The following is a 115954-nucleotide window of genomic DNA, read 5'->3' on the forward strand; positions in this document are numbered from 1 at the left end:
TTTAAGTAACAATGTAGGACGAGCTATTTTGGATGAAGCCTGCTTCCTGTAGAGGCTAATACAGTGTTTCTAGAAAGCCTATAAGCAAGATATTACGTTCTCCTCCATTTTTATCCCTCAGCAACTGATATTCAGTGATATGTAGCACTTCAGCATGGATACTCCATGCCCAGATAATAAACTATTTTGAAGGCATAGAAGCAAGTGGTCATCGTGAAATCTTGTAGCAACAAGTTCCATAAATTAATTCGTTTGGAGAAATCTTTCATATTATCTGAGCTGAATTTACTGCCAACCAATTTAACTGGGTGAGCACAAGTTCCACTATTATATGGGACAGGAGAAAAATCTCTGCCCCATATTTCTTTATCACACATGAATTCATGTATCTCCATCCCTGCACCCCTCATTTCTTGTATAAATTAGTCTTGACATGCCAAGCAACCTGTTTAAGAAGAATGCTATGACCAACTATCTTTTGAAGGAGGTCTGACATTTCTGGCAAGCCTTGCCCATCAAAAAATCCGAGATATTTTTAAGGTGTGGGAGGCTTTTAGTAGTTTTACTTTGCTGCAGTTTCTTTGTGTGTCCTTGGCTGGCTTAACCTTCCTTTTGTAAGACGTGCCTGGTGCTTCTGAAGGAGGCTTTGTACTGTTCAGAAGGCGTGGAGCACGGCTGTGATTCAACACAAATGGGAATGTTTTGGTCCATTCCCCCGCAGGATTTATGGCAAGCTGGTCCAGCTGATAGAGTGAGTAGATGCAAAAAGTGAGCTGTAATTTTTTCTCTCTCTCCAAGCTTTGGAAAGGCAATTTGGGTTTCCAGTGTCCTTCAGTTCTCTTTTATTACATCCACGCTTCAATCAACCCTGACTCCTGGAGACTACAGGGACCAATCCCTGCGTTTTTGCAGGGAACATTTCAGAGGTGGCTTTCCCAGGACCTTCCAAGGGCTGAGAGGGAGCGACTGGCCCAGTCACCCATCTGGCTTTGTGCCTAAGACAGGACTAGAACTTGTGGTCTCCTGGCTTGTAATCCAGCACCTTAACCATTAGGCCAAATTGTTTTCATAACTCCATGCTGTGCATGCCCAATTCTGCAAAACCAGAATAAGCAGCAGGGCATAGGTGACTGCACCAAAGAAAAACATATCAAGAAGGAAGGAGCTTCTTAGCAACACACATCCATATTGCCACCATAAAAATAGGTTGAAGTAACTAATGCCAGGTAGAAAAATGATCTTGCATTTTTCCATAGCAGTTTTTACTCAAGTTGCAGAAATAGAATTGGTTTTAGAATGTTTGGAAAGAAGATACTTATAGGAAATTCTCGGGGTGCATTTAGTTCTGAAAAAATATGTCTGAATATCCTGTCATTCCTTGTATTGTCCTCTCTCCAGTGGTCTACAGCCTTGCAAGCTCCCCATTTTTCTATTAATTCCCCAGGAAAGATCTTATGAAATGACTCATCATCTGGTGGGGCTTTTTCAGTAGTGCTGCACTATTCAAGCTACTCAGCACTATGGAAGAAGGTTGCTCTTCCGAAACAATCCAGCCACTGAGAAATTGTTGGGAAAACTCCTTTCCCTGGAGAACTTTGGGAAAACCATCAGCTGCTTTCTCTGTCCATAGATTTAATGGAGAATATTGAAAGGTGCTGTGTGCCCCACTTAAAAGCCACAGCATCAGGTGGCTGGGTTGATGTTCTAGTCATCCTTGAGGGCCCCAGGCTCTGAATCTGCTTCATAGCCTGACCTGCTCTTTCTAAACTCTCCTGCAGCCCGGCTATATGGCAAAGAAGCCTCTTCTGTCAATGGGGCTGACCTGAGATTCAGTTGCCAGCCCAACTGGTTTCTGGAGGCAGACTGAGGCCTCAAAGGGAAGTGTCAACAGTGTATAGCCAGCCTATGAACAAACTGTGGTGTTGCAGTAGGCCAGCAGGTTCCTGAATTCCATGGTTTGTGATGAGGATGAGTACAAATAATGGTTCTGCTATGCAGTGTTTCTCAACCTTGGCAACTTGAAGATGTGTGGAGTTCAATTCCCAGAATTCCCCAGCCAGCTTGCTTTTGTATGCTTGCTGGCTGGGGAATTCTGGGAGTTGAACTCCACACATCTTCAAGTTGCCACGGTTGAGAAACACTACGCTATCATGTTGGCATATTTGTATTTTCACAGCGATTGGGGATTATTACGTCCCAACTAGCTTATTTTTGTGGCTGGATCTGCCCTCCAGTTTTTCTTCTACTTCGGGTTCACGCTCCAGAATTCAAGAAAGACAGTCCAGTGTTTCATTTTTAACCAGTAACATCATCTTCTGACCATGCTGGTGGTTTTTGTTGCCCAATGCCTTTTTGCCAACTAAGCTGGGTATAAACATGGAACGCAGTCCCACCTTGGCAAGCTGTCCAAAGTCTTATCATCTCTGCCAAGAATGTGAGTTGCAGAAAACCCAGCGCCTATCTTGGATCACCAGGCTGGCGCTGAGTGCGTTTGCAAGTACTGCCCTGCCAGATGTTCTGCCTGCCCTTAGTCAGCAAGTTAGCAAGTATCTGATACGGCTGAAAAGCTCTTGCCTGACTGTTGCTCTCACTGCATGCATGCTGTGTGCATCAGAGGATCCAGTTCGATCTTAGTACGCAGGGATTTCTTTCAGGTAGTGAACATTCAGAAGATTGGTGAATGCAGAAATGCGTGCATGTCTGAATGGGTCAGTAGCAGGGAGACCGTGGGCTCTCTACATCAAAGCAGTGAAGGCTTTTGATTCTCCGCATAAAAACATAACCAGTGCCCTGCTGGATCAGACCCTGGACCATCTAGTCCAGCAGTCTTTTCTCACAGTGGCCCACCAACTATACAAGGAAGCCCATTGGTCTCCCAGCAGATGGCCTTCAGAGGCAGTCCCACTGCCATCAAGGCTAAGAGCCATTGATCCCCAGGACTTTCCTGAATCGGTCCAATGCTTTTTTTGAAGCCAGCCAAACTGGTAGCCAGCACCGCATCTCAGGGGAAGCAATTACCTAAGTTTAATTATACATTGTGGAAAAAAAAAATCCTTTTGTCTGTTCTGATCCTTTCTGGTTCTACCTTTTGGGAAGGGATAAATAGCTTCTCCTTGTCCACTTTATCCACACCATGCATAATTTTGTACATCTCAGTCATGTCCCCTCTCATTCACACTGTTCAAATACAAAAAAAAGCAGCAAAGACAGTTCTTTCAGCACCTCTTTTCTAATGCTGATACTAATACTACCGTTGTGTTTTTACATCTACTACCTATCTACTACTGAAACTCTGGTGTCTGTTTAATACTTGTAACCTTTAACTGGGCAAAACGGTGCGTCACAGGCCAACAATTTTTGAACCAAGGTAGCTCAAATGGGCTAACTTACAGAATGTGTCCAAAATGCAAAAGACCCATGACTCCCGTAGAATAGAAATTTGGCAAATTTTATAAAACATTTTATGACATAATACAAAATGTCAAAACATTTCCTGTAGTCAATTCCTGATGTTTGACTGGGCTATACAGTTCAACATGGGCTATGTTCAAGGCAGATACATCTCTGAATGTCTCCCTGAATTTTTTAGAACTTTTCCAGTACATTAGAAGCTCTGCCATTGTTGAAGGCATTGAGGAATCTGGTAAGGAAATATCTCTGAAACGATGACCCAACGGGCCACAGGTTGTCTAGCCTGCATATAGCAGCAGGAATACCCACTACCACCTTCAGTGTTGATGTTGCTACATTCATTATGAACACATCAAGAATCTGAGCTGAGAAAATCTCAATTTATAAACAGACTGGGGTCATATACTGGGTTGAACTGACTCTAAAACTATGGGTCAGAACTCACATGGAGGTTGCAAGCAATGGTAGGAGGCAGGTTGCAAACATTTTAAAACCTGATCAGGCTTGTTCAGGCAAAGCAGGGACACTGTAAAAATTCTCTCTGAGGTTCATGTCCTACTTTGCCTGCACAGCCCAAGGTGGGCCACAGCCATACCGCATGGTCTGTCTGGCCTTGGGATACATATATTAAAATGTAGTAGAAATGATGTTTATTTCTTGCACAACCAATAGCCCCAGTGTAGTCATTCGTTTTGGGGTGGGGTGTGTGTGTGTATCACATGTGTATGGTTTTAGGGAAATGCAATACTGCACAGTCTGAAAAACCTTACCATGGTTCAATTGATCTATCAATCTACAGCTTGGATAGCTGAAATCTTTGGTAAATGGAAACAAGTTGGGGGTACTGAATAAGTCACCATGGTTGTGCTTCTGCAGCCCCAAAGCACCACTAGTGAACTGGGTTTCTCTTTCAGTGGGCACAGGAGGAGGACAAGATGTACTCTCTGAAGGTGAAAACTAGAGAAACTAAAATGCACGCATACTGCAGTTTCCCCATTCTAGAGACCTCTGAAGACAGATGCAGACAGCCAGATGGACTGATATTTCTGCAAACCTGACCTGTAGGGGTCAGCCGTAGTACTCTAGGGTGGCAAAAATCAGGCGGAGTCTGGTAGCACCCTTCCCAACTAGCCAGTTTTATTAAAAGGCATAAACTTGACCCTTGCATCTTCTTGTCTCCAACTCTTCAGTTAATAGATTTCCACCTTTCTGTACACAATACACATCTTGCCACTTCCAATTACTCAGTTCACAGGGCCATCCTGCTAGCATAAACTCTTAATATAATTTTGGCAGCTGACAAATGAGTTGGTGGCGGCTGCCTTTGCATCCCATTTGGCAGCTCAGCGTGATGGCTGAGCTCTGAATTATGATTAATTACATTTGGGTGCCGCTTTGTCCCAAAGGACAGCCCCTCCACACAAAAAAGCTAACTAGTTTAAAATGAGCAAGATGTCTCAATAAATTCAGTACAACAATGTATTGCTCATTATAAAAAGGCATACTTTTCAAGACACAACAGATGCTCTTTCATCAACTGGATTCCCACGTCATGCTATGCTGTAATTTAACTGCAATATCCTAGCTCTGCAAAGCCTGCTAAGTCATAAACCATGGCTTCCAAACTATAGTAGATGTGTTTGCATTATTGAATAAGGTGAAACCAACTATGATCCATTATGGTTTATTGTGTTGTCTGAATCAGGCCATTGATTCAAATATCACTTGCCCTATATGATTCATCCCTACCATGAAACAACTCCTCAACTTGTTTCCATTTACTAAAGATTTCAGCTATCCAAGCTGTAGATTGATAGATCAATTCATGGGAAAGTTTTTCAGACTGTGCAGTATTGCATTCCCCTAAAACCAGACTTTAGCAATGTTTGTCCTATACTGACTGACAAAATAGCCAACTGTATTTTAGCCCAGCCTCTGTTTTCTGTTTATGGTCCAGTATATCATGTGAACTCGCAACATGGTGTTAGGTAAAACACTGTTCAGTTAACTGCAGTTGTGTCATGAGACACAACATAAACCATGATTTACATGCCACAATGGCTGGGTTTAGACACTATGTTAAGCTGCAGCCAAGGAAACCTTGTGATAATGCTTGCCCTGGGTATACTGAATGACAAAAAGAATCAAACCCTACTCTGCCAGTGTGGTGAGGTCATGATTTTAATGTGTCTCCTGTGAACCCAGAAAACTGGACTTGTTAAATGTTGGTTAAATTAACCCTATTCATGGCTACGATCATAACATAACAGCTTTAAAATAGCCTTCTACCCGAGCTATTCTCCTCCAGATGTTCAACACCAAACAGCACCATCCACAACTTGAAATAGCCTGAAACAATGTAATCCCAGGCACATGAGATTGCAAATCAGCCAATCATGTTCCTATTTTGTGAACCCAGGTTATGGTTAAGCGTGACCTGAACACCAGAAAACCGGGCTTACTGCATACACTACTCAGCATTCAAGCTAACCATGGCTAGGTGGGCTGCCTTGAGCAAAAGAATTTAAAGAATAGTCTAAACTGGAGGCTGAATGCAGCTGACGTCCACACAAGGCACTTTCAGCGTGTCAACAGTACTTCCTCGTGCTCAGCAGAATGCATTGGATGCTCGTGCACCCGCCTCCTTTGAATTGGGTCTAAAGTCTGGAGCTGACTGTAGTTCAGATCACGAACTTTTTCTTGCACAATTTAGGATCAGACTAAAGAGATTAGGGAAGACCCACAGATCAGCTAGATATGAGCTCACTAATATTCCTAAGGAATATGCAGTGGAGGTGAAGAATCAATTTAAGGGACTGGACTTAGTAGATAGGGTCCTGGAAGAACTATGGACAGAAGTTCGCAACATTGTTCAGGAGGCGGCAACAAAATACATCCCAAAGAAAGAGAAAACCAAGAAGGCAAAATGGCTGTCTGCTGAGACACTAGAAGTAGCCCAAGAAAGAAGGAAAGCAAAAGGCAACAGTGATAGGGGGAGATATGCCCAATTAAATGCAAAATTCCAGAGGTTAGCCAGAAGAGATAAGGAATTATTTTTAAACAAGCAATGCGCCGAAGTGGAAGAAGACAATAGAATAAGAAGGACAAGAGATCTCTTCCAGAAAATTAGAAACACCGGAGGTAAATCCAGGCAAAAATGGATATGATCAAAAACAAAGATGGCAAGGACCTAACAGAACAAGAGGAGATCAAGAAAAGGTGGCAAGACTATACAGAAGACCTGTATAGGAAGGATAACAATATTGGGGATAGCTTTGACGGTGTGGTCAGTGAGCTAGAGCCAGACATCCTGAAGAGTGAGGTTGAATGGGCCTTGAGAAGCATTGCTAATAACAAGGCAGCAGGAGATGACGGCATCCCAGCTGAATTGTTCAAAACCTTGCGAGATGATGCTGTAAAGGTAATACATGCTATATGCCAGCAAATTTGGAAAACACAAGAATGGCCATCAGATTGGAAAAAATCAACTTATATCCCCATACCAAAAAAGGGAAACTCTAAAGAATGTTCAAACTATCAAACAGTGGCACTCAGTTCACATGCCAGTAAAGTAATGCTCAAGATCCTGCAAGGTAGACTTCAGCAATTCATGGAGCGAGAATTGCCAGATGTACAAGCTGGGTTTAGAAAAGGCAGAGGAACTAGGGACCAAATTGCCAATATCCGCTGGATAATGGAAAAAGCCAGGGAGTTTCAGAAAAACATCTATTTCTGTTTTATTGACTATTCTAAAGCCTTTGACTGTGTGGACCATAACAAATTGTGGCAAGTTCTTAGTGGTATGGGGATACCAAGTCATCTTGTCTGCCTCCTGAAGAATCTGTATAACGACCAAGTAGCAACAGTAAGAACAGACCACAGAACAATGGACTGGTTTAAGATTGGGAAAGGAGTATGGCAGGGCTCTGTACTCTCACCCTACCTATTCAACTTGTACGCAGAACACATCATGTGATGTGCTGGGCTTGAGGAATCCAAGGCTGGAGTTAAAATCTCTGGAAGAAACATTAACAATCTCAGATAGACAGATGATACCACTTTGATGGCTGAAAGTGAAGAGGAACTGAGGAGCCTTATGATGAAGGTGAAAGAAGAAAGTGCAAAAGCTGGCCTGCAGCTAAACCTCAAAAAAACCAAGACTATGGCAACCAGCTTGATTGATAACTAGCAAATAGAGGGAGAAAACATAGAGGCAGTTAAAGACTTTGTATTTCTAGGTGCAAAGATTACTGCAGATGCTGACTGCAGTCAGGAACTCAGTAGACGTTTAATCCTTGGGAGAAGAGCAATGACAAATCTCGATAAAATAGTTAAGAGCAGAGACATCACACTGACAACAAATGTCCGCATAGTTAAAGCAATGGTATTCCCAGTAGTAACATATGGCTGCGAGAGCTGGACCATAAGGAAGGCTGAGAGAAGGAAGATCGATGCTTTTGAACTGTGGTGTTGGAGGAAAATTCTGGGAGTGCCTTGGACTGCCAGAAGATCAAACCAGTCCCTCCTCCAGGAAATAAAGCCAGACTGCTCACTTGAGGGAATGATATTAAAGGCAAAACTGAAATACTTTGGCCACATAATGAGAAGACAGGACAGCCTGGAGAAGATGCTGATGCTAGGGAGAGTGGAAGGCAAAAGGAAGAGGGGCCGACCAAGGGCAAGATGGATGGATGACATTCTAGAGGTGACGGACTCCTCCCTGGGGAGCTGGGGGTGTTGATGACCGACAGGAAGCTCTGGCGTGGGCTGGTCCATGAAGTCACAAAGAGTCGGAAGCCACTGAATGAATAAACAACAAAATTGTGACAAAGGGGGAAAACACTTCCTTTTATAATTCTTTTCTTTATCTTTGCTATATTATTTTTTCTTTCCATTTTTCTTTTTATATAACTTTTTTTTCTGCACTATTTTTTCTTTTCTTTTTTCTTTTTGTAGTTTGTATTAGTTTTTATCTGTATAACTGTAAGGTAAAGGTAAAGGTTTCCCTTGACATTAAGTCCAATCGTGTCCAACTCTAGGGGGCGGTGCTCACCTCCGTTTCAAAGCCGAAGAGCCGCGTTTGTCTGTAGGTGCTTCCGTGGTCATGCGGCCAGCATGACTAAAGGAAACACCGTCACCTGCCCGCCAAAGCGGTACCTATTAGTCTACTCACATTTGCATGTTTTTGAACTGCTAGGTTGGCAGCAGCTGGGACTAGCAACGGGAGATCACCCCGTCACGCGGATTCGAACTGCCGACCTTCCCATCGGCAAGCTCAGCAGCTCAGCGGTTTAACCCGCAACGCCACCGTGTCCCTCTGTATAACTGTAATGCTTAATACAATTATTTTTAAAAAAACAAGAAATTGACATTGGTAAGCCCACAAAATGTGGGCTGCAAGATCAAGTCTGCCCGCACGTTAAGGCTGGAAAAGGCTGGCGTGTGCTCGCCTTGTCCAAACAACGGAAACCGGCGTCGGCGGCCCGGCCGTTGAACGAACGAGCTGCAGTAGCGCCTTTGTTTCCCCTTCGCGCTGGGCTGCAGGGACGCGGAGCGGCGCGGCGCGCAACAGCTCCGCCCGCGGCCGCCTTGCTTTCGCCTACCAAGAGCGGGTGGCTTTAACGGGAGGAGGAGCCCGGGCGGTGACGCGGAAATGAGGCCTCTCCGTCCTGCGAAGGGGACCGGGCGGCCGGAGGCTGCGTTGCCGCCGTCCGCATGGATCAGGGCCAGGCGCCGTATAGCTTGCGCAAAAGGAAGTCTCCGCGCCGCTCGCAGCCCGGCGGGTGAGCTCGTAGAACGGCGGCCGGGGCAGAAGCGGCGAAACCGAGTGGGTGGGAGGGACGTTCCCCGCGTAGATCACCGCTAGCCCCGCTGCGTGTATCCGTGGTCCCACCGAGGCGCTGGGGAGTGGGGCTTCCCTCGGCCCCGGTCCGCTTTCGCCTCTCTAGTCCCACCCCCTGATTCTCCGCTCTTGCGCGCGACAGTTTCGCTTTCGCGCGCGGAGTGGCTCTTGCAAGTCCGTCGGGATTTGGTTGGACCGAGGCGAGTTGCGCCTGGGGTTGCCGCGGAGGATGGTTTCGCTCCCAGTCGCGTTTGCGTGGCGTCTGAGAGGCGCTGGTGGACCCCCGGGGTAAAGGTTGGCGACTGGGGTGTTGGGTTCATTTCAGAGGATTTCCTACCAAGCGGGGATAAGATATTTCAGCATCCCTGGATCAATTTTTTGTTCTGGCTTTCTGGGAGAACCTTTGATGGTTCAAAGCTTAGTTCCCATTTTATTTGGAAGTATGCAACTTCTTGCTGAGTTCATTATTTAGTTTATTACGACCTCATCAGGGTGTCATAAACATAGGTTTTGCTCCTTATTGTACAGGATGCTTCTAAAGAGGGGAGGAATGATTGAGGAGGTAGGAAAAATAAGCAGCTGCTGTAAGCCCAGGTGTTGAAAGCAAGTTTCTAGGGCTGCCTTCATGCAGAAAGGACCCTAGATATCCTTGGGCATGGCTCTACAAGTCTTCTGCTGAGTTCTTGGTTGAATGCAAGCTCCTCCTTGTCTGGCTGACAGCACAAGCGAGGAATCAGGACACTACAGGTAGTCTATATTTGGAAAGAGGAACTACTAGGCATAGCCAATCTTTGAATGAGTAGAATGGTGGGATTTATATGCTACTCAACCTAATGAAGGAATCGTGGTTTGTTAAATGGCTGGATTCATATGGATTAAGTAGAGAACTGGTTTGGGGAAGTGGTTAAGGTACCAGCTTAGAAACTGGGAGGCTCTGAATTCTAGTCCTGCCTTAGGAATGGAAGCCAGCTGGGTGACTTTGGGTCAGTCACTTTCTCCCAGTCCTAGGAAGAAGGCAAGAAGGCACTTCCAAACAAACTTGCCAAGAAAAATGTAGGGACTAGTCCAGGCCATTGCCAGGAGTCAAAACTGACTTGAACCCCCCTAAATAACAACAACAATTTATTAATTAATACTACCTTTAACACCATCAAACCCCTACATCTTCTTTGGGAAGGATTCGATAGGTGGATAAAAATGCCAAATCCAGTCTAAACTTCTGGTTGGCTGTGTGACCAATCATCATAATAAACAACCATAGGTTCACATCTCATGTCTTGCTTTTCTAATTTTTTGCTTAGAATGATGCATTGTCATTGCCAGTACTGTGTGGTTTACCTTACTGTCCTCTCCAGAGGATGCTGAGTTGAATCGATGCTTCCTTCCCACCATTTTTTCAGAAGATTTTTGACTTTGCTAATATTTTTTGCCAGTTTAGACACTGAGGACAGCCTGACCAGCAGGAATAGACCTAACTATTTGGAGCCTTGGATTGTGACTCTTCTGCTGGAATACAAAGAATCTGTAACCAGAACAGATGGACAGCTTGGACATGTCCTGAAGGTGGACTTTCAAACTGTTTTATTTGATTTATGTTGTCCTTCCTCCATCTTACTAGGAATGCAGACCTGCACATCCTTGGTTAGTTGGTTGGTTTTTACTTTGCAGCCGATTAGAGACAGGCTAGAGCAGCTATTGGTGGTCTTTTTAAGATTGTGAGCACATTTGGAATGTTGAGAGTGAGTCTTGCACGCAATCACAAAAATTGTATGAGGAAGCTTTCTTAGTTATAAAATGACTGCAGTCATTGGCCTGGCTAATTGCAAAATATAGTACCTGTTTACCAAGGTTAAACTGGTATCATATTTCCTGCTGCTTCCCCTAGAACAGTGTTTTTCAACCTCAGCTGGCTGGGAAATTCTGGGAGTTGAAGTCCACACATCTTAAAAGTTGCTGAAGTTGAAAAATATTGCTCTGGACATCCAGGGTGCTCACTTGTAGCTCAGCGCTGTTCTTTTTTTTTTTTTCTGAAATAACAGCAACACTTCTAAACAAAACTCCGGGTTGCTTTGAGCTACCATCTGCATCTTCTAAGAATTCTTATGGAGCCCCCATGAGGCATCCTTGTTATTAAAGATTACGAGACTTCTTTTTCCTTTATACTGTGCCATCTTCCAATGCATTTTTTTTTCTATTTTAAACTAAAACAGACAGGTGGAAGAATCCAATAGACAGCCAAGGGAATTGTCTGCAGATATATTGGTGTCTGTGATACCACTCTGCCAATCTCTGCTTTACGCTGATGGAGAATGATGGGTCCAAGTCACTGAGAAAACGTGGTTTCCAAATAAGTTGGTATGGTGTAATTTTTGCCTTCTCCCCTAGGTTTTGAATGAGCCAAAGATTCAACAGGATGCTAAGCAGGGCCCAGAAACGATTCTGTATATTGGAGATGGACATCACTATATTGAAGTGGTGGTTGCAGCCAAAGCTGAAAGGTACAGTTTAAGAATTATTTTACATTCATTCCTGGATTACAGATATATGGATTTGTACCACATCCAAAATTTAGGTTTCTCTTTGCATAAACTCTATACTTCAATTTTATAGGACTTCTGTATTGCTATGGTCAGAATTTATTGCAATTCATAATTTCATTTTATGATTTAAGGTGTGCTGACCATGATTTCTGACATCTGTGCCTTGCTTTGAGCTTGATAACGATTTTCAAGCTTTTAAAACGGTGTAACATATTCTGTCCTTCACAATGTATTAATGATATACTGGAAAATTCTAATTCTATGACATTTGTAAATCCCTTGTTTAGTCATTTGTTCCTACTTCTTTATTTCTTTATTTTATTCTCTTTCCTTCTCCATTTATATGTTTCCTCTGAAATGTTTGATAGATATGTATTTGTGTGTGTGTGTACGTTTTTAAAGAATGCTTTGAGTTCCTGGATCAACTGGATGAAGTTCTGGAGATGGGAAGCCATGAAGTGGTTGAATGAAATTGGTATCTGAGTAAACAACCTTTGGTAATGTAGAAGAAACGCTAGTGACTTCAACCTGTACTGCATTGTTGTGCATTGGTGTGATTGTAGTATTACTATATTCAATATTTAGACCCCAGAATAGCACTTTAGACATAATATATCTTCCATAGATATTAATTTAGAAATGTTGCACTTCTACAGAGATTATCATAACTAGGTGAACCTTCCACTGGATTTTATCATTTGTCTGTAACAAAATATGGGGAGTTGTGCCAATCTAGTGGTGGGTTGATAATTCTATCTTCAAAATTAGTTATATCTTTATCAGTGAATTATATTTGAACTAGTATTTTAGATTCTGGAATTATGGTCGTGTGTTTTCTTTTAAAGGTGCCAACATTTTATATGTGGTTTTAAAATAATCTTTTCTTGGGAAAATATTTATACTCTACAAGATGCTCGAGGCAATTTATGAGAGGTGGGCTTTGTGTCCCTTTTTCTTTGTGCCGACATGGAAAGTTAGGCTGTTGAGAATATATGTTGACTTTGGTTTTTTTGTCAATAAAAATAGATTCCCAGTTTCTGAGGAAATTGATGGGTCTTCTTAAATTGTGTATACAGAATCCTGCCTTTTTCAGATCATTTTGGAAGAGTATCGGTCTTAGCTGTAGGAGACAGTTTGATATCTACCCATTTGCCAATACATTTCTCCCTATCTGTTTCTCAGCTCTATAGCTCAGTCTGGATTTTCTGGTATTATTGGCCAATTCATCATCTTGCAGAATTATAGAGTGTGTTTTAAAGCGGCAACTAAAATGGTAAGGTGTTCAATGTTCTTGTAGTGGTTTTTTGGGGGGAGGACATGCTGACATGTAGTTTGATGCTCCAGTGATGTGACATGGAAATACAGTCTTCATGACATTTTTTAATAACTATTGTGAAGATAGGAAACAGGGTTTCAGGATGGCTGGCCTGCAGTGGACTAGAACTAAGAGAAGGACAGATAATGGCTGCATTCGCACATTTTACTAACTCAGAGTTTAACTAGAGTTTTTTTTTAATAAGCCACAGTGATCTGATTGGATTTATTTATTTATTTATCTATCAAATTTCATCATAACTTTCCTGCACTGAGGACAACACTTAGCATTGGAGTGGCATGTCATTTAAATGTAAAAAGCATTAAATAATATGATCACTTTGCAGTCATGTGTTGAATAATTTCTCCCTTTCTATCACGTTACAAATTAAAATTTGGTATCAACTTTGGAGATCTCTGGAAGGATCTATTATAGTTATGGTGACCATATTTTCTTGGGAAAAATGGACAAACCTGAAAAAGAGACAAATCTGAAAGAGGTTCATAAGGATAAAATATTTTAATTGCTTATATTTAAAACTTCGCTTTACAAATGAAAATTCAAGAGCAAAACCAAGAAAAATGCACATTCTAATACAAATATCTACAACCAAACAGTATCTGTAAATTTATTTTAAAAAGACAATTCAATTTCCATATTTTTCACGTGAATGTGAAGGACTGTGCCTTAATTGGTACCATTTGCATGGTAAAAGTTAAATGATGAAAATAAACGACAAAAGTGAGTGTTCGAAAAATAAATCTAAACGACAGCTTTCTGAATTAAAGGACTGTCCTTTAAAATAAAGGATGTATGGTCACTGTAAGTAAAACACACAGCGGCCAACACACAGACAGTCCTTTAATTCAGAAAGCTGACCTTTTGATTTATTTATTTTTCAAAAATTCACCTTTGTCCTTTATATGTAATTTTTTTACCATACAAATGGCGCCACTTCAGGCACGGTCTTTCACATTCATGTGAAAAATATGGAAATTGAATTGTCTTTTTAAAATAAATTTTAAAATACATTTACAGATACCATTTGATTGTAGATATTTTTATTAGAGTGTGCATTTTTGTAGTTTTTCTTGGTTTTGCTCTTGAATTTTCCTTTGTAAAGCAAAGTTATAAACAAAAACTTTTTTTTTATCCTTATGAACCTCTTTCAGATTTGCCCCTTTTTCAGGTTTGTCCTTTATTTTTTCCAGGAAGATATGATCACCTTAGCTTTACTTCTTGTTTATTTTGTATTTGTATTGTGTATGTTTTTATTTTAATGTTGCAAGTTGATTTACTAAAGAAATAATGAAAAAAATAAAACTGTTCGTTGTTGCTATTGATGACTTCGTGCCCTGATCAATGTTTGGGGCAACACGCTGGCATTAATATATTGATACATAATTAACATATTCTAGTAGGCCAGGATCCTTCCTTATTAGTTTATTTAGGAGGCAGCTCAGAACAAACTGCAGTTCCTAGATCTTGTAATTACTGTTATTTTTGGCTTTTCAAGGCTTTTTCTGTAATTTCTGTTACTGATTTTATAGATGCTTGTAGTGCCACCAAAGCTGATTTTCGAAATCAGCATGGAAATGCATGAGGATGATTGTTGAATCATTTAAGACTCAGATTATTCATTATGGGGTGTTTATTTCCCTGGGCTACCCCCTTGTTATAGTGTCCCCCTTTGTTTGTTCAAATGGCCTCCATTTCCTAAATAAGGGAAAGTAGATTTGTCCCGTGATGGGGAAGAAGCAGTTTGGGTTGGAGAGAAAATGGCGAACCAAGAAGGGACCGCATTGAGGAGCTGATGGCCAGCCAGTTCCTCCCACAAATTGGCGGGAATGTTTATGAGGACTTTAGCCAAGGTGGTGGCATGTGTGGATGTGATATTGTGGTGTTTTCACTGCGTTGGGCAGCTCCGTGGATTGTTCCACATAAAAAGTATTTCCTAGCATGAAGTTTCATCTTGGTTGGAGAGTTAGCCAGGATTTGCAATGTCTGTTTGCTTTTTCCCTCAGTTTTTCCTCTTCTAATACAGGTAGTCCTCATTTAACAACCATAATTGGGACCGACAACTCGGTTGTTAAGAGAAGAGGCCACTAAGTGAAACTGCAACTGTGCTTACAATTTTTCTTCAGCTTTCCTTTGCTTTGCAGACCTGCGAAGGTTATAAATGCAAGGATTGGCCGCAAAGTTACTTTTTCATCACTGTTGTCACTGTAAACGGTCACTAAACGAGGCAGTCGCTAAATGAAGACTACCTGTATGAAGAAATAGGAAGAACCCCTCCCGCCACAAAGTTAACAATATGATGATGACAGCCTGTAAAATAACTCCAATAAAGAAACCATCCCAAATTCAACCAAATTGCTTGAGGTCCTCTTTATCATGCCAACTTTCCTCACATTTGAATGTGGACTGACCCACTGCAACAGCCCGCTCCCGCCAGTCAAGGGTTGCTTTATCTTTCAAGATTGAAAAAATAATTCATCCCCTGTGTGCAGGGGGAAAAAATCCACCATTTTTGAGGGCTTGATCGGCTCACCCAAGGTGGGGATGTTGCCAAGCAGAATATATGTATCCTTAGCCCGCAATGTTTGGCCTCAGATGTTAACACTCCGGTGGTTTCAGGCCTAAAACGTAGCATTTTGTGGCATTTTTGAAGCGTCCCTGAGGGAGCATCTCCGCTTCCATTAAATCCTCTTTAGCCATAACAGGCCTTTCAGGGCTCTGAATCTTCCTTCCTCCTTAATGGAGAAATGGAGGTCAAAGCAGAACCCGCCCCACACTGCTGCTTTTCTTCCTCTGTTCTAGTGGGGTTTTCGTGAGTTTGGGGAGACGATTTTCTCCAAGGAAAACTTTGGATATTCAGGAAACAGAGACACCATCTTTGCTATTTAAAAGCCACAAGGAGTCTCACGGGACCTTTTATTATTTTGTTTCTACTGCCACAGAGAGGAAGGTGCTTCATTGGGAAGGCGGATCCCATAGATGGGGGAACCGGTTGGATCATTTGATGCTCCCTTTCTCAAGCAGCAAAATGTCTTTGGTTGATTATTTTCTGCTCTTGTTCTTGCTTCTGCCAGTGGTTGAATGCAACGGAGGGAGAAGGCCCCTGGCCTTTTGCAGCTTAGGGTCATTTTGGGGCGGGGGCATAATACTGTAAGGCTAAAGCTTCTAATTTGGGCTCCTTTCGCTTCCTGAATTCCGTAGCCAGCATAGCCATTGCCGAGCATAGTTTCTTTAGGGTGTTTATATCTTCATTTCTGTTTGAAAGGTCCCCTAATTTTGTCCTCACCACCACCTTGTGTGAAGGTAGATTGGTCTGAGAGGCAAGGACTGGCCCAAAGTCACCCAGTGAGCTTTGTACCCAAGTGGGATTTGAACTTGGGTCTCCCTGGGTTCAAATTCCACCATTTAACCATCACTTTGTTCTGGATCTTGAATTCCACATGTTTGGAGGGCACCTGGGTTGGGAAAGCCTGCCTTGGTGGCTTTTTATCAAAGCCATGCTACTTTCTCTCCGTCATTGGAACATGGGAGGTCATGTACAGTCTGAGATTTCTCCTTGTCTAGGCAAAGTATAATTAATTGTGTTTGTCTTTCACTTTCAGGAAGATTGTCAATTTTATCTCACCCTTGAGTGTTTCCGTGTCATGCCCATGAAGAGGCAGGAGAAGAGGCTATGGGATTGGTGAGACCCATAAGAATACTAAGTTTAGTTGTGGGGTTGGTATGCCTATGTGGAAGACAAGAGCCTAGGCTCAAACCCTGAATCTTCTGCATCCCATTGAACATGCCTCCCATTTTAATCAGGGATAGGGAGCTTAGCAAAATGAATTATTTCTAAACACTTCTATTGTAGTACAATATCTGCTATTGACTATTGTCTTACTGTAGAGTTGAGCAGCCTTACAAATTTAATAGTCAGAAGGGATTTGGAAAGAGGAAGAATTAAACATTACAGCAGGTGGCAACATCTAGCTGACCTTTTGATTTTCAAAAAGCTATGTATGGTTGGTCTTGGTATTTGGATGAAAGATCACACCAGTTCCAAGACTGTCAGTTAGCAGTTGGAAAGATATACTCCAAGAAGACAATACTTCCATATTGTTGCCAAGAGAGCAACATGGATATGTCCATGTAGTCACCAGCAGTTGACCTGAACTTGAGGGAGAATTGACAGTTATCTTTACCTAAAGATTAAAATGGAAGATTTGGGACATCAAGACAACCATTTCTTTTTCTTTATCTAATTTAATTGGTCTTTATGACATTGCCCCCTTCTTTGGCTACTCATTTGGATTGGGTGAAGATCTATGGGATACATCCTCATCCCTGAAAATTCTCACAAACTATTGTTTATTAATGAAAGTCAGGGCTGACATGAATGCTTTGAGCTGCAGTTCAGTTTCAAATGGACTTTCCCAGATAATAAAAATCAGTAATTTGAACCTGACTATACTTATACAACCTCCCCGGGGAAATTCAGATACCAACCAAACTGACAAGATGGTTAAGGTTCTATATATGTCAAAACAATCAGCTTCTGTTTCAAAAGTTTCACTGAAATACTGATTGGAGGTGGTTTTGTTATCTGAGTTTTCACTGTGATAAAAAACTGAGGATGTTAAATGTCTTTTTTATATAGCAATCAGGAGCCATCAGTCCTGCAAAAGATAAAGGAACTATGGCAGTAAGTATGTGGGCCAGTTACTTGATTCTGTTCTGTAAGTGATCTTAAAACTAGCAGTATGTCCAAGTTCTGGTTTGCTCATAGCAATAAACGCTTCAGAATCTTCCTATGTATCGTAGAATATTCCAGGTTCTTATTACATAAATTTCAACACATAATCCAAGAAAGAGGCTTTAACTTTTTATTGTATCGTTACCACATTATGCATTCATTATGTGAATGGCAGCCTGTCTCATACTTGAGGAGCAATAGGACATTTGCTTTTTCTTCATTAATAATAATTAACAAATTAATGAATAATCCATTAATAATCCCTTAATAAGCAGGATAGTCCTTGATTCCAGACATAAGTACAGCTTTGTTAATCCATTTTCCATTTCCCTTTTCCCTGCGAAATACATTAGCTGAGCCACCAAAACAACTTTAGTTCTCCATTCTCATGACAAATTAGTAATGCAGCATGGTCCAGAACTCAAAATTGCTGCTTGTAGAGACAATTCTCATTTTGATTAAAGAGGAAGATAAAGGAAATAGTTTTTTCTCTTTTCTACCTAGCACAATATGTAGACAAGTCAAAATGTGGCTTACTTTTAACAAGAAACACCTAGCTATTATAATTAGTAAATTGTGGGTTTATGGCATAACTTAAGGTAAAGGCACACTAGAAATTTTCAATTATTTCATAAGCCATGGGTAAACCATAGCTTAAAGCAGTGTGCAAAATCAGTTACCTATTGATAGCTTGTATTGTTAATACTGGCAGCTGAAATGTGCATTGATGTTCAAAGTTGGTCCTCTCGTCCTAGGTTCCCTCAAATCCATCCTCCACTGTTACCATTTTTACTTATTTATGCTTATCCTAGGTGGATGATGGATACCCACCCCTAATGAGCTGGCATTGGTTAGGGCTGAAGAACAGAAATATCTCAAAAGTTACATTCTTGGGTGGTTCAGACTGGGGTGGAAGAAGCTTGGGAGAAAACAAAAGTAACTTGTATATAGGAGAGATTCAGGATGTAAATCAAAGAGAAGGGAGGGCTGAAGGCTTGGCAAGATTATCATGCTTAATTCTTGTCATGCTTAACTCTTGATACTGTCTGATTATATATTTCAGGAAAAGCTTTGTCCTGCAACCATGGTTCAGCTCAGGTATGCTAGATTAAATGTTGGGGGCTTTTAAAATAAAATTTAGTGAAAAGTGGGGTTGGTATGAAGTGGATTCCTCTATTTTCTACATTATATTTCATTATGGAACAAATCTTATCTGTGTTTTATGCCCTTAATAGAGAATTAATAAAGGACTTCTCTTTCTCCCTTTGGACCACTTAAAATAAAGGCTGGACATTTATAACACAATTCTTTCCTAAGTTGTATTTTGTTCGCAACATAACTTTTTCACCTTGTTAGATAGATTCAAAGATGCTTACCTTCAAGCCAGAATAGTTACACAAAATGATGCAAATGTATTTCTGATCATGACAATTGATTAAAAAAATAGTTTAGTATTGATAGTTCTATGTTGTTCAGACCTAAAGTGAAATGTTATGGGATCTTGCTTGTAAGCTGATCACCTATTTATAATGTGCTTTTTCTTGTTCTGTACAAGAATCACCATCTGTTTCCCAAGTATTGAAAGAGATAAACCAGGATCAACTGAGCACTTTGAAACAAAGCGCTAAAGATTGTCTCAACTTATTGGACCCTGGGAAAATGTTGGATTCTGAGCAACTGGCAGTATATCCTAACACTAAATGGCAACTGGAACGGAAGCAAGATAAGGTTTGTATTAACATGTCTTCTGTGCCCTGGTTATGACATCTCAATCTATATACTATTAAAACTCTGGCATCTGTTTGATATTTGTAACCTTTAACTAGGTGAAATGGTGCGTCTTGGCCAACAGTTTTTGAACCAAGGGACTTCAAACGGGCTAACTTACAGAATACGTCCAAAATCTGGGTCCCATGATTCCCATGGAATAGAAATTTGGCAAATTTTCATAAAACATTTTATGACATAACATTATCATAAAACATTTAATGACATAATACAAAATGTCATAAAACATTTCCTGTGGTCAACTCCTGATGTTTGGCTGGGCTATACATTTCAATATGGGCTACTTTCAAGGCAGATACATCTTTGAATGTCTCCCTGAATTTTTAAGAACTTTTCCAGTACATTTAGAAGCTCTGCCATTTTCAAAGGCATTGAAGGATCTGGTAAGGAAATACCTCTGAAACGATAACCCAAAGGGTCACTGGTTGTCTAGTTAAAATTATAGGTGGAGGGGATGATGATAGTTCGGCAAAGACCTCTGGTGAAGGGATAGATAATGGAAAATTAGGAAACATAGAGAAGGAGAAAAACTGTTAAAGCGTTTATTCCTGATTATGAGGCTTTGACTACTCAGAACAGTGGGCTATTTTCTTTAGAACTATTTTTATAGTTAGTTCATTCCTAGGATAAGAATGAAAGCAGGGAAAATTGGAAGGAACTTTGCACTTGTGAAAGAGCAACTGGGAATGGAATGTTCTCTTTTTGTAAAGCAGAAACAGATGAACAGTTCTGATTTCAGATACACCAAGACATCTTTACTGTTCCAGCTAAGTTCCTGGTGATCAGTGCAGAAAATGAGGCAGCACTTTCCCGGTCCTACGCATCAAGTGAGTGTCAGAACTGGGGGCCAGATTTATGGATGAATGTGGGTTGGCTTGGAAGTTCTTATTCTAAGGCAGTGCTCCTGGTTTCAAAGTATGCAAGTGCTATAGTTAAATATCGTAATTGTAATGGCAGTTGGTAAGGAATGGCATAATCTGCGTGAAATTGAGGGTGAAATTTTGTGGGAAGTGTTTCTGCTTATAGCCCATGGCCAGCTTATTATATAGGATGGCCAGACATAAAAAATGGGTTACGTTTTAAGTTCACAAGATTTTTTTTAGTTTTTATTGAGGCACATTCTGCAATCTGTAGCATCATGGTCTACAGGATTTATGTGGATCCTGTGGATTCAGTTACAAGTATTCTATTATTACAAGTGGAAAGTAGTGGCGGCTATCAACTGGGGTAGCCCCCCTAAATCAATGTTGGGTATAGTCACTATCCCAAATGTATAGGCTTAGAACAAAACAAGGCAATTCCCAAGCCATAGTTGGATAAATTAAAGCTATATTGCATAGTTTTAATTTGTTTCTGAAGTATATTTGTCGCCCTTTCTTTTTGCAAGATGTTATATACACATATATGTTTGCCTTATTGCATATTTTACATTCCAACATTTGCTGTTGGTGAGTAATAGATTAAGCCCTTAAGTATACTTGGGTGAATTAATCTAAAGTTATATCCTTTTGCAGAGAGTAGGTGCTGATAGCCAAGCTCTTTTTTTCTCAGAGACCCCTCAAGCTGTTCCTGAAACTGATGAAAATATTCAAGATGATGACCGCAGTACTATATCCTTTTTCAGTGGTGAGTAGCATTTGTTGCCTTTTGCGAACTAGCAGGTGAATGGTGCAGTTCTTTTAAACTTCCTTCTAACGAAAGGGGATATTACAAAGACTTAGGTCTCAACATTCAGAAAGCTCTAAATTAGAGCTTTCATAGAGGCTGATTAGCCAAAACCAACCAGTATTTTGTAATAATTATTGATGCCCAACTATATAAGTCCATGTAGCAGAGCCAAGATGGCCTTTTCAACCAATAATAAAAACCTATTAAAAAGACCGAACTAATCACTTCAGTTTTCAAACTCTGCACAATTGTATCCCTCTGAGAAACAAAGGTGATACGGAAGCTCCCAGAATGGGTGGATTCCACCTTCCCTTAAGTTCTCAGGGGGAGAGATGTACAAATGTTACATTTTGTCATGCCCCCATGTACAGGGTTGCACATGATTTCCCCCTCCCCTCTTAGAAAGAGGGGAAATGTCTGTTTTTACACAGTGTATATCCTGTGTGATGTTTTCAATTGCATTGACCACCAGGAGGCACCATTTAACCAATTTCATTTCTTCCCCTTCCAAAGGGGGTGGTGATGAAGTCACGTAAAACCTCAAATGTATGGGGCATGACATAATGTAACATCTGTCTCAGAGCCTAATGGACAGTATATACCATTCTGAGAGCTTTTAGATGTCCCTTCCGACAACCACAGAACACCAGGACCTGGATAGCTTCTAAAACTAATGCACTGTATATAGTCCTCTGAAATGTGAAGGTCTGCAAATTTAATCCTGGGTAGGAGACTTGAACCTGATAGAATAACTTTTGTGTCTGAAGTTCCAGTAAAGGATGAAACTCTCACATGGTGCCTGCCTTCTGGTGGGCAATGTAACTGAAAGCTGATATGGGGAAATGTGACATTCACCTTCCTATGTTTCTTAATGTATCTATGAAGATATATGGATAAGTATGTTTAAATAGTTATTCATAGTTCAAAACTTGCTGAATTTCATGCACTGTACTCATTTACTCTAAGTTGAATAACACTGGAATTCACCTATTATTGAGTCTCAGGATAAAATTTATAGCGATTATGTCTTTCATAGACCCTTTGAGAATTTCAGTTCAGCTGTTCTTTACAATAAAATGAGATTTATTAATAGGAATTATATGTTAGACAAAACATGATTTTTAATGGCTGGCTTACTGTAATTTCATGTGAAGCCAAAGTGTGTGAAGAATATGTGCAGCTGGACATCAAATACATAAAAGCAACAATACTGTGCTTGTGAATCAGAGTAGTTTAATACAGGAAGCAACCCTATTTTCAAAACCTAACACTATTTATGAAGTGCATCCAGAAGACCTTCCTCCTAGATCAAATTTTGGATGAACTTAAGTGGGTTTATTTATTTATTTAATTTTTATCCCGCCTTTATTATTTTTATAAATAACTCAAGGCGGCAAACATACCTAATACTCCTTCCTCTTCCTATTTTCCCCACAACCTCCACCCTGTGAGGTGAGTTGGGCTGAGAGAGAGGGACTGGCCCAAGGTCACCCAGCCGGCTTTCATGCCTATGGCGGGACTAGAACTCTCCTACCATGCCTGATTGGCTCTTGGGCTGAGAGGGAGGGAGTGGCCCACGGTCACCCAGACGGCTTTCATGCCTAAGGCGGGACTAGAACTCTCCTACCACGCCTGATTGGCTCTTGGGCTGAGAGGGAGGGACTGGCCCAAGGTCACCCAGCCCGCTTTCATGCCTCAGGCAGGAGTAGAACTCACGGCTTCCTTTCTTACACTCACGTTTCTGAGCAAAGTCCCATTTGCTTGGGGTACTTCCAGTGGTTGTCTCTGTGTAAGAATTGATTCCTAGAATCCTTTGCAATGTTTGAGCATTGCTGCTCCTCGTCACCTGATTCTGATCTGCTCCACCTTTCAAGGAATATTTTGAGGAAGATGTTTACTTGCTTTTCCTTACAGCAGCAGATTCTGCAAGTTTGGATGGATCCTTAGAGAATCCCTGGGATGCATTCCCAGGAATAACTTTGAGCTCCTCTAGTGGTGAGTGAGATTAGAAGCTAACCATCACCCTTAATCACCATTTTTCTATAACAATAGGACTAATTATGTTGGTTTCCAAACCTTCACTTCTGAAGCCCGTTAATTCAAGTGTTGAACTGGTCTACTGGCTGTTGTTATTCACTTCAACGCTTTCCCCCTTTTCTAGCAACGTGCTAATTACCTTTTTCTCTGCCATTGTGAACAGCCCTTTGCAGAAATCTCTCTTTTGCTTTGCCTTCATGCAAGGGCATGATGGCAAACATTACTGGCATTGCCAAGACTTTGATACTACTCATTAATGTTTTTTTATGACTGATGCCAATGTTGTTTTAGTCTATAGTTGAAACCATGTTTAATGAATAAATTACATTTGGTTCATAGACTGCACAAACTGAAAGCAAGCAAACCATTTTAAAGCTTATCATAACGTCTGCATCTTATGATCAAAACAGAAGCAACAAAAACTGACCAAATTTTCCATCTTAAAAAAATGTTGCAAGTTATGGGAGATTTTGATACTAAGCACCAAAAAATATTTGCAGTAACTCTGAAATTTAGAATAATTTCAGGCAAACAGCGGTGGAGAAAATTATCCCAGTTTGTGTATGGGTAAAAAACTCTTGAATTACTGTTTCTGCTCTAATCAAAATTTCATTTTCCTCTGGATAGTTTAAAATAATTCCCTCCCCTGGCAAACCAGTTGTGAATCTGTTCTGTTATATCCATTCTGACACTAACAGAGAGGAGTTACTAAGGAGTCAGGTGTCAATAAAATAATCAAATATTTTATTAGAGTAAAATATTAATTAAAAGAGCTGCATGCTTAAAACCAACTCTGCGGTGGACTTCACAAATGAAGTAGCTATAAGATCAGATCCTGTTGGTAAACACACTAAGTGCTTTCCTGGTTAAAACCTCCTAGGAGTGAGATTGGCCTGCCTAAAATTCTCTTTCCTAAAAGGGAATTGCAAAATACCCACGCTGAATCCTTTGAGAACAAAAGTGAATCTGCAGCCATCAGTATTTTCCTTACGTGGATCTGATCTTCATTCTATGCTAGCGTTTGTACCTCTGATTAAAAGTATTTATGAGAAAAGAAGGTAAAGGTTGCCACACAAGAATCCCCGCAAGTTCCTCAGTTTCAAATGAGACATCTAAATATAAGCAATTGGGGGGCAGTAAAATCTCTTGTCATTTTCTCCTGGGAATGGGGCTGGAAGCTTGTCTCTTTTGTGAAGTTGTTCGCTGTTTAGATAACGGTCAGCTCCACTTTGATCGGTGTGAGAAAAACTTTTGATGCTGCCAGGGGGCTTTATATGTGTTCCTGTTAAGCTGCTTGTGCACTAGTTTTAGGATACCTGCTTCCAGCTAGGGTGGATGGGTACTGTTACATGCCTTGAAACAGCCGATGTTTTTGGTGTTTTGCCCTTTGACAGATACTTCTGGCACATCTCCTGGCCTTCCCCAGACACAGCAGATGCTCCTGGCCAGTCCTGCTGAAGAAGCAAATACACACTCCAGTGCTTGTGCCTCAGATTTCCTGGAGCCTTGTGATAATCTGTCTCACTGTAGTTCTGAGCAGGCTGCACCTGTGAGGCCTCCAACACTGCTTCATCCTCAGGACAGTGAATTTCCCAAGGGAGCCGCCAACTGGGAATCTGGTCTGATTGCGCCAACTACAGCAGGCCAGGCCAGTGAAATTGCAGACAGTGTTCCTTGTGGTCAGCCATTAAATAAATCTCGTCTTCACAATTCTGTGCATCTTTATTCTCCTGTCCATCATTCCACTGAGGGCGACTTCTCCTCTGAGGCGGTGTCCGAAAATAGGAAAGACTGTCTGTCCCATGCACAGAGGGCTAAGAGGATGACAGCTAGATGGAAATGCCTTGAAAAATATGTGTCAGCTAAAAGGAAACAGGTGCTAGATGAAGAGGAACCTTCTGAGACTTTTTCTGGTCCAACTTGTAGTAGTAATCTGGAAGCTGTAGGGCAGTGCTCTACTGGGACTGTTAAAAAATCTAGTAATCCAAATAAGAAACATTTACATCGGTATCCTACCATGAAATTTGTAAGTACTCCCAAGAAAAGACGGTTCAAGGCGATCCAGATTCAGCAGTCGTGTGTATGCCCCCAGTGCAGTTGTGCAGAGAGACTTCTAGAAAAAGGGAGTGAGCAGGAACCGACAGGAATGGTCACCAGGAAGTCAAAGCAAATTGGAGTTCAACAAAAGGTAAATCTGTGATCTGAGTGAAGGAAAATTATGATAAACCTCTGTATAGCTTTGTTTTGTGACCAGATCAGAGTGGAATTAGGGATTCCCTAATCTTTGCAATGGAAATTCCAGTCTTTTCTCTAGTCCTCCTAGTTTTGCATGTATGTTTTGATTGCCAGTATGAATTTATATTCAGTCAGTAAAACATTACTGACAATTAAACTGAGTGAGAAACCCACAAGGTGACAACATTTTGATGCTCTCATTTTGGGAATGTCAGGTGAGAATGCTGGAATCCTGTGCTGTGTCTTTGTTCAAGTATGAAATGCTGGCTATTTAAAAATACTAGTTTAATTTGGGTGGGTCCTGCAAGCACTCTTTTGGTATCAGTGGGAACCATATTGCTGACTTCTGACTTAACACTTTCTAACTCTTCTCTCATCCCCCTCCCCAAGCTGTTCCAAGACAGTGATTAAGATATGACCAGAATCTTAAAAGAAAACAAGAATTGTTTGTTTCTCTCTCTCTTCCTCCTAGGAGTGTGTGAAAGGAGACCGTTTTCATTTTATACACAACCCGCCAACACCTGAGCTCTGCTCTCAAGTGCAATCTGTAAGGTTAGTGTCTTTCCTAGCTAGTCATACATATCATGGGAAGGGACTATATTAAATGTGCTGGACCAGAACAACCATACATTTATGGAGAGCAGAAGCTGCAGAGTTTCTTCAGCGACTGCTGCCTTCCAAAAAATCTTGCTAATAACTTTACCTTTTTGCTCCTGAGACACAACACATTTGAATATTTGCTTACCTTCAGATCTTGTGCTTTCATTACAATATGTCTGTTTTTGATCTATAGGATCTCAAGAGCATTACTGGGATGGGCACGCTGGGTTTTCAGCAACATGCAGAAGCAGTAAACTTCCCGAGATTCCTTGATCACAAGTTGAATTATCTAGACACTTTTGCTATGTTAGTCTGTTCTGTTCTTTATTCGATTTTTTTGAAGACAGATATGCTGTTTTAGTTTCACATACAAAAAGAAAAGGTACCCTTCACATTTTCATCTAAGGTTGTTCAGATGTCTAGAGCAAAGACTGCTTTGATTTTAAGTACAAAGATGTGCCACTGTTTCTTTAGGGGATGGTGGTATGACAGTGCTATAATACAAAATGCTCCTGTTTATAAAAGACTATAAATGGGACTCAGCTATAAATGTAAGTTGTTTGTATTATTTTTGTTTTGTAACTTGTTAAAATAAACTGGTAACTATTACAGTTTGTCTTGTATTTCATAAAGGTAAGATTTTTTTAAGTAGGGGAAAGCTTTCTGCTTTTTACAGTTGGTTGTAAATAGAAGGCAAAGAAATTTAGTCTTTTAAATGTGACATATGGAAAGTACTCTTCCTAAGCTAGTGAGCACTGGCATGCAAAACTTGCAGTTTTATCTGCAATGAGGGATATATTTAAGGAGCTTACCAATTTTAAAGTTAGAGAAGATCTGTATCCTAAGTGCTTATTTGAGCTGGTCCACAAATTGCTCACATTATTGTATTCATTTTGCTCCCTTGATAAATTTACCCTTAAAGTATATCCTCTGTCCAGTAATGTCTAAATTTTACATGTTGCACGATTTACTTGTATCTTAGAATTATTTTTCCCACAGGTGGCATCTGAGTTTGTAGAGCATAAATACAGTAGCGTGTAGCTACAGCCACATAGTGGTGTTTAATGCAATTAAGAATACAAAATGAAATTGTGGGAACAAACTATGTATTCCAGACCTCATAGTAGTCAGTGAGATACCGCTAGTAAGCCTGCAACACATGAAGGCAAATGAGATTATTCTCCATAACAAAAACAGAGTTTATATCTTTATGCTTCTAAAGATGGAAGTTCCATTACAGGTTATGCCTGATACTCATGAATTTCTTTTATCCCTTTTAGAGCATTATGAGTAGTGGATATAATTGCTTCTTGAGGCTGTAGCTTTCATAATTCAGTATTGTATAAAGAACTTACTTTGTCTATTCTCAATCTACTGTCAGTTTCATTAGTTAACTATGAAGCAAAGCAATATTAAATTTGTACAGCACTTTCCAGGAGATGGATACGCTGTGTCATTAAGGTAACTGAGTGTGGCATGGAGAAAGGCATTATGGAAGAAGAAGATAAACATTCATTACTATAATAGAAATTCATCTAATGAAGTGCTATACAAATGTAAACATTTCTTGCTTTAAGTGATGAAGGGTTTATATAATGGTATATATTTATAAAAAAATGCCATAAAGGAAGTAAACAATTTATGCCAACATCAATATGAATTAAAATGCTTGATTTTTAATTATTTTTGTCATTTCCTTCTTTCATTTAATTACAAAATATTTCATATAGCTTACATGCTGGATAAAATGTTTTGAAAATTAAAACAAATTAGGAAAAATACAACAGCACAGCTCTCATAAAAAATATACCTTGTGTGCCAATTTTCCAAATTTGAGCACAGTCACTCAAACATAGTTTGAAAGTTAAAATAAAATTCTGTGATTCTTTGCTTTAAAATAAGGACCTTAATGTAAATACATTGGCTATTTGTGCTAGAATATTTTTTAAAGATGCATGCAATAATCATCTGGTAATAGATGACAGATACCCAAGTACAATACAAGGAGCTCAACTCCCACTGAGCGTCTCTCATGGTTTAGACTGAATGGCAGTTGAACTATTATGCCAAAATGTTCTTTATCTGTGTGGAAACAGGTGTGTCTTTGTGTGGAGTTCTACCATTAGTGGACACAGTGTGTTGTGAGAACTCTGCATCTGGTGTGGCTGCACATACCCTGTTACCTTGACTGTGGTGTGGTCCATAACTGCTCCTTGTTCCCTAGATCCCAATCCAGTGATACTGGAAGCAACAGCCTTTTTCAGTGTTTGTAAAAAGAATCATGAACTTTACAGGTTGGCAGAAAACCTCTCAACTGAATGCTGTTATAATCCTTCCAGCCCTGTGGAGAATTATAACTATTAGCCAAGTGCCCACATATTTTTTCTTCCAGTGCCTGAAAAAGGCTAGTGGTGAAAGGTGCCTACTACTCTATGAAACAGCTGCGTTTTTTTCAGAGTATGCAGTGTAACTACATTTAACAGAGTGTGGAGTTGCAGGCTAACAGTGTGGTGAAACATGTACTTGCCCCCTCTTCTGTTTTCTAGAAGTGCTTTGGACGTAAGGAGCCGTAACAAGTTAAGCGATTCATATTATAAAAATTAACGGTTACCTGTCACCTCCTTAAAAGCCAATGGATTGGGGTAAGGTATTTTCTTTAAGGAGAAGGTTGAAAATCCTGATCAGTGAGACAAGGGCTACTGGTTAAGCATCTTACAATGGATTTGAACAGAAACACCAAGGTTGGTGTGATGCCCTCACATCTTCTCAAGGTAGATGAGAGTCTTTTCCATTTCTCCCATCCTCTCTGCAACAGCAAAGCACTGCTGGTAGCAATGTTAATGAAGCAGAGAGGAGAGGCCAAATACCAGAATAAATGAGACGGGAACAATTGCGATTTTGAATTATTTAATTGTGGAATGGAGGGACTGAGACCTCATTTGTCTTAACTTGCTGAAAACTGCCACAGTGCACACTGTTCCTCCTACCTTGTTCATGCCAGACCTCTAGCTGGTACCAGCAGATGTTTGCTTTAGAATGAGTTTTGTTCCTAGACTGCAAAAGGACATGGCCAAAGAAAATAAGATCTTAAGAACAAATATGGCATAGGAGGAAGTTTGTTATGAGAGACAGATGTACCTGATATAACTGAGTGCCTGCTTTTAACTTTCTTACAAACCACAAAGCTAGCCTAGTCTCAAACTTCCAAAACATACAATGCAAGGCAGGCAAGTTTAGTTTGTGTAAAATAACCCCCATCCCTCCTGCTGGTGGTTCTCAGTTTCTGGCACTATAACATTTTCACATCTGTAACCACCTGTACAACTGCTGCTGGAAATGACCGGTTTCCTGCAGACTGACCTTTTGGCTTTTCTCACACAAACCATTAGAATACTGGGCACTTATATGAGCGCATACAAGGATGAAGGATGAAAAAGGGGCAATCCAGAAAGACGTGCGGGAGATTAAATGCCACTCCATCGCTGGAAATCCCAGCTCTTCCAGCCAAGGAGCTATGGGAGGGCCTGGCACTTGCTCATCCTTGTACTGAAGAACTTGCACCCTCACAGCTGGCTTTTGCTGCTGCCGTTGCTTCAAGCCATCATTCTGTTCTCCTTCCACCGAGCTGCCATCATGCAGAAGCATTCAGTGCTCTTGTATTGGAGACTTGGAGAGGGGCACAGCAGTTCTTTGGTCTAACGCTGTATTTTGTGCATTCTTTAGAGTTTGTTCTAAAGCTCGGGGCAACCCTTCTTCTGTTTCTGCTCTTGATTTTGAGTTGGAGGCAGCTACATTCCTTTCTTGTGGGGGAGTGCCTAGAAAAGAGTGCCCACAAGCAGTCAACACAAATGAATTGATTTGCAACACCACAATACTAGGTGCAAGTGACCCTTAAGAAATCAGAATGCAGAGCACCTCTAGCACCTCATGCAAAAGATGCTCCACGCTACTCAGACAGCATACACACTAAATGGAGGTTTGCTGAGTGTCGTCAACGTTCTATATGATTCTACACCTATGCTTTGATCAACAATTATAAAAGTGCTGTAGTAAATTTTGGAATGAATGTGGGAAATGTTTACAATTCAGAAAATGAATGTATAACTAGGAAGAGCGAAGTTGGTATACTTCTCTGTGTTTTACCTAGAGAGTCAGATGGTGCAGATGTTCCAGTCTCCAACAGGGACTTGGGCTTGGTCTTCCATTTCAGAATAGGGGAGCGTTGCAAACAAAGAGGGATTTTTGCATCTGCAGGGAATATCGAAATTACCATGTTAACCAGATCTAGAAAAGGGGCTCCTTGCCATCAAGAACAAAAGTAAGACTGGCAGTTCTGCAGTGTGTAATTCAGTAGGTAGGGCAGATATTGATGTAAACCATGCTTCAGCAGAGCACTTGGTGCAAGACACCCCAGTTTTAGCTTCTGGGAAATGGATCCTGCTTTGAGTCTGTAGCAGCAGTTGCTGATTGGCAGATCAGACACTGGCCTTCAGGATAGAGTTACACTACTCAGCTGAAGTGGATATTTGCTGTCGCTTCTTCATGTTCTGACAATAGATTTGATAGAATTTTTGTACTTTTCTAGGGGCTGAATGAGTATAGAAATGCACTACAAAGACATCCTAGCTTATTGCTGTTTCCAGTTATTTGTCACAGTCTCGTTAAATGGATAAATGAGCTGGTCTGGTAGCACAATATAGAAGTGAAACCCTCTAGCCTCTGTTTTTTGTTTTCTTGGTTTTGTTTTTTGAAAATCTCAGTAGGACAGAAATGTGGTCTGAAGAGCCCAATTAATTTCCATTTGGCCATATCAAGATATCAATAACTTGATATATCAGTTATACTGATAACAGTTACATCCGTTATATTGATAACAACCTAGTCCAACATTCCTAGTATTAGTCAGCTTTGGGAGGCCCTATGTGCCTTCCCAGTTCTTCCAACCCCCCATCCACTTACTTTTCCTGTTCCAGCTTTGTGGCAGGGACATAGAAATTGAAATGAAAGTAGGGATGACTTTCCTAGAGAGGCTCGGTTTTTACAGGACTTCTCTTGGATGTCATTTACTGTAGATCTTGGAAGACCAAAGAGCTAATCCCCCCTTCTGGACAGCCATTCTTTCAACACAGCCAAGTGTTATGTCGGGCCCAAATAAGACTGGGTCTGTCTGATGTTATCCCTACCCCCAGTTAGTTGGCTGAGTCAATTTGCCTTATTTTCCAGTTTCCACAATTCACCAGCCTTCCCTCCATAACCCAATCAAACATGTTGCATTATTGGAACCATAAGCTCGGTTTCTTAGCATCGCAAGAATAGTCAAGCACTTAACCTACCTCCCCATTTAAAAAAAAATATCTAAAAGTAATCTTGTAGGAATATGTATTCAGTCTAGCTTTGGGAATATTGGATTTGTAGTTTGAGTTCTTTTTTTTTTTATAATAAAAGGCTTTACTCATTAATCCCTGCAATGCCTTTTCTCCTTCTGAATCTTTTATTTTACCAGCTTTCAGTGTATTTCAGATTCCCCCTATCATTGTCTGCTCATCAATTATCAACAAGGCTTGTACTATCTCTTCCCTTCCCCTGCATGCTTTAACCTTTCTCCATCCCTTAGCCTAAAATGCATGAAGGATATATATGAAAGTTAATTGTTGTGCTAATTTACATTCTGTAGTATAATAATAACCAATAACAAGGATGGCAAATTGAAGAAAGTCTAGGGGCCCAATAAAAAAAATTCCTTGAACAGATACAGGGTATCTTTGCTCTGCACTATTTTTTCTCTGATTAAACATTGTAGATTTCCCTATTTGCCCTCGCCTCCCCTTCAAATGATTACAAGGAAGTATTTGTTGTACTTTCAGGAAATATAGAACTTACTTCTTCATCAGGCAACAGCCTATCTGAAACATGAACAAAATCTGCAATAACTCATAGAAACATTGACTTGGAAAGGGGATTATCTCCCAGAGTTATGGAATCAGCATTTTTTCCCATCTGCATTTTGCAAGTTAAGTCTTCCAATTAGATAAGTAGTCTTCCTTGTGAGCAGGATGTTCTCAATCTTTACTTACGGTGGAGCTCTGCTGCACAGGCCTGGTCCCTGAGCTGTTCTTCATGAACAGACATGGCCCTTCGGTTTACCACAGGCTTTAGACGAGGTTTAGGTTTGAACTGATTGTCTGAAAAATGGGAGTGGATAATATGGTGTTCAAACAAACATTGATCCACTGCAGCTGAACAACAGGGATGGCTACATTTGCAACAACAAAAATTCTCCAGCAAGTTGGGGCATAGATATATTATACTACTACTCTGTCCTCTATGGGTGTGAAGGAAGTTGCTGGAGTCAGAAAAGATCATTGTTTCATATTTGATTGCAATGTTGTAACGCTCAAGAATTCTAGAAGATGATCTATTATAGAACAAAATAAATTCTAAAGGTTGAATTATCTTTCCAACCAGCCATGTTTCTGCTAAACCTTAGCAAGCCTTATGTTCTCACAAAATATACCAAACTGGCTTTGTATATGGTAACAACTGCTAGGATACTTGATGCTTTTCAGGAAATCACACACAATTCCTTCCATAGATGAACGATAAATTAAATTGTGGGAGCATGCACTGAGGTCAAAAATAATCTCATATTTGAAAAACAAATCTGATACAGAATTCAATTCAACTTGGAAGCTAATCATGAATTGTAATTTTAATATGGGTCTATAACACATCTGAAGCTTGGATTTCTTTTAACACAAGGTTTTAATATCTAATCTTTTGCTGGATTTGCTGAATAAGGTTAGAATTCTAAGGTAAGAGAACTTTTTAATTTTTAATTTATACTGAGTGTTTTTGTTAATCATTACATATTGACTTGATTTTAATAATATTCTAGAGTTCTAAATTGATACAAGTAATTTTGTTATGCAGCACAAATCTAACATTTGAAATTTATACTTAATTTTATAATGCCTGTAAATCTTTTTTTAACTTCTTTCCTTTTGTTTTTTTTCCTTGACTGTGTTTTTAAATATCTACTAAAGACAGACAGACAGACAGACAGACAGACAGACAGGCAGACAGGAAATCAGCAAAACATTAAGAAGAGAATAAAATAGAAATAGAAAACAGAATTGTAACATCAACATGCTGTATTTACTCCATGGGATTCCTTGCATATGCCAGGAAACATTTTTTAACCAAATTGTCCATATCTTTATACCTAGGATTTCCATTTGATTCTGATAATATTAAATGACAAATCCAATAATTTGTTGAACCCAATTAAAATTCTACCAGTTTACAAGTTGTATGGGATGTATACAAGGCAGGTACAAATGGGTGTGTTACTGTCTATGCTTCTGTGAAAAGCACCAGCCTGTATCTGACCTACCTCCAGCCATTGTGTTTAAGTGAACGTACGAATTCTGCAGTTCAACAAAGGCCCGTCCTTCTCCAGCGTTGCTGGTCCTCCTGATGGGAAGAGGGGCAGCTGTGCTTCTCCCAGTCCTGGGCAAACTGCTGCTCCAGCTTTCTCGCCCTTTTTGCTCGAGGGGGCTGGCAGGCTCCTGATTGGCAAAAGCTCTTCTTGGAGAAGGGCTGAGTTCTGAACACTTGCCCTTGAGTTCTGCATTCAGCTGCTTCCCAAGAACTTTCCAGGACAGCCTCCCCTCGCTGGATCCCCCGCTCGGGTCTGTACCTGCTCTGCCAATGACATCAGCAGAACCTATGCGTACGGAAGGATCTGCAATAGAATGTTGTGTCTTCTCAAACGCATAATAAAAAAATGAATCAACACCCCCATTTCACCACTTCTGCCACATATACCTGCTTGAGCTGCCCTACCAGGATGGTTCTCTATCCCTTTGTCCTCCATCTCTGATTTATTCAGCTTTTTCTCAACTCAGAAACTCCAACCAGCATGGGCAAAGGAACCAGTAGGGAATAGGTTGCTGCAGATATGGTTGTTTATCACCCCACTAAATCACAATATTTATTTATTTTTTCTATCCAGCAAGCCCAACATAACACTTAAAATTATTATACTCTTCCCTATCCACTATCCAATCCTTGATTTCTGGATTTTGCACCTAAGTTTAAACTCAAATATCAAATGCTAATCATTTAGGGAGTGCAGTAGGTTTGGTGGGAACAAGTTCTGGCTTTAATTAAATTGCTTCATTAAAATTGGCATTTACATTGACCAGTTTGCCCACTGGCTCACATCTATTTTGGGACTGTGAGTTTTGCATGGAAGGGTACATGGCAGGAATCTGAGCAACTGAAGCCACTGGCTCTGTGAAGCAGAATAAAAAAAATTAGGCACCAAGGAATTGAAATGGTCTGCATCTCCCAGACTTACCTGTGGATATGGAGTGTGTCCGTGATTTCAAAGAGCATGGAGGAGATTCTGCAGAACAATCCACGATATCCCCTAAAAAATCAATAGTCATATTCAGGGAACAGGCTGAATCAAACAGGGAAGAAGAAAGTCTTTGGCAATCTATCTGAAGGCCAATCAAAAGATTAGTTGTCCCCACAAAGCTGTCCGTAAAAAGGATTTTGAAGTTAGCCTATTGAGGATTTGGACCATTTCAGAATGTGAGTGAGGATTCCGAAAACTAGCATGATTAACCCTAGCTTTCTGTATATTTGGATGAGGTAGGGCTACTTTGTTGAAAATTAAACCAGTTTGGGTCTGATAGTGGTGTTTTTGTTTTAGAAGCTCCTTTACTTGAATTCTACAACAGTGGGAAATAAGCTGGAGATGAATGTAGCAATAAAATTAAATACCATCATATGGATCCCCATTTACAGTCTGGAGCAGTAAATAGGTACCAGTTAATCCCTTCAGAGATCTCTTGGTTAGATTCCTACAAGCTCATTATATTAAGATAGTCTTACCTGCACCCCACACCCCATCTGCCACCCAGCCCAGCTTAAGATCTGGATTCATGCTACATGTCTCCTAATGTTAAAGTCTGGCCTGGGGACTTCACACTGCTTTGACAGGTTTGTTCAATAGCAGATGCTCAGCTACAGGAAATTCCTTTGCTTTTGCCTACAACAAGACATCTGGAGTCCCATACAAGAACTAGCATGGGAAAAGGTAAGAATTCTTTCAATTAATGAAGATTGCAGTTTAACTGTAAAAAATTATAGTACAGTACAACATGAACATGTTTGCTTTGCTTTTGCTCTACAATCAATTCCAATGTGCTACTATCTTTCCAGATTGGGGGAAATGGTGTGTCATCATCAGCTGTAACTACAGTTTCTCAGAATTTATAAGCTTTCTAGAACAATTCACCAGTAAAGCTGTAAAATAATAAAGTGGCTGGCTTATTTGTTTTCCTTTAATGAGAAAAGTAAGATGAGTCGGTGAAAAGATGTCAGTGGACATGAACTCAGTGTCTTGAGAATACTTGGAGTGATATTTTCCCTTAAGGTAAAGGAGATGTCAGCCATGCTGAGCACACATTTATACAAATATAAATATATTCATAAGCTTCCCTTGCTAATTTGCACTCAAATTATCTCTTTGTATGTTTTCAGGAACCCTTTTGGATTTCAACATTATAAATAGTGATATTACTGAATTCCATGTATCCAAAAGGTATATGACCCTGCCTTTCTCAAATTTCAAACATGAGCCATCTGTATCACCTAGCAACCTGCTTAAAAACTTAAAGAGGGTTTAAAAGGCAGGCTTTTAGTGCTAGAAATTTCACAAGAGTGTCTTTTGTTGTTGTTCCAACACAGGATGAGATCTTACATATTAAGGACCCTTTTGCTGTGTATGAGCTGTTCAAGCTCCTAATAAAAGCTTGAATGAAGGGTAGTAAGCAGAAGGAAAAATAGGATCAGTTGTTACTCACCATCAGAACCAGCCTTCTTGATCTCCCCATCTTTGCTCTGTAAAAAAATGCAAGGAAATACAAGCTTGCAGGGAGGATATTTTCCAGAAAAAGCTTTATTTGTAAAGTAGACTATATTAAAACAAACAGGGGAAACGAACCCCCACACCTGGACCTGAAATGGAGAGGATCTCAGCTGAAGCAAAGCAAAAATAATGCTTTAATTGGAACATGGCACTTTGGTCAGTTTCTTTATAGATGTATTTACCATTGTTCTTTTAGAGAATGGAATATATTATTACATTCAATGCCCATTTAGTGATGGATTCCAACTATTTCCTGGAATCAGATGGATCTACAGTCCCCACAGTCCACTTTTTTGCCAAGAGAACAATTTTCCACATCTTGGCATCTTCTAGCCTAACTGAGGGTTCTGGGAGTTGCAGCCGAAGCATACCTGGGGGCATCGGGTTGGGGAGGCAGCTCCAGAATAAGTCTTTCAATTACTGCGCATAAACAAACTCCTCAGGCCCTCTGCTCAGGAAGGTGGAATATAAGTCAGCCAATAGGCTACAACAGCAGATTATTTGGAACATTTCCTTCCACAGTGATTCATAGGACAAAAAATCGTTTTGAAAGGTAGCACAGACTGGTAAACAGGAACCTTTCAGAATTCAAAATGGTACTGCATCATCCTGTGCATGTTTAGTCCCAGTGTGCTCAATGGATTTTACTTCCCTATAAGGGTACATTAGAGTACAGAGAGCCAGGTTGGTGTAATGGTTAAAGCACCAGGCTTTAACTGGTGAATTCTAGTCTTGCCTTGGGCACAAAGCAGCAGGCTGACCTTGGGCCAGTCCCCCTCTCTCAGCCCTTCAAAGCAGGCAATGGCAAACCACTTCCGAAAACTTGCCAAGAAAACTGCAGGGACATGTCCAGGCAGTCACCAGGAGTCAACAATGACTTGATGGTGCACGCACACGCTCACACACACGGAATAGTATAACTTTTTCATGTATTTCCAAAATAGTTCTACAAAGAATCAAACTCCCAAATCTTACTACATATCTATTTTTTCCCATAGGAACCCCCAGGGATGTGAGAGCAGTTGCTTTAAGCTAGCAGGCCAACCATAATCAGGCCCATTACCAATGTCCTGTTGCCTACCTGTTTCTTTTTGCCTTCAGAGGATAACACCTTGGTGACACCGATCCGATGCAGCATGACATGGACACGCTGTTCAAAGGAACTGGGCAGCTCACCATCACTCCTCTCAAAAGATCTCTTCTGTAGGAGAGAACATTGAATGTTTTATTATGTAGCACCCTCCACATAATAATAGGCTGCAACATCAAACGTTACTTCAACAGCACATACCAGAAGCCTTAGTTATGCCACACTAATATAACTCACAATTTTTTCATTATTTGTGCAATCTTTTCTGAAATCGTCCATCTGGGATTCTGCTAGGACACACAGACAAGCCAAACTAGACCAAGTGCCTTCTTTCACAAAATGTCATTGGTGTTCTACTGCCATCCAGACAATATTCAGCTCCTTCCACTTTTGTTCCCCAAATTTTGAGACATCAAGAAATTTCATTCTTCAGTTTCTATAGTAATCATTGTTAAGTGGACCTGGAGCTGTTACCCCCACACCCGCTGTTTCCTTGGACATGATCAGGCATGGAAGGCAATTCCTCTACCATCTTCCCCCAGCTCCTCCATGAAATAGAAAAGCACCTCAGGATAATTGCCTGAATATTGTTGCATGAGCATGTGGTCCCTCTCACACACTGCTAGAAGATTAACTCCTTCAAAAGAAAATCTTCCAGTGACTTTGCAAGTAGAAACCACAGAAAACTGTAGGCCCAGCCAAGTACAATTGGGTTGGTGAATTTACTGGCATAACATCTACAAGCTATCTCTGCCAAACATTTCCTACTTTCCATTTTAAGGCAAAACATGGCAAGCAGAGATAATAATCTCAGGGCAGCCTTCGAAGGTTCATATACAGCAACCACCCCCGGCTCCGCACAATAAGTAGGAGGCCTTCTCGAAATACCATGAGTTCTCCACCTTGAGTTCCATGGTGAAAGGAAAGCAGAACAAATAACTGCAGAGCTGCCAATGAGATAAAAGAAGAGACTCACCTTCTCATGCCTCACACCAAGTCCCTCTGACTCCTCTCCTGACAAGAGTATCAAAGACTGGGACTTCCCCTCCCTGGAGTACTTTGGCCTTGCCCTACGAGCACTGTCTGGAGTCTGGCTTTGTTCCAGGTAGCCTCTGTTCTCCCCAGCCAGCCCTCCTTCCTCGGATTTGCTTAGCACTTTGGCTGATTCACTGGTTTTGCTGGGGGTCCTTAAAATGTCACTGAGCATCAGCTTCCTGCCTCTTGCTGGTGAGGGACTACCTTCAGGTTCTTTTTCTGGCTTGGCACCCCGACTTGACTTTGGCTTCTTGAAGGCAAAGAAATGTCCTATTTTCTTTTTTAAGGTCCGAGAACCAGAAGATGTTGATGCGGTTGCTGTTGGAGAGGTTTCCAATGAAACAGGGCTGTGGGCAGGAAAGGAAGCAATAGAATTACTTGCTGCCAAGAATGCAATATTAGATTGGGGGGATTGATCAAGAAGTTTTGTAGGTAGGTCACACTTGCAAAAAATATGTTCATAATGTCCGTGCATTATGTGGAAAAAGAACAAGATGGGTACTAATATGATCAACCTGTTTCTGATAGATTGTTAGCCTCAATTCGCTGAGGCCTGGGGGATACATATTAAGGAGACTAGCTTTGAGTAGTGCTTAGCCCCCAAACACAGATGTTCACTACTTACACATTAGCAGCCACACAAACTGCTGTGTTTGTTCCATTATATAGGTTGACACTGTCAGTATTCATTGGGGAAACATGTTTTTGAAGTCCATTTTACAACTGACTGAAGGCTTTATCATCAGTGTTATAAATCAATGAGCATTGTTTTTACCTGACCAATCTGCCTACTTCCAATTTTCATTATTAATTCTAAATGGCTTTTGTTAGAATGCTTGACCAGCTCCCTGAGTGCCATCCTGTCAGCCCTCCAAGGTAGACCAAACTTGGAAACCAAAGACGCACTAGCTAATACTACTTTTATTATGAGGTCATAGTAACAGAATCTTGCAAGTCTGAATGGGCTTTCCCACTCCCTCCCTTTATCTTCATGAGAACTAGGGAGGGTCCCCTCTGAGGCGCTTTCTCCGATTACACTTCTGTCCCAGGCTCAGATTTCTTTTATCTAAACTTTGTGTTGGTTGCGGCTCTTCCTCCTCTTCCTCAATGTCATCCCTTCTGCCCATTACACATCCTGTGCTGTGAGGAAAGTCCCTGCCTTTGCCTACCACCCCGTTGTTATATGTTGGAAATGTCTAGGTGAAGTCTTTACTTACAGTAAATATTCATGAATCACCTTCTTGGTGAAGAATTCATCTAACCCTTCATCCAACCTGGCAATGCTTCTGTCTTCCGTGTTCTCGCGCACAGGCGGCTGCACCTGGAATAAGAGTCACAGTTAGCTTTCCTCAACTTAGTGCTCTTGGGATATTTTAGGCAACAACCTGGAAGATACATGGAATAGCACTTTCCATCACACCAATCTGAATGTCTTGTGAATGTAAAAAGGATGTAGGAGGCCAACATTGGTGAGGGACAACAGAAGAAAATGATGCTGAGCTTTAAATCTTATATGAGCATTTGGCCAAGGACCAAGATTAGCAGGTAAGTGCTGAATGAAATATGATGGCCATTTGTTTGGTTCCTATCACAACTAAATAACCTTTTACTTGTATCAATCATAGGGTATTACAAATATTAAACAAGCTGCTGAATTTTTAAAAAAATGTGATGGCAAGAGGACCTCATATACTTGTTTATACAAACACAGCCCCAGGGAGTAAATGCAACAGTTCCTGTTCAGTGGGATTTTAGTGTGACTGTATTATATGGCTCAACTCCAACCCATGCTAAAACCCTATTAAAATCAAGAAGACATAAATTAATTCTGACAACTTGCTCCATTGATTTCAGTAATAATTCAGCATCATTTGGGTCACCAAATACAACCACAAAGGACACAACACTACAAGACTAAAATAGATATGGAATAGTACATAACCTAGCCCAGATGTGAAAAAGTGGTCATAATATGGTCAGTCCATAGAAATTGGCCTCATTTTGCCCGATACATGCCAATGCAGGACTTCAGTGATTTTGATATTATCCTAAAATGGCAATTCTGTTTCTGTAAATTTGAGCAGTACAGCACTGTCTTGTCTTACAGATGAGCAAAGGAGGCAATGTAATTTATTACAAAGCCACAGATCATACAATATGTCGTAGAATAAAACATTTAAAATAACATGTGGCATTCACTGAAATCTGAGCATTACAAAGGGTTTCCCTGAGAAAATCCTGTAAACCTTGTTGTACTTAACCCATTAGGTAGTAGTGGTCAATATGATTAGCATCCCAAATGGCAATTTCTTTTGCATATAAATACACCTACTCTTAAAGTCTTTGGTTACTGTGCTGCAATTTACTTCAGTAAGTAATCTAGAGACCCCCATCTTTAACCCATATTATCTGCTATGCTACAGAGGAGGAGGAGATGATTTATTACCAGCCTTGGCAGATAGTAGGTCAAGGAAAGTGAAAGTCTGGTTCATGGAAATGTCTAAAGTTTCATAATCACCCTATAGATAACCCCTCATAGGGAGGTAGACGTATAATAAAATAAAGCAGTTATTCCCTTATTTAGTGATTAAAACAGTAGAGGCAGATTGACTGTTGTAACAGATTACAACACCAGAACAGAAAATTATGATTCAAATTAGTGGATTAAAAGGGCATGGCAAGTAATGTCATATGTCAGAAGAATGCCAGCAAAACAGAGAGGCCTTGCAGTCCTGCTGTAATGAATGGGGTTGGTGGTGGTAACAAGGATAGCAGAATATACCCTTTCTAAACAGAAAAAATGTATTATTCAGCTTAGACAGTGTGCCTATCTCACAGAGAAGCTGTCCGTTCCTGGATACACAGGAATACTAGCAATGTGAGAGGTACAGGGAATATAGTCTAAACTGTGGGACAGACCAGGGGAGAGAAAGACGAGACAGATAAAAGCAAGCTGAATGTGCATGGACACATCCATGAATTTATGCGGATCTGTGCATACATGCATGTATAAATGCATAGAAGGATTCTGCCTCTGTGTTAGCACTAGAGCTGGTATGTACATAACTCTCTCTATCACACACACACATTCCAGATCACGTTCCATCAACATCTTCCTCCTCCCTTCCATGGATATCTGCAGAGGATGTTCTGAGCTTTATTAGTGCTCTGGCAACACATATTCTAATTAAAAAAAAAAAATCAGGACACACAGGAGGCTTTGGCTATTTTCCCAAGTTTAATGCCAATTTCAGCCTCCCTGAAATTACACCACAGACTGCGGTCCACCCTTATGAATTAAAGGAGTATCTACCCAGACTTGTCATCTGACTGCAAAACAAATGAGACTGCCATATTCCCAGAGAGCTTATTTTTAACTGCAACTTTTAGGGCCAGCAATTTTAATTCTGCATATGTTTTAAGGCATCAATAGATGTACGTCAACAGTGGAGAGTTTTAACAAGTTTGACACCTCGGTGAAATTGGAGCTCTTGTGAACTAGAACAGTAGCGAAGGTTAGGTGATCTTACTCCTGGACTTACTGGTCTCAGGGCCGGCTTTGGGCTCAGGCTCTGACCTTAAGGTTTCCAACACCGCCTCTCCTTCTGAATTATTCCAACAATGCAAATCTTTGCATTGGTCGGAGGCGGTGCCATCAAAGTGGGCTAGGAGCGCCATATAACCTTGAGCTGACATTGGCTGCACCGATTTCCTATCTTGATGGTTTATATGCAGAGGTCCCCTGATTGAGTTTCAATTAGAAAGACCAGATAAATGGAAAAGACACCTGACTGAGCCCTTCAACAGCTCCTGCCCAGGAGTAGAAAATGGTAGGCTAGATTAACTAATTAATCAAATTGGTATTGCCGCCCATCTCACAGAAAAGCGACTCGGGGCGGCTTACTGCAATCCAATAAAAATAACACATACATAAACGATCAGCCTAAAAAATATAAAAATCAATATTAAAAGATAAATATGATAAAAAACAAATATACAAACCCTAGGCAAGAGAGTATAAGGATCGCTAACTCAGCAATGGAGCCATCTAAGCATGTCTCCGGTTCCCTGGGAGCCCCACCCAGGCCTGGTGACATAACCAGGTCTTGAGGGAATGCCAGAAGGTTGAAAGGAGTGGAGCTAATCTAATATCAGGTCTATCTCAGTATGCGGCAGATTCCCATGACCATATGTTGCATATACGTATCAAGCCAGCTGGTACTGTTCAGATCTAAGGCTAATTTATCCAGGATACAGGAACAAATCTGGATAATTTATGCTTACCCCTAGATCCCAACTCTCAGATAAGAATATCTGACCAGTACATGCATTCTGAGATAGCGTCTTGGAATTATATTTAGGTATACTTGAATATACTGAGAAAATAACTGAGAGCCAGTTTGGTGTAGTGTTTAAGGCATCAGGCTAGAAACTGGGAGGTCAGGAGTTCTACTCCTGCTTGAGGCATGAAGCCAGCTGGGTGACCTTGGGACAGTTCCTTTCTCTCAGCCCTAGGAAGGAGGCAATGGCAAACCACTTCTGAAAAAACCTTGCCAAGAAAACTGCAGGGACTTGTCCAAGCAGTTTCTGAGAATAGAACTTGAGAATTGAACAGATTAAAAAAAAAACCCTGAATATGTATACCTAAAGGAAACCATGTGAAAAGGCCCTTAGGTTCATCAATCATGTATATGTAGGTACAATGATAAAGGAGAGAAAATGGACATATTTAGACAGAAATTTGGGCACTTCAGTATTCAGATACTGCCCACCTGCCTATCATGTCCAGTGACCTATAAGGTACTTATTCTGCTAGAGGTTTTATACTACATTTCTGGTGGGTCACCATCCATGGCTGATTGAGATATTTTCTTCAGTTGTTTGACTACTATATGGGTGACTCCCCCATTAAATAGTTAAGTTCTTCCTCCAGTTCAGTCCATTCCAATGGATACAAACTGACAATTGAATAAGTTTGCTCCCCAAGCCTTAAATCATCATGCATCTTGAAGTGTTACTTCTCAGAAGAAATGATCATGTTTGGTGGCTGCCTGCTGCATTTGCATGGAACTTAGCTCCCTTAGGTAAAATAGGATGAGCTACAACAGTCTTTTTTTCCTTCTGCCTCAACTCTTATTAATTATTAGACATGGCTCAGTCATTCCTTTCTTTTATCCTATTGGTTTTCTGATGTAGAAGCCCTTTCAAGTTATAAATATCAGATCAGTGGCGCTCACCAAACTACAGCAAGTCAGGTTTGCCATGTAAATTGCAGAATCCTCCAACTGATGCCCATTTTTAGCATGGATAATTTGCATGAAAGAGTTCCACTAATGGATCAGACTCATTAGGAGAACTATGCAGGAAACTACATAACCCAACCTGTTTCAGATCACTACTTCCACATGACATATTTTCTTTCCTCCTTTGATAATCCTAGGCACCAACTACCAACGTGATCAGCTACCAAGTTTAAAAGGAGGAGGAGGTATCTGTCAGAAGTGCATACTGGGTTTTCGTTTTCTCAGATCAAACGGCCCAGTCTTCAGGAACACCCCATCATCTGGTCCAACCAAAAATGGCCAACCGTTGTTGCCTTTGGGAATGCCACTGAGCAGTTGATTTGGACAGACATCTGGAACTTCTGAATACAGAGCTTGCTTTGGCTAGTATGGCTAATAGCTGATTATCAGTTTATCATGCATGTTATTAATTATTTGTCAAAGAAACCATTCACTCTAGAATTTAGTCACCATAAGAGGGACCGTCAACAAGTTGCCTTCTATTAAGTCAGATGTTTCATTCAACCCAAAACTATCAACTCAACTGATATGAGCTGATATGAAATAACAAGAATGGAATTAGAACCTGCTACATGAGAAGTCGGCACTCAACCAATGAGTTATAGCTCCTCCCTATAAAACTCTTACTGTACAATAATCCAACCCACATTTAAACCAACTGTGTTCCTAAGAAGCTACTTGTAAATTCCATATGTTAAACAGATATATTGTAAGCAATAATACACAGAACAGGTTTGGATTGTACTATTAAACTTTGCTTTGAACATGTGGAAACACTATAGAAATGCTGCTCCATTAACAATTGTGATGATCAACCCCAACACTCATATATTCCTGTATTGGCTGAGCAGTAAATCTGAACTGAAAGTAGCCCTTTTGCTGGCAACAGTCTTTCAGAGGCTGTCCCATGGCACAGAATAATTTGCATTGATTTGCCAAGTATATGCCAAGTATTCTATATATGTATACATATATGTCTATTCTATTCAGTGCGAAACACAGGCAGGAGATGTGTTAAACCAGCATATTGAGTTCTATTTAATGGACGTGGGATTCTAGTTGACAAATCCGAGGGTTCTCGTTAAAAGCTAACTAGATCCTGAAATCTGAAAGCTGCCCATCCCTTTGCTTAATTATAACCATATGGAAATAATATGGTACCTGTAAGTGCGTTTTGCGTATATATATGCAGCCCAAATACAAGGGCTAAGTCCCACTGAAGTCAACTCTCCAAAAGTCAGAAGTTGCTTATACAGGAGTTGGTCAAGAGTTGGGATGAAACTCTGAGCAGCAGGTACTTGGTTAGACTTGACATACAAACACAGCACCTCCAACTTTACTAGCAGCCCTGGATATGCAGTAGAATCTGTTGCACACTTGCTTAGAAGTAATTAAGATCAACCAATACCAAGCAGATGACCTAATACAGGCCCAGACACCTTTTTTTGTTTTTGTTTTTGCAGTAGGAATTCTGTTTTTATCAGTCTTTTAGTGGCAAAGGAGACTAATGTCAGGGATACCAGTTGAAAAGGTGGGGTTGAAATTGTCCTTTAGTTGTCATTGTTGTTGGATTTGGGGTAATGTGTGTTGGGGAGGCAATGAAAATTTTTAAGTAAACCAGCATGCTAAGCCTAGTGGAGGCTTAACATACCTATTTTGCTTCTTACTGTGTAGGAAGCAGCCCAGAACTTGTGCCACAAATTTTGGTAGGACGATTTGGTAAGAATTGCTCACCCCCACCCTAGTAAGTGTGGGTAGGGTTGCAGGTGTCATGTTATTAACTAAGTAATTAACCAGATTTATATGCCCACCCAGCCAAAGGCTCTGGCATAAAATCCATCATGAAAAATGCAATCAGATCCATAAAGAAGGTAAAAAAAATCCTAGCACAAAAATAACAGCACCCTCCCCAGCATTACTGCTTATGTCTTGAAGGTGTACATTGGGGTTTTTAGAGAACTTTATGGAGATCTGGATGCTAATTTCTTGTCTTCTGGGGGTGGGGTTCGTTGTTGAATATTTCAACACATCTGCATCTTAATGGAGTAAGAAAAGTGATACCCTGAAAAGTGCTAAAGAACTGGAGCAGTGGAACAAAATTAGCTGAGGATTTTTGACACACTCCTTTCTCCAAACTCCCGCATTGCTTCTGGGATGATCTTAGAAGAGGCACTGAAATATTGATGGCAGGGGAGACGTATCCATTGTAGAGGAAAAAGGAAAAATAAAGCATGTATTATGGTGCCTTCCGTTTTCATTTCCCACTGTAATTTTTATGGATGCCCCTTTGAATCAAGGATAACCGTCAGACCCTGAGCTCCAAAGTCACCATTTGTTAATGTTTAGTATAAGTCACATTCTGAAGATTTCCAGGGATGTGGTAAACAATAATTATGCCCTAACTGGATAATTAATAAGCCGATTCCTTCTCCCCCCTTTCGCTGGTCACTTTGCATCTGGTTTGAGATTTTTTTTAAAGGTATGATCAGAAAAGGCCTGGAGCCTTCTCTTCAAGGCCACAGTCTCTAATCAGGGATAATGAAGAAAAAGGCGTTATCTTTTTCAGGGTACCAAATTCCACCTTATAAGTCTGGAGACATTCTGTTGCTGGAGACATAAATCTTGGTATATATTACATGTGCCATTTCTCTCACATACACACTCATTCACCCTATGTAAACACGGGATTTTCCTCCCCTTTTGGCTTGCTTGCACCAAAAAGTTATTTCCCCGCCATAATCGGGCTTAAGGATCATTCTATCAATGGGCCATTTTCTGACAAAAGGACATCTAGATTAGGAGCTGATCTCATCTTTCTTCACCTGAGAAACCGAATCAAGTCAATAGCCCCAAATGTTCAGAGAGGAAAGACCTGACCTTCCATAGATAATAGATAAGGCAAATTGGTTCTGGAGATAAATAGAAGAAAATAATAATAATAATAATAATAATAATAATAATAATAATAATAATAATAATACAGTAACAGCAGCAGCAGCTTTTCAGGAAGACACAAGCAAACGAGACTCATATAGCTTCATTCTTCCATAAATGGGAGCATGACAGTCATAAACATATGACAATGAAGCTGGCACATGCATGTAAATGGGTTGGGACCCCTCCCCCCAAGCCTGCAGTTTTTGCAGATCGGGAGCCGCCACGATGATGACGATTCCCTCCTTCCCAGTGTTAACTAGTAAATAAACACGGGCAGCCAAGACCTGCCGCCAGCCATCCTGCCTCCCTAAAGCAGCATCGACTCAGATATTAACCAGCTTGTCCTCTGCGCTGCAATGACCAGTGGCCCAGCGGCCCGGCTGACAAGCACATAATCAAACAGCTGCTGCTCCCGGCCCTTCTCCTCTTCCAGGGCTGCTGCAATAAACACCTGGGTGATGATGTGCCCACCTCACCCACAGAGAGCACACACAACCCCAAACCCAGTGCCTGGGCAAAATAAAAACACAGCCCCCCCCACCCCAGGAAAGCTCTTACATTCGACTTGCTGGGAGGCTGCCTGTTCCTGCGGTTTGGCCTGGGCCTGTCTCGGGTGTAATGCTCCAATTTCTCCCCTGCAGTCGGCAGGTCCATAAGGGATTCTGCGGATGCAGGCTCTGTGCACAGCGACAGCCCGCTCCCAGGCTCAGCATCCTTTGTGGAAGCAGGGCGTGACTTCGCGGAGGCACGGCTGAGTGACAGCTCAGGCTGGGGACTCCCAATCTTGTTGTCTCTGGCTCCTACCTTCAGCCCGAGTTCTGACAGACCTGGAAGAGCGAAGAAGAGGGGGAGGCAGGGAGGAGGAGGAAAAGGGGGGGTTGGTGGAGGGTTGCCAGGCAGACAGCAGGCTGTCCCCCTGCCGCACAGCAACATCTCTTGTCACCTGAAGGCTTGTTACGTACCAGGCGACTAAACTGACAAGGCATGCTTGGCCACCAGGCTCTGGGGGAAGGGAGTGATCAGGGCAACCATGGGAGAAGCTCGACTTGCCCCACACGTCCAGAGAGAAGCTCTATCTCTTATTTCCAAGCTGGGAGGACTGAGCTCTTAGAACACATACATGCACAAGGAAGAAAATTTATGACACTTTCCTCCCTTCCCCTCTCTCTTTTCCCTTTTTATTAACACCAAGATTCTCACCATTCCCAGGTTGCCAAGATCACTCTTTCGAAATAAACTAGCAAATGTGCTGGAATTCTGCAAAGGCAGCTCCCCTGCTGACCCATGAGGAACAGATCACTTTTACAGTCCATCCACCAGCACTCTGGTGCCCACATTTTCAGGCAGCAGGCTAAATAGGGAGCAGGAATTGCCCCATGTCTGGAAGACACTCAACTGGGCAAGACAACTAGAACCCCAAGTTTCTGTCCTGCCCCATATCTCACTTGGTAAAGCTTGTGTGATGGGATGCTTAACACTGTTGGGGCTGGCTCAAGTCATGGTTCAGCCATAAAGTTCAGTAGCTGATGCTGAATTAGACGTTCTTCAGTTGAACTTGCTTCACAGGATTGCTGTGAGCATCAAATGAATCTACACTTCTGAAATTAGGCCAAGCTTTAAGTTGGCAGCCTTTGGTTTATAGGAATATAGTAAGCTTCTTCATATTGGCCATGCCATAGAATCATAAATTTGAAGGGGCCAATGATTCTAACCCTCTGATCTCTAGAAGACTATGAATTAAAACATCACCAAGAGATGGTTGTTCAGCCTCTGCTTGAATGCATTCAGTGGAGCCCATCACCTCTCTAGGTAATTGGTTCCACAATTCAATACATCTAGACATCATCATCATCATCATCATCATCGCCCAGAGTTACTGGGAGTTGGGTGGTGTAAAAATTTAATAAATAAATAGACAAATAAATACATTCAACTGAAAGTAATTCTCCAGGATTTCAGGTACATTTTTTATAACATCCTTTTACAAGAGTTATGAAAGAATGAACTTTCAGGATGGGATTTCCTGAAAGCAAAGCATGTGTTCTATCAAGAACCTACTGTGTGGTTCTACATTCATTTCTTTCCTTCCTACAGTGGCTGCAGGAGGAGAAAGGAAGGATATGCCTAGTTTGTATCTACTTCTCCTACCTGTATTAGACTTCAATCCTTTAATCTTAGCTTACTGAACATTTTAACCACACTGATTGTATGAACGCAGCTGGGAGGACCCTAGGCTGGCCTATGTACTCTGCAGAAACTCTTCTGTGCAAAAATGCTTATAGAACATTAAAGCATTTATGGTGGACAAGCATCATTTATACCTGACATCTGTTCAGTCATCCATTGGAAACCACTGCTCCCCAACAGATCAGAGCCTTTAATCTGGGTTCTCCACTTGATGCTTCAGCTGAAGTCAGAGTTATAAATAAGGAGCAGACTTCCATGGAGGCAAAGCAATACTCAAACTCATCTTCAGATGGGTCCAGAAATTAACACACTTTGCCCCAAAGCCAGAAAAAAAATTAATTGTGCTTAAGTTGCACTGAAATCAAAAGAATCAAGTTGCGGTTGTTCATTTACATCCCGTGAATTTAAATTAGCATGATTAACTTTCTCTGGCTTTCAATCTGTTTGGGTTTTGTCCCCCTTGCATGTTTTAGTGGGTTTGCTGTAAAGTACAGGTAGTCCTTGACTTATGACCACAATTGGGCCCGGAACTTCCATCACTAAGTGAGGTGTCATTAAGTGAGTCGCCCAATTTTACAACATTTTTTGCTGCCATCGTTAAGCGAATCGCTGTGGTCATTAAGTGAATCGTGTGGTTGCTCAGTGAATCCAGCTTCCCCCATTGACTTTGCTTATTGGAAGCTGGCTGGGAAGGTCACAAATGGCGATCACTTGACCCTGGGACACTGCAACTGTCACAAATACACACTAGTTGCCAACCACCTGAATTTTGATCCCATGACCACAGGAATGCTGTGAGGGTCGTAAGCGAGGACTGGTTGTAAGTCATTTCTTTCAATACCAGCCTAACTTCAAAAGGTTGCTAAACGAATGGTCGTAAGACAAGGACTACCTATTTACCCTTACAAGTGGATGAAGCCAGTTCCAGTTATGTAGTAAGTACTCTTAAATGCTCATACATATTTGCAAACGTTCCTATCTTTCAAAAAAATTCCTTAGTGCTGTGTTCCCCAGCTTTTAAGAGGGGCTTGCTGAAATAACTCCCTAACAAATAGAACAATATTTCTGTGGCTGTTGGTCAATTTTTTTTTTTTGAGCAACCCAAGAACCAGAGAAGGCAGGACAACAATATAGAGTTGGTAGGGTTACATTGCACCCAGAAAATTTCTCATGTTTCTTGTTTTGCAGGAAGCTTTTTGCAAGTTTTCTTTCTTTTTTTAAAATATGTCAAGTTTATTCTAAGCCTTACCCACTTGTTTAAGCACCCTTTTCATTAAAGATGGGGCATGTGGAGAATGTGCTGTTGATTTTTGGCAACTGCAGCATGGACATTCATGGGCAGAGCGGTAGGTGATGTCAGCGTCTAGGCTGCCCACTCCCCTCAGATAGGAGAAGTCTTACCATTTAGGTTGGGTGTTGGCAGAAGACTCACAGAACTGGTGTGTCTCCGTTGAGCAGCTACCTGTGGACAGAAGAAGTACCTTAAAATCCACTATGCTGAGCAAATGCCAGCTAAGTACAGAACCAAGGCAGCTCTTTGAGAAAAGCCAAGGCTGAAAGGGAGAAAAGGGACCAAATTTTTAAGAGAGGGGAATGTCTGGTTAATGTGAAGGGAGTAAGGTGGTGGTTAGCATGCAGAAACATCTGGCTGAACTGGTCAAGGCTTAGAAGAGAAGGAGGCTCTCTCCTGGTTACCTTGAGTTCCTAGAGAGAGGGAATGCTGAGGCAGAGGTTAGAGTGGGAAGCATGTGCCATCAAGTCATTTTCGACTCTTAGTGACCACATGGCAACATTATGGAAGGTGGTTGCCATTGCCTTCTTCTGCGATTTGTTTTGACCTTTCAGCCAGCAGCCCCTGGATCTCCAGGTAGTCTCCCACCCATAATGAGGGCCCATCACACTTAACTTTTGAGAACAGCCAAGGTCAACTTGATGCTGCCACCTGCTGAGGCTTTCCAGCTGTTGCTGAATTCAAACTCCCAGCATCCCAAATATTGACCATGCTGGCTGCGGCTGGTGGAAATTATACTTCAGCAAAAGTCTGAGCTACTTGAAAGAGTTCAGCAGGGGCTGAAGTGAGCCATTGTTCAAAGCTGTGGTTAGAATACTTCATCAAGCCAGATTTTGTATCTGTTGTTTTTCAATGACAGGGCACATAATTTTACTTTGGACTGGCTGACATTGCTTTTGCTTTGTCTGTTTCTATTTTGCACTGTGCTGTGCCAAACAGTTCTTCTCATTCATATAAAAGGATCTGCTTCCACCATTTTTTTTTAAATCAGAAGTAATTCTGACTATACCTCAATGGAAAATAGGAGGGACTCTTCCCATGGGCCTTTTTCAGATTAGGAACAATCACAGAGATGACAAAGTGTTGGACAGATAAGTCAAACCAAACCAAACCAGCATCCTATGCCAGTTTACAGCAAAAAAAAGAGAGAAAGATATTATCAAAAGAAATGATAAAGCATCCCAACAATGAGGCATAAAACAGAATTCTCTTTTGCAGGAGCTGAATTTGAAGGAGAGTTTGGGGCATAAATTACTTTTTATTGGCATAATATTGTCTGAAAACTCTTATACGGCAAGCTGCCATGATCATATAGGATAGAAATCTGAGATTATAATATACAAAAGAAATATAATCTTATATATAAGATTATAGAGCACAATTCTGATGTCCCTGGTTTGGTGTGGGGATGGAACCTGCTGGCACGGTGGAAGGAGGGAAGAAAAGAATAGTACACAGGACTCCTATTGGGCCATCAATGTCTTCAGACATTGACCAACCTACTCACCAGCCTGTCTTGAATGGTGGTTAATTCCTCCAAAGTCTTCTCAGTGATACTATTGGTCACGGCCTCAGTAATTGACAGCTGGATCTTCCTATCAAACATGAGAAGTATATTAAGACTGGGACTCTGAGAAGTGGGCCTGGAGGTATGAAATATGGAAGCTGAGCAGGCCAAGAGAAATGACTGCTCAAGAATATGGGGAGAAAAAAGAAGTTAAGGACCACCTGCTCCTTCATTCCAAGATTCCATCTGGCCCAGCTTCTTCTTTCCATGAGTGGGCAGTCAGGTTTTTCCAGAAAGTCAATCAATATGATATTGTTTATTAAAGTTTTGATACTGTAGACCACCAAGGCCTCATAAACAGAGGAGATCCTTTGCAAAACTACACTTTCCAGAATTTTCGGAGAAGTGGAAATTGCTGGTAAACCATTTTAAAGATTGATACAGTCAGAGATGCTCAGTTTTCTCTAACTCCTGGGTTATACTTAGTCTTTGATGTTCTTTCGATAGCAACATGCTACAACGTAGTGAGTGAAGTTAGGGCAAAACCAACTCTCACATTAAGAAGTATACTTTGAAAACAATTTTTTCAGAGGTTTCTGGTGATGCCTGCAGTCTGAGGACTGCAGCTGGTGCTCCTCTGCCCTAGGTGATCAGCTGCCATAGAAATATACTTGTAAAGCAAATAGAAAGAAATCAGAGTGGTTCTGGCAAACAGGATGCTCAAGTGATGAAAGAGAATGATACTCATGTAAAACCCAAAAGGAGGACCATTTTTCCTTTATGTGCCAACCTGCAGTGACATTGTACCACCAGGCATGCTGAAATCTCGAGGAGAAAACAGCTTCTAGACAAAACCTGCATGGGTTTGTATGTGTGTATATGTATATGTGTGCGTGCATGCAGCTACTTCCCACCCTTCTGATAGGGTTTGAAGGGGGTGGATTAAGGCTGTTACTCACATGAGTTTGTCATACACCTCTGTTAGCAACTGGTCCAGGAGGGCTGTCTCTGGTGCACTGCAGAATAGGTGGTTCCAGAAATCCATTTTCTGCAAGATTTGGGGGTGCAAACTCCAGGTAGCATCCAGCTGGGATTGTACAACAGCCTATAAGAAAAACTCAAGGAGTATCACCTCTGGGATTTGGGATAAATTGCTTCATTCTTTCCTCACTAGTAACTTCCAGCATCTTCATAGCATCCCCTGGTCATTGTTGAAAGTCAGTCCTATCTATCTATCTATCTATCTATCTATCTATCTATCTATCTATCTATCTATCTATCTATCTATCTATCTATCTAATTTATATAGCTGCCCATCTCACTTTTACAAGTGACTCTGGGCGGCTTACAACAACTTAAACAATAGATACCTAAAAACACTATAATTATACACAATTAAAAACATCAAAACTTAAAAACCAAGCTAAAACAAAAAGCTAAGGAGATGTTAATAATAATGGAGCCACCTCACTAGCTCACCCATCCCTGGGGTCTCCAGGACTGCTCATATAACCAGGTCTTGAGGGACCTTCAGAAGCTCAGAAGCAATAAGGCCAACCTCATTACTATTCTTTTGGCACAATGATATTTAGATGACACGGTAAGTAGTTGTCAGTGGGGCAAGTACCTGGGTTGGTCCTGCCCTTTGCGTGTATCCTACTTTTCCATGGCTAATTGATACCAGTGTCCAGAGAAGGAAACCAAGGCAGGAGAAGGGAACATTTTTTGTTGTTGTTGGTCTTCACCTACTTGGAGAAGGCAAGTGAAACATCTTCATGGCAAGAAGGGACAGCAAAGTCAAGGGACACTGAGCCTCTGCAGATAGCAATAATGCCAAAATGCTGCTCCTGAGCCCAAGCAATAGACAAGAATGGCAGAAGGATGAGTTGGAGTTCTCTGAATACAGTAACTATTTGGTGACATATAACATAAGCCATTCAGTGCTAGACCCTATGTTGGGCAAAGCACCTCTCTCCAAGACTCTTTTGTGCTTTTCATTGATGATAATGACACTGTATAAAAATTAAGCATTTGCATCATATCTTCGGCTTCAGATAGTCAGAGGGTGGGACAGGTTTGACTGAAGAATTTTCATAGATACTGCCAAAATCAGTCTCCCCAACCTGGGATTTTCCAAATGGACTGAGTGGACAGTTTTGATATTTCCATTTCCACATGTCAGATGGCACCAGAATGGCAAAGGATGAGTTGGAGTTCTAAGCTAAGCTACATGTTCTTAGATATATTCTTCTATCATATGGAGTAGATACTTTCATTTTTGAAAAAGCGATTAAAGCAAGGTTACCAGGATACTGAGCTCTAGGCCAACACCAAATGCTAGGTTTTGCGGTACAAATGTTGGATGAAGAACATAGGAAGGAAGCTGCCTTCATCTAAATCAGAAAGTCTCCCCATCTAGTCCTGTGTTGGCTATCTGAAGCTACAGTAGCTCCCCAGGTGGTCAAGGAGAAAAAAAATGATTGCAATCAACAGCTAAATGCACCACCAAAGCCCAGCCCTACCTGGATCTCCTTGCTGTAGGTCTGAGAAACCTCCTCAATTAGGTTTTCCAGTTTGTGCTGAAGCTTGCAGTTCTGGTAGGAAGACCTCCCTGCTTTGTGCAAAATGGGCAAAATCTGCCAGAAAAGAGATCCAAAAAGATTTCACAAGTAGCCAGCATGGTCTTTGATCAGCAATGAAAGGAGGTAGACTTCAACAACATCTGAAGGATGATAGCAAGGATGAGGAACTTTCATCCCTCCAAATCAGAGCTACAACTCCTGCCACCTCCAGCATGCTGATGGTGAGGAATCTAGGTATTGTGGTTCATCAGTAAATTTGGAGGAACACACTTATTGGACCAAACGTTCTTCCTTTTTTAAAACATTGGAATTAAACAAGCAGACAGCACATAAAGCAAACATTTTAAGGCTGGAACAAATATCTCAAGGAAAGTTGTGGTATTACAAGATTCCACCATAAGATTGACTCTTCTGCTATATGTTGTCATCCATGAAGTGGGGTGAGGAAGTGAGGTCATGTGCATTGTGACATTATGGCACAAATGATACGAATCACATCATCCATGCCAGCCAATTACGTAACTCATGTCATTTACATAAGAATGTCGTGTCATGAGTGACATCACTGTGTCTTGTAATGTGGGCTGGTACATAGCCAGAATTTGTTCCCCAGGTTAGATCCTGAAGAGAAGATTACACAACCATAGTGTGGTGATCAAAAGCTCTGCGTAAGAAATTAAAATGCAGGCATACCTAAATGTGTAACATCATTTTAAAAAAGCCCCTTCAGCCCCAGGCCTAACATTCTGGCGTTAAATCATAACTGCTTTCTTTATAGCATGACCCCTGCAAAGAAACTGAGGCTGGGTTCACACAAAGCTGTAGTCCACTTTCATCGCTGTTTGCTGAATACTCTGTAATTGGGCTCTCACCACCAAGTAAACCACTAGTCCTGGCCTAGAATGGCTGGATTCACATAATCAACTAACTCTGAAATGAACTCCGAAGACCATTTTGACTTAGCATGTTGGGGAAATCAGGCCGGGCAATGAAACTGATAGCTGCCCATACTGTATTCCAAATCAAGAGAAGCATCCAAAGGGAAGATGAAGGAAAACTCACGTCCATGGAAAGGGTTGCATCCTTGACAGCTTCCTCGGCCCAAAGTATATCAGCCTTAACTTCCACATCCTGAACACTCCTCAGCAGCCCCATGTATTTCTGCACAGACTGGCAAGCATCTTTCACTGCCTAACAAAGGAAGCAAGAAGCAAGGTCATTACAAAGATGTTCCAAGACCCTAGTTTTGGCCTTGCTGCATTGCCAAGAATATCTCTGCACAAGAAAGTGAAACTGAAACAGAAGGCTGTCTGATCCCTCAAAGATGTTTTTTTTTTAATATTACCTGCAGTAATATTGGAATAGGGCTTGTATGCTTCTTCTGGATTAGCATGGACATACACAGGAAGCATTTCTACTGTAAATCCAGGTGACCTGTACCTTTATTCCTTTGCCCATAACCTTCATTGTCCCACATAAAATTCAAGGTATTGTAGCCTCTTCTACACTGGTTCCCACAGGTGTACTGGACTTCAACTTCCAGAATTTCTAACCAAAGGCTGCTCTGAGTAGGCATTCCAAGTTGGGGAAAGGTATTGCTTAACAGTCCTTTAAAAAAAAAAGGAGGAGATCCCATGATGATTGTTTACCACTAGTGAGGAACCTGTGGCCTTATAGAAGTTCCTGGAGTCCTTGGCCAATGCTGAGAGAAGCTGGATTGTCCAGCCTTCTATATTCCTGATTTAAAGAGAAAATGGGTGTAAAAAAGGAATATGCTTTAATGTGGTTTTCAAGTTTTCAATCATCTCTGGTTCCTTTACGGTTTCAATTTCACACACTAGTCAGAATTCAGATGGAACTATGCTACCTTGTGCTGTAAACTGGGTGGAACCATTGGGTCCCACTCATAGTGACAGAGAGATGCTTATTAATTGATTTGGTGGCTATAGGCAAGCCATCTTTCTCCAGGGCCAGCATCAGAATCTGGTATTCTTGGGCAAATGCAACACCCCAAAACAGCATTGATATTTCCCATCCTGAATGCTACTGTATATAGGGGAGACATTTACAAAGAGGCATTGCCGCATTTCCAGCTCTAGAGTACTCTAGCATTTTGGGAAATATAAAAAATACCCTTCCCCCTACTTCAGCTTGTAACATTTAATTTGTGCCAGCATCCCAGTTTGTATTGGAAGCCTGCGACTGTGGAAGTTTGCAGGTTGAAAATGAAGGGGCACATTTCATTGAGGAGACTGCCCTCAAACATGGACCCAGAACTGTTCCTGGACCTTGGTGTCCCCATCTGCTATGGATCATCATAATAATCTTACAGCATTGTTGTAAGGAGTCCTGGAAGATGACAACTGTGAAGCACCTCAACATTTTGACCTGTTGTACTATGGGTTTTATTCTTATTGCTGGCAATCTTGATGGGCCATTGGGAACTGCTCATAGTCTTTAGATCAGTCTTCTCCAAACAGCATCTTCCAGATCTGCTGAATGTCAACTCTCAACATTCCCAGCCTGACGTGCAATTTGACCTGGGCTGATTTAAGCAACCTTTTGCCCTTGCTAGAAGACTTAGGTAAGCTAGATGCAAGGGAACAAAGGTTCCAGATTCCCACCTGTTCAGAAGAGCTGGCTTTACTGTCTAGCTGGAGCTGGCATTTCTCCTTGGGCAGGTTCTCTTGAATCTGATTTCTTGCAAGGTAAGACTGCATCTGTAACACAAATACACACGTGTCACACACCCAAGGCATAGATATGCACTTTCCCTTCTACCAAAACAAGCATCCACACTTACCCCAAAAATAAGTATATTATGCTCACCGTCTTGGAACATGTATGATTACATAAATTCTGTACGTAAGTCCTTTGGTGGAATCTGAGCATTCAAAAGAAGCTTCCAACCTGAAGAAGGTTGCTTCCTGGGTCAAACTATTACCTTTTCTCTTTCAGCAGCCCTTCCCCCTTTGTACCTTGTGCACAACTTCCTCCATTTTCTCTGGATGGCTCCGGTAAGCCACAGCAATGTCGCTCATGGGCAAGGGCATTTTCTTGAGGATGAAATTCCTGGGGAACAGGCACTGCATTCATTAGATGTCCCAAAGTTACAATGGACTCTGAAGGACAATGCCCATGAGAGTGGTGTGCTGGGCCCAATCACTGGGGTACACAGAAGGGGCATAGCATTTCAAAGATTGATCCATATAAGTCAATACACATCGAGATGTATGCTTAAATACATTGGCTTTTAGTCAAGGTCTTGTATTGTATACTTCTGGCTTTCCACATTTTACTTAGTTCTAGCCAACTCACACACTCAAATTGAATAGAAAGGTAGAATATAAATACATCTATCCATCCCTCAATTAAGTAAATACAATTTTTTCCACTTAAGGAATATACAGGAAGAAAGGGCTACACATGAAACAGCTTCAGGGGTAGATGCTAGTTAATTGGGGACTGTTTTCTCCTTCAAACTGCAGAAAGATGTATTGGGGCAGAAAGTATGGAAATCAGCACTTACCTTGAGGAGTTTGCTAATGTTAATTCAGCAAAACTAACCAAGTGTTATGATACCTCAAAGACTAACACATTTAATGTAGCATGAGCTTTCTAGCCTACAGATTTCTTTATCAGGAACAGGAAGTGTTGCTCAACCATCATGCTAAGGTAAAGGTAAAGGTTTCCCTTGACGTAAAGTCCAGTCGTGTCCGACTCTAGGGGGCGGTGCTCATCTCCGTTTCTAAGCCTTGGAGCCGGCGTTGTCCCTAAGGACCCGTCCGTGGTCATGTGGCCGGCATGACTCACGGAACGCCGTTACCTTCCCGCCGAAGCGGTACCAATTAATCTACTCACATTTGCATGTTTTCTAAAAGCTGCTTAATTATGGTGGATTTTAAATCACAATTGGCTGGATTTGTACAAGATGCAAAGCCATAAACCCTGGTTTACCAACCACAGTGGTTGGGCTCCTACAACCTCCTGAGCTAAATTATGGTGTAGCGTGCTATGTGAACCCAGTTATCTTCTCCCAATACATACTATGGCTGGGTTCACACAACATTTATAGCCAGGCCAGGTAGCAGGTGCATTCTGTACTACACCTAGCATAAACATCCTTTGGTCTTTTTTGTGACTTAGCACGCTGTGTGAAAACAAACAGGTTAGAATTCAATTTATCGTGCGCCCTCAGAAAATGGGTTAATTCAATAACCAGATGAACTCAGCTCCAGAGTTGTGAAAAAGAGCAAAACATTTGAAGTCAGAGGGCAATAAAATGCCAGAATTGCAACCACAACAATTAATTACATGCTTAAATATAATTAAGATGGTTATAGTACCCATTGCCGAAAATAATGTTGATTATTACACTGAGATTCCTGCACTGATCAGCTAATTAAATCTTTTAGTGAGATTTTTTTTAAAAAAATATCTAAATTACAACCAAAAGTAAGAGAATTCAGCTGCTTGATGAGTTATGCAGATGTTTAATCTTAGAATCTTTGTTTAATGTTCAAAAAGATCACCAAAAATAGAGCCCCACAGAATGAAAAGTTTGGTAGTAGGTGCCCAAATATTACCCTCTTTGATGTCAGGTATCTATTTTTTTATTCTCTGAAGAGATACTACTGGCTTGTCTGCTTGCAGGCTGCAGAAATTTATCGCTGATAGAAGACAACATCTATCATGTTGCAAGATGGGCAATTGAATGAATCTGTGAGATTGGTCCAACCTCTTCTTAGAACCCATAGTTTTGTGGCCTGAGGCAATTTTATATATTTCAGTTTCAGCTTCAGGCTTTACATCCTGATTTCCTGCTAAGGAATGATGCTTACGGGGACTCACAAACAAATTAAACATCATTAAAACATAAGTTTAAAAATAATTCCAACACATGAAAAATGTATCCTGCAAAAAATGCCATTTGATCCCAGCCTCTCCAGTTTATGTTGTTGTTATTATTATATTTGCCTGGGTCCTGAGATTTTAATAAGAAAAATGTTAGGGATAAGACTTGTAGTTGCTAAATATCCCCCACCCCCTTTCCCCCCCCTGTATTACTTTTTTCAGCTCTTGGCTACTACTATAAAAAAGACAAAGATACACACCTTTCCAAAGCCCAGGTCACATCAAGGAATCCATATAAGGTTGTGTTGTTTCGATCCCACGTTAGTGCCCTATGAACAGATGGGCTTCTAATAAAAAATATTCTTGGTACAGACAGCAAGCAATTGTGTGCATCATCTAAGTTTCCTTCATTATAAATGTTTGTTCCACCTCCCCTGAAAATACTTTGCTACTGTTTCTTCTAGGGTGCTTTTTCAACATTCCAGTCCAGGATATAGCTGTCAGCCTTTCGAGATCGTCCAGACCAAGAAACCAACTCCACAAGCAGACTAGAACTAAGTTTTATCAGTAACAGAACCTTGCAAGTCGGCTTGTCCTTTTCCTCCCCTCCCTCTTATGCCCCAGGGCAGTGTTTCTCAACCTTGGCAACTTGAAGATGTGTGGACTTCAACTCCCAGAATTCCCCAGCCAGCCATACTTACTCCTTTCCAAAGGCTTAAGGAATGCTTCTGCCCTTGTTGTTTCTTTCACAGCTTCTGAATATTCCCCTCAAGACCATCTTCATGGCCCTCTACAACAGCCTTGGGGTTTTCTGCCGGTGTCCTATCCAAGTACTAAATCCAACCCCATTCAGCTTTCTGAACAAAACCAGTTCAGTCAGGTGGTGTCACCTTTTTGGTACAAAGACTTGCTCCCTGATCCTTCTAGCTTGAGATGTCAGGGGCAAAACCTGTATAGCCGCTGCTCTCTGAGAAACAAAGTTCTGCAGCCTGGTAAGAAGTCACTCTTCCCCATCCCATTCTTTCATCAGTTGATAGAGATGAAGAATATCGGTCCAACACACCTGAGAGTTTTATTCACTGACAATGCTTTGGCCAGTATTTTGGCCCCCAAGTCTCCCATGGCATTGCCGCTGATATCCAAGGCCACAAGATGGCTGCTGCTTCCTAAGCCATCAAGAAGAATGCCAGTTCTCAGCTTCAGGCGAGATTCGGCCACTGATACAGATTCAACAGACTGAAATAAAAAGGGAAGAACAAAGCAGAATCTTCTAAGTGCCAACATTCATCTTGGTCATATCAGAGACGACAAGGAACAGGTAGGCTGGTTCACACACAACATACTACACCTTGTCAAAGCTGAACAGAAAAGCAATGGTGGTGTTCTCATAACTTATTATATTTAAATAAATAAGCCATATTATCCCTTAGAGTTAGGTTTGGGTCTCTTCTACTGACTCAGTGGCTGAGTTCATGCAACAGACTAAACCCAGGTTAAAATATAGTTCATATGACATGAACTGCTCAAATAAACAAGCTGTGATAAGGTTGAATGGGACAATCAAGTGTACATAACATACTGTCAGTGTTGCAAGGTAGTCCAGACAAGAAGCACCCCAGAAGAACTAGCTCTACTTTATTGTAAGGTCACATTAACAGAAACTTGCAAGTCTGAAAGTACATTTCTCCCCTGTCACCTTTACAGCCCAAGAAACTAGGCAGGGTCCCTTCTGAGATGTTTGCCATACCCCATTCCTGCTGTGGGCTAAGCTGCCTCTTATCTGACAATTGCCCTGGCTATGGCTCTTCCTCCTGTCTCCCATGGTCATTCCCACATATCATTACACATACCGAGACAATGGCTGGCTTTCCCAGAACAAGCTGAAGCACCCCACCCAACCTCATTTTAGCCTAGTCTAGCATGTTGTATAAACTTGATCTAGTCTGTGATCCAAACTTTGATAGCAGATGACATTTTCATCATCACCCTGATATCATATAGACATAGGGCTTTGTAAGACTTCAAATTTACAAAAATAGGGATGCTGATAAGTTTGCCCCAAAGAGAAATACTACAAATATTGAAGCTGTTCTTTTAAAATGTCTTACTTACACAGTCCTCATCCTGAGTGAGTTGAACAATCCGGTGTAAGGTGTCTACTAAAGTCTCTCTAGGGGAATGAAACAAAAAAAAAATTGGGTACTCTGAATTTTAATTCATATAGTCAATTGGATGGTGCAACTCCTGTAAGATGTCTCCAATTGCCTCTGTAGACTGATCTGATGCAGAAGCTTCAACTGCTGTAAAATACTTCTGCCTGAACTCAGGAAACTGAAGTTATTCTAATCTTGCAAAAGCTGTACTTCCTGCCTTTAAAACTTACACTTTTGAAGCCCTAAGCAGCTGAGTCCAATAGAGATGACTTCTTCACTATGTGACCAGATGTTCCGTTGAGTGTCAGATCTTTGTTCCGATCCTCACTGGCGGCAGACCCTTTCTAATTATAGTGTCCACTCTGTGGATGGATTTGCTCTTATCAAAATAGCATAGCAATTCTCTCCCATCACTCTAAGTATTTGGCCAAATGTTGCTTTCAGTATACCTTTGCTGATTGGGCTAGACTGTTATATTTGAATGTTCACACTTTTATCAGTTAGGATCATCTTTTGAGCTTTGCTATTGTTATGGAATTGTGTTTACTGGTATCTGTATTGCTTTCGCACTTTGCTACATCTCTGATGCTTTTACTGAGTTTTAAGTGGTAAATCACTCAGGGATTGTCCTCAGCTGTGGACAAGTGGGATAGATGCTATTAAATCAGTTTTGAAGTCTTCCAGATGATCAGTCTTTGGTCTCCCAAACTTTCTCACATCAGTTAAAACACACATTAGATCCAACTAGGCTGCTTTAACTATTTGCAAATATATTAAGACATCAGGACAAGCACAACCATGTCTATATGTTTGCAGGTCTAGAACTTGCAGACAATTGCCAGGCCAGCCAATCAGAGCTCGCCATTTCTGACCAGGAGCTAAGCACAGACAACTGCCAGTCAATCAATGCTCACTTGGTATTGTTTCAAGCTGGCCAGTAACAGCATACTTCATCCTATTCCCTCAAATTCCATTCCTTCAATACCTAGACAAACTTCCTTTCCTCCAACTATATTGTTAAAATTGCTAGTATTCCTCTTCTCCTACACTTCATGTATTTCTGTACATATATTTTTAAACATTTTTCACTGTATTCAGTGTACTGAAAATCCTCACAAGCTTTCCACTCATTATAGCAACAAGCTGCTATTGCTTTCCAAACTCTTGTAACCTCTAATGGTCACAGGCCAGCAATTCTGCATTTGGGCATCCTTTGTGGAGCAGGCTACAACAGAAGCTGAGGAACTGAGAGACAGGGCAAAGCAAGAGTCCCAACCAATAGAATTGAAGTGCCCCTTAAATTGTAGCATAATGATACATTGCCATTTCCGAAGTGGCATTTGCTGCCTTGGAGCAGCACCACTCCGTGCAAAACTAAAAGAGCACTGCCAGAAGAGTAGCCCTTGTGCAACTCTGCAGTAGGATCAATGGAGAGGCAAGCCTTTTCAGACCTGGAACCATACCATCATCTAAAGACCCCATCAAGAGTTTGCACAACCTTGCTAACCGATCCAACTCATCTCTGCATGTTATTAGTACTACCACCTTATTTTTGGCTTGCTTTTTGTAATGCCAACAGAGTACTGAAAGCTTACCTAGATTGGATATTAAAGTTCTTCCCTAATGCGACATGCTTAAGGGATTTGCTTCGGCTGATGGTCAAAACCAGCGTCACCATGTCAGAATCAAAACCTGCGGAAAAGAGGTGATCAAACAGGAACCCCAGGAATCTAATTCAGGATGAGGCAAATGTTTTGGGCCATTGGACACCCTGGAAATGCTAAGGACATGCAGTGGATGGGTTCTCACCAAATGCTTTTATGGGAAGAGGCTAAATGGGGTGTTTCAAAAAGTTGTATGGCCATTCTTGGTATTTTAGGGTGAATTTTTAAAATGAGATTTTACTATAGTTTTCATTGAACTTTTGGAAGCCAGCCAGAGACATTAAAGGATATATACGTAAAATAAATAAATAAATATACCCCCCCACCCCCAAAAAAGCAAGCTGCTGAGATTGTGGTCTAATTTTCTCCCATCTCATGATGCTCCCATCCACACCTGGGTTGCCTTTATTTCTTTCTGTTTGGATGGATGGTCATACTTTCAAACCAACCACTGGACTGCAGCCAGCCACCATATTTATCTTCAAATGAAGACCTTGGGGGATCTAGAGGGATCCTCGGAAACCAAAAATGATGCTAGAAGCTGTTACTTTGCAATTTGTCTTCCCTTCCCTCTTCTTAATGTTAAGAAATATGTATTTTAAAAAATTAAAAAGTTAAGTGGGGCAGGAAAACTGGTAGACCCTAAACGCAGTATTTGTAAACACTGATGCCCTTGGCACCAAGTTGCCTTTGTCTGTCTGTCTGTCTGTCTGATTCATATCTTACCTGTATTTTTTAGAACTCAAGGTGGCATACATAATGCTCCCTCCTGCTATTTTCCCCACAACAAAAGCCTGTGGGTTGGGCTGAGATAGAGAGACTGGCCCAGAGTCACCAGTTGGTCTCCTGCCTAAGAGAGGACTAGAACTCATGGTCTTCTGGTTCCTAGTCTAGCACCTTCACCACTACACCAAACTGGCTTTCCAGACTGTACTCAGGTACTCATGCAGAATCTCTCTTGAAAGGAAAGATGAGAACAGAGCATCCACTGGCAAAGACCTCCACCAAAACCAAAGCTTATTAAAATAACACATTTGGAACAAAAAGGGGTGGCATGTCTTGCAAACATTTATAACAAAGCAGTACTTAGATGGTATAAAATTAGCAAGATCCCACCTGCTTGTCCTTGGGAGGTTCTAGCATGCATACTCTCCCATGAACTGAATGAGCACTCTGGATGTCCCACAAAGGATTTTTTTTGAAAAACCTACTGATCCTAGAATCCAGAATGAGATAATTGTACTGACAGCTATCCAGATACAGTGACAACTGCTTGGGTTAGCGTGGGAATGAAAGATGTAGGAAACATCACCACCCTCATTTTCAACAGGCTGGGCTTTGTAACAGAGAATAAACAGACCTACCATTGTCTGACAAATTCAAGTCACAGATTGAATTAGCGTCTGAAATCAGATCCTGGATCACTTGGGCTCCTGCTGATCTCAGCTACGAAATGAAGATCATAGTAGTGGTAGTCACATAATTTTGATATAGTAACATTGGACTATTCAGAAACCTATAATCTATCTAATTTCCAGAAGCCTCTGAGAAGCAATACCTCTCCCCTGTAGCTACTGAAAGCAGCTTATATCCATTGGCACGCTCCTCCTAAGCTTGGAGGCTGCACAGAATTACCATGACTAGGTGCAATTGATAGACCAGTTCTTCCAAATTCAAATAGTCCCCTTCTTTCATGGCATATCTAGGGCCTCAAAATCAATTCAAAAGAAGTGTTGTTGACCTTGCATAAACATAGCCTTTGTTTTTCATTAAAGCAGGCACACCTTTTTTCAGACAAATCTGAAAAAGAAAGATGCAGTTGCTTTAATGAGCAGAACTGAATAGCACAACCTTTCTAAATGAGCATATCGTGTTTGGTTTTGATTTAAATGCAAAAGGCTATCAGAAAATTACATCATTTTTGGAGAAATTGTACCTGCATAATGGAATCTTACATCCTTAGTCTTCACAGTGACAGGAAATACATTTAGAACAACTCCCCCTTGCTCTCTCAATGAATTTCAAAGGGAGAGAGGGAGCTGTGTCATTGCATTCCCAATGCACTTCCAGCTCTTTCACCTGTGAGTTCTGGAACCCTGTCTTGTAACATCAATCAGAAGTGCTTCCAGGAAATCACTGTTTACCTCACAGCTGCTGAGGTCCAAGTGCAGGTTCTTCAGTTGGGTGTTGTTGGCCAAAGCCTGAAGCAAAGCCCTGCAGAAAGCCAAAAAGGAAACAAATGAAGAATTAGCTCTAATAGCCAACTGTTCAAGATTGACACATTCCCCTTATGCAGTTTTTCCCATGTTGTGGACATCTTTCATCTTTCTGCCCCTCCCCCATGGGAGTCAGGTCAAAACTTTCATCTCTCCTTTACCTTAAAGCCTCTGATGGGAGTTTGGTTCCAGACAGGGAAACATGTTGTAGGCCAGAGGCCTGGCTGAAGAATTGGCTGATTGCAAGAGGATCACCTCGGGATTTTCTGAGGGGAAAAAAGAAGTTGGCTCTTAAATTTTGTGTTAGGACCCACCAACTCCTGGAAGGTTATCAGATCACTTCCATCAAAGGGGGATGGTACCACAAACCCACCATGAATTAGAACCAGGATAGTATAGGATCTCTAAAGGAATCCTTCTCTGCCTCCACCACTTCACAGTCTCTATGCCAGCAAGAACAGGATCTTGGGAAGCTACAGAATCCAAGTGCTACATATTTACAGCCAGAGATAGCTGATTTTGGTTGGTTACAGAAAGCTAAGCAGGGTCAGATTTGGTTATTAACTGAATGGGAAAGTCAGAAAAAAAGAAGAAATAATGGCAAACCATGTTCACAGTTGCCCAGAGAATATTGATGAATCCAAGTTGTTACTGGGGACAGAGTTCAACATAAAGGAAATGTAACCTTTGATATTCTAGAAAAAAGGAGCGAGCAGTTCTGAATATGTGGAGAAAGGGTTGATGGAGAGATGCATTTTGCACTCTTGAACCAGCATGTCAGAGCCACAATTTATTTAGTTATTTTTGCAGATGCTGTATATTTTCAAACAGCAATTGAATTTTGGGGTGCACTTCAATTGTTTTAAAATATATGTGAACATGAGTTTATTAAGGCATTTTTTTTAAAAAAATCCCTCCTTGTATTTATTAGCAAAAGTAGGGTATAAAATGTTCCATATTGTTTGCAAGCAGAAGTGCAGTTAGTTTGAAAAACACGCAAACAATTCTCCAACTGATGCTCTAAAAAGATCAACTGAAGAATGAAAAAAGGACAGAAATAAAAATTAATAGATTCATCCATCACTATTTAAAACGTTGTAGCCTGGCGGCTGATGCAGTATCTTCCACAGACTTGCTTCTAGAGAACAGCTCTTTTTCTTGCCTCGGTAAAAGACAATTTGTCAGGGGTGCTGGACAGCTCCCTGCATAGCTTGAAAGGCTAGAAAAGACCAAGCTTTTGCCCATATGAGGCTGTAGGACAAATATTACCACTGCAGACAGTCTTAAGATCACAAATGATGCTGCACCCCCAAGGTGAAGGACTGAATGTGGAAATGCAAATTCTGGCAGGGGTTATTATCAACAGCCACATCACAAACATGTACATGATTACATCATCAAGATCAGGGTTTAAACCTGCATTAGGAACAAGGTAAATCTTTTATGCAGCAAAGAGCCGGTTTGATTAAAATTCTGAAGCAAAATAGAAGCAAGTCTCATTTCACCACCCTAGAAACACATGGAACTTCCCCTGTGCACTACTTTCGTATTTCTGTCTTCAGTGTCACTTCTCACCAGCACACGGTGAAAAAAATACCCAAGCAGTGTGACCTTTTGTAATTGACAGATGGACATTTTGTCAATGTGCAGATTTGCTAAGTGCCGTCCAAGGTTTTTGGGTATGGTGTGCTGATAACCACTGGGACTGCCACTGCCAGTTTATGCCATAATTTTTCAACTTCAGTTTTCAGATCTTGATGCTTTATGATCTTCTGCAATTCTTTGTCTTCTATTCTACAATCCCCTGGTATTGCCACATCAATTATCCACACTTTCTTCTTTTCAACCATAGTTAAACCTGATGGGTTATGCACCAAGACTTTATCGGTTTGTATTCAGAAATCCCATAGTACTTTAACCTGCTTGTTTTTGACTACTTTTTCAACTATACGTTCCCACCAACTTTTTATTACTGGCAGATGATCATTTTTACAGATGTTCCAGTGAATCATTTTGGTGACCATGTTATGTTGTTGTTTATAGTCAGTTTGTGCAATCTTCTTGCACGAGCTGAGTATATGATCTACTGTTTCTTCTGCTTCTTTGCACAATCTGCACCTTGAATCATTTGATTATTATTCTTACTCTTATTTCCTCTAGCAAATTCCAGTCCAGGCATGTGCAGGTGCAGGGGTGAATCAGGCCTTCCCTCCACCTCCCAAGCCTGTCCCCAGCCAGAGAAGTTCAGCAAAACATTTCAAGCTCTTACTTGTAAGAGTAAACATTCTTGCATAGGTTCAGATGGGTCAGGTTTATACAGCATCCACCAGCCAGGGCACTGAAGACCTGGCAACAGGAGAGAAAATAGCTAGGAAAATGGTGAGAAACAATTCAGCACAAGCAGACAATTTTGTGGCCACCAGGGAAAAGAAATGTCTAAGATGTCCAATCCAGAAGACATAAAGAAATAAAGTAGGAAAGAAGAAGGGAACAGCTTCAGTCTCCACTCTCCTTTTGCTGTGTAGAAATGGGAATCTGTGTTGTGACATTCTTTGACCCATCCCCAGTTACCATTTCTTTGCCTGCCAAGGCAGAAATATTGGGAGTAACAGACCGAGTGCCAGTCACAGGTAGCTAAGCAGATAGCAATGGATGGAATTGTATCAAAGTTTGATTTTTTTTAAAGATTCAAGGCACAGCCTAGTGTTTGCCAGTTATCCTGACATCTTTGCATTCAGGGACGCGGTGGCGCTGCGGGTTAAACCGCTGAGCTGTCGATCGGAAGGTCGGCGGTTCGAAACCGCGCGGCGGGGTGAGCTCCCGTTGCTCGTCCCAGCTTCTGCACACCAAGCAGTTCGAAAACATGCAAATGTGAGTAGATTAATTGGTACCGCTTCGGCGGGAAGGTAACGGCGTTCCGTGAGTCATGCTGGCCACATGACCCGGAAGTGTCCTATGGACAACGCCGGCTCCAAGGCTTTGAAACGGAGATGAGCACCGCCCCCTAGAGTCGGACACGACTGGACTTTACGTCAAGGGAAACCTTTACCTTTTACCTTGCATTCAGTGGTCATAAAACTTTGGAAGAGAGGGAATGCTTTGATTACTGTTATCTGACCAACTGGCTCAGATACCCTTCGGATGCTTGAAGGTCTATTCTACAAACCTAAAAATAACCTGCCAGGAATAAATGTTCTCTTTATTCCAGGAATTTTCTGGACTGAGATCATCTCTGACATTTTGAAAACATATTGGCACACCCACAAAATGGCTGCCATAGAAGACCTGGCTTGATTTTTAAAAACTTTTTCTTTATTTTATTAAATTGCATTTATCATAACAAGTTTTACAAGAAGAAATGCACAGAACTGAAAAAATAAAAAGAAACAGACAAACAAAAATATATCAAACTTACCCCCTCCAAAAAAAAAAAAAGGAAGAAAACAAGGAAAGGGAGGGGAAACTATGTGTATAAATCAGATACCCATCAAATATCAAACAATACTTAAACATTTCAAAATTGACATTAAAGAAAATAAATGATAATGTTTCTATTGTTACAAAATGTCATAGAATCTAGACCAAAGGAGAACATATTGCATCATTTTTGAATCAGTAGATAAAATTGCCTTTTCAAAAACAGATAGATTCTACATCTCTTGAATCCAATCTTTAATATTAGGAATAACACTACTTTTCCAATTTCTCAAAATAATTCTCATAACAAATCTCCAGGCCCGATATAACTCTCCTCAAAAATATAGTCAGATCAAAATGCCTTGCCTGATGACAAAACAGCCTCTATGGTGGACATGAGAAGTCACAAAATACCCATTTAACAGAAAGTCAACTGAGAAGTTTGCTTCCTGTTGTATCCCCACCATTGTAGCTTAGGGGCTAGTTTTCTGGACAAGTGTATGCCATTCCAAATAAAGCAGTAGATGACATCCACTATTTTTATTTTCCAAGGATGTCTGTGGAACTAGGTGAGCCCCTCAGCCTTTCTTGTAAATAAAGATGATGCCTTAAGTTCCAGCACACCAGCTTCCTATATAATTATTATTTTAGTAAAGAGAATTTTGGAGCATGGTATCATGGGTTGTCAGGGAGCAACCTCACCAATATGTCTGCTACTAAATGGATATTGATGACTAGCCACACCCATCCCAGTTGCCATTTTGCAAGCCCATGAGAAGCAGTCAAAACTTCAAATGTGCTCACTACATTCCCCCAACTGCTTGAGAGAACCACAGGGTTGTATGGACTAAATGTCTGTGTAAACCTATGAGGATTCCACATGCTTTTACTACATGTGCTCATGACACACTGCAATCATGATGGACTTCACCAAAATGATGCAGAAAAAGGACAGGATGGAACACATTCCAGGAGGATCAGAAATAATGGTCACTAGTTGCTCACCATATCCAAAGCACAGTCTGACCCAGAGAGATCAAGATGACTCAGAGCATTTGGCTGACTCAGGAAGGAAAACAAGCCCTGAAAGAGAAAGAGGAGAGCTGATGCAAAGAGAAATTTCTACTGTGGTTGTGTCAAGCAGTTCTACTTAGGGCATTATATTACATTATCCACCCTTGAAAAGCATTCACAAATGGAGCAGGCTGAAAATCCTGCTGTTAGATGACTTCATGAGATCGCAGTTCTGCTTGAGCTTCACCGGTGATGTAGTTGCTTCTGGCCTCCTTTGAACTATCTTTACAGACCAAAAGGCTTTAAGGTTGGGACAGCTTAAGAAAGGGTGCAACTTTATATATTTCTCATTTTTTGTGACCTACTTGTGATCTTTCTGCTGAATTTTGGCCATGTGACTGCTGAAAATCAGTGGTGCTGATTAAACCTGTAGTACAAGATTTTAAAATAGATTTAAAAAAAAAACCAAAAAACCCTGCAACACTCCATTGGCCTCACCAACATGTGCAATCTGGTCATTATCCCACTTCTCTGGTTCTTCAGCCATTAAGTGTGGTCTTAGGCCACCAAATCATTACCCCCTTCCTTGTAAGGGCTGAACTAAATATGGACTTGATTGTATAAAACAAAAAAGTGCAAGCTTTCAGTCCATTATCTCACCTAAATAAGTATCATGATCAGTGGTATAACAATATAAAAAATACTACAACATTAATAAATAATATAACATTAACAGCTTCGTGTTGTGCACCAGTTACGCCCCTTCCTGGATCGGGAGGCCCTTTGAATGGTCACTCATGCCCTTGTTATCTCCCATATTGACTACTGCAATGCCCTCTACATGGGGCTACCCTTGAAGAGTATCCGGAAGCTTCAGCTGGTCCAAAATGCAGCCCTAGAAGGGCGCATATAACACCTTTGCTATGCGAGCTGCACTGGGTACCAGTTTGCTTCTGAGTCCAATTCAAGGTGTTGGTTATCACCTTTAAAGCCCTACATGGCATGGGGCCAGGTTACCTGAGGGACCGCCTCTTCCCCGTTACATCTACCCACCCCACCCGATCTTGCAGAGAGGGCATGCTGAGGACCCTGTTGGTAAGAGAATTCCATCTTGCGGGGTCCAGGAGGTGGGCCTTCTCTGCAGTAGTGCCCGCCCTTTGGAACATCTTGCCCCTGGAGGTGAGGCTAGCCCCATTGCTCCTGGCCAGAGAAACTTGAAGACCTGGCTCTGCCAGCTGGCCTGGGGCGGGGAGGAGAGGAATCATGCCTGGGGTTGGCTAGTGCCTTGAAGTATCCCTTCTATGAGAAGACTGAATGAGATATAGCCATCTGGACTTTATTTTTATCTGTATTATTAATAATATGTAATTTTATAATGTATTTTATATATTTATTGTTTTATTGAGTATTTTGTTGTAAACCGCCCAGAGTCCCACCGGTGGGACGAGATGGGCGGTGACAAATTTGATAAATAAATAAATAAAAAGACTGATTCAGTTTGAAATATAATAGTTAAAAATCCACATCAGCTATATCTCTAACCACAATAGTCAATTCTATTTAATCAGTAAGGAAATTGTTTCAGAAATAGAAGCATAATCAATGAACCATGATTACATTGGGGGAAACCAAAAATACTTCACCTTATTTACTCTTTTACCAATTATGTGTCAATCCTAGAAGGAACTTTTTGTCAGCAATAGAACAGCTCCTCAGATACTGATAGTCATAAAATCTCTGATGGGTGAAAACTATGTAGTCACTGAGCTGGTTGCAAAGTTTGCTGAAATAGCCAGAAAATTGAGAGCAGTTCTTCTCTTGAGGGTTGCAAAGGATATGAGTATGTGAAATGATGTTATGTTTTGAAATCTATTTTTATTGGTTTTAGAGCAATTAAATTAAAATGTCCTGCATTTTAAAACTCCTTTTGTATGCTTGGATTGCAAAGCATTTGGCTAAAATCATACAAAATTGTATCAGTTATTTAATTGCCACCAACAAGTGAATCATAATACAGACTTCATCCTTTCATCATATGGACTCCATTTTCCATCTATTCCCTACTACATATTCCACTCAGCATGTAAAGTCATTCTCCAAAGTCTCCTATCAACTGACATGAATGGAGGATGAAAGGCAAGGCCATTTGAGTTAGGGCACCAAGACTTTGGAATATCCTTCCTAGAGAGGATTGTGCGCCTTCACATTACATTACATTGTTTGAGACCAAGCATGAAGCCCTGGTTCTCCAAGAAGACTGTTGTGATATTATTGAAAAAAGAGAGTGCTTGCTATCTTTCAGGCTGCTCTTGGCTTTCTTTGTCATCTTGTCTTGATTATTTTTGTATTTGGAAGAGAAACAACTCAAATGTTTGTGGAGTTACCAATGTAGAATTGGGGACCAAAGTCTCAGCTCAAAAGAGCTAAGCTTATTCAAGAATATAGAGATCCTTCTTCTCTATGATCCATTGTCACTAGACGGAAGGCTACTCATCCAATCCCAATTGTTACAAGGCATGTGCAGGATGAAGAAATCCAAGCTTGATTTGTCAGATATAGTTTCAGACTGAATATGGCAGATCACATGCCCTAAATATCTATGGAGCACATGACCTAGATGGCCACCAGAAATGGCTAGGATGACTGCTTTGAACCTGAGGAATATGATTCTCCCCAGTTCTAAGGAGTGAAGAAGGCAGGGTATATTTATGAAACTGCTCCCAAAAGTAATTCACACTTACATTTCCACCCTCACCAAACAAGCTCCCTGGGTTTCCAGAGAGGTCCAGATGGGACAGACTGGTTCTGAATTGTCCATTTGTGATGAAAGATAGACACAGGGCCATCACTCCTAGCAAGAGACAATCAAGAATATATTATGATTACTGTTGGGCAGAAAAATTCTCCAAGGCTCATTCAGTTTCATGAAAGAGAATTTGCTTCAGAACTTCCTTTCAAAAGAAGTAATTTAAGAGAAAATCTTGGGGATGGAGCGTGCACAGTGCTGGATTTAGGCATAAGCTAAACAAGCTACAGTTTAGGGCCTTACAATCCGCAGGGCCTCAGAAAATTTCAGATCAGCCTGCTCTAAGAAAGTTTTTAAGTTTTAATCCATTCAATCATGACCGATTGTTGGAGACTGCCTGGACAATCCCTGCAGTTTTCTTGGCAAGGTTTTCCAGAAGTGGTTTGCCACTGCTTCCTTCCTAGGGCTGAGAGAAAGGGACTGGCCAGGGTCACCCAGCTGGCTTCAGGCCTAAGGTGGGACTAGAACTCACAGTCTCCCGGTTTCTAGTAAGCTTAGGGGGAAAAAATGGTTCTAGTAATAAAAAGCTTCCAAGCTGAGTTTAGCTGCACCTTCAACCTTATTGGTAATTCTGTATGATCCTCTCTGAATTATCATTTTGTACATGACTCCAACGGATAAATCACGAGCTTCTGGGGAAAATCAAGCAGCCAGCTCTAGTCAGAAAGTGACAGACACAGAAAGCAAGGGCAGATTTCTTTTGTTGGCAGAGCTGTTCTTGCTCTGCTTGAACGCTGGTTGATAAAATTCAGCCTGCTTCAGAAAATCTTGACCTGTGGCTAAAAAATAAGCAGTGTTGTCCACCCAATTGGCACAGTCCTAAGGCAACTCACGGGCTAAATAAGAAGCCACAGCTTGGACATGGCAGGGCTCCTTCTCAAGTGAGGCAGATTACATTGGCCTGGCCCTGCTATCAGGCAGCATGCAGCTGATTTGGAGTGTCATGAAAGGTTAGTAGATGTCTGCTTTTTAGTTTTTGATTACAGTCCTTGGTTAACAACCATTCGTTCAGTGACTGTTCGAAGTTACAATGGCGCTGAATGAGGAGACTTACAACCGGTCCTCGAAGTTGCAGCCATTGCAGTGTCCCCCCGGTCTCGTGAGCGTGATTTGGGCACTCGGCAACCAGCTCACAATTACAACAGTTGCAGAATCCTGTGGTCACTTGATCACCATTTGCGACCTTCCCTGCTTGCTTCCGATGAGCAAAGTCCACGGGGAAGCAGGCAGGAGGTTGCAACTGGCGACCACGTGATATCGGTCTTAATGACTGCATGGGATTCGCCTAACAGTGGCAACTGGAGCTACCACAACTGCCATTGTAAGTTGGCACGGTCACATGACATTGTGCTTTACGGCTGCTTCTCTCAGTGACAGAGTTCCCGGTCCCAATTACCATCATTAACCAAGGATTACCTGTATTTCATGTTTACTGCCACAGAAAACCTTGTGGCATTTTCTGGTTCAAATGGCCTACACCCATTTGTGGAAACAAGGGGCCCTTCCCTTGCTTCTACAAATGTGTAAGGAGTGGCAAAATTATATCATTCAACCCCAACCTTTGTCCAGCATTGAGTTATTCACATGTTGACTTGCCATTGAACAAGAGATGGAGTTGCTGTTTCCACTTCAGGCAGCGACTTGCAATGCTATTAAAGAGTCATTCCTTCTTTAAAATACTTCTGTGTCATCCATTTCCTTGTCGTGTTCAGCAACAAAACAACTTCACATACAGTTTCAAATATGAGTTAACATCAAGCAATATGTAAATGATTATGAGACACTGCATCCCAAAGAAACAAACCAGCAGCCAGGATATAAATTGAACAATAATATTAAGTCAAATGCTCTGATAAAAATGTTTTCAGGATGTGCCTGAATTGAAACACAATCAGTGCATGCCATACTTGTACTGTACTCTTTATAAAAATTAGATCACATCAGGCTTCCTGGATATAGACTTTATTATTGGTCTTTAAAAAAAACAGGCTGTGAAAGAGTTTGGACCATCCATCCAAGTAATGAGGTAAACAGATCACATCTGTGCATTAGATGTGTGTGTGTGTGTGTTTTCAGCTGAGCAGACTAATGAAAGACAGAACACAGAAACCATAAAACACACAAGTCAATACATAAGACAGGAAGGCCCCCAGTCACAGTGGTAAATCTCATAGTAAGGCAGCAACAGTGATCCAGTGAAAAAGAGAGTTTGTGGATTTCATACAGTTGAGTGCATCATTAGAAGCCTTGTAAAGAAGAACAAGGGTGGGATCTACCTTTCTGAGTCATAGAAGTCCTCGCAAAGTTCAAGGACTGGAAACCCCTCATGCTTTGTTCAAAGGTCTGGCTTAGAGCAATTATACCTGTAGGCAGAGTAGAACAACCAGAGTCAAGTCATAGACACGGCACAACCACAGCACCCGTGGGAATTTTCAGATGGAATTTTTCCTTGCTGAAAATTCACTGAGCCACTCTCTCAGTTCATTTTTCTTCTACAAACTACCAATAGAATTGCACCTGACTTTCTACAGGATTGGGGATATTGAATTACTTGTTCAGGAGACCTTTTTTTTTTTTGAATAGAAGGCAAAATAGATATTTGCACATTATTGTTATTTTTTCTTTTTGCCAATTTTAATTTGCTCAGTGATACAGGTCTTTAGAGCAATCATTTATAATGGGTGTCTGGGCTTGTAACACAGTAAACATTTTCTGCTTTGGAAATGGTTTGGAAAGAAAATGAACTGCCAAGCAAAGTTAAATTAGCAGTGACACCATCAGTAGAAGATGGATGGGTGGGTGGGTAGATGTTTTTGTGTTTAATTACACAAAAGAATGCAATTGTGCTGTAACATTTGCATTAAATACTTTCCATTGCATAGCTGAAAATGTGTCTCGATGCTATTAAAAAGATAATAAACAAATTCTTTCCCCCCTCCCCATTAATAGCAGAGGCTTGTCAAGGGGCAAAGAATATCATATATACATACTCTATAACTAAGGGGGTTTTTGGAGAGAGGGGAGAGAATGGAACAGCAGCACAATGAGAATTTACAGACTCTCTGTGCTTTGAAAAAAGGTGGAAGCAGCACAGGGAAAATACAGAAAGACAATGCTTGGATCAGATTTGCCACATCGATCTGTTCTGTAAAGATTTGGGGAATCACAGAATTCTACCTTACATATTTATTTTTTTAACTTCATCAAATCATCCTGCACTGAGATGGCCACTGTAACAATTCATAGCCAGCGCAGAATCTGGTTAACTTGGCTAGGGATTCTGCAAGCCACAGAAACCTCTCTCCCAGCCCCCTTCCCCTCTGAAAATCTTCTAGGCAGTGTACTTTCTCCCAACCTTAGTTCCCCTTCTGCAAAATGAGAATATTGGCCCTGCGGGCTGTTGCTTGATATAAGAACACACACACCCCTGCCCAGCAGGGACGAATTTGTTTTGCAAATCAAATGTCATAGAAATGAGTAACAATCAAAGGACTTACATGAATTGGAAATGTGGATCAGGTCTTCTATCTATCTATCTATCTATCTATCTATCTATCTATCTATCCATCCATCCATCCATCCATCCATCCATCCATCCATCCATCCATCCATCCATTCCACCTCCCCTTCTCCAACCCACCCCAGTTCCAAAGGCAGAGCTTGCTTTTTAAACTTGCACTGTGTTGCATCTAGATGACCAGAACAGAGGGATTTAGGCAGGGCTTGAAGCAATGGCAAAAAACAGCTTAAAGAGCAATGTTGTAACTGCCCATTAGTTAGAACCTGTTTTCTTGAAGACCCTAGGTCCATCTTCTACATACTGCAAAGGGAAGTTTTAGGAAATAGGGTCTAGTTGTCCACTTACACTGCAATCACAGGTTTCTGTTGGGAAGGATATATGAGCAAGTTCATACAGATGCACACACCTATGTATGAGATTTATAACCTGCCATGATTGGCCTAAAGTCTCCCAATAGTTTTCCATATCTAAATGTGGGCTTGAGCCTAGATCTCCCTAGATCTAGTCAACATGTTAACCACAGCACCAAAATCTAGAGCAGGCTCCTCCATGGCAGGCACCTTCCAATGTGTGGAGGAATATGACATCAGGCATTAGCTATACAGCCCTGTCAGCACGTCCAGATCCATTTCTACCATTCCATTTTAGTCATCTGATAGTTGAAAAGTTGAACAGTAGTAATGAATCCAATCCATTATTATAGCCAGATTATAGAAAATCCTACTGCAAAGCATCTGCTGAGACATTGGGAATGTCCTACCTCGATCCTCCAGGAGGTTTCTAGAGAGATTAAGGGTGTTTAAGGCAGAGTCTGTATATTCTTGAAGGACAAGGGCCATCTGCTGAGCAAAATCACTACAAAAGAGAGACAATTTTGCACAATAACAAGGAATCCATGCAGAGAGAGATACAAGATCTACAGATTATGGCCAAATATTTGTAGTTGTCTGGAGTTTTCTCCCTCCTTCAAGGGGCTGTGTCTTGTCCATGACCTTGGACATATTTTCACAACACAATTCAAGGTCAGGAATAGCACATGGATGGGGAGATGGTCCTTTGAATTCCATTGCTTGAAAACAAGTTCCAGATCTTATGGGTCTTCCTTTGATTCTGTGTTGCCAAAATATTCCAAACATTTCTGAAACCCAGCCTGGGCTGAGAGAAAAGGAGGAAGGGAGACCAAACTTGCAATCATGCATACAATCCCTGACTTTCTTTCAGCTCTGAGATTGAGAGAGAGCCTGTGGTTTGTTATACACTCAGTAGAAAGATAGCAGAAGAATTTGTGATCAGAAGGAATTTTGAGCAGAATTGTTGACCACACTCCCATTGGATGGGGCTGATTTCTGATTTGGCTTCTGGTTGGTGTGTAAGTATAACCCAGAATAACAACTAAAGTCAACCTCACTGGAGACCCTGAATGTTCTTCTAAGCCTACACATGTGCTTGAGTCTTTCGGTGGTGTGGCTGGACAGCATTTATATCTTAAGCTGGCTGCTGTTTTTATGGTGTTTTTAACAAACACAATACTATCTGTCTTCCAAGGCATTTTGAAGTTGTGAAATACTAATAAAGTTTTTTTTAAAAAAAGCAGTGTGAGAATCTGTCAGTGTTAAAATGCATCAGGCAAGGTACTTAAACAGAAAAATATCCCTTCCAGGAATCCTCCTGTAGCTTTTGTTCCTGGAACTGGGTGCCTGTGTTTACACAAAATTGGTGTGCCTATCTGTGTCTGTACGTGCGTGCCTTCACGTCAGTCTTGGATTAGTCCCTAGTTTTCTTGGCAAGATTTTTTTGGAAGTGGTTTGCCCTTGCCTACTTCTTCCTGGGGCTGAGAAGGAGAGACTGGTCAAAGGTCATCCAGCTGGCTTTGTGCCCAAGGCAGGACTAAAACTCACGGTTTCTAGCCTTTAACCCCTACCCAAACTGGCTTTATTTATATATACTAGTCATTAATAATCCCAGGTTTCTAAGAAAACTCAATGAATCAGCCCAGAATTGCACCTAGTCAAGCTTACTCTAGAATGCTACCTTCCAATGGACAATATATCTCATAATTACCAGACAGCCTCATTCTATGGGAATTGGAAAGTGCATTTATTTAAAAGCAAATAGGATAGCCAGTTTGGTGTAGCGGTTAACGCATCAGGCTAGAAACTGGGAGGCTGTGAGTTCTAGTCCCGCCTTAGGCACAAAGCTAGCTGGGTGACCTTGGGCCAGTCACTTTCCCTCAGCCCCAGGAAGGAGGCAATGGAAAACCACTTCTGAAAAACCTTGCCAAGAAAACTGCAGGGACTAGTCAAGGCAGTCTCTGAGAATCAGACACAACTGAACGTATTAAAAAAGAAAAAAGCAGAATCTTGAAAGCCTGAGTTTTTCCATCCTTCCCTCTTATGCTGTACTGAATTAGGAGCCTTCTGAGCTTCTTTCTCATGCTTTTGCTGTTGCTCGGGTTTAACGTTGCCTCTGGCTAGCTCCCTCAAGGTTATCTCTGTGGCTTTCTGCAGGAACCTATCCCTGGTCTCACTAAATCAAGTCTTGGTAGTTTCCAAGAAATCTCAGGCTTTTCTTCTATGTAGTCCTATTACAGCTGACATGTTTTGGCATCTATAGACTAATGAGCCACCATCTTATTTGGGTGCTGTTACCTTGGAATGTATCATGAGATGCTTCACAAGCTTAGAAAGCAGAAGTTCACCACGTCCCCCCCCACCCCTTTCTTCTTCTCTTAGGACCTTTCCTCACTACGGATTCACTACTATTATGACTACTACTGATTCACTACTGATTCACAATTGAACAGATCATTAAAAAAAAGGTAATAGGCTTCTTGTTCATGGTTTTGTCCATTCTCATTAAAGAAAATTCATGATTATATCTAGTGGAAGTGGGCTCCCTGTTTCTTTTTCCTAAGCTGAAAATTATGGTCCCTACAAAGGATAAAAAGCATACATGTTGCCTAAGAAAATGCCTGACTAATCATAAAGAGTCATTTTTAATAATATAAATATGCATCAGAATATAATATAAATATACATTATTTATTATATTATGAATAAATATAATATATATTTAATATAAATATAAATATGCATCAGAATGGAAGATAACAGGCCCTATTTTAAAAGCAATACCCCCTTTTCCCCAAACAAGGATGGGAGTATTTCTAAGACAGATACCTCCTACAAGCCATGTACTTGTGTACAACATGAATAATTGAAAATTCAGTATTCTGGTTTCTCCAAAACTATCATCTAGCTATGTGTAAATGTGGATTTAAAACAAATAAAATTCATTGAATTGCCTAGAATCATTGGGAGTTGGGCAGTATACAAAGTTTACTACTACTACTACTAATAATAATAATAATTCAATCTCTTTAATTAACTGACAGTGGAATTTTTTTGTGGAGTTGGGGTTTTTTTGCTTGGCTGTTTTGCAGGATAGTTTACTCATCTCTGAATAACTGTAGTGCTTATTCTACGGTTTGCATTAAATGCTTGGATCTCTTAGCTGCTTACTCTAATACAAATTCAATTGTCAGAAAGCTAGAATTTTATTCCTTGAATTTCTAAGGGTGCTGTTGTTAAAACACCTTTGCTTACCATTTTAAACCACAATTTTCCAGTTCCAACTCTTTCAAAGTCACTGATTTTCTGAGGGCCAGAAGGATCTCTTCCAAAATATCCTGATTCTGTTGTAAGAAAAAAGAAGAGAGCCACATGCAGTTAAAGCTAAGAAATGAAGGCACAGAGAAAATTCTGCTTCCAGCTTAGGAAAAAGAGTGAAAGTGTGATCCAAGAATGGCCAAACACCTCTTGAGTTCTTACTGGCCAGAGCATGTTAATAATCAATATTGAAGGCCTTTATTACAATTTCTACCTGTCTTCTGGTATTGAAACACCAATAATGGAGGAATGGGTTGTGAAGATGGCTGAGTTTGCAGAAATGTCTAAATCGACTTGTTTGATTAAAGAGGGAACTACAACTACTTTTACAGAAAACTGGAAACCCTTTGTGGATTTTTTGCTGGAAAAGGGTAAAAACGAACTGCTGATTTTGGGATTTATTGATTAAAAAGGGTTTGTTTATGGGAAGAAGGGAACTATGATATGCAATATGGAAGGTGGAGATGGCAATTGCTATGTTTGCAGTTGCTGCAAAGAAGACTGGAAGTCACTAGATATCTTCCTTTTTTTTAATCCTTCACTTTGTCTTTTACCCTTTTATAATTGCTTTCTTTTTCTATTTCTTCTTCTATATTTCTGCAGTTTTTTAAATCTTTGTAAAATCTTCTTTTAATAAAAAATATTAAAAATAACAGTCAGGAGGATGCTGGGTGAGAGATAAACTTCTCTGTTATGAATGGCAGAAGGATCTGGGGTTTCAGGAGGCAGAGATGTTCTGCACCGCTTGGTCCATGACCCTTTCAGCAAGGGGAAAGGGAAAGCTTGAACAAATTGAGTGGTCTACCACTAAGCCATGGGCCTTACTAAACATCTCACAAAGTTCCTCACCAATCTTTCAATGGGCCTTGGAGAATAAAATACCTCTGAGGTCTCTTTGCTGACTGCTGCACTCACCAGTTTGAAGTCTTTGCAACTTAGCTTTGTAAACCACTGATTGAATGACAAACCAGCCACACAAAGAGCTATATCCCTGCAGAAAAACAAAAACAATATACAGAGTTAATTTCAGTGTCAGCTGGGAGGAGTCGTAACTAAGATAGCAGAGAGTTCAAGAAGAATCTCACTAACTACATGACTTTATGGCCATCCTGCAAATACAAAGCACAAATCCCACTTGGTCAAGTAGGGATGGGCTGGGTTTTTTTACCTTTATGTGGCATATTCAGCCCAGATCTAGATACCCACCAAGCCAAACAGCTTGTTTGCATGGCTTCCTCCTTAGCTCTGTGAAGGGGTTGAGAATTGAAAAGCTATCGCATTACCTTATATCAAAGACCTTTCCTCAAATATAAGGCTAAAATTTTGCTTCCTTTTTTTTTAAGCAACAAAGGAAATTCTGAGGGTTGCAGGTGTTCCAGCTAATTTTAACACTCTTTCAAGATGGCTCTCCCACAAATTCCTACCTACATTTTGCACATCCATGCCTATCCACTAAAGCAGGGTTTTTCAACCAGGGTTCCGTGGCACTCTAGGGTTCTGCAAGAGGTCACCAGGGGTTCCCTGGGAGATCACAATTTATTTTAAAAATTATTTCAAATTCGGGCAACTTCACATTAAAGAGGTAAGTTTCATTCTTTCCTTTTAATTTAAGAATAGTGTTAATGCATATATACAGGCCTATCCATGAAACAAATATAATACTTTTGTAACTGCTGGCCTATATTTGAGTTTGAACGTGCAGGCGTTCCCCCAGGCCTGAAAAATATTTCAAGGGTTCCTCCAGGGTCAAAAGGTTGAGAAAGGCTGCGCTAGACCACAATTCTTTTATAGAGACTCACTGGCTGGGCAGGTGGTTGAAATCCAGCAGTTTGAACTCTCTGCATCCCCGGACATGATAAACATTATCCACATCCTGTGGAAAAAAAAGAGTATTGTCTTACTGTCAATAAGAATTTGTGATCACTGAATGGTCACTGTCTTTGCCCAAGTGATTTTAAACAACCTCAAGCTGCTTGTTTTATGTTTCCTCTGAAACAGGTCAGATTGAACCCCACGTTTTTTTTTTGTCACTTTCCATCTCCCTCCAACTCATCAGTGCTGCCACATAGTACAAGTCAGCTCTAAACTGCTAAAACTCCCTGCTTTCTTGAGCTGTAAGGGCAAAGTTTATGAGATTGAAAGTCTGCCCAATGACTGCCCCCAAAATTGAAAATAATGAAAAGAAAAGCCTATAAATCTGGACAAACGTGCTTCTTATAACATAAAAACTGCCAGGAGTTTCCTGAGCACCTACTCAAAGGCCTGGGAGAACATCTAGTTTGTAGGCATATTACTAAAATTTTGTAGGGAAATTGCTAAAAGCAGCACACCAAGCCACTTATATTTCTGTAAATTAGGAGGGTAAAATAAAAACACAGTGTTGATTTTTCTCGGTGCTTATTTTTTGCCAGCATTCTTGAGCTAATTTCTTACCAGGTCTAGCACAGCATGCAATTTGCTGTGTGTGCACCACCTGCACCTAGAAGAGCATTTGTGTGCAGTTGTGCTTGGCAGAGGTAGCAATTTCAGAGCGTCAACCCACAAACATCTTCTATAATATCTGCATTGTATTCAGCTGTATGGCCTCCACAGTTTTAACTTTCTGGAAATGTTTATAAAGCAAGTTATGTTGGAGGATTTAAGGTGAAGGATAGGACACTCAGATTATTTTTTTTCTGGTTGTTTTCTGGGTTTTACTCTTTATTTTAGCCTTCTCGTGGATCTTTGAATCCAGAGTGCTTGGTCTTTAATTAATAGATTATGATTGCAGCAGTGGAAATATGATGAAGATATAAAGAAATGATGGCCTAAAAATTTTGGCATACTATGCTAAAGGTAGATCATCTCTGATCCCAGGACTGTTTAGGGCATGCATCTGAGCATCTTTTCTGCAGCCCTTCAGACCACCAAATTTGGGGACACGGTTTCTCACTGTTCTGAAGTAAGGAACACGTAAATCACTTTTTTAACATAGTTAAAAAGAACAGACCTGCTCCCCAGCCCTTGGTGGGGAGGGCAACAAATTTCTGGTCCTGCCCACATGCATGACGTTGCCATACCCACTTTGAAGGAGCACCCAAGTCCTCCCTCTACAATATTAAGTTCATCCCCAGGGAGTTTCCAGATCCTGCTCCAGATAAAGCATGAAAGTACTTTCCAGGTCTCAAGTTCCTCAAAACAGAGGGGTTTGATTTATTTTATTTTATTAAATTTATAAGCTGCCCAATTCCATTACAACTCTGGGCTGCATACTATCTATACCATTCAAAATAAAATAATCCACACAATACAAAATATGGAAAGAACATCTAGAGAAAACCACCACCACTTCACTAATGAGACAACCCACCAGGGGCCCACCACCCATCTAGTCCAGGGCCAGGGAAAAGAGCCAGGTCTTAAAAGCTCGTCTCAATAAGATCAGGCTGAAGGTTGTATGAATCTCTGGCGAAATGTCATTCCAGAGGGCAGGCGCTACAACAGAGAGGACTCTCTTCCTGGGACTCATCAGGTGACACTTTAATACAGTGGTTCTCAACCTTGGCAGCTTGAAGATGTGTAGACTTCAACTCCCAGCTTGAAGTCCACACTTCTTCAAGCTGCCAAGGTTGAGAAACTCTGCTTTAATCAGTAGAACCCGTAGTGTGGCAATTCTTTGGGTGTATAGGATGGAGAGCAACTATGGAAGACAGATAGTCCTTTAGACACCTATGCCCTCTCCCATGAAGGGCTCTATAGGTCATGACCAGCACCATGAATTGCCTCTGGAAGCCTCATGGACCAGATGCAGTTTCTGTGTTTGTCCCCAAGGGATCACCATGGAGAGCACATTGCAAGAGGCCAACATGAGATGACCAAAGCATGATAACTTCATGACTTATAATAATGAGGATGTCCAACTCATGTGGCTTAGTGTTAGGTGCATACTAGGCCACCGGGGTCATGAGATCACGATTTTAAAAAAACGTGGCTTTGTTTGTTATGTGAATCCCATCTTCTGTAGTCTGAAACAGAAGGCAGAAGGGAGTTATAACCAGCTGAAAGCCCTTTGGATGTTCAGGTCCTCTCTCTACAGACCTGATGTGAGCAATCCTATTATTTTGTAGAAATACCTGCTGTTTGCTTCCCGTTACACTCTATTCTTATTCTGTCAATAAAGCAAATATACAGATGCCTAAAGAACTTTCTCTGTAAAGAAAAGCTGCAATGGGTGGTGGATGGTTCTGCTCCTGGAAGATTTCATCATGGGGACACTGGCAGCTTGGGACCAAATGGCTTACAAATTAGGATTTGGCAACCTTTGTATATTACCCTAGGGGTGTGCGTTCACGCTTTATTTTCTGTTCACGCTTTATTCCTGAACCTTTCAAAGAATTCATTGGTTGAGAAATGAAACCATTGTAAACCACAGGCACCCACATTCCCAAAGGCAACAGATTGAGTATCTCAGTCTTTTGAAAAATAAGGGTTCCCTTATCGGATTTCTTGTCTCACCAAAAGCAGTCCCTGTCTGAATTCTATGTTGATACACAAATCCAGAGAAAGGGGAGAATTTGATGTTTCTACCTAGCCAGAAGTTATTTTTGTGCTTGCGGCTGAGCTAAGAATGACTCATTTCTTTCCTAGCATTCCACCTTACCCACTGGATTTCTTCTTGGAAAGAAAGGCCACTGTAATCACAGAGGGCAGCGTACGTCTCTGAGAACCCACCTGTTAAGTGTGAGAGGATACTAAATGTCATAGAAGAGTTTGTATAACAATCACAGATAGCCATCAATTCATCTAAGGATCCCCAAGAAAGACATTTTAAAAAGTGCAATTTAGTTTTAGCTAACATCATCTCAAGAGCAGCTGGGAGATGGATTCAAATCCCAGAGACACCCTTGCCTAAACTACTTTCCAAAGAGTAGACTAGCAGAAAGACAGCAGTTCAATAGCTTAGCAGTGTTTCCAAACTGAAGGTCATGAACCATTTTGTCACACACAGAGCAGATCTGCTTAAGAAAGTGTGCGGAAGTCAGAATTGACAGTAACATTTTTTGGTAAAAAGATTTTGAGGAGGACATCCGCAACACAGTTGTACGTCAAGTCAGGGGAATAGCTATCTGCTACTTTCAAGATCGTTTGGATGCTGATGCCCGTCAGTTGCAGCCTTTGCAGTGAATACCAAGAAACTGCAGTCCCAATTGTCTGGTGGCCCTCAGGTTATCTATTCCTGCAAGAGTCTAAATCCCGCTTTCAGGAAAAACCGATGTAGCTTTACCACCATGTTAACAATATGTTTAGATCAACTTTTCTCCAGCAATCTGAATCAGCAATTACTTGCAATATTATTTCTCCATTAATTCCCATATAGTAGAATTACCGCAAGGACTTTCTTTCCATGCTTCTTCCAAGGAATCGATTATATCTTGAATTCTAGCAAGCAAGCTGGGAGGGGCATTCTTGAGTAGATCTCTTTAATATCAAGAAAATGATTAAACTTGCATTAAAGAAATAATACTATAGAAAAAAATGCTGAATTCCGTTTTACTTCAGAGCTTCTTCTGAGAGGTGAGCTGGCTGGGTCAGAGAAGCTATTGCTTTTTAACACATGTTACTTTTATATTTCTATTCCTTCACAATGGCTTTGATATTAGAATATATAAATACTGTATTGAATAGTTTAAAAATCAAGCCCATTTCCCTCTTAGTCTGAGTCACAACTTTTCAACTCTCTCTTCTAATAGAATCTCTCTATAGCAGAGGAGAGAAGATGTGATTGAACTCCAGCTATCATCAGCCCCAGTTAGCATGGCCAGTGGAGAAGGATGCTGAGAGCTGTAATTCCTCAAGATCTGGAAAGCCATGGCTTCAATGGCCATGCCTCTAAGATGCCCAGATTCTATCTTTAGTGGTTTATAATCCACATCAACTCCTTACCCAGGTGATGACCCTGGAAAAACCTTCTTGAGAGATGTAAGCATGTGGATGACCGCATGTTCCAGATCATCCAATGACAGGAAGTCAAATTCAAAGGAAGAGGTATCAGTTTCTATGACAATCTGGAGAAGTGGAAGTGGAAGAAATATGAGAGCAGGTATTGCACATGACTTCCCTGGGCCTATGAAACTAAATCCGAATCACCTAGCTATGCCGACAGCCTTAAGGATGTTTATCAAAGCAATCAGTCCCTTTGAATTCAGTGGAAGCTTAACTGTCTTAACTGTAACAACTAGATGGACAAGTTCATGAAGTTTTTTAGGCAACAGAAGTGGACTGCCCTTCCCTTCTTCCAAGGCTGAGAGAGAGGGTCTAGCCCAAGGTTACCCAGATGGTTTCCTTGCCTAAGGCAAGACTGGACCTCAGGTTTCTCCACTCCTAGTGCAGCACCTTAACCACTAGACCAAACTGGTTCTCATGTAATAACTAGTTCTCCTTAAAAGATATATGCACAAATTGATATCAACAAGTATACTCATTCTTAGAGTATAATGTATGTATTAGTCCAGTGTTTCTCAACTTTGGCAACTTCAAGATATGTGGGCTTCAACGCCCAGAATTCCTCAGCCAACTATGCTGCCTGGGGAATTCTGGGAGTTGAAGTCCACATATCTTCGAGCTGCCAAGGTTGAGAAACACTGTATTAGTCATTCTTAAATGCAGAATCCAGCCCAAGATGTGGTGGTGTTGATCTGCTTTTAATTTAGGGCATTTCACAGTTACAGGATATCAATTTATCATAGATTAAGCCCCTAGACTTTCAAGGAGGCTGGAAACAGCCATCCCCCAAACACCAGGCAATTTCGGCCATCGCTGCCAGCAATATTAAGCTAACTAGACCAATACTTAGATGGTCTGTAAGGAAATGGTCTATGTTCCTATGTTTGATTTCTTAACGAGGAACAGGAATATAATTTTATTCCAAGAGGGACTGCTGCCCTTTTGCTGCTGGACATATGCAATTTCAATGAGATTAGACTGACTGTTGAATTTTGGGGCTCTTAAGATCTCTGTGCATCCTGCCTCCTGCGCCTTCTGCTGCAGTCTAATAGGCATCAGTTTGACCAGAAGAGACAGAAGAGGAGTTAATGCCATTGAAGAGAACTGTCAAGGATAATGTGATTTTTTAAAAGTCCTGTACTGTATAAGTGTTTCTCAACCTTGGCAGCTTGAAGATATGTGGACTTTAACTCCCAGAATTCCCCAGCCAGCACAACACAGCTGGCTGGGGAATTCTGGGAGTTGAAGTCCACACATCTTCAAGCTGCCAAGGTTGAGAAACACTGATATTAAAATAAAGATTTGAGACCTGATCATATGCAAATTCTTATGACAGCTTTGGCACATTTGCTATGGGGAAAAATGGGTTCATCCAAGAAGATACCATCAACCTGCACGGGTGGGAGAAAAGCATATTTTATAGAGGAAGAAGCAGATCTCACTATCCATTCCCCATCTTGAACTCACCTTTTTAGCTTCTCTCATTTTGATAAACAGCATGGCAAGGAAGCTGAAGCTAACTTGGACCTGCAAAGAGAAATCTACAAGTGTTATTCCCTGCTTGCCTTTTGCATCACAAACAGATATCTAAATATTTTAAAGAGAAAGCTGAAACTTACTGCACGTGTGTGTCTTACCTTCATAACGGATATTGATCACCTGACTAATAATAGGGCCGGCACCAGCATTTCTGCAGGGGGCTGAGATGTATGGGACTGCACTAGGCAAACAGCACCTGATTAGAAAACCGGTAGGGCCAAGGACAGAACAGGACTTACGGTACCTTGATAGGAAACTTTGCCATCACCACCAGTGCTCGCCAAGGCATCAAAACCTACACAGAGAGAGACATGTTGAAAAAGAAAACAGACCCAAGTAGGCTGAGGCCAAGCTGTGTCTCCATGCTTGGTATCAGCCAGGAGTTGATAGGGAAACCCCTGTGCAATATCCACAAAAGGTTTAAGAGTTGCAATATATTTAGTCACATACAGTATATACACACTGGGAATGGAATTGATCATCTAGATACAGGGTTTCTCAACCTTGGCAACTTAAAGATGTGTGGATCTCAACACCCAGAATTCCCCAGACAGCCATGCTGGCTGGTGAATTCTGGATGTTGAAGTCCACACATCTTAAAGTTGCCAAGGTTGACAAACACTGACTTAATACCATCTAAGATGGGACATACCATTTGGCAGGACAACCATTATGAAAAGACCCAATGTTTGGCACTCTGCGGTCTTGGTCCACTTCTGAAGCAGGAAACGAGTGGGATAGATTTCAGTGTACCTGATCTATGTTAATTGGCCAGCACTTAAAATCCAGAAAAGGAAGAGGTTCAACTATTTAGGGAGGTCATGCATACACAGTTGCTTTATGTACTGAACATGCTTCGGTATAAAAGATCACCACCACCCCAATTTTTTTCTGAGTACTGAACTAATAACAGATATAGCATATAAGATTGTATTCCTTGGTGCTTCTTAAAAGTCTTAGCTGAGAGAGGTGTGGTATTTTCAAATAATGTATCTCCATAATGTAAGCAGCTCAATAGCTCATGAGTTGTTGTGTTCATCTTATTGGCTCCCTGTGAGCGAATACAAGCAGAGCATGGTATGAAGCAGAACCTGGTATGTGCTAGGGCCAGTGGAGGAACATTAAAATGTCTCCAAGCAAATGCTCTTCTCTAATTTACTACAGTAAAATTGGAAAGGTATCTGGTTGCAGTAAGATCTTCAGCCTTGTTTTAAATACTCATGATACTCCCCTTAAGTTGGATACCAGTATGTGCTGGTTAATCAGTTGCTTGGTTTCCCATGTAGAACCTGCTAGGATGCCTTGTAAACGCTCCAAATATTTGGACGTTTAAACTTTACGGATATTGTTTTGCCTTCCTCAAACCTGGGGAAGTACAGGACAATGTTTTCAGGGCCCCTTTCCTTCTGAAGATGGGAGTTAATTTTGTAATAATCTATTTATTTACAAATGTTCATACTGAGCAGGTATTACAGGAGTGAAGAAATTAACACAAGAAATAACAGACTGCAATAAGAATAAAGAGTGGAAAGCAAGTGTGCTTCTTCATTTCATTATTTCTGCTAAAATGGTTATACATCCCTATTGTCTATCAAGAATGATTTTTCAAGGACTTCAGTGTCCATGGTGTTGTCTGTTTCTGCCCAGGAATTATGCCCACACATACATCAAATGGATAGTAAAAATAAACCATACACACATACCAGGACAATTTCCTCCACTTTGGATTTGATGTGGAACTGAGCATCAAGCAAGACTAACTCCCGTGTCCCTAGGAAATTAGTGATGCTTTCTGAAAAAAACATAAATGGATAAATGAGACTGGGAGAACATTTGTAATACAAGCGATAGCTTTAACTTCCAAAGGCTTCTTAGAGAAGGATACTTAGCTGCCATAGGGAGGGTCCTGCATTGATTTTTACTAAAACTTGGCTAGTTTATGGATAGGATAGGTAATGTGGTAGTCTCTACATATTTTGGACAACAACTCCATCACCCGTCATCCAAACTAACTGCAGCTGGTAGGACTTGAAATCAAACATACTGTTTATGGAGGAGTTAATGCTAAAGAAATCTGGCCTAGAAGAATGAGTTAAACCCTACATAAAATGCAGGAATAAACTACTGTAAACCAAAATCCTCAGATTTGCAGAAATCAGTATGGATTACAAAGGATTACAGAGTTCATCCTCTTAATTCTCATATCATGGTAAGCCATTACATGTTTTAACTGAGGCTGATTAAGCCACAGTAGCCAAGTTTACACATAACCTTGGAACATGAGCCATTGTTTATAGCCAAAACTAAACATGGCAGATTGGGCTGGACAACCCTCTTCTTGTTTAGATAGATATTTATTGCAATTATTTGTATACTGCCCCAGCCCCAAGACTCAACATACAATAACGACATGACATAGGGCAGCAATTTAAATAAATAGACCAAATGCCCAAGACACCACCTTTCAGAAACATGTCAAATTAAAATGGTTTTGACAACCTTGTGGACAGTCAACAGTGAGGGGGTCAGTTTTATCTCCAGGACATGGTGTTGTACAGCATTGGGGCTACCATGGAGAAAGCTTATTTCTAGGTCCAAGCCCTCAATTTATTTGGGGTATGTATGTTGAAACCCTAAGTAGCACCTGTCTCAGTGATCTCAGAGAAGTGGAAGAACCATTCTGAAGGACAAAGTCCCTCCAGCAGCCATTGAAAGTTGGCCAACTGAAAGGGGTATTTTAAAGATAAACTCACATGGAACTGTGAGCTTATTTTTAAATACATACATAAATGTGTGCATTTCAAAGACGAGGCACATTACAGGGTTGAGAAAGATGTGCACTTTGCATTGAGCTCAGAAGTTTACAGGGAACCAGTGCAGTGACCCGAGAATGGACCTTCTGCTGCAGAAGTGGGACTTGTCCTCCAGCTGCTGCTACATCTTGTCCATCTGGACCTCCCAAGTTGTCTTCAAAGGCAGACCAGGTAGATCATCTGGCAGTAATTCAACTATACAGTGATGAGGGTACGAGTCACTGTTCCCAGAACTTTTATAGGATGAATAAAACTGTGGCTTAACCATGCTCAGCCTGGTCAGTTCAAGATCCAAAAGCTGCCTTTGTATAACTACTCCATGGCTTAGCAGGTTGTATAACTTAGTACATTTAGAAAGTTTATGATACAGCATGTGATGCAAATTCAGGAACCAAGTTAAATGCATTTTGCAAGCCCAGCCAAAACCCTGTTTATCTGCTGCGTGTATCTTGTAAATCTCATCCCAGGATAACAGCAGCGGTGGGAAGAGGTGAATTCATTCCTGCAAATCATAAGGCTGATGTGATTTGCATTAAAACAAATACATGTGCAATTAAAAAAAAATAGCAGCATATTTAATTTTGATCCACAAATCTTGGGCTATCTTTCTTTCCCTTCTGTTAGGACAAGACATTGTCAGAAAACATGAATAAGAAGCCTGCCGCTTATGCCCTGATCTGGTGAGTCTTTTTCATTTTTAAAAACATACTGATTTATTAAATTTGTACCCCACATGACTCTCAATGACTCTGGGTGGTTCACAAAAACCCTAAAGTGATACACTATAAAAGAAGATGCAAGGATGGCACAACCAGTAGCAACAAACACACAGTCCTTGAAAGGGACTATACCATACCAGCCAAAGGCCCTCTGAAACACCTGTAGGGTGGGAGCCCCCTGAATCATGGGCTTCTTGATTTTCCAGAGCCACCAGCCCACTGTGCATCTTCATTTAACCATAAGATATAAAAGCTGCTGCAAACTGACAATGTAATTGGCCATATCCTGTTTTGCTTTGTTTTTTGCAAGTGAATGCTAACCATTGTCACTGAAAGGAAATTGGCACACTGGCTTGTGATTTCTTTTTACGCTCCCACATTTTGGGTAGTTTGACACTGATTGGCTATTACACTACAGCACAAGATTTTCTACGGAAGAGAGATTGCACTGGGGTCTCAAAATACCTTTTGTGACTATGTATTTGGTCTTAAGTCTTTTGGAATCCATCTGTTTTGAGTTTCTCTACCTAGGAGCTGTTGAATGTTGTTGAGGGCCAAGAGGCTAGCCCAAGAGACAGAGCTAGAGAATTTGTATTGCCTGGGGCTATTGGAACCAGGTTACAAAAATCCAGATGACCACTAGAGAGCAGCAAAGAGTGGAATTATCTCTTTAGTGTCATCTAGTGGGCATCTGAATTTTAGCAGCCCACAACTGATGGCCTTTGTATTATCCAATTCATTAAATTTTATGGTGGGTGCTTGGCCTGCTAGATCTACAGAATTAGCTACTAGCTGTATAATGCTAGAGAAGCCAACATCAACCAACGTTTCTGAACATTAGAAATTGACTATTTGACTATTTCCTCCTTCCCTTCTCTCACATAAAAACACTTCTTAGTAAACAAGCCCATCAAATATGTCAGCTTCAAAGCTAAGGCCAGATTCTTCATTTCTGAGAATTTGGTCAAACAGGGACACCAGAGAGGTAGAGGCAAGGTTTCTTAAGCACCCCAAAAGCATCCTGAATTGATCATAGCCTCCTGGCCTTCTCTGCTCAGGCTGAGTAGCACAAAAAAAAGGTCTTTGCTTACCATGCAGCTCTGCCGATCTCTCTTTGAAGGAGGCAGCCATCTTCTGGCCCTCTGCAAGGACCTACTTGGAAGGAAGTGGCGTTTCCGTCAGGCTTAGGCACACCAGGTTTACTAAGGCACAAGATGACAGTTTGTATTGTCTACCTCCTTTTTTTTCCTCCCCCTTACCTTGAAAGGCCTCTTGAAGGGCCTCTTCCTGTCTTCCAGCTACCTCAAAATAAAGTAAGCCCTGAGCTTACACAGGGAAGCAGACACAAATGAAGTGTGCGTCTTCCAAGAAACTAGAGCAGAGCACCACAGGTGGGAATCTACTTGTCCTCCTACACTATATGCAAAGTCAACGGCTCATTGCATTAAGATAAATGACTAATTAAACAGCCCATTTGATGCACGAAAGCAGGGACTTCGGAAGCACGACGTTTCTCCTGCATGAGAGCAAATGGAACCTTGCCTTTGACTACTAGCTCACCCAACTGTAGAAGGCTTCAAAGAGCAATTAGTTCAATGGCAGAAGAGATTGCTGAACTACAATCCAGAGCTTGCTGAACTACAACTCCCAGCATCCTTCATTATTGACTGGAGTTGCTGGAGGTAGGAGTCAACATCCCCTAGAAGGCCAGAGGTTTGCCCTGCTATGATTAGCCAAATTCATAGCAAGGACTACCAATCATGGCAAAATATTGCACATGCTCACCTCTTGGAAAGGAATGCTCCCTTTTAGGGATTCAGGAGCTAATTATACCGTCCCTTGGGATATCAGCTAGGCTGAAGACAGGCTTGAATCCACAAATTATTCTAATGTGCCAGTAAACCACCAAGGATTTAATTTTGATTCAGCTAACAAATGAAGCAAGTTCCATGTTCCTTCTTCCTTCCTCTGTGTAGTTGTATCACTAAATTATGAAAACTGGAGTTCGCCAGTAGACCTTTCTGTTGAAGAAGTGTGAGTTCTGTTTAATTCTCAAAACTCTTATCTTCAATGCTAAATATATTTTTGACAGGTTCTAGTTCATGGGTCCCTGGGTTACTGACAAAGCAACGTCAATCCTTTGAGGATTTCTAGTCCTGCTTGGAGGTGTAACAAATAAGACCCAACCTTTCATCATCCCCCCACCCAATATTATTTGGTTCTGACCCATTTTGGCTGTTGATTTGTTAGCACTTGCTACCTGCTTCTACAATTAGGGAGTGATGGCTCTAGAAAAACTCCTGGTGCAGAGCATAGGTAAAGGTAAAGGTTTCCCTTGACGTAAAGTCCAGTCGAGTCCGACTCTAGGGGGCGGTGCTCATCTCTGTTTCTAAGCCTTGGAGCCGGCGTTGTCATAGACACTTCCGGGTCATGTGGCCAGCATGACGACTCGGAACACCGTTACCTTCCCGCCGAAGCGGTACCTATTGATCTACTCACATTTGCATGTTTTCGAACTGCTAGGTGAGCAGGAGCTGGGACGAGCAACGGGAGCTCACCCCGCCGCGCGGTTTCGAACCGCCGACCTTCCGATCGACAGCTCAGCGGTTTAACCCGCAGCGCCACCGCGTCCCTTGGAAAAACACAGGAGGGCAGCTAATTCCTGGCTGTTTTATGGGCTTCCCACAAGCAGGTGCACCATTTATTTTAGTTTCATTCAATTCTGCAGGGGCAGAATAAGGATGGAGAAATTGGAGTAGGTTCAGAGGAAATTTACTAAGATGAAGGGGGTTCTGGAAATCAAGCCCTTTGAGGAATGGTTGAAGAAATGACACCTTTAACTTGGAAAAGAGGGGGTAGGGTACTGTAGCAATCTAAAAGGTGGTTGTATGCAAGAGTGCCCCAACTTGTCCTTTACTGAAACCAAAGGCAGGATAAAGAGTTGTGTGAATTTAAAATGGGATTCAGACTGAAAACTAAAGGATTTCCTGATGTGGAACAGTCTGTTAATGTTAAGACCGTGGTAGACTGCTGGAAATTTTCAAGCAGGGGCCAGATGCTGTCACAGATGAATTCCTCTACTGAACCTTGTACTGGACTAGATTGACCCAGAACAGTCCTTCCAACTCATATATTCTATGAACCTAATTTAAATATTTGTATTTTGCCTTCAGTTATACAATAATCACAAAAGATGATAGGATGTAGAAAAATAGGGCTCTTCGGTCTGATCTAGCAAGATTCTTTCACGCTTACCTACTCAACCTAGTAGTATATGCTTAAAAACCAAAAACCTGTTTTTGAAGTTCAAACAGGAAATCCTAGCAGGTTTACTGAGCACTTGCTAAGCCCCAACACGTGGGTGATCCGTGGAGTGTTCAATTTGCTAAGTTACAAACAGCACGCAGCCAATGAACGCACGGATAGTGAATTTCAATACACTGCTCAAGGCTGTTAACATTTAATATCGGACGTGGAGCCACTGAGAAATCTCTAAAGAGCTTTCACATAATTTCAGAACAGATTGGGCTCAAAGATCACATTAAGCTCTGACAAGTTTAACCACTCTTACTGAATTAACTGTAATGGCTGGGGTTCACATGATAAACTAATGTGAAGCAGTGGATTAAGATTTTTGTTGTCAAGCTGCATCTTCCGTTACTGAATTATTGGAACACTCTGCAATAATATGACCCACGTACCATCAAATCTCAGGCTGTCTCAAGAGCATATTTATTTTCCATGTTACTAGCAAATTAAGCAAACGGTATCTAAATTTGTATTGCTTTCTAAGCCTAGTTTTTTTTTTAAATGCAGAAGCATAAAAATGCATTCCTTTTTGGATTAGGAATACCAAAAAGCACATGGGGAATAAAATCGAATTGCTGTTGAATATACTTTCTTTATTCGAGTTTAGCAAGCTTCAGACTTTGTTAGTTCTCCTTAGAGAACACTGTTAATTAACTGTCAATGATTCAGAATGTTCTAGCAATGTTATCTCAGCTTTGACCCTACCCTGCATCACCAGTCTCCTAAACAAAATTATCAAACCAAAACACTAGGGCAATTCAGAAAAACCAAACATTGATTAGGCTCCCCCCCCCCAATGTTTTTATCATTTTATGGAAGATCTTGTGTATTCCTTCTCTCCCCCCCCCCCCATGTTTTAAGGAGACAGGACTTTGTGGCACCGCTTTTGAAGAAAAAACTCAGATCTTCCAGACAGCAAAAGGGAACCCTCCAGCACTCTTGGGAAATGAAGTTTTCTTACAATAGGCTCACTAGGACTTTACATGACCAATGCAACTCTCCAAGTCCAGGAAAACCTGAAAGCAGCTTTACATGAAGCAGCAGTATGGCAGACAAGTTCTAGTTACACATAAATTCCAACTGCATTTTGTTAAGAACAGCAGGGTTCTGAGGAGGAGCTATGACCCAAATCCAAAGTCTGCATGGGTGCAGACCTACCAAAAAGTGCACACAAAGCCTTGAGAGATTGCCAGAAGCCTACAGTATTTTATCATCTTGCAAGGTTTTGGCATTCTCAAGCACGTTTTATGCAGGAATGCCAAAGTCTTGCAAGATTCTGTCAACTTTTAAACTTTTTTTTTTAATTGGGGATCCACACGTATTATCCAAGAGCATTGCAGGTACAGATATTGTATTGCCAATCCCTCCATACTAAGATATGCTTTCTTTTCTTATAAAAACCATAGCTTGAGTTGTATTTTGGTATGAATACCGTGCAACCCTGGAACGTGGCACATCTCCACAGCTAGAAATGCATTGGACCTATTTGTATTAGTGTATATACAAAGCTGCCCTAAAGGTTCAAGTTGCTGCCAACAAATTAAGATGTATAAAAAATGTTTTTAACAAGAAAATCCTTCTTCTCCCTACCACAACTCCAAATAAAAGAAGACATGCCCCATATGTTTGCTAAAAATGCCCCCCCAGGGGTTCCAAAAAAGTAGAAAGTACACACACGTACACAGAGAGGATAATCATTATTATTTATTAGCTGTACAGCAGTATATTCTCCTTCCCAGAGTCCAAACCCCATTATGCATTTTATGATGTCTTATTTTATGTTGGTTTCCTAAAATAATGAAAAATATCACACAGTACAGCTAAGTACAAAAATGCATCAACCTAGAATTGGATAGCTAACCTGATAGCTCTCTTAAAAGCGATACATAGAACAAACGTTCTTCTGGAAATCAGCAAGACTGAGGCTCTATAAAAAGCTTATGCATTTTAACATGTGATGGTTTGATATACAGGCATCCTTTTTAATTTCACATTATTCTTTTTTTAAATTTTATTTTTAATTAAACCCCAAATTTTATGATCACTGACCTAGTAAAATTTCCTGCCCTAGGTTTCGTGGGCTGGGAAGCCCTATAACAAATTAACACCTCGGCTTTTAACACAGAATTCATAAACACACACACACCAAATAAAAAGAGAGAGAGCGCGCGCGCACAAAGAAAAGTTATGGCAACTTGAAGCTCAAAAGGGTGTTTTAAGTGACACGCCTTGAGACCAAGTTCATGTGTTTAGAAACTGAGCTGGGGTGTGGATTTCTACCATCTTTAATTCAGGTAGCACTCTCTCACTCACTTGATAGGTTCCAGTATTTTATCCTGTACCAATTCCTGCATAATTTCTAGTTGCAATGGTTAAAAATGACAGGGTTTTCCTTTTAAACTATAATCCCCATCCCACCCCAAAACCTCTTAAACGGAAAAAGATTAAAATGTAAAAAAAAAAAAAAAAAGTTATTTACAAGCTTGATCATTACAAAGATGCCCTGCAGGTAGCAAAGCATCTGGGGGAGACTGGGTGGAGCATGCTGAACCTACAGAGTTGATGTGGAGCTGGGGCAGGGTAAGAAAAAGCAAAACTAAAATGCAATATAACTTTTACAACCCTCCTGAGTCTGAATTTACAATTAAAAATCTCTAGACAGAGGGGAAAAAAATGAGGCCAGGGGGCTTCAAGAAACGCATAAACAGCTCCAGAGCAGTCTGGGTGGGCTCCAGAGTGTGAAGGCCAATGGTCGCCTGGCACTAACAGCTAACTGGATTGAGTAACTTGCCAGACACCCCTAGGGGACTCAAAAACCAACCAGCAAAAAATAAAAAATAAAAATCACCCCATGTTCCATGATCCAGTTAGGCTAACATTAAACGAAGAGAAGAGAAGAGAAGAGAAGAGAAGAGAAGAGAAGAGAAGAGAAGAGAAATGTTCTAGGCAAATCACATCCTAACATCATTTGAAGTTTTGTTTCCCAGGTTGTTTGGTAAAATGGTCTAAAAATGATGCATTTCCCAAAGCCAAAAGTAAGGTAAAAAGGAAAATAAAATAAAATAGAAGGGATTGAGCCACTTCAAAAGAGCCCAGGCCAGTTCAGTTGGAGCATAACCCTTCCTTCCTCCATCACCGGTCCATCATGCTAAGAATCATCTCTGGGGTAAGGTCTCCATTGGGTGCTTCCACTGCTGCTGGTGGAGTTCCTGTAGTGGCCCCTACAGTCTCTGCTTCAGGCTTCTTCTTGACTTCCACAATAATGTTTTCAATTGCACCAGTGCTCTGGTCTTTCACCTGAATGATTGCTGTAGCTAACGGACAAAAAAGGGGAGAAATCAGGCTATGCCTGGAGACAATGAGAGTCGCTGACTTGGTCTGCCCCTTGTTAGGCAATTTCACCACAACCAACAAAGCTGTCTTCTTTTCAATGAGCCAAAGTCTGTTTTAAATCCTCCGCCTGGTTCACGTATAATATGATGCTGCAGTTCAGCATTATGATAATGACCAGAAACCTGTCCTACTGCATTGCTCATGAGATTAAATGTGTCTGCTCCTGTTTTAGATTAATCACAGCTTGTGATGGTGCTATACCTGAACCCTAAACCATGGTTAATTACATTAAGTAAAAGTGAGCTGCAAGCCAGTGGGTGTAAATTATGGCTTACAGTTGGCCTCTTACCAGTCATGATAACTTGAAGTCTGTCTACAGCAAAATCTTCTCGGCACTTCTGCCAAAGTTGGGGATTATGCAGGCCCAAAACTCAGCATGAGCTGGCTTCGCGCAGATGTAGCTTGTATCATCTGGTCCGAAAGTAGTACCAGGGATCTCCAATAGGCCTGGTCTCACCTGACTTAATTTTCACCTTTATTTATAAGACTGGGTCCTGCAGCCATCTGTAGAAAAACGGTAACTTACGCTGGGGCTGTTTGGGTTGATTGGCTTTGCCTGGTGGACGTCCTCTTCGCTTCTTGACTGGTGGAGGAGTTGGGACCACAGGTTCCACTTCCGGTTCAGCCTCAACTTCAACCGCTGTTTCTTCTTCCTCCTCATTCTCATCCAACTCTGGTTCAGCATTTTCCTCTTTAATATGAACAAAGATTTTTCTTTTTAAATCAAGGCAATGAGCAATGAAGAAAATGTGAAATGCATAAATATGTTGCCCTTAGGCAAGGCTGTCACGTTAGAAGTTTAAACTGCAAATAACCCTCCCATTCAGAAGGTGGATGTGCAACAAAAAGAAGCCAAAATGCCACTGCCAGGACCCTCACTGTGGTGAAAATTAGTTTGCTATCTGCAACTTTCACCTCAGTGGAAAAGTGATGGCCTTGTGTATGTGTAGATGTTTGTGTACAAGTGTGCACACACCATGATTGTGCTTTGTTTTACTCTGTGAATGTTTTAAACTGAATGGCATCAATTATCGTGAGACCTTTTTAATGGAATGGAAAGGCAGAAAATAATACTGAAAATAAATATTTTCCCTGAACTTCAGCTACACCAATGACTTTCTTAAAAGAAGGAATGTCTCCCACCCACAATCCTGTGCCAAAAGAGTCTTGGTATATTCTACCTACTGCTCAGAAACTGGAACAGCTGAAGTGGCTACTGGCAAAGTACTGTTTTGCGCTATGTGCAACAGCAGACAGCGTATGAATGGCTTATGAATTCATCAGCAAGTTCAGGACATCCCAAACGTTTTTGGAGGTGGTCTCTATTTCTTACCGCTGTCAGAAGAGTCCTCTTTCTTGGAGCGCATCTTTCTCTTCCGCCCACGTTTCCCCTTTTTGGGTTCCCCTCCATTCTCTCCTTCCACCCCATCAGGGCCTAAACAGTTATCTGCATGTCTGGCCATTGTGTTCTGGTTAAAGAAAGCAAACAAATGTTAGATGTTGGCTGCATCCAATGAGAGGCACCTGAACAAGCTATCCTCTTCCAGTGAACCAGGAAATTAATTAAAAAAGAAATTGCCTTCAGGTCAGTCTTGACTCCTGGTGACTGCCTGGACAAGTCCCTGCAGTTTTCTTGGCAGGGTTTTTAGAAGTGGTTTGTCATTACTTTCTTCCTAGGGTTGAGAAAGAGTGACTGGACCAAGGTCACTCAGTGGCTTCCATTCCCAAGGCAGGACTAGAACTCACAATCTCCCAGTTTCTAAAGCACCTGCATTAATTTCCAGCTTGGTACTTGCATCTGGAAGTGCCAGCAACAAAGAATCAAGTTTGGTACAACCTGACCTTTGAGCAGACTACTTGAATTTGCAAGAACATGTAACACATTATGTGCTAAAGAAGACAAGGGTCACACAGTTCTGGGGCCAGAGACAGAAAAGGCCTAACAGAGAAAATAGAAGGCAGCATCATGTATTAAAGCAGGTGTGTGAAACTTCTGTTGGCTTGCTTCTGCCATGCCGAGTGGCATGTCAAGGCCACACTACAAAAATGGGTTGGGCCAGGGTCCACTTGAGGGAGGATTGCAAAAGCTTTAAAGGAAGAAAAGGGTGCCCCAAGCATATGTAAGGCTTAAGGCACCCATTTTGCACTTTAACCATGACTCCCCAAAATGGGGAAAAAAACTCTCCCAATTTTGGGCCCTGAGGGTCATAAGGAGAAAGCTGGCAGGTCTAATAGCCCAGATCACCTTTTTTCCTATCCGCGCATTAAAGTTCTGCAGCCTTCTAACATTTCCCATTTTTAAAAGTGGCATATGCAGGCCAGATGATATCCACAGCGGGGTTTGCAGAACACAAGCTCTGGCTCAGTTCACCAAAAACATAACACAGAGGGAGTCCTGGTAACCCACTGGTGTAAGACATCATCCAACTCCTTCTCTTGTTTACTGGTAACTCACTCAGTGCTCCATGCGACACTGCTGGGAAATTGACCATCGTTTCCCCCTATCCTCCCATGTGTTCTGAACACTTACACGGCGTGTGAACGTTTTGCCACACTTAGAGCATACAAAGGCGGCTGGGACAAAGTTTGGATCGTGGTAGCGCTTGAAGTGCATGTCCAGCAGCTGCTTCTGGCGGAAGGTTTTGTCGCAATGACTACAGGCATAAGGCTTTTCTCCAGTGTGGGTTCGCTTGTGCATGATCATGTGCCGTTCCTGGAAGGAATCAGAGGGCACATGAGCAGTGGCGAAAAGGGGCAGAGTTCCCCACAGATAGCCCAAGAGTTGTAATTTAACAGATCTAGAAAATCCCAGCTTCCTGGAGCGCACACCCTTACCTGTCGGCACGCATAGTCGCACTGGTCACATTTGAAGCGCTTCTCATTCTTATGAGACTTCTGGTGCTGGATGAGCGCATATCGCTCATGGAACACGGCGTCACAGTAGCGGCACTTCTTGCCCTGCTCAATGTAGGAATGCTGCTTCCGCAAATGGACACCTGGAAAGAGATGGTCATGTGGAACCCTCCATCTTTAAATCATAACTCAGGGAATACACTGAAGGGTACAAATTTCTTCCCTAGAACTGATTTTTATTTTTAGCTGAGCCACCAAATTCCTGCTTGATGATGCTAAGACAAACATTTTAAAATGCCAAGATCTCAGGACAGCATGGGCCTGCTCTTTTGCTCTGAGCCTTCAGCAGGACAGAAAAGGGATTGAAAGAGGAAAGCATCACTTCCCGTAAAGACCTGTACACTTAACAAGACACGAGGCACAAGGTAATTCAACAAGGTAACATGGAACTAAAAAGTTGCAGAGAGCAGAGCAGCTGACTTCTTATATTTTAAGCTTTTGCTTACACAGGCAAATCTGCATCTTTCATGACTAAGTGAAAGGAAAACAAAGAATTGCAATATCCCACTTTGCCTCCCAACAGCTCATGTGGTTGCCGAGTCCCTGGCTCTACTTAGCATAGCAGCAGGACTGTGCCATCCCTTCAGCTTGTTCTCTGGGTCACTGGCAGAATGCCACCAGATCTGACTAATTCTACTTACAGCCCTCTGAGAAACATCGCTCTGCCCTTTTTCGTAGGAGCCTCAACTCAAGCAATGCTCACCTAAGTCGCTCTTTCGTGCAATCACCGTGTCACAGTGGGGGCAATGGAACTTGGCCACATTCTCCGTGTGCTTCTGCAGGATGTGCATCTTCATTGTCCCGCTCTGGGTGAAGCGAGCATGGCAAATGTAACACTCGTAGGGCTTCTCACCTTTTGGAACCAGGGAAAGAAACTGTGAGCTCAGCAGGCCCAGTTGTAGAAAAGGCATCGTGGATTATGGGATGGAGAATACGAGCTTGGAGATAGGGTTTAATCCCAGTTTGTTATATAAGCCAAAATCAAAATAGTACATTCTGCTGACAAACAACACATACACCGTTTGTATGCAGTTTCCGGCTCAATTCTTGTTTCCCCTCCTTTTTAGATACTCTTGCATTTATTTCAATTGGTTATAGCCTTTCTCAACCTTTTTACCCTGGAGGAACCCTTGAAATAATTTTCAGGTCTCAGGGAGCCCCTGCATAAAAACTGTTACATCCACATCCCATGGTATGTTACCACAATCAGTAAGCTGAGACACAGCATGTAAAAATTCCCACCACTGTGAGTGCTAGCACTGCACGGCATGTGAAGTTAAAATGATGATCCCCTCCCCACCACACACAATCTCTTTCAGAACCCCAGTTGAGAAAGGCTGGGTCAGACACTTGAGCAGGGCATAAATCAGGAATAAAATAGGAATCCATAAACACATAAAATCTATACATCTTGTTTTACACATCACGCTATGCCATAATTGCAATCACTAAGCCAAAAACATATTTCAAACTATGCTTTCCTGCCCAAAACAAATATCTTAACTATTTTAACAAATAAGTTTATTGTTAAGCAAAAAACAAAACAAAACAAAACAAAACCCAATTCTGTCTTAATGTGTTGTGGGAACACTGTCAAAATCTAATTAAATTGCAAAAATTTTCCATCATCTGTATAACTGCTGTAAGGGAACCACAATTTTCAGTGCTCATTTTAAGTTTTAAGAGGGCTCATTTGATGCTTTACAAGGGTTTGAAGTACCAGGAACAAATATGAAAACAAGCTGAAAAGGCTTTCCCATTCCCTTTAGTGCTAAGCAGCCTCATTTACCATAGCAGTGTTTAACCAAAACCTCTGAAATGTTAAAATGAATGCTACAAGTTACAGAGAGAGTGCTTTCAGCACACGCTGCCCTGTGCCACTTTTACCCAAGTGTAATCCATACCAGAATGGGTCCTCATGTGCCTCTTCAGTTTATAAGTGTCTCTGCTGGCATAGCTGCACAAGCTGCACTGGAATGGACGTTCCCCAGTATGAGAACGAATGTGGCGTTTCAATTTACTAACCTGAAACCCAAGAATACTGAGGTGAGATTAGCAATGCGCAGATCACTGTAATAGCTAAGAAGAATTTTTTTTTAATCCTATGCAACTTCTGGAACTATAAGACAAAAAGGTCTTTTGATACGAAAACAAATGCCAGTATCTGCTGGTGGTTGCTGCTACAACACAACGTTTTCAATATGGAGAAGCAGCAGCATAAAAATAAATCTACTGAAGTCCAAAGCCCACCAGAGCATCCAGAATTACAAGGCTCTTCTGTGGATAGCTGCATTTGAAAAATGTATTTCCTTTTCAGTAGCTGAAACACATTTTGAGAACTCAGCAATTCTGCTCACAGCTAGCCTCAGAAAGTCAACCAAAAATAGTCAAGGGCTACAATTATTGCTTCTAAAGAAATTCTTCCTCCCCTCTCAAACTGCCTCTCTCTCAATTTTCTATATGACCATTTTCATTTTGAAAAGTTCAGTTGTAAGAAGATCCTGTAACTCCTTTTAACAGAGCCCAAGATATCATTTCAGAGAGGTAAGCTGTTCTTTTTCTGGGGAGAAGGATGAAATTATATAGATATGGTTTGGTAATAGGATGTAATTGACAAATAGATCTGCTGCATTTCTACTGCTCAATACAATTTCTGAAACTAGTATCATTTAAAATAGCTGTTCAGTGAGTTACTTAGTAAGGATGAGCTCACTTGAATGCAAGAATAAAAGGAATGAAAAAATAGTAAGAGTTAACAAGAATTTATAACTATCTGAGACAGTTTGTCCTTGACTTTATGACTAATCGAACAAAATCTAGTGCTTTAAGACCTCCTGTTACAAGAAACCCCAACTCTGGATGCGGCAAAGTTATAATCCATAAATGGTTTTCATGTGAGTTAAAATTAGACTTAAGGGTAGATGGGCAACAAATTTCTGCACGTAAAGAGGAAGCAATGAAGTTCCACTTTATAACTGACATTTTTCAGCCACAATACACCTGAAAGATGGCAGAAGACTCTGACATTTGCAGCAGCAGGCTGCCTTAACCCACACTGAACACGTTAAGATCCAGAAACAAATGTTCAAATGTTAACTGTGAGGCCAACTCTTTCAAAGCTTCAAGCAAAACACTGAATAGGAAAATAGGCTGTCATAGCTACAAGAACAGCGGTGACAGAAAACTAGGTATGAAATGCACCTCCACACTGGCATAGTCACACATGGAACACTTGAATGGCTTCTCATGGGTATGTTTATAGCGGCGATGCCGAACCAACTCTCCACTTGTCACAAAGGCCATGTCGCAGTCAGGGCACTTGTGAGGACGAGTACCTGATGGATTACAGAGATAAAAGAAAATTCAAATAGGCAGTGGCTTCATTTGACTGAGACTACAATAACAGGCAGTTCTGAATTGCACTGTTTTATTAAAAAAGGAAGTTGCTTTTGTAATGTTTGTGTTCTGACTACACATAAAGTATGTTTTAAGATACAGGTCCCAGTAAGCCATTTATATATAGTTCAAGATAATGTTCTCTTCCTATGCTATACAACTGGTAATCAATTTATGTGCTATATCCTCAATCTATGGTACACCACAAATACATGTACGTTCACGACAGGGGACTCGATTAAACCTTCCATTCCCTCCTCCAAAAATCAGAATTCACCCGTAGGAGCCAATGGCATGATAGCATCCCCTTACACAGTACCTGTGTGAGTATTGAGGTGATTTCTCAGCAGTGTGACTGTCCGGAAGGCTCTACCACAAAGGTGACACTTGTGTGGCCTCTCATCTGTGTGGCTTTTCATGTGACGATCCAGGTTTGAGCGCCGTGGGCAGGTGTAACTGCACAGTTCACACTGGAATGTCTTCTTCACCCCTATTCAGAAAAAAACACTCATTGCTCTGAGGCACAACCTGCTGCCCATTATTCTCCCTATTTCCATTTCCAACAGACAATATGCCCAATTAAAGGGGTAAGTGTGTAGTACATCTGAGTGAACCAAGGGAAAACTTTAGTCATTATCAAGAACAACTTGATTTGTATCCTGTCTTTCTACCCAAGGCAAGAGGATCAGCTACATTAACTAGGCCACAAAATACATCAGAAAACACTTGGGGGAACAATTCAGTCTTTGCTGAGGGGAAACGGCTTCCAGCTTCCACATCTGGTACGCTGGTTGTCAAGAAAGCTATCCACCTGAACGTGAAACTCCCGTTATATGAATCTCTGTGCAGAGAACCATTTCAGAAAGACCTAGGACGCAATTAAACCATCAGAACGACTTGTCTTTTTGAACCTGGCTGAGCTTTTAAATCAATTAAACCCTTTGCCCTAGATGGGTGATATATTCAAGAACCTATGGATAATTAATATACAGCACAAATCTTGAATATATGCCCACTCAGTCCCCAAATTGACTGCCCTACATACCTTTCTTTTTAATTTTTGTTGGCTTGGGGGGTTTCATATTGCCCACCACCTTCTCCGCATTGACATCTGAAAGCAAGCCCTCCTGTTGCTCCTCTTCAAAATCATATACAGACACATCCACATCTTTTCCCTCCTCAGTGTAACGGAGTTTGCTTTTTTTGGTTTTCTTTGTCTTTTTGGTGGGGGGTTGATAGTCTGGGTCTTTCTGCCAGTTAGGATCCTCCTGAGGCTGAAGTTCCCCTTGCTCCAATGTCTCCACCTCACCATTTGCCCCAACCTTTACTACCTGGAAGCCTTCTGGCAAAGGAAGCGTGTGACAGATCATGGGCTCCCCCTCCTGGAGGCCACCCTTAGAGACCTCATTTTCATAGGCCCCCTGAAGTTCTTCTACAGAAGTGGTAGCAACAGGTACAGATACTGGGACGGGCACTTGGACAAGCTGGAGTTCGCCCAGGTTGATGGGCTGTTCTTCCATGTTCACAACCTGCAGGGTTATTATTTGCGTGTCATCCACAGTGGCTTCAGCTTCTTGTGGCACTGCACCTTCCATGACTTCTGTCTTCATTTGAAGCAGCGTTGGATCAAGCTGCTCCATCATGACCATCTGAACACCAGTGTTGACATCCTGTACTACTTCAGTCCCATCTGCTTGGTTTGGTGGCATCGGGCAAGCATCCTCCTCCTGCCCACCTTCCCGACGTCTCTGATAGGTCTTCCGTTCTTTGCCTTTAATGAAAGTTTCAGATTCTTCACCAATAGCTTCAACCGCTTCTGCTTCCATGTCACCTTCCTGGTGAGAACAAAAAGAAAGCATTCATTTTAACACCTTGCATGAATTGATGGAGCAGATTCTCAGAACCATTAAAGCATTTTGATTAGATAAACATGACAGACTGCATCTGCTGAGAAAATGATCAGACTTCTTGTATTGTTAACAATTGTTAAAACAGGAATCAGACACCCTTCCACTGAGCATAGTGACCTACCATTTACCAATCCTATTACTTTCCTGCCCAGGACAGAAGAGAAATGGGTTCTGCTAGAACAGACACATAATTCTCTCAAGTTGAACGTATCAAAAATGACATTTCTTAAGTGCCCTATGCCTGTTGCAGTGAGATGATCCAACCACCAGGGATCAGTAATGTGACAGTCCCTGCTTCAGAGCAGTGCCTCCCTACAGGATCTGGCTCCTCTCCTGTTAACAGGTCTCTCTTCAAGGAAAATTGGAAAAGCTACCATACAGTTTGTAAATATGAATAGGGAAGCGGTAAAGGATAGAGGGAGGAAACAACACACACTCCCCATATCCATGCCCAATCAGCTGTTCTTGGGCAGAGAAGAGGATGCAGTAGAGGAGTACTTACACACTGCAGCAACCCAGAACACCAGAAAAAGGAAAAAGATCATCTGTACAGCATCTTCTCAACTTCATCAAAAAGTGCCTCACCACCCAATCCACCACAACCCAACCAACAGAAGTTATGAAAAGGATAACACTGCCATACATCAGAAACATCTCAGAAACTACCAACAGTTACAACCGCATGGCATCACTGTAGCATATAAACCAACTAAAACTCTTCAAAACATATTAAGTAACCCAAAAGACCCAATAGCCCAAGAAGAAAAAACAGGAGTTATTTACAACATACAGTGCAAAGACTGTAACAGTCTGTTGTCCTTGGTGCAAAGGTTGAGCAGTAACATTTCTGGTTTCTGGGGCTATATACATTTCAAAAATGATACTGAAAAAGTGATTTGGATTTTCTTCAAGCACAGGACATCATGAGCCTGAAGGGAGATGTGGCTACATTAAGAATGACATTAACGTTGCATTGCTTTAATGATTCTGTTCATTAATACAGCCGCATCTTTTTAAGGCTTGCACAGAAGCTTGGAAAAAAAATAAAGCTTGTGTGTTTTACTGAATACCAGTTAATACTGATGTGAAGTCCAAAGCACTTCTTCAGTATAATTTTCCAAGTGTGCATAGTCCTATTTATTTCTCTGTGCTGCAGAGGTGTGTTGAAATATTAATGTAATTTCCTTGTTAAGTAAATTTATTCTGATTTTAAGCTCAGAGCTATAAAATCCTAAACTGACACACTAGTTGGGTTCACACATTGCACTAATTAGTCATAATGGGGTGGAGGTTTTTGAGGCGGGGATTATGTGACATATGAGCCCTGTCATCATGACTTTCAATTATGTGCCAAAGAAGACAAAACATGATTTAAAATCCTGATTTAGAGTTATTTGTGAATGCAGCTCTGGAAATGCTGTATATTTAAAGGCTGCAAAGTTTTCTAGGTAGCCCTGTGTTACATTCCTTCCACCAAGAGTGGAATTTTTTTTCTGTTGAGAGTTTGTATATAGTACAGGGTCAGGCACAAAGTTCATCAGTGGATATATCTTTATCTGTCACAGAACTGTGTCTAAGTCTGACCAGTTATTTTCCTCCCTTTGCAGTCCCATCCTTGCTTCCTGAATTTCTGGCTAGTTTCCTCATGTATCAGTCACTTAAAATAAACCAAGCACTGAAATCCTCTTCCTTAATATGTGGCATGGGAGCTAATCTGGTGATTTTTTTTAATGATTTATTGGATGTAGACATGAGGCCAAGAAAAGATTTTGACCTCCCATCAGTAGCTGTAACATTGCCATCTGTTAACAAGGAAAGCCGGCCACCACACTCCCAGCCATGTGATCCATGTCTGGGGAGGGAGACTTGGGAAGCTTAAAAACAGGTGCTTGTGTTTCATCACGCTAGTTGCTACAAGATAGGGAAGGTAGCCCCAAGCCTCTCCACCTGCTGCTTATAGAAAACAACAGAGTTCACTTTAGAAAGGACACAGAATTGTTAAACAGGGAGAGAACACACCATTTGCTAAAACGTAAGCTTGTTTATTTTAGTAAATCCCTTTTACCATATAATAGTTTCTCACCATTGTGGCACATCAGTCACATAAACAATCTTCTCTTTTTCTTTTTCTTCCAAGATAACTTCTTTTCTTACTCTGGTATGACTTGTTTAGCCACAGGCATTGTACCCTGGTCTGTTTATCTGCAAAGATGAAGCGAGGCTTAAAAATATTGAATAGCAATACACTTTTTGTCAAGAATAATTGACATAAGAAGTAGCAATAACCACTTAGATAGCTTTGAAAAGAGGAGGACAAGATCATCACAGATAAAGGTACTATTATCTATCTGCCATGACAACACACTGAAAACTCCTTATTCAGAATAACTCTAAATACCACTAAATAGAGGGAAATAATTGTTTCCAGCAACCCCAGTTTTGTTGGTCACTGCTGGAAACAAGAGACATGTCCTTGCAGAAGAATAACTATAGGGTGGATCCAGCAAGGCTCATGCTACATATCTAATATCATAAACCTATAACAATTTACTTGGAACCAATGAGTTCAATAAATCTATTCTCAGGAAAGTACAATGGAGACTGTAGATAGTTTCAACCACTTAGAAATGTCACTATTAAGACTTCTGTCTTAAGGATTCTGCTATTGCACTCAGAAACAAAATGAGAAAAAATTGAGCTAACCATACTAGCCAGCAAGTCAGGAAGATCTCAGTCTGCAGCTTTTGAGTCAAACAGCTGTGTTTTAATGAATGAAGCACAGGCAATCACCTTGATTCACCAGCTTCACTCAGGAGCTCAGCTGAACCACCACCTATTTCTTCTATATTTTTTTCCATCATTCACTGCAAACATTTTCAAGAATTCTGTCAATTTCAGTTTAATTCCATATAATTTTGTGCCCATCACAGATGAATGTATGAACTGCTTCTACTGGATAGCACTGTATCAAAGGGCTGATATGTACTTATAGCTTGTATACAAAAGAAACAAAATCATGCAGCTTAGATGGAAGGGGAGAGGGAGGGTAATAGAAAAGTCAGCACCCCCTTGAAGAATTGTTGGGCTGGAGATGTCAGCTTCTCTCAGCTTACTTCCAGGGGCCTTTGTTTTTTACCACTGAAATCACAGCACCCCACAATGCAATAAGAAAGGGAGTCATTATTTGTACAAGGTTGCATTTATATTTCATATTTTAGTAAATACATTTATGTATTTTTAAAATAATCCTTGTGGCACCTCTGATGGACAACAGAAGATGGCAATTAGTCACAAAAAGTCCTCTTCAGCAGTTATAAGACTCTGGCTATGAAACTTCTTATATTTGGAAAAGCTCCAATTATTAGAAGTGCAGCTTTGGTAGCCCTTTAAAATGAATCTCTTCACCCAAGCTTTGGGATTTATCCTATGGACTAGTTACTGCTGATTTTAAATAAGAGTGGTGAAAAGCCAAGGGCATGGTTGTGAGGAGGAAGAGGAAGGGGAAGTGCTGGGAAATGTGGGGGGAGGGCAGGTTGGTGGGATATGCTATACTGGGATAGAGTCAACATCTGAGGTGAGACAAGGAAGGACAGGCAGACCATGGGAAGATGGAGGGACAGGGGTCCAATGAGATATGCCATGCTGTCACCTGCTGAGAAGAGAGATGGGTTAATGTGCAGCAGCCTTTCCCTACTCACCCTATAAATCAGCCTACAATTCCTGCAGGTTTTCTTTCAGTTGAAACCTGGAACAACAAAAACATTTCAAGATTTATTTCTGCCAAACCACAGCCAATCCCAAAAAGATTGGCAGAAGGTATTGTTTATTATGTCTGAAATAAAATGCATTTTCAAAATGAAACATATTTTCTATTTTGTGGACACTTCTACTCTCAATTTTTCTTATGCAAAACAACTTCTGTATTAATAAAAATCATGGTACATCTAGCACTTTGTAGAAGGTGCATGATGTAAAGAAAGGAATGCCCTCCAATCCACTCATTTCCCCATTATTTTTCAACAGCCCCACAATCAGTTGAAATCAGGAAAATGAACTGAATTGAGTGATATCTGTTAGAGCCTGAAGACAGAACTGAAGGTGTTCCTTTAAGCTGAAGAGTGGAAAACAGTTGGAGCTGAAACCTGAAGATCCAGAGGGAAAAACAGCAACATAGCTGAACTTGCCTGAAGGTGCCCCATTTGAAGCTATGGCAGAGTGAAGGCCAGGTAGAGGTTCACTGTCAGATTTGGTGGGGAAGGCAAGAGGCTAAGCAGAGGCGGCCACTGAAAAGGTACCCTAATATTAAGTGGTTCAGTGGCCAAGGCCCTTAAAGAGGCCAGTGGCAGACCAATGGTTGTTATGGGTGACCTACTGAAGAGACCCTAATGGTCAAGGCCTACTGAAGAGGTCACAGCAGCAGTGACCTGTGGCTGCCAACTTCAAGACAGCCTAAAATTAGCCAGAGCAGGTTTCTACAAAACAGCAACAGGAGGTGGTGGGCCACAGTGGGAGGAATTCTCAGGGTGACATTCACATCACGCCCTGTAGGCCAAATTAGTCTCAGTAAACTTTTAGTTGGCCCAATGGTTAATCCTCATGGTCCACAGAGGAACTGTGGGTGCCCCTATTAGCCAGGACCGTAGGGGTAGGCAGCATTGGGACCATTATGTAGCTTGGGAAAGGATTATGCTACTAATCTGAAATACATCTGCAAATAAACTACCCAGATCATAGGATCTGTCATTCCACCCCTCTGCCTGATACCATTCTAGGTTGATTCTATAATACCTCTCTTTCTCCTAAGTCAGTCTCATGCTTGGGGACTAAACGTGAGATCATGAACTGTACAGAGTTCACTATTTAAGCTAGAATCAGTGGTTTAAATGAACTCAATTCTTATCAGATGGCAGTGGCAGATCTTAAACCGAGTCTACTAGCACTGGATATACTGATGTATTTTAGAGAACTAATACATGGTTTGCAATTCAAATGCATGTCGGAGTCAGAGACAGAGACTGGAACCTTTTCAGTACTTTCTTGAACACCTTTAATTCTACTATTCCCCGCTCTTGGCTTCAGTATCATATAGATTACATGAACATAAATAAGTCATATGCAATGAAACTATAGTAGAAGATTCAAAGAATTACCTAACTTAAGATGTGACCAAAACAAAGAGCACTATTTGGGGGAAAGAGGCAAAATTACACATACACAGGCACACCCATTTTACCTGCCACCTATCAGATACATAGTTCAGAGCACTACTTCAAATGGCAGGGCCAGAAAGCCCTAATGTTTAAGGCTACAGTTTGACTACAGGAATTGCAAGTTCATTTCTGCTGTACATAAACATGCTGTGCTTTATATTCTAAAGACGAATTTTACAATCTATTGCAAATGAAAATACAGTGGCTAGAGAATATTAAAGGATAGTTTGTGCCATACCCTCCAACCAAGAAAGGGGGACTCAGAACACTAATTTTAAATTTTTACAACCACTATGAATAATAAAGGGGAATGGTTTCTCAAAAATTCTATTTTCCATTATCTATTATTCAGATGCACCATTCTGCAATAAACTAGGTTGACTACTGGATTAATTTTAGAGCTTTTGCCTTAAATATGTTCTGAACAACTAGCCTGAATTACTGTTTTAGTAATAGTACAAGTTGCCTGTGGCAAGTTGCAGAGATTTGTATATGTTAAAAAGACTCATCACCTGAAGTATAAGAATGTTATATTAAAATCTTTTAAATCCAATATTAAATGTGCCTTTAAACTATCTTAAAACCTCATTTTCAGTCTCAATATTTATAAAACAGATTCCTACATTATTGCTTTTGGCTCAAAATTTCAGAATATTTACATACATATATACAGTCCTGTCAGAAACAAAATTCAGAATATTTCAATAAACAAACACACACATCAAGTCCTGTCAGAAACAATCAGGGTACATTCAGTCTTTTGCAGAGCTGCTAGCAGAAAAGCCAACGTAATTGTTAGAAGTACAGATTGATACTAGACAAATCCAAACATTGGAGATAAGGCTGGATATGTATCTGACTCCATGGCAAGGTGAATGCAGTTAAGTTAACCAATTGCCAGGAGACTTCAGGGACTTTAAGGCCTATACAAAACCCAGGAGATTACTGCCAAAGCAAGGTGGAGGTGGAGCATAACAGTTTGCAACTCTGAACCATGTTTTACAATATGATCTTAATATCAAGCCATGGGAAGAAGTATCTCCAATACTGTGGACGATTCAGCAAAATCGTAAGGATTAAGCCCCCTCTAAAATCAATGGAACTGCAATGCAGAATTAAATTCTATTTGTTACAGCAATACAATAGTCATGTAATATTTGCTAGACTTATTCAGTCGGTTCCAACATTAACCAAGCCCTAATCTTTTTTCATTTGTGTTTTTAAAAATTCTTTATTGAAAGAATACAGAATATAAGCAAAGTACCAAGATACACAACAATAACAAAATTAAACTAAACAATACATAAAAATAAAAATAATAAAAGACAAGAAAAAGGAAAAGGAAACAAACAAACAAACAAAATAATTCTACCTTATATATTAAACTTACAGTCAGTGGCTTACAAAAAAATACAATTATACAATCCTGCATAACACCATATTATAATCAGATATAAAATATTATTGTAAAATACCATAAAATTTATGCCAAAGAATGTATTGCTTAATTCTTGGATTAGTAGAAAATATTGCCTTTCCAGGACAGGTAAGTTACACATTTCCAAAAGCCAATCCTTAATATCTGGAATATGATCACTTTTCAATTCTCACTATTATTCTTTTAGCCACCCGCACCAAGCATGGTACAACCATAATTCCTCATAGCCAGAGATTCTGTCTATGTAAGCCAGGTTTTATTTATATAATTATATTGCTTGGAATAACATCATGTTAACATATTTAACATTTAAAGATTTCCCCATAAATCATATACATTAAAATATTATTCCAGAAAAGTGACAAGAATCCACAGGACCACATCATATGGGTTAATGAACTCTAATATTTTTAACATTTCCAATGTCCACCCTTTCCAATAAATTCTTTGGGGAGTCCAATACATTCAAAATACAATTTTTTTGATGAAACAACTTTAATTTCAAATCTTTTGATACCATTTTAACATTTTAAGAACAATAAACTTACTGATGGGGCATTACTGGAGATTCTAATTCTTTGGTCCATGTTTGATATATTCAATAGTGTCTCCTTATAAAAATATTCTTGAACTTTTGATAAAGATATGTTGTGGGTTTAAAAGCACATTTAACTCTTTCATACAATTCAGTATTAGCCTAAAGAATGCAGAACAGTAAATTAAGGATCATATGATGTTCATCTATTTCATGGTAGCAAAAGGATTTAAAAAAAAAAAAAGTAACCAAGGGTAACAATAAAAAGAACAATTAATTAGTTAGTTGCCAATGAACCACACTTTACAATAGCTGAGGAAACAGACTGACCACAAATGGATAATACTTGAGAACTATAATTTTTTTTTAACACAAATGGCCAAGCTATCTGACTTAAAAGGCCACTGAGAAAATTATCTTTTGGGAACGTTTAATGGGTTTTTATATAACAAAAGCAGAATTGTAACCGTCAGGGTAAAGAAGGAATGGTTCCCACTGACAGAACATGTCAAAGATGCTGCACCACCAACTACCACCACTCACCTATGGGCTCCTACTTTCATATGTACCCTGGACAACCTCAATGACATCAATTAATTCTAATAACATATTTTAGCCTTTTCATTCATTAGCACACCTAACCCTTCACATCCCTGCATGTAATTATATATTCAACTCCACAAGATCAGACTACCTTTATTCAAATTTAGTACATTCTTCCCCCTTGTCTTAGTTTCACAGACATACAATATATCTATTTTTCTTTCTTTGGTTTTATTTGTTAATACCCTTTATGCTATTTATTTACAATTATATAGCTGCCCATCTCACATAGTGACTTTTTACATTCTACTTCAGAGTATTCTATGTGCCATGGTTATCATCACATGGGCCTATAGATAATTATCTCTACCACCGATCATGGCTTTGTTTAATTGACGTTTTCACATAATACTTTTTAGTAACATAAGACACAGACTAGGTTATCAGCCTTAGTCATATCTTCACTACATGCAGCATTTTGTGGTAATGGTGAAGCCAGTAATGCTCAATTTTGGCTAGTATGCACGATAGCAACCAAAGCCCAATTTTGCCCCAAGTACACTCACAGCATTTTATGCAGGGTGGTATTTCTAATTTCTAATCTAGAAACTATCTTGTAAACCAACATACTGTTGCTCAGATCCCACCAACCAGGAAATATATGCAGTCATACTGAAACACACTGAATTCATGCTGCATCAACTTACTAATATACTGTATTCAAGGTAACATTATTTTTATAATTCTAAATCAGATCCATGTTAAAACTGGAAAGAGTTGCTAACATGCAACACTCTTCCATCTCAGACTAAGGCAAGCCAGTGATGTAACCCAAGATTTTAGCATCCTCTTCACAGGTTTCCCAGAAGCAACTGGTTGGCCTGAGGAAACAGAACTGAAGAGGCCTTTGGTCTGATCCTGCACAGCTCTTCTTAGATTATCACAAATCACTTTGGGCAATTATCTCTCATCTCACCCTAGCCTAATCTGAGGAAGGGAGTCAGCAGACCTAACAACTTTCCACTGGCAGCTGCACAGCTGCTTGATGGGGCATAGGCTTCCTTCTGACCTGTCAGACTTCAAATCCAAAAAGCAACATGGTAAAAATAGGTTGACAAGCAAGGCGTCAAATAAATAGACGCATTTCTACTGAATTCCCATTGTGGTTGAATTCCACCGTCCTGGAATCAAAGCAAGCCCTTACAGAAGGGCCCAAGAGTGAGGCCAGCAGCAGCTTTCAGAATTAAACCTCCACGAACATATGGCACGAGGATGGGGAAAGCAAAATCCCTACAGCAGCCTGCCTGGCCTCCATTTTCCTGCTGCGGGAAACCCTGTAGAAACACCCACCCCAAAAGATCTGAGACGAGGGGGGTGGGGAGAGGAAGAGCTGGCAAACCGAGGAAGGCGAGAACCCAAGGTTACAGAGAGGCAGGTGGGAAGCGAACGAGGGTGAGCTGCCATCCCCGAGAGGCTGATTCGGAGGCACAAGACGAGAGTAAAAAGGAGACCCTGGAGTGAGCTCACCCCGGCTCCGGGGCGGGCGGGCGAGCTCGGGCGTCCCCGCCTGGCGCTCGCCCGCGCTGCATGGCGCTGCAGCTCAGCCTGCCTTGCAAGAGGGAGCTCGAGTCCCGCTCTTGAGCTCGCAGCGCCTCTCACTCCGCAACGCGCACAGCGAGGAGGTGGCCGGCGGGAGCAGGCGGGCAGGGACAGACGGCGGGACGGACGCCCCGGAGGACCCAGGCGGAGGCCGGGGACGGTCAGCCGGGACGGGAGGCGGCGGCGGAGGAAAGCGGGGGGCGAGAAGGAGGGAGGCGGGGGACGAAAAGGCGGAGGCGGGCGGGGAGCACCGCGGGGTGGAGGCGCCCGGGCGGCCCGCGGAAGAAGCGGGCACCGGCCGCGAAAGGGGCTGGGTTGGGAAGGGGAGCCGCGAACGCGTCCGGGAAGCGAGGAGGGCGGTGCTGCTGCGGGATGGGGAAGGGCCGAGGCGGCCGGGAGCGCCCGGGCCGCCGATTTCGTAATGGCGTCGAGGCAGCGCGGCGAAACCCGGGCGATCCCCCGGCGGCGGCGGCGCGGCGTGGGCTGGGGGCTCCCTGCTTCTCGGGGCGGCCATCTAGCGGCCGGCCGGGTTTCAGCGGCGCAGGGCCGGCGGCCCCCCTGACTGCCGCGGGCTCGGCAGGCACCGGGGAGAGGCCGGGAGCGCGGGCGGCGGAAGCCCGCAAGGCCGACTCGCAGCGGCAGCCGCGCCTCGGCGTCTTTCCCAGGCTCGGCCTGGTTCCGGCAGAGGCGCTGCGCCGCGAGGCCGATGGGCGGCAGTACCAGGCCGGCATCAGGGCGATGGGGACGGTAGAGGGAGACAAAGCCCCGCTCCCCATCGGCGGCGGCGGCGGCGCCGCGGCGGGTCCCAGCCCGAGCCCCATCGTGACACCTAGAGGCCGGAGAAAGCGACTGCAAACCCCCCGCGCCGCTTACCTGCCCCGGAGGCGCCTCCGGGCCGCCCCTGCTGCCCCGGGCCCCGCCCCGTTGGGCTCTGCAAAGCGCCCGCTGCCGCTGCCCCGCCGCTAGCGGCCACCGCCAGCGCCCAGCACCAGCTCGCGGTTTAATCGCTCCACAGTCGCCTCGGACACAAAATGGCGGACGGGGCGGACAGTGCGCCTGCGCGAGCCCGGCAGCCGCGGCCGCCGGACCCGATCGAAGGGAGGAGGGAGCGGGAGAAGCGCCCGCGCGGGGCACCATGGGAAGAAACGCTGGGCGCTAACTTCAAATGCGGAGGCCCTGCTCGGGCGGCGTTGTTCAGCCAGGCGCGGGGAGAGGCCGTGACGTCACGCCCCAGGCGCGCCCCGGGGAGGGTGGCCGGGGCCCGGACGGCCCGCGCTCT

General features: G+C 41.4%; 3 protein-coding genes across 3 annotated transcripts; 1 reads left to right on the forward strand and 2 right to left on the reverse strand.

Moving 5' to 3' along the window:
- The first annotated feature begins 9466 nt into the window (after positions 1-9466).
- LOC134504013 (uncharacterized) lies at positions 9467-27869 on the forward strand. The gene is made up of 14 exons (XM_063313007.1): positions 9467-9541; positions 10687-10816; positions 11639-11751; positions 12976-13066; positions 16729-16808; positions 17766-17810; positions 18925-18959; positions 19417-19589; positions 20389-20476; positions 21201-21275; positions 23232-23312; positions 24749-25542; positions 26062-26141; positions 26383-27869. Exons 1-14 carry the CDS (start codon positions 9483-9485, stop codon positions 26441-26443), a joined length of 1905 nt encoding a protein of 634 aa, XP_063169077.1. The 5' UTR covers positions 9467-9482; the 3' UTR covers positions 26444-27869.
- Positions 27870-29079: 1210 nt separating this feature from the next.
- CARMIL2 (capping protein regulator and myosin 1 linker 2) lies at positions 29080-91613 on the reverse strand. Its single transcript, XM_063313101.1, has 39 exons — positions 91521-91613; positions 88601-88689; positions 87142-87192; positions 86826-86885; positions 85299-85420; positions 84742-84833; positions 84016-84086; positions 81176-81249; positions 80292-80367; positions 79314-79402; positions 76469-76563; positions 74465-74551; positions 72124-72233; positions 69374-69451; positions 67221-67297; positions 65113-65217; positions 64880-64949; positions 64100-64181; positions 62667-62763; positions 61031-61088; positions 59982-60154; positions 59179-59247; positions 57043-57136; positions 56689-56784; positions 55127-55255; positions 54005-54118; positions 52442-52587; positions 51483-51570; positions 50079-50146; positions 47056-47413; positions 39475-39578; positions 38199-38604; positions 37214-37333; positions 36068-36104; positions 34552-34623; positions 33583-33933; positions 32264-32371; positions 30333-30437; positions 29080-30004 (listed from the first exon to the last, which is right to left on the reverse strand). The coding sequence occupies exons 1-39, from the start codon at positions 91558-91560 to the stop codon at positions 29835-29837; spliced, it is 4431 nt and encodes a 1476-aa protein (XP_063169171.1). The 5' UTR covers positions 91561-91613; the 3' UTR covers positions 29080-29834.
- Positions 91614-95427: 3814 nt separating this feature from the next.
- Positions 95428-109072, reverse strand: CTCF (CCCTC-binding factor). The gene is made up of 12 exons (XM_063313208.1): positions 109049-109072; positions 107434-107552; positions 104486-105275; positions 103760-103930; positions 103246-103379; positions 101949-102069; positions 100748-100897; positions 99967-100127; positions 99662-99844; positions 98465-98600; positions 97658-97822; positions 95428-97052 (listed from the first exon to the last, which is right to left on the reverse strand). Exons 2-12 carry the CDS (start codon positions 107434-107436, stop codon positions 96871-96873), a joined length of 2196 nt encoding a protein of 731 aa, XP_063169278.1. The 5' UTR covers positions 107437-107552; positions 109049-109072; the 3' UTR covers positions 95428-96870.
- Between the last annotated feature and the right edge of the window lie 6882 nt (positions 109073-115954).

Source organism: Candoia aspera, chromosome 11, assembly GCF_035149785.1.
Source record: "Candoia aspera isolate rCanAsp1 chromosome 11, rCanAsp1.hap2, whole genome shotgun sequence".
Taxonomy (NCBI): Eukaryota; Metazoa; Chordata; class Lepidosauria; order Squamata; family Boidae; genus Candoia; species Candoia aspera.

What these genes read in the sequence shown, in the direction of transcription:
- LOC134504013 (XM_063313007.1), top strand. Translation starts at nt 9,483, where the DNA reads ATGGTTTCGCTCCCAGTCGCGTTTGCGTGGCGTCTGAGAGGCGCTGGT. An exon ending in GAGAAGAGGCTATGGGATTG is followed by an intron (nt 16,809 to 17,765) that starts GTGAGACCCATA and finishes TTTTTTATATAG; the next exon opens with CAATCAGGAGCCATCAGTCC. An exon ending in AAGATAAAGGAACTATGGCA is followed by an intron (nt 17,811 to 18,924) that starts GTAAGTATGTGG and finishes TATATATTTCAG; the next exon opens with GAAAAGCTTTGTCCTGCAAC.
- CARMIL2 (XM_063313101.1), bottom strand. Translation starts at nt 91,560, where the DNA reads ATGGCTGCCTCCTTCAAAGAGAGATCGGCAGAGCTGCATG. An exon ending in AAATGAGAGAAGCTAAAAAG is followed by an intron (nt 85,421 to 86,825) that starts GTGAGTTCAAGA and finishes CCACTTCTCCAG; the next exon opens with ATTGTCATAGAAACTGATAC. An exon ending in GAGGTGTATGACAAACTCAT is followed by an intron (nt 51,571 to 52,441) that starts GTGAGTAACAGC and finishes CATGTTTGATAG; the next exon opens with GAAGATCCAGCTGTCAATTA.
- CTCF (XM_063313208.1), bottom strand. An exon ending in AACAAAAATTAAAAAGAAAG is followed by an intron (nt 103,931 to 104,485) that starts GTATGTAGGGCA and finishes TTTTCTGAATAG; the next exon opens with GGGTGAAGAAGACATTCCAG. An exon ending in TCAACCCAAACAGCCCCAGC is followed by an intron (nt 97,053 to 97,657) that starts GTAAGTTACCGT and finishes TTTGTCCGTTAG; the next exon opens with CTACAGCAATCATTCAGGTG.